The sequence below is a fragment of the Rhinolophus sinicus genome, linkage group LG10 (assembly GCF_036562045.2).
Source record: "Rhinolophus sinicus isolate RSC01 linkage group LG10, ASM3656204v1, whole genome shotgun sequence".
Taxonomy (NCBI): Eukaryota; Metazoa; Chordata; class Mammalia; order Chiroptera; family Rhinolophidae; genus Rhinolophus; species Rhinolophus sinicus.
In genome coordinates this window covers 81,658,509-81,802,687 of record NC_133759.1, presented here as the reverse complement: position 1 = coordinate 81,802,687, position 144,179 = coordinate 81,658,509, and the positions used below count along the sequence as shown (strand labels likewise).

The following is a 144,179-nucleotide window of genomic DNA, read 5'->3' as shown; positions in this document are numbered from 1 at the left end:
TGCTTTTCAATCACTGTTTTACATTTTAATCTCAACTTCGGTTTCAAAGGAACCCTACAGGGTCTTAATATCTGTGGATTTAAGAAGCCATGAAACGGCAACTCTTCCAAATATATCACTTCAGTTTGGCTGGCCTGAAATTCTTCTCTTTGTCAACAATGCCTGAAATTCAAGCTTCCTGTTTGAGAATGCTAATACTCCTGGGAATAGCTAAGCATTAAGAGGCTGGCATTCTTTGTTGGTGTAATTCATTTTCTCTTCATTCATTCAGCAAATATTTGTGGAGGCCTCCCTATCACCTTCCATATAAGATCCATGCTCTCTGAACGAGAGGGCGTTTAAATGGAGTGAGGGTGGGGAAAGAAAAGGAGAAAAGTAATTTTGGACCAAGGGCATTCATTTATTCATTCAAAAAAAATTGGTGCTTATAATGTGCCATGTACTATTCTTGTTGCTGGAGAATAATGGATAAGACTGACACATGGACAACAACGCATATATAAATAAAGAAAGAGGATGATTTCAGAAATAAGTAACACACACAAAAGAGTGATGTACTAAAGAGTCAGTGGGGACAGGATTTATATAGGCAGCTCAAGGAAGGTCACTCTGAGGAGGTAAGGTCTGAACTGGAACAAGATGGGATCAGGCATGTGAAGGCCCTGAGACAAAAATAAGCCTAGTATGCATGAGGGCCTAAAAGGGACCCCTGAGCTGAAGCATAGTCATTGGATGTTGAAGAGGGAGAAGGACCAGATCAGGTGAGGCCTCGTAAGCCACGGTGAACAATTTGGAAGCCAGTTGAGTGTTTTGCACAGGGGAGTGATATGACTTGTTTTATCTCTTAAAAATATGACTCTGCTATGCAGAGAAGGAATTCTAGGGAGTAAAAGTGGAAGAAGTAAGCCCAGTTAGGAGACCTTTGCAGTCATCCAGGCAAGACATGAGGGTGGCTGGGAATAGGGTGGTAGCAGAGGAGATGGTTGGAAATGGTTGGATTCAGGATACGTTTTAGAGGAATCTCCTCTAAGATACGCCAATGGATTGAATGTAGGCGAGGAATCAAGAATGATTTCTTGGATTTTAGCCTGAGAAACTGGGTAAATGATTGTTCTGCTCCTCAAGATGGGGGGAGGAGTTCATAAGGGCCATGGAAATCCAGAATTCTTCTGTGGGCATATTAAGTCCATATGGGATGAAGGAGGGCACTATAGAGAGGGTGATGGGAAGAAGGGGAATGCAAGAAGAAGAAGAGGCAAAAGGGATAAATAAGGAGGATCTGAAGACAGAAAAAACTAAGAACAACGGACATTTATGTGGTGTTTCACAGCTGTAAATTGTGCTTCTCTTACAGGGTCTTATTTAATCCTCACAGTGCCCCAGGGAGGTGGGTAGTATTACTATTCCCAGTTTAATGGCTGAGGGCCCTGAAACTCAAATGAGTGAAGTAGGTTGCACAGGGCTATTACTAACTAATGCAATTTGGCTTGATGCTGACATTTTGAAGAGAAAGGAGAGGAGAAGGCTCTGTGTTTTCCTCCTTGCTGTGGTGAGGTGCCCAAGCCAGGCCAGGCCTCCAGGGAACATGGCACCAGGCAGCGTCATTCCATGGAGACCAACCCTAGGAAAAAAAAAAAAAAGGCTAACCTGGTCCAAGAGCAGGAGGAGGAAGTTAGAATTGCCCCTTTCCATGATTGATTTCCGGAGTGTCCAAATTAATATAATTTGGAGGTTGTTGTGGTTTGGATTTTTTTTTTTTTTTGAACTTTTAAAATTGCACATTTTTTCTTGATTGCCCCCTTGATTGATGGAGAAGAGAACAGGGACCTCTTAGCTCATTGCCACCCACACAGCTGTGAAGGAAGCCAGCTGCCCTCTTGCTCTTCAGAGAACATCCCTCCCTCCCTCCCTCGTTCGCTGCCTCCCTCCCTTTTTCCCTCCCAGCATCTTGGCCATTACTAACCAATAGGGCATCTAAGGAAAAGGGCTCCTTTCAGGGCTGGAGTACTGTAGTTAGTGGATCATAGCCTGTGTGGGAGGCTTCTCCAAAGACATATGATGTGGGTGTAGGAACCAGACAGGCGGGAGGAATTAAGTCACCCTTTTCCCCAACCCTTATTTCCTTGCCTAACCTAGAAGTCACTGGGTTGGTTTTCCTATAATGAAGGACTACTTTTATTTCTGCTGTCCTCCAGCTCTTGACAGCAGACAGCCTTGCAATGTGAGTGTGAAAGAAGGAAGAAGCTACCAGCTCGTTCTTCCTTCATGCCACTAGTGTCTGTGTTAAGGCTGGCTGTGTAACCTCACCGCATCCAAGCTCTCTAGGAAGGCCTGACTTCTGTCTCTTTGGTGGTATTGAGTGAGCTGGGTGACTCTGTGCTTGGCAAGGAGGGCCTGATCAGGTCCATTTGGGAGTAAATGTTCTCTCTTGCCCAGTGGGTGCAACTCCAGGCCCTGAAACGCCAGGCCTGAGAAGTCTGACCCAAGTTTAACCCTACAAGTACAGATATCCTTTTTCAGGTGTGTGTTGGGACACCTTTGGAGAAAGTCTGTCATCCACCCCCAGTCCTGGTTGCGTTAGTCACTCTTCTTCTGTGACTAACGGCACTGGGCCTTGGACAATGCATGGAAAATTGGTCCTCTTCCCATAGCAGCTTTGGTGTTCCTCTCCTATGGCTTTCATCACACTGTGTATTGTCATTGTTTGCTCATCTGTTTCTCCTGCTGTGAAGTCTTGGAGGTCATGGAGCATGTCCTTCTGCAGCTCTGTATGCCTATGCCCGGACAATTCCTAGCACATCAAGGACTCTCACTCAGTTATTAAAACATACATGAAAGAATGGACAATTGAATAAATGAATGCATGCATGAATAAATGAATGAGTAAAAATAGAGTGGAGGTTAAGAGTTCTGTCTCTGGATCAGACAACCTGGGTTCAAATGTTGACCATGCTGTTTTCTGGTTGTATAATAATCATGGATAAGTTATTTAACCTCTCAGAGCCTCAGTTTTCTTATTAGGATTTTTGTGAGGATAATAGTGCATGTAAAGCCTTTATAACGGTGTCTGGCATGGAGTAAGGACTCAATACATAATGGCTATTAACAAGCTCTGACATCTAGCCCTGTGCTAGAGTTTACCCTCAGGGGTCTTGTTGGCACTTCCTTTTCTAGATTCTTGGCACAGCCAGGATCTTGTCAGACTCAGAACTTGGCCTGCAGGACTGTCCCAGTGGGTACAAGTTGGGGCTGAGCTGTGTAAGTTAGTCCGGCACTGGGCTTTGCTGAGAAAGGGAAATTGTGACGGGTCTCTAGCTGGGCAAACAGGTCAGCTGCCACCCCCATTGTCTTAGGCCTTCTCTGTTGGCAAGTGTCCTCAGGAAAATAAGAACAGTGCTGCATTTAAGGTGTCCGGATGACAGCCACATCAAATATGTGACCTTTTCCTTGGAAGCCTGTTTCCATGGTGAGCCGGGGCCTCACGCTCTTTCTCAAGTCACGCTCTGTGGCTCACGGCCCTCCCTGGAATGTGAAGGCAGTGGCCCTAGCAGCTGGGGAGGGGCCCAGGGTCTGCCCCTCCAATCTCTCTAGGGTGGGGGAGGGACTGAGATGCCCACACGAGCCCTCCAACCTGGAAAAATTTGCATTGAGGCCACGACACTGTATTGCTACCCCTATATACACACACTTAATGGTTCATGGCCAACTGGCTGCCAGGCTGGGCAGAAAGAAGGGGACTCTTTCTATGATTCCCCCATATTAGGCAGAGGCCCTGACCTCCTACCTCATCTTGGCACCCTCAGCTGGGAGAGAGAGCCTCCCTCCCTGGTCTTGGCAGAGTGTGTGTTCAGGCCCTGCCTCTGCAGCTGCCAGAACAGGAGCTGAATGCCCAGTACGTCTGCCAAAGCTTGCTGACTTCTTTCTTTTTTCTCAGAGCTATGCAAACGGAGGCTGCTAAGGAATGCCACAGCTAACCTCCCAACACCCGCCTCCCTCCTCCCGTGGCCTGTGTTCCCCCAAACCCCCAGGCTGCAGTCACATCAGAAAAATGCAGGGGAAGAAAGAAATCCCCTAGTGTGTCATGACATTACATTTCCGTCTGGTGCTCAGAAACAAGAAAAATAGGAGGGGGAGGGGGAAGTAGTGTGATCATAGCTGGAGCTCTGACTACCTCACCTAGATGGCTCCCTGGGGCAGACACCTGCTTCCTTGGGGCTGTTTCTCATTAATAAGTGGGGCAAATCACCCTGACTCAGATTTCAGAGAAACTCTGAGCATTAACTGCTCACTATCATAAAAGACAACTGATAAGAGGCTGCTGAGAGATGCCATATTGCAACTTTAAGTTGGCAACTATTGAACTAGTTCAGGGGTCACATGTATTCATTTAACAGACATACAGTGATTCCTACTTTGTTCCAGAAGCTTAGAACACGGGGGTGAACAGGACCCAGGCCCTACCCTCTAGGAACTTGTACTCTCACAAGAAAGGTAGACTATTAAACAAGTCACAACAATCAAGAGTCTAGAGAGTTCCGATGGACACCAGGAGGTGCCAGGAACTGAGCCTGCTGTAGGGGACAGGGAGGCCACTTCCTGGAAGAAGTGAAATTCAAGCTCAGGCTGAAAGGATGAGCAGATGTGGTCTAAGGGAAGAGGGGTGTTAAGAGTATCTGGGCGGCAGGAATAGTTAGAGCAGAGAGGGAGGAGGATGAGAATGAAGAAGTGAAATGCGTTCGGTGTGATAGCAGTGGCGCCAGCAGGGTTGGGGTCCGCAGAAAAGATGAAGAGGCTGCAGAGGAAGGCCGGGCCACATCATGCAGGGCTGTTAAAACTGTGCCAGGGAGTTTGGACTGGCTCCTCAGGGCAATGGGGAGCCAGCTGAGGGTTTAAAAGTGAGTGTGGGTAGGGGCTAGCACGATGGGATGGATCTACTCTGGGGAGATGATCCAGGCAGTGATGTGGAGAACGGATTAGAGGAGTTGCTACAGCAGAGTAGGGAGACTGGTTAGTTGGCAGTTGTTCCAGTACCTAGGTAGTAGTGTCTGATGATAGTAGCAGTGCAGAAGAAGGGAAGTATATGAATTCAAGAGATATGTGGGAGGTGTGTGGAGGATGAGAGAAAGGGGAAGGAGTCAAGGATCATCTGAATTTTAGGCTTGTAGGCCTGGGTGGGAAGTGGTGCCATCCACTGAGATGGGTCACAGTGGAAAAGGAAACGCTGGTTGCAGGTGAAGACAGTCAGCCCAGTTTTTAGTCAAATTAAGTCGAAGCAGTGACCACCATGTCTACAGGGATGCCCAGTGGACAGTTGTAGAGCTAAGTCTGAAGCCCAGGGGAGGGCTCTGGGCTGGAGAGGTATCACTGGCCTGGAGAGAGTAGACACTGTATAGTTACGATCATGCTAATTGCTTTAACAGGTAGACTTCCAGCCTCAGTGGCCCATCACATAGTTGATTTCTTGCTCAGTTTAAATCAAAATAGGTACTCTGAATAAATGGGAAGCTCTTCCCCAACTAGTAGTTCAGAGACCCAGGTCCTTCTATCTTGTGTCCCTGCCATCTTTTATACATGGCTTCCAGGTCACAGGGATGGGGAAAGTGCATGAAGGATCATACATGAGATATTCTATCACTGTCATCCACATGCCACTGATAAAAGCTCATCACATGGTCACCAAGTGCAAGAGAAGTGGGCAAATGTTGTGTAGGTGGGTGACCATGAGAAAGAGGAAATGAGTTTAGCAACCAGATAGCCAGCCTCTGGCACTGGCAGGAGTAGATCTATAGGAGTAGATAAGATCACTTGGCATGTCTGGGGCTCCCACTCATTCATGTGTGCCCATTTTTGCAAGCTGATACAGGCACAGGACAGACAGGAGTGACAATAAGCCACCTTTCACCTCCCCAGACTCATGTTCTTGGAGACCAACAGAAGAGTGTAGGCTCCAACCCATTTTGGTCCCTCCTATAAATTGGGAAGACCTTCCGGGTACAATGATCCCTCACTAGTTAGTCACGTTGGCTCTGACACTGGCCACCTCTGGCTCTTCACCATTCACCCTCACTTCACTTTCCTTCATCTCAACAAGTTTTACTGAGGATCTGCTATGTGTTGGGTACAATGTCTAGTTCTATAAATGCAGCAATGAACAAGGCAGAGGTGCCTATAGTAATTTGTTTATTTGTTTATTGTCTCTGTCACTAGAATGTGTCATAAGTAGGGTCTGTGCCTTATGTTATCGACCACTGCAGCCCCAGCCTCCAGAATAATGCCTGGTACATAGTAGGGATTCTGAAAATAATTGTCATATAAATAGATGGGTGAATGAAGGCCCTAGGGGAATTCATATGTGTAATGCGTGCTATGAAAGGGGAGGAACAGGGTTCTGTGGGGGTGGCCTATGGGGGTGACGTAGTCTGGTTCAGGAGGCAAGAGAGGTGTTCCTGGTGAAGACATTTTGAAGTTTAGAATTATAGGATAAGTGAGTGACAGGCAGATGAAAGAGCATATACAAAGGCCTGGCATCAAAAGGGTATAGGAGGAACAAAGGAAGTCCAGTGTGGCTAGCCTAGATGGGAAGGAGGAGTGCCGCAAGATGAGACAGAAGGGGCAGGCAGGCACCAGACGGCATATGACCTTGAGGGACCTTCTAAGTCTGTATTTTGTTCTGAGGATGCAGCACTTAGCAGCTTTTTGGACAGGCAACCATTATATTTCAAGTTATTGTTCAAAGAAGGAATTTTTTTCCCCTCCTTTTAATTTTCACCTCATCATCTCAGTAGTGTTTTATCTAGGATCAGAATGAAATTTCCTGCCCTCCTGACCCTACTTTCCATGCAGAGACCTCTTCTCCTTTTAAAATAGGCACTGAGTTTTTTGGGTTTTTTTTGCTGAAGGGGTGGGGAAACGAACAACTGCCTTGATGTGCTTTGTGCTTTTATATAAGACCACATTCAATTATCACAACAACCCTGGAAAGTTGGCACAATTATCCCCATTTTATAGATAAGGAAACTGAGTCCTAAAAGAAATGAGAGTCTGCAGTAAGAGTCAAGTGCAGTGCATCTCTCTAGACTAGAGGTTTTGAAGAAAACACTTGTCTTTGTTGGAAAAATAACAACCGAACTGCTCTGACAGGCTGCAAGCTGGCAGAGTTTGAGAACTGAGTTGCAAAGGAGCCAACAGTCTTGATGAGTCAGATTAGACAAGCAGACAGTCAGAAAGTGTTCATTGACTTCTGGGATGCTTAGCTTAGCACAGCATTCCAGAAGAGTAAAACGTGGTCCCTGCCCTCAAGGAGCCAGAGTCTTCCAAGAGATTCAGACTGATAAGCGAACTATAATTTTAACACTGTGCAAGGAGTTGCTCTCGCAGAGGTATAAACCAAGAGTTAGGGGAGCACAGGAGCGTCAGTAAGGTTTACTGTGTGCTCAGTGCCCAGCGCGGCAGGGAAGATGTACAAAAGCTGGCAGTTTAGATACTGACCCAATCTCTCTGTTCTTTTAACAACCTGTTCACTCATCCCAGCAACACTTAGGAAGTGCTGACTATGTGACAAGTACCAGGGATAACACAATGAACAAATAGACACAGTACCCACTCTCTGTCTAGTGGAGGAGATGGCCACTTCATAATTACATGGACCCACAGAACTACGTATGTAGATTATCTATAGAATATACATGATATCAGCATTTGCCTGTGGGAGGAAGAACTGAGAATCAGGGTATCAGGAGCAGGGAGCTCATTTTCTTTTCCTGGTATGTGATATACTGCTTTCATTTAATATGTGGTTGTTGTATGAATTACTTTTTTCAAGTGAAGTTCAAAAATAATCACACAAATAAATATACTATTAAAAACTGTGATAAATGCCATGAAGAAAAATTATAAGGTGCTCTGAGAGAGGATAACAGGGGGAATTACTTTAAATTGAGGAGTCAGTTACAGGTTTCTTCAAGAAAAGGCCATTGAAGCTGACACCCACAGGTTAAATTGCAGGTAACTGAGCAGAGTGTAGGTAAGAATGTTCTAGAGAAGAACCAGCATGTACAGGAAAGAAAATGCTAGGTGTGTTCTAGGAATCGAAGAGAAACCAATGGGATGGAGCCACTAAAGTAAAGGGAAATATCTCGTTATAACTAATTTCCAGTCAGCCTATGAAATGAATCCAGTACCTACACCCCACTGTAAGGAGTGGGAAGGTGTTCACTGCTACAGCAGTACCTAGCAACCTGCAGGCACTTAAATATTTGTTTTATGCCTAAATGAACGCAGTCAATACATGAGTAGTTTTTTGTTCAGGAACTATGAAAATGCCAAGATGTGGTGGATTTGCACTAACATTCTCCTGCCCTGAGGATTGGGGATTCACAGAATTGGATGGTCACTGGAGGGTAGTCACAGAAACAAAAAGTATGGGCTAAGAGCTGATTTGTCATGGTGGAAGCTGTGGTCACAATGCAATAGAACAGAACATTGGCCTTCTTCTGAATTCCACTGTTTTCTCTGTGGCTTCTTGGGTTCCAACTGCCTCTCCTTCCCAGGAATTCTAATTTTCTCTTTGTCATAAATACCTGAAGTAGAGGGCGGCCCCTTAGCTCAGTTGGTTAGAGAGCAGTGCTCTTAACAACAGTGTTGCCGGTTTGATCCCCACATGAGCCACTGTGAGCTGTGCCCTCCACAACTATATTGAAACAAGGACTTGACTTGGAGCTGATGGGTCCTGGAAAAACACACTTAAAAGAAAAAAATGTATAAATACCTGAAGTATTTACATCAGAATGGCTTTAAAGTGTCAAGCCCTGAGGTAATTTTTCCTTGCACAGGAAAGCAGGTTCATTAATGTTTTCTCCTAGAGCTGTGTCTTTTAAGCCTGATGAGCTTCTAAAAAGATGCAGATTCTTTGGGCCCCAGCACAGATCCCCTGAACCCACCTTTCCAGAAGGAGGGGCCCAGGAGTCAGTGCTTTTAAAGCTTCCGTTGGGAATTCTGATGACAAGTCACATTTGGAAGGTCAATTTACAGTGGTGGTTCTTAACCTTCTGAGTGTTTTCAGCCCCTTTGCGATGCTGAAGAGAGTATGCTCATACTGATCCAGAGAAAAAAGTGCCTCGCAGGTACAATACTTAGCATACTGCCAAGGATATCCTAAACATCCCGGTGTATTTTTGGAGTACCCAGAATTCCCAATGCATAGTCCAAGTCTGAAAGAACACCAGGTTCATCCTGCTTCTAGGGAGCAGAGCCCTGGGGCTTCTTCTATCTCCTCTTCTCTTGGTGCTCTGGGATTCACGCCCTTTTAAAGATCTACATGTTCAACTGTGATTGAGAATAAATAGCTACAAAAAGGAGTCCCATATTCCTGAGACAAATGGAGCCTTCTAACTCCAATTCTTCTGTGTGAGATTCAGTAGTAGTCTTGTTGAAATCCACCGAGAGAGGCCACAGGGTGGAATGAAAGGAACTCTGGAAGGGAATTCAAGACTCCTGGGCTCTAGTATTAGCCTGGACATCAATTTGCTATGTCCTTGGGTAATTGCTTCTCCTGGCAAACCTCATTTTCACCCACAGCCACGCTTTGCCATCTTTTCAAATGCAGGCTGAGAGGCATTTGACCTTAGCCTAGGGGACAAAAGGAAGTGGTAACTTCCACATCCTTATCAAGAGTGGCTGTTAAATGTGTAATGAAACAGTACTCAGTGTCTCTGAGCTAGAAAAGCCAAGCAACATTCTTAGATTCAGTCCCCTTGGATGGGAGGGACTCTCCACATCCAATGATCCTAGGACTCCATTGCAAAGCAAGTCTGTTTCCTTGAGGTCCCTGACCACCGCTACCTGGGGAAGAACAAGGGTTCACCGTCATGAAGTTAATGTAACCACTGAAATGAAATTGACCTATTCATTAGGAGAGAGGATTAAAAAAATCGAAATTTTGGCAGCTAAGGTGTAATGGACATCTATTTTTTTTCTCTTTGTGTCATCTATTATCTCTTCCATTGATAGTTACACTTTATTCTTTTGTAAAGAGACACTTTCCCCTCACCTGAGCTCAGTCCTAGTGCTTTTTGGGTGGAGCTGATACCCCTAGCCTTCCAGGAATGACTTGATGACCTGTACCTGGCCAATCAGAGCATTACATGCCTCTGGCTATTGTGATTGTTTCAGTGATGGGCAAGTTGAACCAGGGAAATCCAATCCTGGGACTCTTTCTGGAACCATAAAGGAAAGGGCCATTGCCTCTTTCCAGGATGAAGACTGAACTGATTAAATGTAAACCTTGAGTTGCTTGTGGCTACACATGAGAGTAACAAGGTAGCCAATGTGGGGCTTCCTAATTTAACTAAGTGTCTTGGTTACTAGGTGCTACAATCACTCATGTTCTTCTAATTTATTACTGTTATTTTTTTCATTTTATTTTTTAAAGTTAAAAAAATTAAATTACAGTTGACATTCATGTTCTTATTTATAAAATAAAATAAAATATGAAATTGTTTAGCTTCTCCAATTAAAAAAAATCTTTATTTAAAGACTTTTGGGGCTGCTAAATGTGGGTGCTCTGGGTAAAAGCTTTTACCCTAGGTACAGTTCTGAAGTTGAAAAAACATTCCTTGGCACTGGTACCTTTTGGTGTCTATTTATAAAATGCATGGTGAGTTTTGTCCAGATGTCAACCCAACCTCATTGTATTTCTCTTCCTGTTCTAAAGGACCATGAACTTTTTCCTCTTGGGGTGAGCTGGGGTGATAGAGACATGGATTCTCTCCTAGGCTTTTGATTTCCCTGATTTTATTCCTTTTCTATTCTTGGGCAGAGTCGCCTGTTCTTGGCTCGCACCTCTGGCAGGCCCCACACCCTCACTTTCTCTGGTGAGCAATGGGATAAACATCCCAACCTTTGTTATGCTTTGTTACCCAGCTTCATCTCTTACGAAGGTTTAAATCATCAAATTGATTGAATATATTCACTTTCTTTGGGCTTTTCATAAACAGATTAAATCAGATGTGGCAAGATGCCTGGGAAAAGCCACCACCAGTTAGTTCCTGCCTACGACTCACTTCCTCTCCTGCAGAGTTTCCAATGACTATTTCATTTGGTAGGCACAGTTAAGGCCCCCTTTCCCTCCTAGGAAGGTCCCAGCCCCAAACTTTACTTTGTCAGTTAGAAGAGCTACCTCAGAATTTTCTTGGCAAATGTGTCATTTGGGGAAGACCAGTTCCCATCTCTGTCCCTGAGGCCCTCACAAAGCTACCATCCAAGCCTTACCAATCCCTTACCCCATCCCATCCTTCTCCTAGGCAGACCCTTGTACAGAATTTATTTTCAAAGGATACAGGTGCAGACTTCCTCATTCTTGAGGATATCAGGAGGTAGCCCACTTGGGAGAGAATCTTAAAAGCCTTCAATTCTGTTTAATTCAATTTAATACTCTCAGAGGCTACCTACAGGCCAGAGAGTTTCCTGTGTCACAGAACTACTTTTTCTCGCCTTGGGTGGGATGACTGAGAGCTTGAAGTAAAGGGTCTGGAGACATCCAAGAAAGGATGAAAGAACAAGGAGATGTATGGGACAGAAGTGAAATAAACCAGAAGGCAGTAGGTTTAAAATGGTTATAATTTCAAAATTGTATCTGCTTCCAGCAGATACAATGTTCCAGATAGATACCATTCTAACTATTCAGTATCTATTAATTCACTTAATCCTCATAATGACCCTGTGAAGTAGTTACTACACAGCATCATTCCCGTTTTTCATGTGGGGAAACCTAGCTACAGAGAGGTAAAGTAACTTGCTGAAGAGGTAAAGTAACAGGCGACCTGCTTCCAGAATTTTCTCTTAACCATTACTTCACACAGCCTCTCCATAAGGCTCTAAATGTTGGGTATCCAACTATCCTGTCCTGGCCTGTCAAGGACTGAGGGGTTTCCCAGAACACAGAACTTTCAATGCAAAAACTGGTATAGTCTTGGGTGAACCATGATGGTTGGTCAACTTTATATACAAATATTATCAAAGATGTTTCTCTAGTAATTTAAGTGGTGCAAAAGCAGCTGAGATAAGGCAGAAATTAAGAGAGAACTTGCTCAAGACGGCAGGAATTTTGAAGAGCAGATAAACTCTGGAGCTCTTCTCTTTTTCCACTACCTTAGTTCTAGCCCCTTGGTGTCTGGATGGCTGCTCCAATCCTGATTCTCTTCTGCCTCTTGGGAATCACTCCATAATTACTCCATGGTAATCTTCGGTAATCTACTCCATATGACCAGTCACTCCCCTGCTTAAAACACTCCATTACACTCGATGACCACAGGATAGAACCCATGCACTCTTGAGCTTGACTTGAAAGTCCCTCAACCATTGGCCCTCATCTATCTCTCTGCCCCTTTCTCTTAGTGGTTAACATGCTTCTGTGCTTCAGCCATACCAAACTTGTGTTTCCCTGAAGATACCAGGTTCTTACCTTGGTGTTTTTTTCTGTGTCCCAGGAATAGCCTTTCTCCCTTCTTTGCCACAAACTCCCATTTTTCCTATAAGATTCCTGGTTTAGGAGCCCCTCCTCTGTGTTCTTCCAGCTACTGGGGTCACTTCCTTTGCAGCAGAATTTTCATATTCTTTTATAATTCTCTTATTTACCTGTGATCCCCACTGTACTGTGAACTGCTCTTTTGTTTATCTGTAAGCTCACAATACTTGACACATAGCTAATGTTGATTAGGTGCAACTAAATTCCAGGCACTATCACATTTAATCCTCATAACAACCTGTAAGGTGGGTACTATTATGTTTATTATATGGTTGAAGAGACGGAAGCTCTGAGAGGTTAAGTAATCTTCCTGGGTTCTCAAGCTAATAAATGGCGGAAACAGGATTTCAAACTAGGATGTCAGGCTCTAAAGCTTATACTCTTAATCACTCTGCTAAACTTCCTCTAAAAACTAAATGGGGTCTATTTATCTTACAAAGTTGTGAAGATCAAATGGCTTGATGAATAGAAATTGCTTTAAAGCTGAAAAGCTCTGATGTCAGAAACTGCTCATTTCCCCCCAGTATCTGTTTTCTAATTCCCTTTCATAATAATAGAATTCCTGGTGTTTAACTAGACATATAATTGCCCATAATAATAACTACATTTCCCAATCTCTCTTGCTGCCAGGAATGGCCATGTGATTCTATTTGGGCCAGAGTGATACGACCCGAACCATACCCAAAACTTCTAGGACATGCCTTTAAAGAGAAGAGTGAGCCGGCCCTTACCTTTCCCCTTCCCCTTATGGTGATGAGGTGATATGGATAAGGTAGAAGGAGGCTGGGACCTCTGGCATTGTGGAACTCACATACTTGCCCTACACTGCTTACGCCTGGATGGTTGTGACAAAGAGAAATAAGCTTCTATCTTGTTCCAGTCATTGCTATTTTGGATCTCTGTTATAGCAGCTGACCCTATACTCTAATATAGTCTTTTCACAAAGGATGGATTATTCGTATTATTCCTACGGAGTGGCTTTGAGATTGCCTACAGGCTATATCATAAGAATTAATTTTTACTTTTCAATAAAAGACATTACCGTTCAATTATTTTGCTCAGGTCAAAACCCTGGGAGTATTTATTTTCCTTTTAAAACAGCTTTATTGGGGTTTAATTGACACACAGTAAACTGAGTATATTGAAGTATAAAATTTGATGTTTCCACCCAGAAAACCATCTCCACAATCAAGATAATTCACATACCCATCACCATAAAAGTTATCTAATGCTCCTTTGTAATCCCTTCCTCTGCCTCCTCCCCAGTCACCCTAACTCCCAACCCTATCTGGCAACTGCTGATCTTCTTTCTGTCACTTTAATTTGTTTGTATTTTCTAGAATTTTATATACATAGAACCATATAGTATATTATTCTTTCTTTTCCTGTCTTCTTTCACTCAATATAATTATTTGGAGATTAGGAATCATTTTTGATTCCTTTTCTTTTTTCATTGCCACCCGCCTGCCCCTAATTCATTCCTTCATCAAGTTCAGTAACTTCTACCTGAATCCATCTACTTCTTTTTATCTTCACTGCTGTCATCTTCACCTAGATCACCATCATCTCTCTCTTGCACTACTGCAATAATCTCTCAAGTGGTCTCTTTGCGTCTACTCTTGCTCCCTCCAATCCAGTCTCCATGTAGCACACACAATGATGCCTTTAAAATGAGATCATGTGGGGAGGCCGGATGGCTCAGTGGGTTAGAGCGCGAGCTCTGAACAGCAGCGTTGCCAGTTCGATTCCCACATGGGCCAGTGAGCTGCACCCTCCACAACTAGAGTGAAGGACAATGACTTGGAGCTGATGGGCCCTGGAGAAACACAGAGTTTCTCCAGTATTCCCCAATAAAAATTTAAAAATAAAACAAAATGAGATCATATCAATCTCTTCAGATTATATCAATCCCCTGCTTGAAATCATTCAATGGCTTCCAATCACACTCAAAATAACATTGTAACCCCTGACTGTAGCTTACAAGGCCTTTCATGGTCTGGCCCCCTGTCCAACTCTCTAATGTCACCTTCCACCAATCTTCCTATCCAGCTTCTTCCTGCCAAGCCTCTTCCCATCCTATACCCTTTGCTCTTGCTATTCCTTCTGTTTGGAGTGCTCTTTCCCCAGTTCTTTGCATAGCTGGCTCATTCTCATTTTTCAAGTTTCATCTCAGATGTGTGTCCTTCCAGAGAGTTTTCCACACCTACGTGGACTCCACCCAATCTCTAACCACATTGTTGTTTTCTTCCTTGGTAACTCTTATCAATATCTGAAATTATTTGTTTGCATGTTTATTGTTTGTCTTTCCCCTACTGGAATATGTGCTCCATGAGGTGAGAGAGTTTGTCTCCTGTTACTGTTATATCCCAAGGGCCTGGATCAATGCCTAATGGATGTTCAATAAATATTTGTTGAATGAATAAATAAGAGTATTGAGCATGGGTAAAAAGAACTGAGGGATAATAGATCACCTTTCTAAATTCCACAACTGTGGACTGATTGAACCTCAGAAGTAGTACATCCCTGTGCTGGTGAATCCTTCAGTGGGAAGTCTGTTTTCACTATGAAAACGATAGAAACAAGCACATCCTGGTTATTCTCTAGGCAAACGTCCAAGTACTGCAAACTCTTCAGTGCTTTCATAGAAAGTCTCTTTCTGCTGTTTAAAAAGCTCCAGAGAGAAAGGAAATAATTTTATTTTGAAGACCCAAGTGAAAAGGAGATATGGAAAAATATTACAGTGGCTTCCAGTCCATAAAGGTATATCACATTCTGCCAACTTTATGCTCAGGGAAAGTTTTATTTTTCCCCAGATTTGGTTCATTCATGTGGAGTCAAGAATTCACATAAAAACTGGTTTGGAACCTGTGAATCTCATAGGGCTTTGGTGGAAATGGATGTGAAGGGATGTTTCCATAGCCCAGGACATGCTAGACACTTTTGATAAGTTCTTAGTAAAAAACTATGAGTCATATGAGAAAATCAACTTTCATAAGAAAGACCAGCAAATGCCTCCAATGGAAGAATCCACACTAGATAATAAGACACTGTAAAAACATTTAAGAATAATTATGTTCATTATGTTCTAATTATGTTCACTATTAGGCAAGAATATATCAGTACATATCATAAAAAAGAAAAGAGCAGGTAGATTTGAAAAAGGAACAAATAAATTTTTTCCATTTTTTAATGTGGTAAAATACACATAACATAAAATTTACCATCTTCACCATTTTTAAGTGTACAGTTCAGGGGTATGAAATGCATTCATAATGTGCTACCATTACCACCGTCCAGCTCTAAAAGTCTTTTCATCTTGTGAAACTGAAACTCTATACCTATTAAACAATAACTCCCCATTCCCCCTCTTCTCCCCAGCTCCTGGCACCCACCATTCTACTTTCTGCCTTTATGATTTTGATTACTCTAAATCCTTCGTACAAGTGGAATTATACAATATTTATCATCTTGTGACTGGCTTATTTCACTTGCATAATGTCCTCAAGGTTAACCTGTGTTATAACATGTGTTTGCTTCCAATTGCTTCCACATTTTGCATATTGTGAATATGCTGCTCTGAACATGGATATATAAATATCTATTCAAGTCCCTGTTTTAATTCTTTTGGGCATATACCCAAAAGTGGCATTACTGGATCTTATAAGAGACCCTCACAGAGATTCCCTCACCCTTTCCACCAAGTGAGGACATAGTGAGAGGTCTGCAGTTTGCAACCCAGAAGAGGACCCTCACCTAACCGTACTGGTACCCTGATCTCAGATTTCCAGTTCCAGAACTGTGAGAAATACATGTTTGTTCTTTATAAGCCATCCACTCTGTGGTGTTATAGCAGCCTGAAAGACTAAGACATATTGGATTAGGACCCACCCTAAAGACTTCATTTTAACATTACCTCTGTAAAGACTGGATTTCCAAATAGATGACATTTGGAGGTACTGGATATAGGACTTCAAAACATCTCTTTTTGGGGGATACAATTCAACCCATATCACAAAGACTAACAGAGTTTACTTCTCAAAGACTCATCCTAAAAGAATATACTGAAGATTTACTTTATCAAGAAGGAAATTAAACTCAAGAGGAAGGAGTGGTATGCAAAAAGGAACAATGACCAAAAAAATTGAGAGGAGATTTTTGCCTAGGGTCACATTCTTATTAAATAATACAGACAGTACTTGAACCTAGGTTGTCTGATACCTTAGCCCATGCTCTTAACTTTTTATATTACACATGAATTGCTATGAGGAGTGTTTCAAAATCTCATGAGGTAATGTACAGGAAAGTATCTGAGACTTTCTATGAATTTTAATGTTTGGGTCATTATTTATTATCTATAATGAAGTTCTAAGAAGGCCCCAGAGGAGAATTAGGCCCCCCTTTTCTTTCTCAAATTAGAAAGTGATGACAAATTTTCTTCTGAAGAATTCGTTCTCATCAATTGTTTATTTTGTATTCCTTCCCTATGAGGCACTGTGATAGGTGTTCTAGGTATAAATGCTGGGAGAACAATTATTCTATTGTTCTTGATTTCAAGAAGCTTACAGTCTAATAAGGAAAAAAAAATTGAAGGTAGAAAGTTTCATGTGCCTTAAGAGAAGAACAGATGTGGTCTTGAGGAGAGTTTAGAGGAGATATTATTTTTGGTTGTTGAGTGATGTAAAAAATGAAAAAAAGACATAATGGAGGAGGTGACCTGTTTGCTGGACATTGAAAGACAAACATGACAATGTTAACTACGTCAACTAACAACTAATCGTTGAACACCTACTGTGTGTGTGGTGCTATGTTTGGAGCGTTTCATCCTGATCTTATGTATTCCTCACAATAACCCTATTAGGTCAATGTTGTTATTCTCAAATTAAAAGAGGAGACAAACTCTATTGCCACAAGCTAGTAAATGGAACCAGACAGACCTAGGCTCAAGGTAAACCAAACCTTTAATCCAGGTCTGGCCGGTTCCAAATTCCTTCCCTTTCCCTTCCCTCACATCCGTTTCTGCCATGTCCAAAAGTCCAATTTCTATCCAACATTTTGGTTCAAATGCTAGATATTTTACAGCAAATTCTCAAAATTTGGTCTGCAGATGACATTGCATCAGGTCATGAGGATTGTTTGCAAAAGTGCAAATTTCTGGGCCCCAATCTCAAAAATTCTAAGTAATTAAGTTTGGGATGAGGACCAGACAATCTGTGTGGTTGTTGTTGTTGTTGTTTGTTTGTTTTTAAACAAACTTTTTTGGCTTCTCTTGGGAACCACTATGTCAAAAATGTCCTCCAGGAGCATTCCTTAGAAATAAGTTCTTTGGAAGACCACTCCAGTAATCTTCTGGTCTTCTCCATACTGGCATGCCTGAGGCTCAGGCTGATTCTCATCCCTGACAGCACAGGGACTAGCTGAAGGACTGAACGACTGAAGAGGTTTTGGTCTGATATTCATACGTCTCAATTTAGCAGCAAAAACTAAGCTATTTGTTAAAATGCTTTAAACCATACACGAAACCTGCGTGTTGATATTGTGCCTGGAAGGATGTGGAGAAGCAGCCCAAGCCTGACAGATCACGTGGGGAACACAGGCTGAATCGAATCCAGAATATTTATTTCAAGCGCCACTAGCCCGGGTGAAGGGAAGAAGCCCGACAAACCCGATCTATGCGCAGGCGCAGAAGAAAGGGGGACAATTAAACAGCCAAAGCGCGCCCTTCCTCCTCATTTTTTCGGGCCTTCTCCCATCGCGCAGGCGCAGAGAGTGAGCCAAGATGGCGGCGCCCGTGGATTTGGAGTTAAAGAAGGTAAGAGAGCGTCTTGAGCAGGCCGAGGCTTCTCTTTAGTAGCTAAGGGGACTGTGGATAAGAATATCGAGGAGGCTCGAGTCTTGAAAACGAAAAGAGGCCCCAGGGAACTGGGGAATGATTTCCTGAAGTCCCAAGGCGGGATCGGGTCTTCTTAAGTTGGAGTAGGGGGCGAGCGGCTCTTGGTGGGTAACAGCCCGTTGAGCTGTCTTTGGTTGTCTGGTGCGCCAGTAGCTGGCCTGTTCCCATTTTCCGAGCTCCAGAGCCCTTACGTTGCGCTTGGGCCTTCAGTTTCATATTGAGGCCTGAAATAAGCGTTTCAAATTGGAGCCCCTTAGGACGGTTTGCCTGAGCCTAGGCATCTGTAATGGTGCATCCTCATCTGCCCTGAAAAATTCCAAATCCGACCAGTGCTTTTAAGCCATTTATTCGATCCCGTATCTTGAAAGGTCGCAGTACAGTCCAGAGTCAGATATGCTCATAGCATTGTGCATCTCAGGGCTCTGGCTCCCCACCTTTTACCTTTTTTGAAGGACGTGTCGAAAAAGAAACAAGTTCTACCAAGTTTTACAAATAAAATTGATAATCAGAAGGAAGTGTGTTTCCCTTTTTCAAACAATTGCTTATAAATGTGTTATTATTTCAGAAACGTTTTCATCATCTAAGAGTTGTCAGGATTCTAACACCATTACGGACCCCAAACAGTTTTTGGGGGTGGGGAGGGGGACAGGTATTGGAAAGGATCCTAGGCTGCATCTAGTTTAAACTATACTTTTCCAGAAAAGGAAACTGAGTTCCAGAAAAAAATTGAATCAAAGGTTGGGACTAGAATCCAGTATTGTCTGCTCCACACTTTTTGACTACTTAGGTTCTTCAGAAGAGCAAATTTTACTTCAGATTCCCTTCTGGTCAACCTTTGCATGAGAAATAGGACAGCTGAAATAGCTGTCAATCCTAATACATGAAGCTCTTTGTTGTTGCTGTGAGGATTTATGTGTATGTCTTGCTTTTTGTCATTCTTGTTTTGAAACTTGTAAATTTTGCCCTTACGTGATGTTCTCTAATGCTGTAGTATCTCAGCTTTAACAATATATCAGCTCCCTTAGCAAACTGTGTACAGAACAATCGGGGAATTTTACATGCAGAACAAAGTTCATTTTAAGAATGCTTAAAGCAGTGTAAAAATTTACTTTTTTCTCCTGTTAAAAGTTCAAATTTAAGTCTGGATTTATTGAAAGAGCTAACAATAGAGCTATGAATGGACTTAACCTCCCAGTATATGAATTTGTTGCTAAGACACCTCTGGGCAATGAATGAAAACTAAGAAAATAATTACACATTTAAGTTGGATAGTTTTACAACCAATTAACTGAAGAAACTCGTTTAAAGATTTTAGCTTCTAATATCTCCATAAGGTTTTATTTTGGCTGGAGACTAATAGGAAATTTTCAGGCACCTCCCTTCACACAAAATAAATCTTTGGAAACCTTACCAGTAGGTGAGAACAAAGAATAAAAGTTAAGTAGTACCTTTTGCCATGTATCGCAGTCACAAATGTTATTATTAAGGCATAAATTTAATAGCATGTGAAAGTCATTTCAGGCACTTTAATAAGAGTATCCAAGAACTGTGTTTATCTTTCAGTTACGTGTACACAAGGTTCAAATTTGGCCTGGTATGTGTATATGACGATCATGATCCAATTCTACCAATGCTTTGAAATGTTTTCCTTTTTTGTCTTTTTCTTTAAAATATCTCTATTATTTATGTTCTTTATATTACTGTAGACAGTAGAATGGGTAGATTCCTGAACTAGGGGTCAGAAGAAATTTAGTACCTGCCTTCCCACCTGATAGTTGGTCAACCCTGTGTAAGCCACTTACAGCTCTTTAACACATTTAGTTACTTAATTTGTAAACTGTAACGATGAAATAGCCATTTCTAATTCATAGGATTATTGAGATGAATAAATGAGATATTATATCCTTCAATGTGCTCATGTTAATATTTCTATTAATATTTGAAACATGGGAAAGTGCTTTGAAACTTGGTCGAATAATATAAATGTAGAGAGTGTTACATTTATGGTTCTTGTTTTGGATTTCTGGGTTTCATCCTCTGTTTATTGCATTCATTGCTTTTATTACTCCTTGCGTCCCTGCTACTTGATATGGTTATTACTTAATGTGCATTTGTTTCTGCTTCAAATAGATTCCATCTTCTGACAGGGTAATTTCAGTATTTAGCCTAGTGGCTTGATTGATTATAATTACACTGACTTTTATTGATGTTTGCTTTGGTAAATTTCATAGTTTTGTCTCTGGTTAGCATGCTTAATTTTAATACATTTGGATTTAACTTAAATGTTTCTTATTAAGTGTTTCACCTATTAAATCAAGGACTTGTTTTTATTAGGCCTTCACAGAGCTTCAAGCTAAAGTTATTGACACTCAACAGAAGGTGAAGCTTGCAGATATACAGATTGAACAGCTAAACAGAACGAAAAAGCATGCACATCTTACAGATACAGAGATTATGACTTTGGTAGACGAGACTAACATGTATGAAGGTGTAGGAAGAATGTAAGTAAAATATATCCTTATGGGGATTATCTTGGGAGAGGTTTTGTCTGAATTAAATCATAGAATTTGTTCGTTTTAAAACAGGTTAAAGTATCACTGTAGCTTTAAAGATCATCTAGTCAAATATCTTCTTTTTTAAAAAATGAGAAATCGAATCCCAGATAGATGTGTTTAATTTTAGACTTTGAAGTACATTTCTTAAATATTTCCCTGTTCTCTCTACTACTAGGTTCTTAAAAGTGTGTAACTTCAGTGATTTAAAAAAAAAAAAAGGTTTGTCATGAAAAGATGTTTATAGTAATTTTGTGTATGGAGATTTATTTAAGTACTTGTAGTTTTAACCTCCCCTTCCCTACCTAATCATAAATCTTTTAGATGTCCAAATATATGGTGATGGAAAGAGAACTAACTCTGGGTGGTGAACACACAATGTGATATATGGATGATGTATTACAGAATTGTACACCTGAAATCTATGTAACTTTACTAACATTTGTCACCCCAATAAACTTTAATTAGAAAAAAAATCTTTCAGATGTCTGACCAGGGTTGTAAAATAAAAAGAGATTCAATTGTCATTTAAATACACTCATCCTAACTGTAGTACATGAGAAATCTAGTAAACCAATTTACCTTTTGTTTCTAATTGTTATTACACGATTAACCACCTACATTACACCTTTTCCTTTTAAAAAATATTTTGCTCTGACTAGAGAGAATAGATCTGCTTCTCTGATCGTGTTCTCTGAGCAGTGAGGAATGGAAAAGCCCTTAACTACAGGTCACATTCCATTACAATGAGCTAAAAGGAGAAGACTGATTTTTTTTTTTTAAAGTGGGGGAGGTAAAACAGTAGGGTTTTTCTGGAATTTGGTCTTTGAATATTACTTAGTAAGTGGACCATTACTTTCAAGTTTCGAGAGCCTTTCGTTGGAATGGAATTTGACCTCAGTCTTCGGGTGACTTGTTTTGTGATTGATTTGAAGGAAGAATAACATGTGTAACGTTTAGTAGTAATGGCTTTGGAATGACATCATGAGAAGTAGACCCTGTTCATGACTAGCTAATCCATATCTTTCTGGAAAAGAGATAGATTATGATAAACTGGTCATTTGATTTGCTTTCTCAGAATAAACAATATACCACAAATAAATTTTATCTCCAGAGTTCATATTTTTCATTTTAGCTGTTTTAAGAGGAAGAGAGTCTCAATTTGAGAGTTTATTAGTGGGACACAAAAGAATTGGGATGAGAACAAAGTAGAACCCTTGAATATGTGTCTATGTAGTAAGAAGGGCATTGTTGGCATTCATTACAGGATAATTTTATCCTTAATGTGAATATCCTTAGGTCTTAAAACAGTAATGCTAGCTTTTCTAGCATGCTTGTTAACATGTTGTACTTGGATTTCACATCACTACATTAGCCTTTGTTTGCAACAGCTAAAGAATTTTTTTCCAAAATAGAAAAACTCTGACTATCTTTGGCCTTTTGAACTACAATGAAATTTTTATTTTTAATTAGAATAATTTCATTTATTACGCATTCTGAAGAAGTGTTGTTTTTTTTTTGTTTTTTTTTTTTTGCATGCTGCCTGAAGTACTACAGATAGGTTGTATTCCACACAAAGAATTTTAAAGTTTAAAGGCTGGGATGTGAATTAGTTAATGGTAGAACAGTAGTATTTCCAGAAGATTTATTTCATAAATTGTTTCTTTAATGTGTAGTTTTAAATATTTGGGTAAAGTGGAACTCCCATATAGTTTCAAACTTTGTTTTTAAATTTGACTTTTGTGCTTTCTGCATCTCACCGAGAGTGTGCATTTGACCCTGCGTTGTAGGGGCATGTAAGGTGAATGGTGTTTGTTGTTTGGCTAGAGTATTAGTGCCCTCAGGAAGAAAAGACTTGCTGAGTATTAGTCTGGTCATGAGGACGTTCTCTTTCTTGATGCTAAACCTGAAATATCTATTTCTGAATTTATAGTCTTGGGTAATCTTGAGTATCATTGTGATTCACTTCTTTAATTCTAGTCTTTACCTTAAGTTGTCTTTTTCTTTTTGAGTATTATTTGGGAATTCTAATTAGAATACTAATTTTTCTCAAACTGTTGTTTTAAAACCATGAATTATAAAATCCAAAACATTCCATTTTTTATTTAGAACCTGCAGTAGATTTTTGCCATTTCTGAGATTCAGGCCTCATTTTATTTTGCCTAGATTATTGCAATAGCATCTTAACTGTTCTTTCTACCTTTATCCTGTCCAATGGCATTCTTCATACAGCTGCCAGAATTGACCACGTTAATATTCTTCTTAAAATCCTTTGTTCATCCTCTGTTGCTCACAGGATAAAAATCTAAATTCGTTAGTCTAGCATTCATGGTCACTTATCATCTGTCCTTACTTTACCCTTCTAGCCTCAAGTCCCACCACTTTCTATTCCCAGGCTCAAGAGAGCATGCAAATCTCATCTCACGGACTTACCTCCTTCCACTGGTTTTGGGTTATTGGTTGAGAAGGAGTTTGAGTCTCATGTAGACTTCAAACATACTTTAATTGATTAGTGATGTCTGTCATGGGGTGAGGATAGAAGAGTAGTAGCACATGTATCAGAAATTGTTATCCCTACCCTTGCCACCTGGGCTTCCTCACACATGCCATGTTTTTGTGTTTTCTTGCTTCTGCTCAATCTGTCCTTGGCCTGTGATATCCCACTTTCCCTTGTGAAATTCTTATCCTTCAAGACATAGCTCATTTTCTCTGAAGATTTTTCCATCCTTCCTGGAAGACTTAGCCACTTCTCTGTGTGATTTTAGGGCTTTTGTTCCTATAACTAGTAGAGCACATTGAGGGAGACAGAGAGAAACTGATTGAGTTTTAAATGGGTCGGTCTTCCCAACTAGATTGGCAGTTCTGTGAGACCAGATACATATTGTCTTTGTTTCTTTAGTTTTCAGCATAATGTCTAGCACAAAATAGATGTGTTGATTTGAATTGAATATGATTCTTTCTCTTGCTTAAAATAACTGCATTTTTTTTTGGTTCCTTAGAAAGAACATATCTTTCGAAAGTGTCAGAGACTTAAGAATTAGAGTTTATCATTCTGTTCTATTATTATGATTTAATAAAGGTGAAATTATAAAAGTAACATATTATGACTAAGGTCAAAGGAATTGTTTCTGACCAAAATTATGTCATTTGGTCTGACAGGATCAGTTCTTTATTAAATCTATTGAGAAGGTTGACTAATTCTAAATACCAACCAGTTGCAGAGATACTCAGTGAGAACTGACAATATAGAAAAACCCAAGCCTTTAAAATCAAGCTGAGGGCAATATAATCCTTGGAGAATAAAGGCTATTCTATGCAGAATAATATCAATATCATTGTATCTATTTTACCTTCTTCATCAGTAGGATGAAAGTCAGATTTTTCTTTTTTTTTAGGGTATGTATTTAGTTTACCAAATCACTGCAAGCCCAGATGCCTTTCAGGTCGTAAGTATGGAGAAATTTGGTAGTGTTAAATTCCCTTACATATGGCTATTTTTGGCCTAAAACAAGGAAAATCAAGCTGCAGGGTAAGAGATGATGAATTGCTATATACTGTAAGCTCTGCGTATTTGTTGCTCAAAGCTATATTCCATCCAGTCTCTTGGCATGTTGCCAGCACATTTTAGTTCTGTTACTTCATATTCTTTGGAGAGGCTGTTATGTAGCTTGATACTACTACCACCAATTTCTAGTTTTACTCCTTAAGCTGTTTGTGAGCTGACCTCACCATACTGCTTTGAGAACTATGATGAAAGTTACAACTGTGGAATGATCTGTCTGAATAGTTGGAAGTGTTTGTCTTTGCATCTTTCTAGCATGCAAGGAGGGAATAGACAGATCTCAAATAAATATTACATGGATGTCTCTTGTATCTTTATTTTCATGAATAAGAACCAGTTTATAATGATATATGGTAGTTTTCTTCCTTTTTACTTTGCATAGTAGAGGAATATTTAAAAAAAAAAAAGAATTACATTTGAAAGTGCACAAAAAATGACATTTAGCTATGCTAGTATTTGAAAGGACCATCATTAAAATAAATGTCAAACTTATTTTTATTAACAATAGGTATGATCCTGACCCTGGTTTTATGTTAGGTCTGTTATTCTGACATCCTTTTGCTCGAGCATTACATAAATAACATTTCTTCTTTCCAAAAGAGACAAATAGCTGTTTATTTTTTTTTAATATGGGAGGAACTTGAGTAGATTAGCCTTTGCGAAGAATTAGTGCCTTTTTAAAACTTGAACCTAACTAAAAATAACTTTGTACCATATTTAAACTAATTTAGAGGTATGCCACCATTCTGTGGGTATTTTTTACATTTAAGGAACTAAGAATGAACAATGGTATAAATCTACCAACTAGATAAGTGTCTAGCAATGCAGAAATTGCTGTTTGGGAGCGGTGTTACTATTTCTACTTGTTGAAGTAATTTGATGGTTGATCGCTAATGGTTAAAAGATCCAGAAGTGTAAGACTTAAGATAAATGTGGCACAGGTAGAAAGTGCAAGAATTAGGTCTATTCCTGATATGTAACAAATTAAAAACAAAAAAACTATAAATAGTTGAGCAATTTTTCAACTAATTAAAATGTAGAGATCTGAACTGTCCACGACAGTGTGGTTGAACTGCCCTTTATTTAAAATGTTATGTTGGTTTTGTTGTGATTTTTAACTGTTAGTTTGGATGTTGACCTGTAATTCGAATTGTGACATTTGGTAAAGCCAGGAGGAAATTTTTGCAGTTTCTTGAAGTTTAGTTGTGTTAAATATTAATGGAAAGGGATCTAGTTATGCTGCCTCAAGTTTTGCAACCATTTTACAATTTCATGTAGCTGTAGAATTGGTATTCCAGTCAATTTGAGGTCATTTTTAGAGCTTAAGAAATCGTTGTACCAATTTTATTCCTAAGAGATTAGGAAATAAACCGCAAATCGTGGTATAGTAAATATTATTGCTGTTATACTTAAATAGTTTATATTGTTCTCACTAGAATCAAGTTTGGATATTTTATTTAGTGCTATAGGAGAAAAAAAATAATGTGCAGATTACTGTTAGTGTGAGAGCACATTGCAAATTCAAATATTAAGCTCCTTTTATACCCTCTTTAAAGGTATTAATCTGTATTTTAGAGAAAATGAAGCAAAGATAAAATGATTTTCAAAGGTAAGAAGGAATTTTTAGTTATTTTCTTAAATTTTTATTTTAAAGGAAGAGTTGTTCTTGATGTTGAGCTGCTTTTACTAATAGGCTAGGACCCACCCTTGTGTTTTTATACAGAGCCATTTAAAGTCATGGCTTTCATTGCTCAGAGTTCTAAGGGGAAAAACCACAGCTTTTCCTGTTGTGCAAGGAAAAATGACTTCAGTTTTGTTGATGTTGCGTATGTATATAACCCCAGATGGGCACTCTCTCTTCCACAGATGTGATACTCTAGGGAGAGGAGATTTTTTGAGTAATATTCTTAATTTCCTTAAGTTGTCAGCGATTTCAAAACTTAGTGTTCATTATAACTCTGCTGCACTGCTGTAGAATGACATCAATCACTTTTTATGCCAGGGGAAGTTAACAAACATTTGTGTAGGAATTACATAGCCATGTTTCTTCTGTAGAAGAGTACTTTTAATAATTCTTTCCCTTCTTCCCCTCCCATGCCCTCCAGGATCCAAACAATCTTTCTGAACGCAGGAAATTAATTTTGAAAATGTCGTACAAATTAGAAGTCTATTGTAAAAAAGGACAAAGAAGGTCCGTTATGCTTACTTTGGGATGTACAAACAAAATTTTTATTTACTGTGTCCTTGTAGGGTTTCTTATTTCAGCCCTGAACTTGTTTTAAAAAAGGTAAATGTAATGATTCATTTAGTTATTTGGAGGACTTTGCTTCTGCCTTTCCTGACATTAAAAGGTGTGACCTATTTATTTTTTTTAACTGACAGGATTAAACAAAATCCACTTTTGTTGCATGAAAGTAGCTATTATTCAACAATACAAGAGGATACTGCAGTGTATTCCAATTGGTGACAAGCAAGAATCAATGTAGTTAACCAAGGGAAGAGTGAAAGGTACCTTGTTGTTCCTCTATAAATAAAAAAATAAAGGTAGCAATAATCTTGAACTTTGTTACTTTGTCCCTGGGGAATGGTGTGCTCTGACTTTAGCTGAATTTCTCTGAAATGGAAAACAATCAGGTTTAAGCTGTACCAAGAATTTTCTGATTTTAACTGCCACTTATCTCATAGTGGCAAATTTAGGAACAACTTGCTATCTAATCTGAGAGAAGACTGAAGTGTTCATGTCAAGGAATATCATCTGTTTAATGAGGCAGCTGAGAAGGAGCTCAGAAAACACATTTTGACCGGAAGGTACAAGTCAGTCCATATATACCTATGAACACACACTTGATAACGACTTGTTATAATAGTATTCTTTTCTTATACAGGAATTGCTGTGAACTGCAAATATCCTTTGCCCAGATGGAACAATTAGGATTGCAGTGTGTTGCATGCACCATTAGTGCCTGTGGCTTTGTGAAGAATGTATACTCAATTTGCTTTTAGAATTCAAGTTTGAATGGACTTGTCTGGGAGAATGTTATCTCATTGTCCTGGCCAGGAACTCTCATTACCAACCCTTATTCTGAGGAAGATCCGTTACCTTGAAATGGACCAGATAACTTGGAAGACACTATTCGTTTGGCTTTGAAGAGGACTTGAAATGTTCTCATATCAAAATTTGCACAGCAGCAGGAGCCCAGTATTAAAAATATCTTTAAATAGATAAGAGCATGACTTCCCTAAGCCGAGCCTTTTACGTTGTTTGGCTCAGAGTAAAAAGATTTGGACCACAATATGCATCCTGTATGTGTGTGTCTGACTGAGTCTTTTGCATTTGTGCCAGAATATATTTATATTTCACTGTGACTTTCTGCTTTTGTACCAGGAGTCTTCTGGCTCTGTTTGTGCCCTTCAGTACTCATTGGGTAGTAATTTTTTGCCATCCAAGGGTTATATTTTATTCAGTGTTACATTTTAACCTACTAGTAAAATGAAGATCACATCTTGGAAAAAGTTGTAGCATAGCTTGATGCTTATATGTGGACATGTTTGGGGTTTGATGAGGCCAGAGTAAAAGTGGTAAACATCAGAGGTGATTATTTACCAGAATACTTAGAATACCAAATAGTGACCAAAAATAAGCATCATGTTTAAAATAGATGAACATACTACTGCTTCCATTTCAGGAGTAACAGTTTGATTTAAAAATACACAGTGATTTTTAATTAGTACAGATTGAACCTAGCAGTGTGTGAGTTACTCATCTAGAACAAAGAATGTTTACATGGGATTGGGTTCCCTAAGGTACCATCATTGTCTAACAATTGCAGTGAATTCTCAGTCCTCATATTATTTGACTGATCGACAGTGTTTAGTCCAGTTGCTCTTTCTTTCCTTCTCGAAGCACTACTTCCCTTGGCTTCCAGGCTACCACGTCTTGGTTTCCCTCCTATTTCACTGGCCATTCCTACTCAGTCTCCTTTACTGTTGCCTTTTCTTTCCCATTTCCAAATATTAGATTGACCTTGGGCTCAGCCTTTGGATTTTTTCCCTCCTCTGGGCTGTACTTAGTCTGTTAGTGACCTCCTCCAGGCTTATCTCTTTAAATGCCTTTTTATGCACTGACAACTCCCAGATTTTTGTCTTTAGCTTAGACCCCTACCCCGAACTCCAAACTTGTATATCTACCTGTCTGCTTTACATTTCCATTTGATGTCTAATAGGCATCTTAAAATTAAATTGACCAAAATAAAATTCTCACTGTTTACATGTAAATCAGTTTCTCCCTCAGTCCTCCTAATTTCAGTAAATGGCTTTTCTATCCTTCCAGTTTTTCTAAATCTTGGACTCATCCTTGATTCCTCTCTTTCAATCCATTAGCAAAGGCCATCTTTAAATTAGTCCAGAATCTGAACATTTCCACTTACCATCACCCTGGTCTAAACTACCATTTATTGCAGTTGCCTCCTGACTGGGCTCCTTGCTTCCATCCTTACCACTTCATAGCTGTTCTCAACTGGGCAGCCAGAGTGACCCTTTTAAAACATGTAGATCACTTTAGTCAAAACCATTAGGTGGTTTTCCATTTTAATCACTGAAAAGGACAAACGCTTTTGCAGGTACTGGTCTCTCTTCCTGAACCCTTCTTCCAGATGTCTACATGACTTACAGGTCTTTACTAAAAAGGCATTGAGACCTTTCATGACCATCATATTTAAAATATACATCACCCCCGTACTTCCATCCCCAAAGAGAGTACTTGCCTCTTGTACTCTTTTTTTGGCTTTATTTTTCTCTATGGCACTTAAAACCATTTGGCATACTGTAGTACTAATTATCTTTCTTAAATCAAATTTATTGAGATATAATTTATATATAGTAAAGTGCACTCATTTAAAGAGTACAGTTGGAGGAATTTGACTAATGAAACCACCACTGCAATCACAAAATAGAACATTTTCATTACCCTAAAAAGTTCCATCTTGCCTCTTCCAAGTCAATTTTCTCCTTCCCCAAATCCTGCTCTAAACCGATAATCTGACTTCTATCACTGTAGATTGATTTTACCTATTTTAGAACTTCATATGGAATATGTAAGTAGAGTCGTTATAGTATATATACTCCTCTGTGTGGCTTCTTCCATTAAGCGTAATGCTTCTGAAATTTATCCATGTTATGTATATCAGGCCTCCTCAGGGACTGTGTTGGGCTTCAGTTCCACTTATGTATTTCAGTACTCTTGTCTCTACCTTCCCCCCTGTGCTTGCCAGCTTCATCTTCACGTTGGCCGAAGGAGTTACAAGGATTTCATTCAGACGTAACAACATCCAGAATTGGAAAGTACCATGTTTTCTGTGTCACCTTTGTAGGAGTGAAGAAATGTTTCCCAGAAGTTTTCAAAAGGGCCACCTCTCACATTTCATGACAAGAGCTAAGCCATGAGTTTGGGCTTATATCTTGGGGGGGATGGGACTGCCATGATTGGGAAAAACCAGTCAAAATTCCTCCCAGGATTCACTTGCTGAGTCACTTGGGAAAGTGTAGGGTACCCAAACCAAACGGGCTCTATCAACAAGGAAAGAAGAATAGATATTGTCTGCTAGATTCATCAACAACAATCAATCATTACAGTGACCAACAATTGAGGGCTAGCTACATGAAAATTGTTGGTAATATATTTAGGGTAAATCAGGGAGAGTTTAATCAGGGAGTACAGGTATGAAACTGTTGAAGTAATTCAGGAGTATTGTAACGGGTATAAATTAAGGTGGCAAAAGTGGAATGGAGAGAAAGAGGATCAGTATGAAAGAAAGTGATGAATCAGTGATACATTGGGAATATAGGGGAGAAGCAGAATACCTCCAGGTTTGACACTTAGGTGAGTGGGCAAGTGGTGATATCATTGATAGGAGCTGAAGTTGCAGTGGGGAAACTGCGTTTAGGGAATGCTGGTATGGGTAGATAAAATGAATTCAATTTGGGACACGTTGAATTTGAGGAGATGTGGAGCATACAAGTAGAAATGACCATGAGATGATGCAGACATGGTGTAGGTGGTAAGGGTTGATACTATTTTAAGGTCATTAGCCAAGTTGAAGCCTTGAAAATAAATGATTTCTCTGATTGACTTTGGGTAGACATAGAACAGCCAACAGCCTTGCATAATGCTTGCAGTGTGAGCATTGGAAGAGAAAAGGCAGGAGGGGTTTATGACTATAGGGAGTAAGTTGATGGATAGCATAGTACCAAGATTTAGCAACATCCCTCAGAGTTAGATTTGAATGTATTATGTTCTGTAGATTTATTTTGCCTGAGGTATGGCAGGTCTAGGTGCTGTATTTCTAAATTTAATTAAATTTAATACTACGTGAATTATTTTGTTGCTCAAATAGTTCCACTTTGGCCATTGGCTCTTTCCTGTGACCTTTTAACACGGCCCCAAATTCTTTTTTTTTTGGTTTGTCTTTTTAAATGAAGAGCAGTTTTAGGTTTATAGAAAAATTGAGCAGAAGGTACACAGCTCATGCATACTGCTTCCCCCTTCCTGCCAGTTTCCTATATGAAAATGTATTTGTATGGTACATTTGTTACAATTGATGAAGGAATATTGATGCATTATGATTAAGGTCCATAGTTTACATTAGGATTCATTCTTTCTACAATTCTATATGTTTTCACAAATGTGTAATATCTTGTGCTTGCCGTTACAGTATTAGATAAAATGGTTTCATTGTTCCCCAAATCCTTTGTGCTCCCTCCACCTATTCATCCTTCCCTCCCTCCCCACACCCCTGGCTACCACTGGTCTTTTTACTGTCTCTGTAGTTCTGCCTTTTCCAGAATGCCATAGTTGGAATCTTACAATATATAGCCTTTTCATACTGGCTTCTTTCACTTAGCAGTAAGCATTAAGTTTCCTCCATGTCTTTTCATGGCTTTAATAGCTCTTTTTTTTCCCCTCACACTGCTTCATTTTGGTAGTTCCATTGCTTTGTCTTTGTTTTCTTCTGCAGTGTCTAATTTACATTAAAGTTTATCCAGTGAATGTTTTTTACTTTAAATACTGTATTTTTGATCATCAGAAGTAGCATTTGACTCTTTTTTATCTTTAATTTCTCTGCTTAAGTTACATGTCTTCCTTTAATTCTTAATTGTGTTACAGCGTTTTAAAGCTTTTCTCTGCTAATGGCATTATTTCTCTCCTTTCTGAGTCCATTTATATTGACTGAATTTTCTCTTGGCTCTGGATCACATTTTCCTGTTGATGTGTCTGGTGATAATACACACACACACACACACACACACACACACACACGGTGCCAAAAAAAGTATACACATTTTAAGAAAGGAAAAAACTATTAAAATTGTAATATATACAGATAACAAGATGAATATGCATACAAGTCATGTGTATACATTTTTTTGGTACCCTGTGTATATATTTTGGATGATATATATTATGAATGCCTAAGCTGGTATTTATTTCTTTTTAAATTGAGATGTAATTGACATAATATTAGATTCAACTGTATAAGATGATTGATATCTGTATATATTGTAAAGTGATCACCATGATAACAAATCTAGTTAAGATCAATCACCACATATAGTTACACATTTGTTTTCTCGTGATGAGAACTTTCAAGATTTACTTTCTTAACAGCTTTCAAATACACAATACAGGTCTTTTGTGATGCCATACAAATTTTGTATACACATTTTGAGATTGTTCTATTTCTGTGAAAAATGCCATTACAATTTTCATAGGGATTGCATTGAATCTTTAGATTGCTTTGGGAGGTGTGGACATTTTAACAGTATTCTTCCAATCCATGAGCACAGAATACTTTTCCATTTATTTGTGTCTTCTTCATTTTCTATCATCAATGTTTTAGAGTTTTCAGTGTATAGGTGTTTCACCTCCTTTGTTAAATTTATTCCTAGGTATTCTTTGTGATGCAATTGTAAATGGGATTATTTTCTTTCTTGTTTTTTTTTTAATATTTTATTTATTTTTTGTTTTTCAATTACTCCGCCATCTTGCCCAGAACTCCAATGGGATTATTTTCTTAATTTCTCTTTCTGAACATTCATTATTAGTATATAGAAATTCAAAAGACTTTTGTATATTGATTTTGTATCCTGCAACTTTACTGAATTCATTTATTCTAACAGTTTTGTGATGGAGTATAGGGTATTCATCTGTAAATAATGACAGTGTCTTTCTGATTTGGATGCCTTTTATATATTTTTCTTGCCTAATTACTCTAGTTAGGACTTCCAATACTATGCTGAATAAAAATGGCAGGAGTGGACATCCTTGTCTTGTTCCTGATCTTATAGGAAAAGCTTTCAGCTTTTCACCATAGGGTCTGTTAGCTGTGGGCTTGTCATAGATAGTCCTTATCATACTAAGATATGTTTCCTTTGTACCTGCTTTGTTGAGAGTTTTTATTATAAATGGATGTTTTTCTGCCATCTTTTTCTGCCAATTTTATCAAATGCTTTTTCTGCATCTATTGGGATGATCGTATGATATTTATCCTTCATTTTGTTAATGTGGTGTATGACATTAATTTGTGTATGTTGAACCCCTGGAATAAATCCCACTTGATTATGGTGTACAGTCCTTTTAATGTATTGTGAATTTGGTTTGCTAATATTGTTGAGTTTGGTTTGCTAATATTTGAGGATTTTTGCATCTGTGTTCATCAGGAATATTGGCTTGTAATTTTCTTGTGGCATCCTTATCTGGTTTTGGTATTGATAATGCTGGGCTCATAAAATGAGTTTGGAAGAATTCCCTCCTCTTCTATTTTTTGGAAGAGTTGAGAAGGATTGATATTAATTCTTTAAGTGTTTGGTACAACTCACCTGTGAAGCCATCTGGTCTTGGATTTTTGTTTGTTGGGAGGTTTTTGATTGCTAATTCCTTAGTAGTAATTGGTCTGTTCAGATTTTGTATTCAGGGTTCAGTCTTGGTAGATTCTATGTTTCTAGGAATTTATCAATTGTTCTAGGTTGTCCAATTTGTTGGTATATAATTGTTCATTGTAATCTCTTAAGAGCCTTTATATTTCTGTGACATCAGTTGTAATATTTCCCTTTCATTTCTGATTTTATTTGAGTCCTTTCTCTTGGTGAGTCTAGCTAAAAGATTGTCAATTTTATCTTTTCAGAAAACCAGCTCTTAGTTTAATTGGTCTTTTCCATTGTCTTTAGCCTCTATTTGATTTATTTCTCCTTTAATCTTTGTTATTTCCTTCAAACTTCTACTAACTACAGGCTTTGTTCTTTTTCTAGTTCCTTGAGGTGCAAAGTTAGGTCATTTGAGACTTTTCTTTTTTATTGAGTGTGGTAGGTATTTCTTGCATCTGAGAACTGCTTTTGCAGCATTCCATAAATTTTGGTGTGTTGTATTTCCATTTTCATTTGTCTCAAGGTATTTTTTCATTTCTCTTTAATTTTGATTTCTCGCTTGATTTCTTCTTTGACCCATTTCTTCTTGTACTCTGGTTGTTTAATAGCATGTTATTTAATCTTCACGTATTTGTGTATTTTAGTTTTCCTTGTGTCATTAACTTCTAGTTTCATACCATTGTTGTTGGAAAAGATGCTTGATATGATTTCAGTCTTCTTTAGTCTAATTTAGTAAGACTTGTTTTATGGCCTAACATGATCTGTTTTGGAAAATGTTCCATTGTGCATTTGAGACAAATGTTTATTCTGTTGCTTTTGGAAAGTCCATTTAGTCTCATGTGTTGTTTAAGGCTGATGTTTTCCTATTGATTTTCTGTTTGTATGATCTATCTATTGATGTAAGTGGAATATTAAATTCTGCTACCATTATTTGTTGCTATTTATTTCTCCCTTAGATCTGTTACTATTTGCCTTGTATATTTAGGTACTCCTATGTTGGGTGTATGAATATTTACAAATGCTGTGTCCTTTTGTTGGATGGCCCCTTTATCATTAATATGTAATGACCTCCTTTGTCTCTTATTAGCGTCTTTATCTTAAAGTCTATTTTGTCTGATATAACTTCTCCAGCTTTCTATTGGTTTCTATTTGCATGGAATCTCTTTTTCATGCTTTCACTTTAAACCCGTGTCTGTCATTACATCTAAAGGGAGCCTCTTGTAGGCAGGATATAGATGGGTTGTGGGTTTTAGTTTTTCTTTTATTCATTCAGCCTCTCTTTGTCTTTTGATTGGAGAATTTAGTCTGTTTACACTTAAAGTAATTATTGATAGTTATGTGTTTATTGCCATTTTTGTTAATTGTTTTCTGGCAGTTTTTTATGGTTCTTCTCTGTTCCTCCTCTTGCTCTCTTCTTTTGTGGTTTGATGACTTTGTTTAGTGGTATGTTTATATTCCTTTATCTTTTGTGTATTTACTGTAGGTTTTTGCTTTGTGGTTTCCATGAGACTTATGTATAGAAACTTATATCTGTAATAGTCTATTGAAGTTGGTAATAACTTATGTTTGATTCCATTGTAAAGCTCAACATTATTGCTCCACCCATGTTTTATGTTTTTGATTTCACATTTTACGTCTTTTTATCTTGTGTATTCCTTAACTAATTATTGTAACCATAGTTATTTTTACTGCTTTTCATTTCCAGAATTTTGTTCTTTTGTTATCAGTAATTCTTGATTTGTATCTGCCCAGTTTTATGCATAATTCAAAAAAATGAATGTTATTCTTTTCTTAGTCACATCAAGTCTCAAATAGACTTGTTAATCTGTTATTTCCATTTTGTTGGACGTAGTCATTTCCTGATGGTTTTTCTTTTTTTCAGGTACAGTTTACATAGAGTAAACTTGGCTCTTTTTAGTTGTAAGTTCTGTACACTTTGACAAATATATACTGTTGTGTAATTACCACCACAGTCAAGTTATAGAATATTTACATCTCCTTGAAACATTCTCTTCTGTCCAATTGTAGAAAGTCTTCTTTACCCCCACCTTCTGGCAACTATTCATCTGTTGTTTTTTTTGTCCTTGTGATTTTGCCCTTTTTTGAATGTTATGTAAATAGGATCATATTGTATGTAACTTTTTGTGTCTGTCTTCTTTGACTTAGCATGATGCTTTTGCGATTTCTCCATGTCGTTAGGTGTATCAGTAATTAGTTTTTTAATTGCCCAATAGCATTCCATTGTATAGTTGCACAGTTTGTTTATCAGTTGATGGATATTGAATTGTTTCCAATTTTGGGCAATTATGAATATAACAACCATAAACATTTGTGTACAGTTTTTTGCATAGACATATGTTTTCATTTCTTTTGGGTAGAAACCTAGAAATGGGATTGCTGGGTTGAATGGTGAGTGATTGCTTAAATGTATAAGAAACTGCCCAACTCTTCCAAAGTGGCTGTACCATTTTGCATGCCAGTCAGCTCTATATGAGAGTTCCACTTGCTTTGCATCTTCACAAACACTTGGTATTGCTTTTATTTGTTGTTAAGTCTAGCCAATCTAAAAGTGTATAAAAGTATCTCCTCATGGGTTTAATTTGCATTTCCCTTAATGACTAGTGTTGTTGAGCATTAGTTATTTGTCATTCTTATCTCTTTGATGAAATGCATTTAAATCTTTTGGCTTTTTTAAAATTAAAATTCACATAACAAGATTAAAATTTTCAACCATTTTGAATTAAAGTGTACAATTCAGTAGATTTTAGAATGTTCATAAGATCGTGCAATTATCAGCACTATCTAATTCCAGAACATATGTATCACCACAAAAAGAATCCCTAAACCCATTACCAGTTATTCCATAATCTCCCCTTCTCCTGGCCATATAGGCATTCTGTCTGTACGATTTGCCTGTTTTGGACATTTCATGTAATTGGAATCATACAATATGTGATTATGTCCTCTTAGCATTATGTTTTAAAGGTTAATCCATGTTGTAGCGTGTGTCATTACTTCATTCCTTTTTATGCTGTATAGTATTTCATTGTATGGGTATACCACATTTTATTTATCCATTCATCATGTGATGGAATTGTTTCCACTTTTTCGCTATCATGAATAATCTGCTTTGAACATTTATGTACAAGTTTTTGTGCATATGTATGTGTATTCATTTCACTTGGCTGTATTCCTGGGAGTAGAATTGCTGGGTCATATGTTAACTATGTTTACCATTTCTGTGAGCTGCCAGAATGTTTTCCACAGCAGATGCACCACCAGCAATGTGTGAGATTTCCAATTTTTCCATTTCCTCTTCAACACTTGTTACTATCTTTTTTTTTTTTTTTGTATTATTATTTCATTATTAAAGAATCTACTTCTATGACTGTCTTGAATCTCAGGCTGGGTTAACAGCGATGAGTTCTGGAGGTAAACATACCTCACTCTAGACTTTCTGGTTATAACCACTGTCTTTCTGCCTCAACTGAAAACCCACTCATGAGGCCTCAATCCCTACCCTCCTTTTCTTGGAACATGCCAAAGCCAATTATGTAGGAAGCTTTTTCAGAGGAGAAGATGACTTTGTTTTTCCAGAAGACAAACTCCCTACTTTGCAGTATGAGGCAGATGGCAACACCAAGTTATGGACAGGTTGGGACTGCCCGGGCCTCTGTTATCTGGCTTTTTTATTATTGCCATCCTAGTGGAAGTGATTGTGCTTTTACTTTGAACTTCTCTATATCTTTTTATTAAAAGTGGATTTCTTGATGATTACAAATAATTGGGTCATGCCAATTAATCCATTCTGAGAATCTTTGCCTTTTTATTGGGCTGTTTAGATCATTTACATTTCAAGTAATTATTGCTGTGATTAGATTTAAATCTACCACCTTACTTCTTATTTTCTATTTGTCTCATTTGTTCTTTACTTATTTTCCCTTCTTTTCCTGTCTGTTTTAAAATTTTTTATTGGAGAACAGTGTGTTTTTCCAGGACCCATCAGCTCCAAGTCAAGCCATTGTTTTCACTCTAGTTATGGAGGGCGCAGCTCACTGGCCCATGTGGGAATTGAACTGGCGATGTTGATATTATGAGCACTGCACTCTAACCAACTGAGCCAACTGGCTGCCTCCTGCCATCACTTTTTGGTGGAGTATTTTTCTTTTTTTTTAACTTTTATTTATTTGAAGTGTGTTTTTCCAGGACCCATCAGCTCCAAGTCAAGTCGTTGTTTCAGTCTAGTCGTGGAGGGCGCAGCTCACAGTGGCCCATGTGGGGATCGAACCAGCAACCCTGGTGTTACCAGCATTGCTCTCTAACCTACTGAGCTAACCGGTTGCCCCTTGATGGAGTATTTTTTATGATCCTATTTTACCTTCATTTTTGGGTTATTAGTTCCCAGTATTTTTTTTTTTTTAAATTTAGTGATTGTCTTTTTTTTTAATAAGGTATGTTTTTATCTCATCTCAGTCTACCTTTAAATAATACCATACCGCTTCATCTTATATTACATGTGAAATCCCTTCCACCATTCCTTTTTTTATTGTTATACGTTTTACATAAGTTACGAAGCCCACAATATATTATTATTTTGCTTTAGATCGGGAGTTGGCAAGCTTGTTTTGTAATGGGCCAGATAGTAAATATTTTTAGCTTCATAGCCAGTAAAATGACTTTTCTGGCCATATCTCTGTCATAAATCTCTCAGCTCTGCCATTGTTACGGGAAGCAGCTGGATAAATTATGTAAAAATTTAAATTAGCATGGCTGGATTAAGCTGCAAGCCATAGTTTGCCAATTCCTGCTTTAGATAGTCAGCTATCTTTTAAAATGATTAATAATAATAAAAAATGTCTATTTTATTCATCTTAATTTATACTGTTTCCATACTTTTCTTTGTTTCCATATGTGATCATACTTGTTTTGTTGGAAGAACTGCCTTTATTTAACATTTCTTATGGTGTTTGTTTGCCAGAATAAACTCAACTTTTGTTTGTTTGAATTTACTCTTCATTTTTGAAAGATATTTTCACTGTATATGTAATGCTGGTTAATAGGTTTTTTCTTTCAGTACTTTGAAAATGTCATTCCATTGTCTTCTGCCTTACATAGTTTGTGACAATAAGTTTGCTGTAACTGTTCCCTTTGTTTCTCTAAATGTAATGTGTCATTTCTGTGGCTGCCTTTAAGATTTTCTCTTTATCTTTGGTTTTCAGTAGTTTAATTATGCTATGTCTAGGGTTTTTTTGTTTGTTTTTTTAAAATTTGTTTTAGAAAATTCTTGTACATTATCTTTTCAAATGTTTCTTCTGTTCCATTCTCTCTTCTTCTGGACCTTTAATTACTCATATGTTAGACTGCTCAATATTGTGTCAGGTCTTGCATGCTGTATCCTTTTTTTGTTTGTTTTGTTTATTTATTTATTTTTTACATCTTTTTTTCTTCCCTGTGTTTTAGTTTAATTTTATTAAACTGTCTTCAAATTTACTTGAACTTTGCTACTCAGGCCTAATTAGGAACGTTGTAATTTAAATTCCGTGCTTAAGATTTTCTGGCCGATATAGTAGATTAAATTTGGATCACGACCCATGAGAAGGCCACCTTATGGTTACATATTCTTAGGGGACATTTTTGTCTTTTCATTTTACTCACTACCAAGGTATATATACATAGACAAGTTTCTTCTATTTTACTCTGTTGAGAGGCAAGTTTATTTATTCTTCACTCTTGACTGAATGTAGAACCCTTTGGGAACCTGGCTTTCATCAAGGGTTTGCCTAACAGCATTCTTACTTTGGATGGCCCCAGGTGTTACCTCCTGTTTTATATTCTATTTCTGTGCCAGTGTGGATGCTCTAGGTCCCTAGAATTCAGCAGAAACTCTTCAGTTTTTTGCTTTCTTCTAGAATTCCTGATTTCAATACGTTTTGGACCTTTGTGAAATCTTTCATCTGTGGTTACTCAAGAGAATGTTTAAAAAAGATTTTTTTTTTTCTTTGTTTTTAATCAGAAAGTGTTCAGGGTATCTACTCTGCATTATGCCAGTCATAGAAATCTCTACTTATTCATCATTCCACACTATGGATGTACCATAATATTTTAATTGCTTGTTTGCTATGAGATTTAGGTTTCTCCCCTCTCTCTTCCTTCTTCCTTTCCCCTTCCCTCCCTCCTTTCCTTCTTGCTAAAGTTACGAAATAAAAATTTTTTTTGCATGTATATCTTTGTGCACACATGCAAGTAATTTCCATCACCAGTGGAATGAGGCAAAGAAGCAAGACAGGCTCATTTTTATTTAGCCTTTTCTGTGCCATTGAATTTGTGGATACCCTAAATGCCATTAGAATATGTTTTCAGACATCCTCTAAAAATTTCCCACCCAAACAAAATGTATTATCATGAGCATATTATTGTCTCTGAATAGTGTATGTCCAGGTGACCATATTTTGGAAGGGAACGCAGAAGACATCATTGCCACCGATCCTGGATTGTGTTTTGGGCACCTGAACCTAGTGGAAGTCATGTACCAATTCGGAATACAGCCTCTGATGGTTCTCAAATAAACAAAACCAAAGGCCATCAACAAAATTGTTTTTCAGATGGCACACTTATAAATAAATGAGGAAATGAAACAACAGGCTACAAGCCCTTGAGAGTTGACAGTACAGGGCCACATGGCATTGATTTCCAATATAGAACCCTTTTACAAAGCAGTGACTCTAGAGTATGTAATCCTGAGTATTGTAAGCACATTCTATGTGTATCATTTGTCATATAAAAATAATTTCCTGGTTTATTTTTCCTTTGTGGCACATTCTGAACTCCAGAATCCTTTACTGTTTGGCTTTCTAAACTATCAGGCAGGATCTCTGTGAGGTTCTCTGCTTTGAGAAACTGTGTACATACTATTTATTTACATTGTCATGATACATCCTTTACCTTCAAAATAGCCTATGATAATTCAGTGCCTTTTTAATAACAGATACGCTGTTTTCTAAAGACTTTCCCCAGAAATCCAAATGTTTCTCAAAGCCTTTTCTGATCTCCATACTATGTATCTTTGGCATTTTTAAAGTTGATAACTAAACCAAATTTCCAGTAACTTTTTTGTTTGAATTTTGATTGTGTAACTACTTTTTGAGGTAGACATTTGAGTTTACTCAATACTCATCCTTGTTTAAAACTTTCATGGCTCAGATGTCCTTAGGCGTATAGTAGGTTGGCCAGCTTTGGTGACATCTCTGGCCTTTGAAATTGGCACAGTCTAATATAGCTACTACCTCAGGGGTGTGTGGCCATGGAAAAACATGTTTTTGTTGTTGAGTGTTCTTGCTTTCTAGTAATTTTATTTTCTGCTCAAGGGATTTAGTATCTGTTCAGATACTTTATTTTTAAAGGCCACCTAAGTAGAGGCCACTTGACCTCTAATCTTAGCTTTGAAAATTTCCCAGACTAATAAAGATAATGTCTGATGACCTATTATTTGAGAATACTACTCACTGGTCAGCAATCAGTGCTATTTAAACATGTATAATTTACTCTGAAAAAGGTTTCCATAGCTAAAAGACTTTCTTAGTAAAATTGTGCATGTAATGACATAAATGTGGTGATTCTTGGACCTAGATTTATAATACTTTTTACAAGGTGACACTGAGACTTTAGTTCAAAACAACCTTTCTCCTCAAGTACTATACTAAATACAATGCTCCTCAATTTAAGATGAGGTTATGTCCGAATAATCCCATTGTAAGTTGAAAACATCATTAAGTTGAAAATGCATTTAATACACCTAATCTACCGAACGTCATAGTTTAGCCTAGCCTACTTTTAACGTGCTCAAGCACTTATATTAGCCTACAGTTGGGCAAAATCATCTAACAGCCTATTTTGTAATAAAGTGTTGAATATCTCATGTAGTTTATTATGCAGATTGCTTTTGTGCCATTGTAAAGTTAAGAAATAGTAAGTTAAGAAATAGTAAGTCAAACCATTGTAAGTCTGTAATTAGTTCTGAGAAAAATAGTCTGTAAACCAGAATCTTAGAAATAGCACCTGTCTCTTGGACTAATAATAACATTTGGACATAAAAGTTTATATAGTAATCCTTGTCTTGCCTGAATTTAGGCTGTCTTTGCAGTAAATATATGAGTAAGATTTTTACAAAGGATCAAGTTACTACTGAAGACTAGGATCATCAGTTAAATTATCTGGACTGTCCACATCAGGACACAGGCTTAATAATTAATTAGTGGAGTGAAAGAGAAGTTCACTGGACGGTATTAACATATATGCCAAGGTGGTATTAACATATATGCCAAGGTGTATTCATGAAGAAGAGGGGGAGATAGCAGCTTTCTCCCAGGTTTCTGGGCAAAGCTAGAGTTGCCCTTTTTGGTCTGTTTTTATTTGTCGTGTATCTATAATAACAGACCCTCTTGTTAAGGACTCACTTAGTGTTGTTTTTGTGAGGTTGATGGAGTTGCTTATTGCTACCTTGATATGTTTTCTCCTTTGGCTTTTTGTTAAGGGATGGTGTTTAGTTCTTTGTTAGAAAATCTGAAGTTACATACAAAGGGAAGAAACAGTTCACTTAATTAATTGTAATGTTTAATTGAAATCTATTATAGTCTAGTTGGACAATCCTGAAAGGGATTTGACTAATTGAGGTTTTCCCTTGGTTCCAGTGGAAGGGAAGTATTTCAGTTCACTTACTTGAGGCTATAAAATAGTTTGTTCTTCCTTTCCCCCAGCAAGAATATGAACATAAAGTCACAAACAGATTCAGTGTTAATTTTTAAAGCTTCCCCATATTTCCACCCTCATCAGTTGTAAATAATATGCCTGACTCTAAAATGGAAAAAGTTGGAATTTTCCACTTGTGCATTTTGAGATTTTCAGAGGTATTATACACCCTGGAAATAATAATAAAAGATAGTAGGCCTTATACAGCGCTTTTTGTGTTAGGAACTCATATAAACACTAATGCATTGATCCTAACACAGTACTTGATTGTGACTTTAAAAGGTCATGAGTTACTGCTGTTACAAAAAAATAAAAATAAAAGCAGATTGGAGGGGGAGCTCTAATTTACAAATATTGTTTAAAAAATATCCATCTAAAAGTTGGTATAGATGACTGGAAAAATAAAAATTGTGGAGGGTTTTTAGCGTTTAACTTTTCTCTTAGCTTATAATAAATTTTTTTTTTTTTTAATTGGGGAAGGGGAACAGGACTTTATTGGGGAATAGTGTGTACTTCCAGGCCTTTTTTCCAAGTCAAGTTGTTGTCCTTTCAATATTATTTGTGGAGTGTGCCGTTCAGCTTCAAATTGTTGTCCTTTCGGTCTTAGTTGTGGAGGGTGCAGCTCAGCTCCAGGTCCGGTTGCCATTTTCTAGTTGCAGGGGTCACAGCACACCATCCCTTGCGGGACTCGAGGAGTTGAACTGGCAACCTTGTGGTTGAGAGCCCACTGGCCCATGTGGGAATTGAACCAGCAGCCTTAGGAGTTAGGAGCACGGAGCTCTAACCGCCTGAGCCACCGGGCCGGCTCTATAATAAATTTTTATTCCTTTATTTTTATTCTTTTATCTGTGAATTTACTTGAAGCCTGATTCCCTTCTTAGACGAGAAGGCAGAATGTACTTTTAAGTTTTTATTCGTTTTCAGCCAAGAAGGCTTAAATCTGTGATTTCCTGAGTTTGTCACATTAACATAATAATGCATTTTATTAGTTCTGAATTGGGAGATTAGTCTTTTAGCTTTCTTAGTTCTTAGTTTAATATTTGTGGTATACAGGTATTAATTTTGAAGAATATAGTGGCCATGTGGCTTAATCTTCAATTTTCTTGTGTTTTGTAGGTTTATTCTTCAATCCAAGGAGGTAATTCACAACCAGCTGTTAGAGAAACAGAAAATAGCTGAAGAAAAAATTAAAGAATTGGAAGTAAGTTTTAAGTGAATATTGACAGTAAGTAGTCAACTTTTAGGAAAAAAGTAATGATGTCACCATATCATATTAAATTAAAATGTATGCCTGCCAAGGTCATGTCACATAACTTGCATTTTTTCTAAATGGGTTAGAGCTATGAAGCAGTCATATTCATGGCAGTGTATAGGACGAAAAAAAAGTCTGTTGAAACTGTATGGAATTTTGAAGAAGATAGCATGCTGTGAACCTGAATGGATTTTCTCCATTGCCTTTGAATGAACATCTCGGTTCTTAAAAAAACAAAAATAAAAATGCAACATATATTTATTTATTTTTAATTTTTATTTTTTTTAAAGATTTTATTGGGGAAGGGGAACAGGACTTTATTGGGGAACAATGGTCAAATTGTTGTCCTTTCAATCTTAGTTGTGGGGGGTTCCGTTCAGCTTCAAGTTGTTGTTCTTTCAGTCTTAGTTGTGGAGGGCGCAGCTCAGCTCCAGGTCCAGTTGCCGTTGCTAGTTGCAGGGGGCACAGCCCACCATCCCTTGTGGGAGTCGAACCGGCAACCTTGTGGTTGAGAGGACAGGCTCCAACCAACTGAGCCATCCGGGAGCTCAGTGGCAGCTCAGCTCAAGGTGCCGTGTTCAATCTTAGTTGCAGGGGGCAGAGCCCACCATCCGTTGCGGGACTCGAGGAATTGAACTGGCAACCTGGTTGAGAGCCCACTGGCCCATGTGGGAATCGAACCGGCAGCCTTCGGAGTTAGGAGCACGGAGCTCTAACTGCCTGAGCCACCGGGCCGGCCCGCGACATATATTTAAACACATATTCTGGTGGAAGGGCATGAGCATGGATAATGATAATAGTAGTTAAAGGCTGTTGCTACGTCTTTTTTTTACATATTGTAATCTCTTTAACATAGATTGGGTTCTAGACACGGACTGAGTAGTAAACTGTAACTATTATTAAATAACTGCCTGAAGGATGGTGTCGCAGTGAGAAAAATGTTTTTTTGTGGGCTTTTTTTTTTTTTGAGGTAGGGAAAAAGATAGGTAAGAGTAACTTAGTAAAACTGGGGAAAATTGGAGTTTCTTATTAAAATGTCCATATACATTAAGACCTTTGATGAGATATTTTTCTTGGGCTTTGGTGAAAGCTGCATCCTGTATATAGTAAAAGTTGGACTGGACAAAAAGTTGGTTATTATTTCTTTGGGACCAAGATTTCCTGAGATGGGGGTGGATACAGTGACTTCATAGGTCACTTTATCTAATTAGTGTGAGTACTGTTTGAGGCAGTGGTTCAGAATCTGACTCAGCCCTCTGCTGAATTGGTGAGACACCCCCTGTATCCTCCTGGGGATTTCCTCAGGGGCACTGACTTGGCATAGCCTGGTGAGCATGTAGTGTCTTAGGTTACTTAGGCTTATTTTTGTTTGACTGCTGATGATTTAAACAAACTTGATAAGAGATTTAAACAAACTTAATAATAGTTTAGAAAGATGTATTGTAAAAACAAAACAAATAAGCAAACAAACAACAGTTGAGAAGAAAATTGTTATCCTGCAGTAATCAGGTTATTGTGTCCGATTTTATCATTTTTGTCAGTGCAGCTGTTCTAGATTGAATTGTATATCCTCTAGTGTTTTCAAACAAAAGAATCTTAACTTCAATCAAAACTGTTTCATGTAGATAACAAAAAATGTGTTTTTGCAACTGTGAGTAAATATATCTAAAAATTGTCCTGATGAATAAGTAGCAAGATGCAAAGTAATGTGTATATAATTTTCTTATAACCTCTGTGTTATGTAAATTGTAATAAGTTTGTGTTAACTTTTATAATTAAAAAATTAACCAGATAAAATTGCCACAGATGATGATTTTAGCAAATTAATCAGTTCTGGTGAGTATTAGGAAATTTTATTTTCCAAAAGTTTCCTTTCATGGAGTCTCTCAAATACTGGTAAAGTATTCTGTTACCTGTCAGATAATAGAAGTAGATTAGCTGGCTTGTTAGAACCTGTTTGAAATGCTAATTATAGCTATAAAAAGCTAGCAGAGTTAAACTCTAGCCTCTACCCTATGAAGTTATTTTGTCTTTTTTCTTTTGAATCTTTCATTTCACTGTTACTTATATTATGAAAGCAATATAAGTGCACTATAAAAGAAAAAAACAGTTATACAAAAAAATAAAACAGATTAAATGAAAATACAACTTTCTCTTCCTTGCACACCCTCAAATGTCACCTCTACAGTTTGGTGTGTATTGTTCCAAACTTTATTTCATAACACATTCATACTCTTATAGACACACTTTTGTGTAATAAAGAGGAATTATTCTCTATTTCCTGTTTCTCATCGTTTGATACTTTATCTTTCCACTTTAGTAATATGTATCTAGTTTATATTCAATTTCTTGTTTTCCAATTTCTCTTCCATTGTAGGTTCCTTATTACCCCAACATTCGATTATTGCATGACCCCTACCTCTACATTAAGCATACTCTCTAATACTGTCCTAACCTGTGTTTTTAATGGTATCTGACTTCCACGAAGTAATCCTGTATTTTGCCATTGCCATACCTTTATAGCTTTGTTACTTTTGTCTGAAATGTGTGCACACACCCACATGTGCACTCATGCACACATATACTTTGTTAATTGTAGTGTGCAGATTTTCTGCATTTTGTACTGATTTTTTTCTGCTTATTTAGTTAATTATTGGTATTTAGAGACTAATATCTGGGTACTTACTGTAAGTGCTCATTATTACACAGTTAAGACGATATGTTTCATTTTGCTTTATATGTTTAGGAATTTCTCGACTCTTAAAGATAACATGCCATTGACTTCTGGCTTCCATTGTTGCTATTGAGAAGTCATCTATCAGTCTGTTGTTCCTTTGTTTTTTTTCTCTCTGGCTTCTTTTGATATTCTCTCTCTCTCTTTTTTTTCCTTGCATTGTAGTTTATCTGGGATATGTTTAGGTGTGAATTTAGTCTTTTAATTTTTTTCTTAATTTCACTTGGGTTAAGTTGGGTTTCCTGAATGTGAGGATTGGTGTCTTTCATTAATTCTGGAAAATTCTTATTATCTCTGAATATTACTTCTTCCCTGCTTTCTCTATTAAATGATATTTCCTTCAGGAATTCTTTTCCCACCTTTAAACCAGCTGCCCCATCATTCTGAGTAGCTTTTTAACTGGTTTTTCTATCTCCAGCTTTATCCCTTCCAATCCTTTTAACATATTTAGGTTAGAATGACTTTTCTAAAGTGTTAAATTTGATTATATTACTCCTCTGTGTAAAACCCATCACTGTTCTTATGGTAAAGTTCAAATGGGCTACATACCTTTAAGGTTCTTTAGGAAACGAGTCCTGTTTGTTTCTCCCATTTCCCTAGTTTCCTCTGCCTTCTCTTACACTGTCTGTTCCAGTCATGCAGAAATACTGTTTTTAGAACTTGCTGTGCTTTCTTTGTTTCCATTAGGTCTTTGCTAAAGTAGTTCCTTCTGCCTGGGAACTTCCTCCTCATGCCCTTACCAGCTCCATTTATTAATCCTTAAGATCTTAGTTTAGGGCTACTTCTCCTGAGAAGCATTTTCTGATTCCTCGATCTTAAATTAGGTGCTTTTTCCTTGTTCTCCCTAATATTTTATTAGTTTCATAGCATAGTGTGGGAATTTGGGCATATGAGTACCAGTTGAAGTGATTAAAAATATGGTTTCCTGTGAACTTGGGAAGCTTGATACAGAGTCAGAGCTCTAAATAGTTTTTCCCAAAGCCTCCCAGTGTTGCTTCTTTCAAATATACGGTCTTCTTTTGGGCTCTATTATTTCTTGCCAGTGTAACCTGTTTCACATTAATCCTATTTAATTATCATCAGCATTGTTAATTTCTGCCTCATACCTTACAATTAAGTTGGGGAGGCACAATTTATCCATAACTCTGCAGGCAAAGGCCAGGCTTCTTCTATTTAGCGTGTTTTCATCTCTAAAGGAGTAAGATTGTTTTTGGTCTGGGTCCATAGGTCCAGTTTCTGATCAAAGTAGTTAAGTTGGCCTACGGTGTTTATGCCTCCTCTCCCCCCTACTAAGAGTCCACATAAATTACACTATGCATAAACTTTTCCATGACCTAGGTGCTGGTCTGATTTCAGGGTCTCTAATCTGAGAGCCCATTTCCATTAGTATTTCCTAGACTCCCTGTCTTCTTACTGTTTCTTTATATTTGCCCTCTCTATAGATTTTTTCCCCTAGTCTTTATTTACAAGTGCAAAGCTTACCTAGAATTTGTTTAACTTTTGATAACTGTTATGCTGTGCCTGCATTGTCAGCTAACCTGGTGGCCTCACCTACTGGCCCTTTCCTCTCATGGAGCAGAGATGGGGATGCTATAACCCTGCCCTCATGTCTCCTTGAGAAAGAGTTATTTACTTATTGGAAAAGTAAAGGACAAATACTGTCTTAACCTTGGGAAGATAGTCTTTCTTTTTAGAACTCCATATTTATATTTTCATACTCGTATGTTGGGTTATTCTTCAGACTATAATCACTTTATGGGGGTTGTTTAGGAAATATTTTCACAACAGACTCACAATGTGATAATGGTACATAGATTTTTATCTTTTCTTTATAAAGATGATAGATCAGGTTCTGGGAGGGAATATCAGAATTTCATCCTAATGGTAATTAGTAGACCAATGATGCTGATTCTATTCAAGAGAAAATATAAAATAGTGGCTTTAGTATGATAGAGTAACCAGGTTATTCATGTCACTGAGGGAATTCTCTATTTTTAAAGAATATTGATAACTGTTTAAAGACAATGGCCAAGTATATAATACATAATACAGTATATTATGTTATTATAAAAGTACAAAAGCATAATTTTTTAAATGGCATGGATGTAATTGGAATTTGGAATTATGACTGAGTTTCATCTGTCTTTGTAAAAGTAATCTTCTTTTTGAAATATACAGCATTACTACAAAGAGAAAGTAGAAGTCTTTTTTTTTTTTTTTTGAAAATTCAGTTTTACTTAAAGTTGAGTTAAAACCTTGTTGCTAGATTGAGGAGATATATAGAGTGAAAAATACATCCTATATTTTTGCTCACTTTTTGGGGGTTGAGAGGGAAATAATTGTGGACTTCTTTTACAGTCAGGAAGCCTTAGATTCAGCATTCAGATAAGCTAGAGCTCAATTCCTGACCCCTTGCCTTATGAATCTCAACTATTTGGAATCCGTGAGATAAGTGTAAGCGTTCAGTGATGTATTTGAACACGTTTGGACCACAATACTCTACGTTCTCTCTCTTGTGCCAGGTGGGGGACCAAACAGTTCCTGCTTCAGGCTCAACTGCCTTCAGTTTCAAGTCCCCATTGTATTTTAGGCACTTGCATGTACTGCTTGACCATCTTCCTTCCCTCTATCTCTGACATAGTCACTGCCCCTTTCACCATCCTGGTTAGCTCAGCAGTAACAGAATAAAAATACGAATAAAGACTCCCAGGCTATTCTGGCCTGCGTAATGCCACTTTTGACGCAGAATATTACACACGCAGGGTTGTGAAATAGCCCTCCAGCCCATGCTATAAGTAAAATCTAAGAAACTGTGTAAAAGTCCTGACTCTTCCTCAAAAATGACAATTTTGGTCAGACGGTGGTTCCTGAAACAAGTAGGAATAGTGGCACGAGAACTGGAGAGGAGGTGCCTGTGACACTGCAGTTGGCTGAGTTCTGAGACTGATGAGAAAATGTTTTGGAGAAGTTCTCATGATTGAGGAGAGTTTACTCTGCCTATTGAGGATCATTTTTTCCATAGCATGGGTGTTGACTGGTAGGCACTTGGGTGGCTGTCCAGTTTTTACTTCATTTCTGAGCTGGTACCATTGTGCACATGCTGGAAGCCCCTCCTTGGAGGTAATGTGAAGTGGACACTCCTCAATGATAGGCACCGATTCTTGTCTGTTTTCAGTGAAGAGAGAAGGGCAGGTGAGAGCAGAGCCAGTGATAGAATGTTTTTTATACATTAAACAAGAATTACACCCAATGGATCATCTGTTTGCATAGCTCAAAATTTAGAATCCATTAAAAAATTAGTAATTTATTCATTTTGTAGTGAAACATAGCATTTACAGAAATATAGAAATATATATTAAAATACATATAGCTTAGTCAATACTTATAAAGCAAACACCTGCAACAGTTATCGCAGGCCAAGAAATAAAAAGCTGGCAGGATACCAGAGCCCCTTTTCCCTCCTCCCTTCCTCCCCCCCACCACCCCGCAACCAGGTAACTACTTCCTGAGCCTTTGTGATAATTATTTCCTTATCTTAAAATATAGTTTTACTACCTATGTATGTATCCCCAAAACAGTATAATTTAATGTTGCCTGTTTTTGAACTTTATCTGAACAAAATCACTGTATTTTTTGCTTTGCTTCTTTTGCTCGGCATTGTGTTTTGAATTTCCTCGAGATAGTGATTTGTTCATTTGCATTGAGTATAGTATTCCACCATGCAGACGTACCACGATTTATCTTTCCAGATGGTCCATTTTTACCCTTTACAAGTCAGGATGTTCTCATAAAGTGTTTGCACAGTATAACCTCTTAGTCTCTTTCTCAGGGGAGGGAGGTAGTTTTCAGAGACATCCTCCCACCCCAACCCAGAAAAGTTTGAGTCCTGGAGAGAAGTATAAGATGTCTGCTCTAAAAATTAGCTTGATTTCCCACCTTCAGTAGTAGCAAAATAGCGAGGTACTTCTGAGTGTCTATTTTTTAAAAATTAAAAACAAACAGACAATTGCAAGTTATTAAATTAATCTCTTTTCTGTTGTTTTAACTTGGGAGTCTTGGGTGGAGTTTCTCTTATTGTCCCATACATTGGGATTTCAGATATGAATACTTAATCTCTTTATAGAGTTCATTTGCATTCTCAACGTTTATAAAAATGGATGTTAGTTTTAAAATAGTTTTTAGTTATTTAAGACTTAAGTCTAAAAGAGCCTGACGGTTGGAAACTATAGAGTTTATAATGAACCATATATATTTTCTATGTCCTGGTATCTTAGGGCTTAACGTAGCTGTGTAATCCTTCTCTGTAGCTTTCAGAGGAGAATAGGCACGAGTCTGAAAAAGCCCATATATCGCTCGTTTTCTGGTTGAGTGTTCGTTATTGGTTGAATTATCAATATTATCCATGCCTTGGTCAGTGTATATGTGTTATTTAAGCAACTACAAGTTGCTTGTGATCCAAGTGCTAATGTTTGCCCAAATGTAAACTATCTATGGTATATTTCATTTCCTCAACAGAAATATTTCAGGTCTGGTAAGAACTTAGATGTAAACAGTTCAGATAGATTTGCCCTATTAACTAGAGAGCCTTTCTTATTTATCAGTAAATATATATATTAACAGATATTTTACATACATACTCTTTTGATCTGTTCACTGATGTGCATCTTATTTTATGATTAAGATAAAAGAAAGGTTTTCATTCCCGTTACAAGAGCAGAGTTCAGCTTTTTGAATCTCGGTTCAGTTATTCTTTTCTTCCAGGATACATTCCCGGGGTGCCTTGATTCCCCTCCTTGGAATACTTGTCTGTACCCATACCAGACTATCCACACACCACATACATAAACGTTGAGTGCTTTAGAGGGTTGTTGGCCGCAACCTTCACTACTGTTTGCTTTATATGGTCTATACTTTTCTCGGTGTCTAACCATAAATACTTGTCCATAGCCTCCTCCCTCCCATGCCTGAGTTCCTCCAGTCATTTGCAGCATGTCTAGAGAATGATTTCTTTTGATGAGTTAGACTTTGAATTTTCTTTCATATTATTGCCTGCTTCCCTGCTCTTGTAACTAGATGATAAGGTGAAGTTAATCAGTACACTTTTCTTTACCCCAGATTTTCACTCTGATCAGTAAATCACAGGTCTCTAACCTGCAGTAATAGATACTGGCTAGAAGTGAGTTGCTCGATACTCAGTGTGGACAAGGCCACACCTATATTAATGAGCATGTGCATGTCTGCTCAAAAGAGCAAGATGCAGACTGATGTTAGAACCATAAATAGAGATCTCCAAGTCTGCTAGATTTACAGCAAAGCGTTCATTACCCTAAATTCCTAATTTAAATACCTTCTGCTGAGTTAGGAGTTCTGAATTCTAGCCCATGCTCTACTCTAAGCCTCAGGTCCTCACTGCATTATTTGGGATTAGGATATCTAGGGTCACTTCTGTTAAGTTTATCATTTTAACCTTGGTCTTTTTCTGAATTGCCACTTTAGGAGCAAAAATGCCTCCTTCAAATGAAAAGAGGAAAAGCAAAACAAAGCAGTATAAAAAACCGGTTTTCTTCCATGTCCAGATCATTACGTTAACTTAAAAAGTTCATTGGAATCCTGTTTTTGAAGCGAAAATAAAACTAGTCTGCCTACAGCTTTGCCAGCTAAAATGTAATACAAGGTGGCAGCATCTCCTTTGATGCCTTTGTAGTAGTTCCTTAAATTACTGATGTGCACGTGATGGCTTAAAGGTAGTTCATATTAGGTATCACCTGTTTTAGAGATAATTTTGTATAGAGCTGTGTATTAGCTTATTAACTGCACATATATAAAATAACATACTCAGGAAGACGGCATTTTATTCATTGGTAGTGCTTTATCTTATACTCTCTTAAAATGGATGAATAGTGGCAAAAAATGTTGAGAAATGTTGATAAATTCCTTGAGTGTATATGGACACTTTTATAAGTGGTATCTTATTAAATTTTGTAAAATGTATTTTTATGAATTTTAATCAGTCGGTACAGATAGTTATACTACTTTTAGGACTTTGTTATTTTTATTTTACCATTTAATTCATTTCTCAAAGAATTTTCACTACATTATTTCATTTATAAATAGAGTGTCTATGAGTGCTGATGCCTTGCTATTAATAGTGATTAGTTAGAGGAGCTTCTCCCACCTCACTTTGTCTTGCTTTCAAACAAATCTCTCACCTGCCATCAGCATAATAAAAATATTTGAATTCCATCACTATTCATGAAGCCATTCTTTTGAGAACATAATTATCGTGTGAGGAATTTTTCCAAAATGAACACAGATGCATTGTACTCCTAACTTTTGTGTAAAACAATGTAGTTCATTTTATTCTGCTTTTGTTTTTAAGAAAACACATGTGAGGGTGGAACAGTACGCTGGGTCAGGAAGCATTATCGGTTTCCACTGATGTTTCATACGTACTCTGTTTTTATATGAGACTCTAAAAGCTCAAACTCTGTGTGATGCTATAAAGACATGGAAAATGATTCTTCCTTAGGGTTGGAGGAAGTGATGACTAGTGTTTTTTTTGCTGGTAGTATCTGATAATCCCCCCTCCCTTCAGCTATTCTAGGCATGTTTAGTTGTCAGGCGTTGTCGGACTAAATTGCTAAAAATAACAAATAAGGGGGAGGCTGTTCTAAGGCCAGCTCTTGCCACTGTCTGTAATCTGTTTAATTTAGTTCCTCGGGAGAAAGGGCAAAAGGAACATGGTGCTATTCTCATTGAATGGATTTCTTGTCTACAGTGCTGACAAGAACATTGTTTGAGCTCTCCTTTTCCCAAACCCCACAGGGCTCACGTACCCACATCCACTTACATTGTAGTCAGAGGTGGGGCTCAAGGAGCATGCTCTCATCAGTGGTTGTGCTAGAGAGTAAGCAGGCGAATGTGGTCTTTTGCTCTTCTTTTAATGTGGCTTTTGACAGTAGAAATGTGCAGTTAGTCTGTGAGAGAGGGGGAGAGGGAGGGCCCTGAGGTGGTGGTTAGAAATGGGGGAGTTGGTGTGAGAATAAAGAAATCTTTGTATTTAGTACTCTCTCCCAACTCCGTGTGCAGAGGCAGGTTGTTTGATAAAATTGATCATACGGGTGACTCCTGTATACCTGCGTGTAATTTTAACCCACAGTTTCAGCATAAAGCTCTACTTGGATTTGGCTCTTGCCCTCTCTGTGCCTTAACTTCTTCCTCATAATAGAAATAACTTTCTGTTAAATAGAGATAGCAATCTAGTACTTGTATATAAAGCTATCCAAGATCACTGAAAGAATAATTTAAATGCCTTTTCTAACCTCTGCTAGGTATTTACCAGTGGTGGAGTAAAAACTAGGAGCAAATTTTCAGTTATATTTTTCTAGTGACTCACCTGAGGGCTTATTGGTCTTTATACTCTGAAGTTACTTATTGATTTTTTTTTCTCTTCTGTATCCGAGGTCCTATCGAAAATTCTTTCCTTTGTGTAATTTTTTTTCAGTCTGAACCTAGCACCAAAAAAAAAAAAGATTGCTTTTATTAGAGATTCTTGGGGAGCGGGTGTCTGGGAAAAGCCTGTACTAATGAAGATCCTGGCATTTACGTAAAGGTTTGAGATCTAAGCACTTGGGGGCACACTGCAGGCTTTGGGACTGTTTGCTTTCAGACATTTAAGTTGCCAACCTGCCTTGCTCCCTAACTTAATGAAATAATAATTCTAACTGAACTAAAGGGTCTCAAATGTACAATTTAGAACACAGTGTTCAAGATTATCTATGCTTGGGCGGACAGGTGGCTCCATTGGTTGAAGCACAGGCTCTCAACCACAAGGTTGCTGGGATGGTGGGCTGCGCCCCCTGCAACTACCAATGGCAACTGGACCTGGAGCTGAGCTGCGCCCTCCACAACTAAGACTGAAAGGACAACAACTTGACTTGGAAAAATCCTGGAAGTATACACTGTTTCCCAATAAAGTCCTGTTCCCCTTCCCCAATAAAATCATTTAAAAAAAAAGATTATCTATGCTCTGTAGATGGTAAGGTCTTTGAGTCATGTGGAATGACATATATGGCAGCACTTTAAATCGTTATAAGTAGCACAAGACATATCATTCGTGGTCACGTTTAATCAGCTCTAGAACTTTGTAAAGAAAAACATCACTTTCCACTCAGAGCCTGCACTACCTTTGGAGTTCAAATTCAAAGCCTTCTTTAGAGCAGACTCTTATCTTCTCTCTGGAGAAGGCACGAGAAGCAAAGAAAAGACAGGTGGTGTTGGAAAACTGGATCAAGTTTTGAACTCAATTGTAAAATATTTGTTGCCTACATTTTTAAGCTTTGATGTTTTCAATATCAGAGGCTGAACTTTTTCACTTAAAATTGATTTTTGCTTCCTTTGGGAAGACTAAACAATTGCAAGATTCATGACATAAGACTTTGGCCAATAATAATTGTTAGATAGACCAGAAACAGTGTATGCATATTTTTAAAAAAGCATTATTCAATGTTTGTTGCTGTCTTCATTCTACAGATTACTTTGGGATTATGTCGAACCATGGAGGGTTTTGTTCTTTCTTTCAATCTTATACATTAAGGAACCTACAGTCTATTGTACTTATGTGCCATGCACTATTATTAGAGGCAATGAAGACAAAATTAGCAAAGGGCCTGATGGCATCGAGCTTATATTCTGGAGAATGGGAGGGGAGACAGATAATAAATAATAAAATTGAGGAATGCTGTAAAGAAAAACAGTACAGGGTACGGAGACAGAGAATGATGGGAGTATATAAGCTCTTTCACGTAGTATTGACAGTGAAGTAGTATTCACCTTTCTCTGATAAGGTGATATTTGAGCAGAGGCCTGAGGGAGTGCAGGAGCAGCTATGTGTACATCTGGGAGAAGAGGGCTCCAAGCAGAGGGAATAGCAAGTATAAAAAGCCGGAGATGAGGGCATCATGATGAGTTGGGAGGCCACCAAGGAAGCCAGTTCCACTGGAGCTGATGAGCACGGTAGAGAATAGTAGGAGAGGAAATCAGAGAGGTAGCAGGGAATAGACTGCACAGGGCCATGTAGACCATATTAAGGATTTTGGATGTGCTCTGAAATTGGGAGTTTGGGGAAGGTTTTGCACAGAGGAATAACGTGATCTGATTTCCTTTTTAAAAGGAACACTCTGGCTGCTGTGTTGAGACTGGATTACAGGGGGCAAGGGTGGAAGCAAGGAGAAGTGTTAGGAGGCGGTCGCATTTCCAAGTGAGAGATGGATGGTGACTTGGACCAGGTGGTGACAGTGGAGGTGGTCAGACTATCTGTTGTAAAGTAGAGCCACGATGATGGGGTGTAGGGATGAAAGGGGACTCAAAATTTTGGACCTCTGAGGAAGGAGTCATACATACCTCCTTGCTCACTCACCATATATCACTCATTCTCTTGTCAGATCTAGAAAGAGTTCATGGGAGAGGGTGTATTTCACCTGGGCCTTGAAGGTCAGTTAGAATTTTGCGAATTTTACTGATAGGGCTAGGGCAGAGGAGAGAGAGCATTACAAATCAAAGAAATAGTGTGGACAAAAGTCTGGAAGTGAAAGTGGTGGAGTGGAGGTTTAGAGTGAGAACTGAGGCTGGAAAGGTCTGAGGGAAAGGAGTTCAGGCTAAAATTAATGATTTCAGCATTGTTTCTACTCACTTTGTATAAGCACTGCTTATTCTGGGCAAGTAGTTATTCCCAGTGCCAGTGCTATTTGTTCAGAGAGGTTTCCACACAACATTCCAGGGGTACTGGGCTCCACAGAAATTCCCTATGTTTATGGGAACAGATGTGTGTTTGATAATTCATAGAGCAGTGTTTCCTGGACAATTTTCACGTTTCAAAAGTAATTTTATTTTATTTAAAAAAAAATTTTTTTTAAAGATTTTATTGGGGAAGGGGAATAGGACTTTATTGGGGAACTGTGTACTTCACAGTGTCTACTTCCAGGACTTTTTTCCAAGTCAAGTTGTTGTCCTTTCCATCTTAGTTGTGGAGGGTGCCGTTCAGCTTCAAGTTGTCCTTTCCATCTTAGTTGTGGAGGGCGCAGCTCAGCTCCAGGTCCAGTTGCCGTTGCTAGTTGCAGGGGGCGCAGCCAACCATCTCTTGCGAGAGTTGAACCGGCAACCTTGTGGTTGAGAGGATGCGCTCCAACCAACTGAGCCATCCAGGAGCTCAGCAGGAGCTCAGCTCAAGGTGCCGTGTTCAACCTTAGTTGCAGGGGGCAGAGCCCACCATCCCTTGCGGGACTCGAGGAGTTGAACTGGCAACCTTGTGGTTGAGAGCCCACTGGCCCATGTGGGAATCGAACCAGCAGCCTTCGGAGTTAGGAGCACGGAGCTCCAACCACCTGAGCCACCAGGCCGGCCCTCAAAAGTAATTTTAAAAGCAAATTGAAAGTTTGGTTTGGGCCCCGTTAACCTTTGAGATACTATTAGACACCCAAGTAGAGATGTTGACTAGACAGTTGAACAGATGAATCTGGAACTCCAGTCTAGTGAAGTAAAATTGAGAATTGTGAATTACAGTCATAGAACTGGGTTAGGTCAACTAAGGAGACAAGGTAGCTAGAGAAGGGATGAACGAGGTTCCTGGGCTGTGCCCAAGGGCTCTGCAGCGGGATGTAAAACTCTTTACGGAGGTGTAGACAGTGTAGTGAGTCCAGAGAACTGAATGAAGACCACATGCGCAGGCCTCTGCTGAGAACCGGCCAGCTGAAGGGAACACCTGCCTTCGTGGTCCAGGCCTTTGGTTTTGTGGCGGCAGCAGGGGCTGTCAGCTCCATTAGACCTGAGTTGCAAGTGCTTTGTGGCCTTCCCTTACCAGCACTGACCCTGGGCAGGCCGGTCTGCTGAGCAACGCAGGTTTGTTCCCTCGGGGAGGGAAGGGAAGAAAAGATAGAGGCTGATATCAAGATAGGCTCAGAACTGAGCCCTCTGTCTGTGGGACCACATTGCAGGGAGTGGTTGAATACAGTTCATTTAGAGCACAGGAGAAAGGAAACCCTGCTATATATCTGTGATACCTAGAGTAAAATTTGATGTAAGTGGCTACATGGGTGAAAGCAAACATGCCTACTAGTTTTGAAGATTAAACATCCCCTAAAGGGATTTTATAATGATTAGTACCTTCACTGTCCCCTACATATACTCACACATAGATTGTACTTTCCTGCTGTCTTTCAGTATATACTAATACAAGCTTTGATGCTTAGAATATTTTTTGAATTCATCTTAAAAATCCTTAGCAACTATTAGGGTCTGCTTTTCTTTGATATGCATAACATAATGCTGTGGCATAACTAAAAATATGAATTCTGGAATCAAACGAATATGAATTTGAACTCTGACTCTGCCACTTACTCCCACTTGGGTAAATTACTTAGTATCTCTAAACCTAAATATCCTCTGCTGTAAAACAGCAACAACGGTGTTGATAGACAGACAATAAATATTTATCTCCTGCCTAAGTATGGAGCCAACTGAAAGGCAGATTGATAAAAACATTGTTAGATATTTTACCTTTATTACTGGTAAAGATTAGGTTGAAGGATGTGGCTTAGGTATGCAGCAAAAATAATGGTTTCTAAAACTGATCCAGAATTAGGCACACAAACTAGATGAACTTACCCAGTAAATCTAGAAGTGTGGGGCAACCACAGGTCTCTCTCTGCAGAAGCAGGTAGAGCCTGTCACACTCAGGGAGATGTGTACTTTCTGCACACAGGAGATCCTGGAAGTAGAAAGAGCTGAGCCACAGTTCCTTTTCCCAAACACACCAATCAGAAAAGCCACCAGGCTCCCTAAGAGTAGATTGCGGAGGCCAGGACTGTAGCTAATTAAAACTCAGGAGGATGAGCATGTCTCCCTTACAAAAAGCACCTACATACTTTGTAAAATAGTATGGGTAAATCACTTGATACTTTGCCTGGCACACAGTAAACAGTGGGTAAATGCAGGATTTTGTTATTTGCATATGGTGGATACTCAGTAGCTCTTTACGGATTAAGCATATCGCTACCAAGTGTTTGTAAGGTAAAGTTGTATTTTTTTAATTTGGGAAAAAAGTAAAGATACACAAATGTACAAAGCTAATTTAACAAACACCTGTGAACTCACCACCCAGATAACGAATGTTAACATTTTGTAACATTTACTCTTACTTTGGTTTGTTTTTTACAAAAATAAAACAATACTAATGAAAATGAAGCCTCCTTTGTAACCTCCCGCCCAGCCCTGCCTCAGTCTCATTCCCATTCACCAGCAGCAACTACTAACAGGTATTTGGTGTGTAGCTGCCCATTCCGTATTTCATAGCATCTTCTATTCAGATGGCATCATGTTGTTCATATCTTTCAATAACCTGCTTTTTTTGAGCTCTCCCCACACTAATACATGTATGTAGTTCATTCATTTAATTGCTGTAGAGTATGCTATAAGAATGTGTAACTTTCTAGATTTTATTCAAAGGACCCATTGTTGATAGCTTCAGTATACACCCTGTTAGTGTGGCCAACGGGCTGGTGCCTCCTTCCACATGTAGCATAAATACAGCCATTGGCAGGGCTAATCGATGGGCTTACGTATGCAAGTGGCAGCAGGTTAGTGATATCCTTTGCTCGTATTTCCTAAGAGATGTGGGTTCTGTGGTGAAGCCATCATAAACTTGGCAGCCTCTGCCCATGTTTTAGAAATGGAGACCGTGTGTACTTCACAGAGCCAGAACCATAATGAGGGAAGAAGAGGGCGATCAGAGTGGAAACCGGGGCTCCGGATTCTAGATGCCAACCACTATTATCATTCAGTTTTACTGTGAAAGAAACGGGGATTCCTAGTCTGTGGTTAGATACTCCCAGTAGCTGGGCCTTCTAATATCAGTGGTCCTTTTCTTATAAAATGATAAGGTCCCCAAACACCAACTCTGAGTAAAGAGATTATCAGTGGTTTCTAAGTGGCCTCGCATCTGGAAATTGAAGAAAGGGCAAAATGAAAACCATTCCTTGAATCATGTTTGCAAAGAGAAGTGTGCCAAGTGCTCTTTTATTACTCCAGGGTCATTATAAACTTAATTGGTATTATGTCAGCTACTTAGATCAGAGCCAATAGCATATTAAACTCCATTCTGTTTGTACTAGTTCCATGGTAACTTGGGTGGATGTGGAGTTGGGACAAGTGGCAGCTGTGACGTCTGGTCTATAGAGTGATTTCATCATGATATGAGCCATGCATCACCCTGGATGGAGAAATGTCACTGGGTGATGTGACCTGACCTCTCAGTGTCCCTCCAAACACTCAGAACAATGAGAGCAGAGACTCTGGGTTGCTTGTTTGACTTGGAGGTTTAGCTTAGAGTTGGAGAACAGGTAACTATAAGTTTTCCTTTCTCTTTCTTAATGAAAAGAAAGCGAGGTTTTTGCCTGCTTTAGAAATAGGCCTTTGATATTGGAGTGTATTTGTCGTTCTCCAGTTCTGCCCTCTGCTGACCTATCCAGATCAGCCCAGGAGCTGCCGGTGAGTCATGCGTCTGCCGGTCGTGGCTTTGAGCTCTTGCTTGTTTTCACTGTCTCCAGGTCCTTTTATGGGTTTCCGGTTGCCCTATCTCTATTTTTTTAGTTGTGTAAATATGTTACTTGATTGGAAAGTAATACTGTGATCACACAGAAGTTTCCTTACCCTTGTTTGTCCATTGGCTTTCCCAGAGTATGCTATTAACTCATTAATCTGAATATTTAGTGCTTCTGCTGATAACATTAAAGTTAATTTTCAGAAATTAATACGTCATTTTATTTTACTCTGGCCAGTTTGTGTGTGTGTTACTCTTAAGTGTTTGGGTGGAGTAAAGACTGATTTGCTGTGAAAATAATTCGTTAGGAACTTGCCTTGCCATGCCTGTTTTTAAAACACGGATTTCATCTCCTATCCTTTCTCCTTGTGATGCAGCATTTTGAGAGCACTAGGAATTTAAAAAAATTTTTAATCGAGGTGAAATTCACAATGCTGTGCAACCATCACTAATGTCTGATTCTAGAACATTTTTATCACCCCCAAAAGAAACCCCGTACCCATTAAGAAGTCATTGTCCATTTCCCTTTCCCCCAGCACTTGGCAACCATTAATCTGTTTTCTGTCTCTATAGATTTGCCTATTCTGGATGTTCATATAAATGGATCATACATAGGTGGCTTTTATATATATATATACATAAATTTTATTGGGGAATATTGGGGAACAGTGTGTTTCTCCAGGGCCCATCAGCTCCAAGTTGTTGCCCTTCAATCTAGTTGTGGAGGGTGCAGCTCAGCTCCAAGTTGCAGCCCACCATCCCATGTGGGAATCGAACCGGCAACCCTGTTGTTCAGGACTCGCGCTCTAACTGAGCCATCCGGCTGCCCCATGTGTGGTTTGTTTGTGTCTGGCTTCTTTTACTTAATGTTTTCAAGGTTCATCTATGTCATACTATAGCATGTATCAGCCCTTCATTCCTGTTTATAGTGGAATAATATTCCATTGTATGGATATACCACATTTTATTTATCTACTCATCAGTTGATGGACATTAGGGTTGTTTCTACTTTTGGGCTATTATGAATAATCCTGCTATGAACATTCACAAGTTTTCGTTTGAACACCTGTTTTTATTTCTCTTGGATATATATCTAGGAGTAGAATTGCTCGGTCATATGGTAATTTTATCTTTTAACTTCTTGAGTAACTGCCAAACTGTTTTCCACAGCAGCTGCATCATTTTACATTCCCATCAGCCGTATATGAGGGTTCTAATTTCTCCACATCTTTGCCAGCACTTATTTTCCATTTTTGATGATAGCCATTGTAGTGGGTATAAAGTAGTATCTCGCTGTGGTTTTTATTTGCATTTCCCTAATTAAGGCGGTTGAGCATCTTTTCTTATGCTGTTGGCCATTAATGTATCTTATTTGGAGAAATGTCTGTTCAAGTCCTTTACTCCTTTTTAAATTGGGTCATTTATCTTTTTGCTGTTGAATTGGAAGAAAGGAGAAATTGCTGACTTGCTTGGAGTAGAGAGTAGGATCATAGTGACTTCAGGCTTTTGCCACACATACCTGCATGCTAGTCTTGGCCCCACAGTTGCGTCAATTACACCTCCACTTCCAAGAATGCAAGGTGTTGCCCTTACTTCCTCTCTCAGGAGGCACACCCTATGCACCTACCCCTTTAAGGTGCCTACAGGCCAAACTCCACAATAAACACGGTTAATTTGATCCTCTTGCTCTTCTTGTAAGATTAGGGCAAACTAAAGACAAACTGAAATAGTAAAACTTATTTTATTTGCTCATTTGGAAGACTAGTAAAGTTTTAATAGCCCTTACTGACTTGGCATTCTGATCCTGGAAAAGCAGAAGCAAACTAATGTATATTGGGAAACTTCTTTTATAAAATTTGTTTTCACAAGATTTCTTTATGTATGTACTGTGTACATTTATTTTTCATGTATGATGGAACTTAGGAAAGTATTCTGTCTGGGCTGTAAATTTTAGGCTTTATTTGTTTGTTTGTTTGTGTTAGAAAGGAATCAAAGATCCCAGGGTTGTGACACTGTAGTGGCCTGTGTACCCTTCTCATCTCTTAGTTCCTGAAACAGACCAATACTTGTCACGTTTACTGAAATATTAGTACGCTTATACTGCACACAATTCATATCTGTGGCATTTTGTGGTCTCTGAGGTATATTCTCTGTGCCTCTTTATTTCCTGAATGAAGCATTTCAGCCCTTCTAATCATTTCCTTGGATATAATTATGCTGACACTTCTACAACCCTGTGTTGGACCTGCACAAAGCCCAGTGTCTCATTGAGGACCAGGAGGTAAAATTATTAGGTTGGTGCGAAAGTAGTGTTTTAAAAGGTTAAAAATTGCAAAAACTGCAATTACTTTTGCACCAACCTAATATTTGTCCTGACACTGCTGTATGTGTGCTCTTGAGGCTCACCTGTCACAATTAAAATATCAGGTAATATTCCTTCATGGAGTTTTAGGGTTGGGTCTCAAAGAGCCATAGGCTTTTAAGTTGGGAGGTATCCTAGAGGCCACTTGATGTAGCACTCCCCTCCCCCGCTCCCAACTACTTCTAATGTGTTGTCATCATTCCTATTTGAACACATCCAGTGATTTCTAGTGGTTTCATCCTGTGTTCTGAACTACTCTTCTCTTGGTTTCTATGACACAGTTTCTCTCCTTTTTTAGTATTATTTGTTGGTTCCTTCTCCTCTTTTCAATCTTACTAAATGTTGACTTTCTACAAAACTAACTCTTACTCTGTTCTTTCTTAAGGAATGTCAACCTTCTCATGGCTTCAAGTATTACCTGTATGCAAAATTATATCTCTAGCCCAGACTTCAGTGAACTTCAGACAATCTAGTTTTCTCAAATTTCAGTTGGATGTCTTATAGGTACCTCAAACTCAGAATGTCTAAAACTGAACTCATTCCCTTCCAAACCCCATCCTCGTGGGAGTTATTCTTGACCCCACCCTTCCCACCCCCGACTTCTAATATCTAATGAGGGTTAAGGTGAAGGACTTGCTGAAGTCCTCCTGTTGATTTCTTAAATCTATGTTTTTCTCCATTGCCACCACTAAGATACTGTCAACTCTTTCTAATGCTATTGCATTGGTTTCCTAATAGGTTTCTCAATATTCACATGTATATTCTCTAGTCCAGTGTTTCCCAACCTTTTTTATATCACAGCACCCAAAAAATAGTGTTTCCATGATTCACGAGGGTAAGTGGACAAAGGGAGCTCAAGGTTGGAGGGAACTGTCAGGGGGCTTTGGCTGAACCCTGAACCCACTCAGCCAGTCAGGGACCAAAGGGATCAGTATCTTGGGCCCACCGGTTAACTATTCCTGACTCACTGGGCATTCTGTTGGAAGCTCTGCTCTAACTCATTCTCTGTGGTGTAGCCAGAGTGATCTTTTGTTTTCAGTGGAAATTTTATTTTTGTCACCCCTGCTTAAAACGCAGTAGTTTTCCATTATCTTTAAGATAAATATTAAATCTTTAATGTGGCTGAAGACCCTACGTAATCTGACTCATCCTCACCAGCCTCATCCTTTGTATTTATTCTTTCTCATATATTTATCCTTTCTCCCCACCCTGCCTCTGTACTTCAGCCTCACTGGCTGTCATTCACTTCTCAGACATGCCGTGCTCCATTTGACCTTTGCACATGTTGCTGCATTTGCCTGGAATTGCTCTCTCCCCCACTCTAACCTCTCCACTTAATTGATTCCTACTCATCCTTCAAATCTAGTTCAAAAGTGCTTCTGTGAGTTCCTTGATTATGCCAAGTGTTTCCTCTATTAGACACTGTGCTTCTCCTTCAGAGCCCTTATTACACTGGCAGTTAAATGGCCACGTGCCCTGCAACAGGGTACAGATTTGTTTAATCTGTATGCAGAACATACCATATAAAAAACTGGGCTAGACTCGAAGGACGGGTGAAAATTGGAATAACTATCAATAATTTAAGATACGCAGATGACACCATCTTACTGGCAGAAAGTAGCAATGATTTGAAATGACTCCTGATGAAAGTAAAAGAGGAAAGTGCCAAAGCAGGACTGCATTTGAACATCAAGAAGACAGAAGTCATGACCACAGGAGAAATACACAACTTTAACATAGACATTGAAGATACCAAAACTGTTGACATTTTGCTTACCTTGGTTCAGTCACCAATTCAGATGGAGACTGCAGCCAAGAAATCACGAGAAGGCTGAGACTTGGAAGGGTAGCGATGGAAGAATGAGGAACGATCACTACGAGCAGAGAGGACCGGGAGAGACCGCGGCTAAGATCACTCACACCCTCATATTCCGAAGTACTCCCGGTATGTACAGATGCGAAAGCTGGACAGTGAAGGAGGCTGATAGGAAAAACAAATGGATTCATTTGAAGAGTGGTGTTGGAGGAGAGCTCTGTGGCTACCCTGACCTGCCTGAAAGATGAACAGGTGGGTCCTAGAGCAAACTAAGCCCGAAACATCTCTGGAGCAAACATGGCAGAATAAAGCTGTCCTACGTGGGGCACATCATGAGAAGGCAGGGTTCTTTGGAAAAGACAGTGATGCAGGGAAAAAGAGAAGGCAGCAGGAAACGAGGAACACCGCATATGAGATGGACTGACTCCAAAAAAGAAGCCATAGGCACAAGTCGACGGGAGCTGAGCAGGGCTGTGAGGACAGGACGCTGGGGACGTCACTCATTCGTAGGCTCGCCAGGAGTCAAGCGCTGACTCAACGGCATGTAACATGGAGTTTGAAAAGAACAAAAGAATCAGTATGGCTTCTGTTTTATGTTTTTTGTTTTGTTTCTGTGGTTTTTAAGTTGAGCAATGGGATGAGTGCTATTCACTGAGCTGGAGAAGACTGGGAGGGGATGGGGTGACATAAATCAGTTGTGTTTGTTTTAGACACGTTGGGGTTTGACGTCCGGGAGGATATGTTTTATAAGAAATTGGATGTGTTAATCTGGAATTAAGGGGATGTCAGGGTTGGATATAATTTGGAAGTCATAATAATGCTTACAGCGATGAGGCTAGATGAGAGTTTCTAAGAGAAAGTGCAGATGGGGCAAAGAGAAGTTCCAGAGCAGTGGTATCATAACGGCTAAGAGAAGAAAGTACTTGAAGAATTGTGTTGAATGCTGTTGATGAGTAAGAAGGGGTTGAGTAAGAAGAGAAGTAACCACTGCTGTAGGCAATGGCGAGATCACTGGTGACCGGAATCCCAGGCAGTTGAATAGAGTAGATGGATGCATAATCGGAGAGGGCTGAGGAGCAGGTGGGAGGCAAGGAAGTGGAGGCAGCTACCAAAAACAGTGGTTCAAGAAGTGTTGCTAAGAAGGGGAGGAGAGAAAGAGGGCATTACCTACAGGGGAATGTGAGGTCAAGAAAGGGTTTTTTAAAAATGATTTGCTCACCAAGGAGCTTGCAGAGAAATAGATTGAAGAGAAAGAAGATTAAGAAAAAGGATAACTGTGGGAGTGAAATTTTTGAGACGGTGACTGCGGATGGAATCAATGCGCAAGTGGAAGGGTTATGTTCTGACAGAAGCAGGGACACCATCCGTGTTATCAATAGGGAAAGGAGAGTGTACGTATGGGTGTAGGTCGGGTAGTAGATATGGTAGTGGGAAGAAGAGAGAATTCTCAGCAGACTGCTTGTATTTTCTCAGTGAGCTGGGGATGAGAGGAAAGACTCTAGGAGATTTAAGGAGAGCAAGATATGAAATAATTACTTGGGAGAGCAGACAACATATTACGGAAGTTTAATAGAATTTCCAGACAGTGTTGAGTGCCCATTTGAGATTCATGGTCCTGAATTTAAAGTGAAACCATTCAGCACAATTAAGTGTTTTTCTCCAGCAACATTCAGCTGTTTAGAGGTCGGTAGACAGTTGGATTTAACTTGGGTTGGCATTTAGCCCAGCAAGTACAACAGAGGGAGAGGGGCAAAGGAGACTAGGTGTCTACAAGGGGGATGAATGTGTATAAATGGTGGGCTGTGGAAGCTAAGCTGGGGAGCAGGGGAACGGGCCACGGAAGCATAATGGGCAGTGAACCACTTGTCACTGAGTGAGGAGGTTGAAGTGCGGGAGAGAGAGTTAATCAGGTAGAAGTGACCTGAAAAAATAGGAGGTAGTGCTGGTGAAATTGAAATTTCGGAGGCGGTGCCATTACTGGTGTTGACAAGATCTCTAGGGTGTGACCATGGGCTGGGTCAGCTGAGGTGGGATAAAAAGTGTGAGGGGAAAGGTCATGGGATTAATGGATCATCTCCGTTCTTGTTGAGTGGTGCAGCAGTGGTAGAGGAAGACTGAGCCATCGATGAATGAGGGACAGTCCCCAAGGATATTGCAACAAGGAGGGGGGAAGAGGATGGTAAACCGTGATGCCACAAACTTCAAGAACCAGTATTTTTAGAGGGAAAAAAAGAAGGAAAAGTGGTTTGGCAGTTGGCTGAAGGAAGGAAGGAAGGAAGGAAGGAAGGAAGGAAGGAAAGAAGGAAAAAAGGAGGAAGGAAGGATGGATGGGTGGATGGAAATTTATGCCTCTATTAGGTAGCTTTCATTGAAAATTAAAAATTTCTAAAATCTCTAACTGCTGGACTCACTTCCACCTTTTAAGACTCCCTCTTTTTTAAGAGCAGAGGTTGGCAAACCATAGCCTGCTGGCCAGATCCCGCGTGCTGCCTGTTTCTGTGTGGTTAGAACACAGCCATCCCCATTCATTGACACCACACCCATTTGTTTGCACCTTGTCTATTGCTGCATTTGTGCTACAGTGACAGAGGAGAGTAGTGGTGCCAGAGACAACCCCACAAAGCCTAAGATATTTGCTATCTGATCCTTTATAGAAAAAGTTTGCTGACTCCCACTTTTAAACAGTGACTCTCAAACTTGAGTGTGCCTCAGAATCACCTGGAGGGCTGTGAAAACACAGACTGCTGGGCTCCACCGCTAGAATTGCTGATTCAGTGGGTCTGAGTTGGGGCCCATGGTTGTGCCTTGCTGACAAGTTCCCAGGTGTTGCTGACGCTGCAGAAATTTCCAGGGACCTCACTTTAAGAGCCGCTGCTTTAGATATTGAAGGTCGTGGTCAGGTTCCTTCTCCCCTTAATCTTCTCTGAGCCACATGTCCCTACATACTTCCGCTGCTTATCACTTGACATGATTTACTGGCTTGTCTCATCCCTTTTAAGCCTGGTGCCCACAGTTGTCATGATTCTGTAGATGAAGCCCGATCAGCGCTGTATGCATCGGACACTTGCCCCTCCAAGTTCTGCGCTTACCTGTGAGCTTACTTTCTTTCCCAGGTTGTCTGATGCACTGGGCTGTCTCTACGATTTAAGTGAAGCTGATGTGTTAGGGAGAGCAAGAGTAGGGCGAGAGCACCTAAACCCTAGGGGGACTAAGGCGTTAGCACTGTTGTTTGGAGGAAATGATATGCTCCCCCACCTCCCACCCCCCGCTCCGGCCTGTGTGTCTCTGCTATGAAGGGCAGGTTTCCTGGGCAGACGGAGCATCTGCTCATAGGTGGGACTGAGAGTCTGACCCCATATTGCAGCAGTTGCAGAGTCTCGTAGCAGATAAAGAACACCTGGGAGAAAAACAAGGCCAGTCAGCTGCACCAAGTCTTTCAGCAGAGGAACCTCTGAAAGATGCTGTGAAAACAGTTTCTAAAAGATGCAGAGACAGGAACCCCTTCTTAGATTTCTCTTTACTCTCCTGCTCCATTCCTAAAATTGCTTTCTCTTTCTTTGAGCTTGTCTGCCAGTCATATATAGTTCAGAAGTTACCTGATAGCCTAGTTATGTCCTTAATGGTGAAGCGGATGTACCTGGGTCAGTTCACAGGTGGACATGTGTCCTTGGATCAGTTGTTTCTGAGCTTTAAACTCCCGGTGGGACTTGGCCTGCCTGGCCTGCCCCTGGTGAGTGCTCCCTGGCCATTCAGGCCATCTCTGCACTCCGCACCTGCTTGCCACAGCTCTGCCCATCTCTGTCTCATTTCCCTTTCTGATTTCTCTCACTGCCCCCTCATTGCCTTTCTTTTGTTTTCTCTTCCTCCTCGTGTTTCCTGGCCTTCATCACATTTGACACCTTATCTGCCAAGACATGCCTCTTCAGCCCCCAGTGAATTCTTGGCCTCTTGCTAAACTTCCCCATTGTGGGCAGCTGGCACCCCGTGGCCATTTCACAGTTCTGCAAACTGAGAAAACACTACCGTCAGTGAGGCGCTGTGGTTTTTAATTTGGAAGTCCTGGGAGAGACAGTGAGAAGGTATTCTTTGCCTCAGGTTTTTTGATTGCTAGTAGAGCTTGAAGTTGGCAGTGGTCTGCAAAAGCTGAGGATTCAGCAAAGGAAGAAATGCGTGGCCGGGGTAGGTCAAGCTCAGGGACAGAAACATGGGACTCAGCCCAGAGGGTCTTTGAGCACAGATCTCACAGAACATCAGGGACAAGGGAACCAAGACTGTGTGCCTTGGAGGCAGGGGACAAGCCAGGGCTGCTGTGATCCGCCACATCTCCCCTCTTCCCCGAGCTCCATTTTACCTATCTTATTTATTTTGTCTTTAAGACAAGAGTTCACTTGAAGAAAGAGTTCCGTGACTAAAGAGAAATGGGAGAGTGGGGTCACTGTTATTGTCCAGATGCTCATTTTCCAAATGGGGAAGTAGAGGGTGAGAGGGGAACACCATTTTCTGTACCCCAAGAGATGACAAACAGGAAAAGTATAAATTTAGAGAAAGAAAGAGGACAAAGTTCCTGAGCAAAGAAAAAAGGTTTGTAGTGATAGGGTCACAAGATGAATTACCTCAGAGTCTGAGAGATTGTGTCATGTCAGAAAAGTTCTAGGGACTTGAGCCTCTTTTTTCCACGAGAGGAGAAGACTGAAACAAATGCCAGCCCCTCAGTCTGACTCCCAGAAAGAAGAACCTCAGACCGATGAGCAATAAGTCCAAAAATGTCATTTCCCTGGCCATGCTGAGCCCTACAGGAAATCTCAGAATTTCACGTCAGAAGCCTCACAAAAATGTCACTGCACCCAGAGCTCTGTGGTTTGCTGCTACTAGAGAATTTCCTAGGGAAAGGGTCTGAGGGAGATTGCTCAGCAAGACAGAAAAATGCAGCAGCAAGGCCGCAAATGCCTTCCCAGGACCCTGGTGGAAGGTTTGGGTTTAAAATGCCCCCTGGAGCTGACACAGCATAATCCTCTTGTAGCTCACAGAGCCCCTGGACTGAGCAGTTGCTCCCGACTTTCCGACTTCAAGATGGGGGACATTGGGATGGTTTGTTCTGCAGTTTTACAAGTTGGCCTGAGAAGGTGTAAGGGCCTGGCCCTTAAGACCTGAGCAAGGCTTTATGTCCCCATTGGGATCAGTGAGGTTTGAGTTTTAAACCTGTGTATATCCAGGGGTGGTAGAGGTTAGAGGGCGGTGCCCAACACTGCAAACCACCTTGAAGGAAAATGGTCAGTTTCTGCCTTTGCTTCCTCTGGTGGGTGTTTCTCATTCATTCAGTTCAGGAGGGAGAACTGAAAAGGAGTAGTGTGTTTACAAGTAAATCAGTAAGGCATCATTTTCCATAATACATGCACTTTTTTTCCCAACAAGTATTAGTTCCTATTTTGTACTTCTGGACACTGGGACTCTATCAGGGAACACAACAAAGCCCTGCCCTTGTCGACCTTTTCTTGTAAGGGAAGACACACAGATAAATACTGCTTCCGGTGGTGATTGGTGCTCTGGAGGAAAATCAGGCTGAGGAGAATAGGGAGTATGGAGCTGCATGTCATCAAGGCCTTTCCCAGAAGGTGACGTTTGAGAAAGGCCCGAAGGAAGTGAGGGAGCAAGTAATGTGGCTGTCTGGGCAAGAGAGTTCCTGCACAGAGGGAGCCAAAGTGCAAAGGCCAGAGGAGCATGGCGAGTGGACCTGAGGGCAGCTCGGAGGCCAGTGTGGCTGGAGCTGAATGAGTGAGAGGGAGTGTGGGCAGGGAGGTCAGAGAGTCAGCTGAGAGCAAGACTACCTGGCTTTTTGAAAGGGCTGTGCCTTTTCCTTTGAGTGAGATGGGAAGCCATTGGAGGGTTTTAAGTGTTAAAAGATGACTTTGGCTACTGGTTGGAGAAGAAACTGAAGGGTGGGTCAAGGGCAGAAGAGAGCCCACTTACAAGGTTATTCATTAAGGTCAGATTCTGCATACATTTTGAGATAGTGCTAACAGGCTTTGTTGGTTGGTTGGATGTCAGATGTGAAACAAGTCAAGCATGACGCCAAAGTTTTTGTCTTGAGCAATTGCAAGAATGGAGTTGTCATTTACAGAAATGGGGAAGACTAGGTCCACAGAATTTCTGGTTTGACTAGGTTTTAGGAAGAAACTCTGGCGATCCAAGAAAGAAAATGATTGACTTAATCATTAGTTCCTTAATTTTCTCCATCCTCTCTGACAGTAATTCATATGTGGGTCAATTCTACCGCAATTTCGAGGGCAGAAGTATGATCTTACGGTGTTAACTTTCAGGGGATCCTTACCCACCTCTACAGTTCAGTGTGGTCAGAGGCTGTGGGCCCAGAAGAGCTTTGGGGTAGATTCTGTCTCCACGGGCATCCCTCATTTCAGGTGCTATGTTAGTTTCCTAGGGCTGCATAACTAACTACCACACAGTGGGTGGTTTAAGACAAGAGAAATTTATTCTCACAGTTTTGGAGGCCAGGAGTCCAAACTCAAAGTGTCACAGGACCCTGCTCCCTCAGAAGGGTCTAGGGAAGAATCCTTCCTTTCTCCTCAGAGTTTCTGGTGGTTGCTGACCATCCTTGGCCTTCCTTGTCGAAGCACGGCCTTCTCCGTGTGTCTGTATGTCCCTTTGTCTTCGTGTGACTTGCTTATAAGGACGCGCTAATCATTGGCTTTAGGGCCCAACCTAATCCAGTATGAGCTCATCTTAACTTGGCTACAGCTGCAAAGACCCTATTTCCAAATTAGGTCACATTCGCTGCTGCCAGGAGTTAGGACTTCAATTTATCTTTTTATGAGACATAATTCAACCCATGACAGATGCTTTGGTCCGCGTTTGATTATGCGGGTCTTTTGGGCTTAGACGTTTTTGAGGATGAGACAGGACCTATGGAAATACAGTTTGAAAACAGGTCCTTCTGTACTAGGGAGGCCCCATCAGTTGGGATGAAAACTTTTTTTTTATCCAGCAAGTTTATTTAAACTAGAGATTTAAATATAGACAAGTTCATTTTCCATTATTTTTTGGAAACTTGAAGACTAGGACATGTGTTGGTAAGATCATGAAAAAATCATGTAACTGGAAGTGGAAGATAGAAGGAAGAGACATAGAATGAAGAATTTTAAAGATAAGAATTACTTTGATTTTGACCTGAATTTGATCCTGAATTTGATTTGAATTGATACTGAATTTGAGCGTCCAGAGGCCTGGGCAGTAGGTAGAAGAGCTCTTGCTTATGTTCCAAGTTTGTGGTTTTGCCAGCGAGGGCTGCAAGTTGGCAGAGAGGGAATGCAGCAGACCTGGGTCCCCGAGCCCTGGCCGACTCCTGCGGGAGGGAGTACAACGTGCTGGCTCCACTAGCTTTTTCCTTAGGTCCCCACGGCACTGGGTGCTATATTGTACTTGCTATCTAGCTGCTGCTCCCCTTCTGTGCAACACCCAGGACATGTACATTCTTAAGTGGTGTGTCAGGAGTTAGTAGTATTTCCCTTTTCTTAACTCATCACAAGTGGCGTCAAAGGGTTGTTTGTCAAAGGAAGTTTAAGTTCCCACTCTGATATCACAATGATAGGACTCTGTCAGGTTTAGCAGGGTAATTAAACAAAATCCTTTGGAAACAATATACATTTATGGCTATTGAACTATGATGCTCATTAGTTTTTATGACGCCCCTGTTGTTTTGTAAGGAGTTGTGTGCAAGTTGGACAGATGGGAGATGAGTAGAGATACATGGCTCTTTCTAGCATTCAGGAAATTTGAAGTTAAAAGAGACAGGAATCAGGTTCACATAAGAACTGATAAAGATTTGTGGATGCCACAGCATTTGGCGCCTACAGGAAAAAGTCTAAATGTATCACTTAGGAGAGCGGGAGAAGCTGGAGGCAGGGTTATGTAGAGAGGGTTAGGTGCAGGCCTCAAGCGATAGAGGCATTCGTTTTTATTTTCCCCTTTCAGTGGTTGGGGATAGTTCCCAAGCAAGGCCCATCAGACCAGGCTGCCCCAGCCTTTCCCTGGCTTCCCCGGGGTCTTCTGGGCACTTCAGCTGCTCTGGTGAAGGGGTAGGGGTGAGAGGAGGGCACTGGCTGCGCCTGGCTGCCCGGCCCAGGGCCCTGCATTGCTGGCTCTAGTGTGGCTCAGTCACACGCACCCTGTGGGATTATTCTGAGTATTCCTCAAAAAGGGAGACTTCATTTCATGTCTGTTAAGTGGGAATGCAGCCACAACTATGTCCTCAGGGCAGGAACCAGTGGGGAAGCCACCATACTTCTGGGGTGACCACAGGGCCAGTAATGTACAGACATCATTTCCTTTGACTAATCTTCTGTAATCCTGGTCCAGATGTGGCTTCTGAAAGTAAAGTTCTTTGTCTAAGATGAGATTTTTAATTTAGGACCCAGATGGGGTAGGAGGAAACTTCCAAAAGGTCTGCTTTCCTCAGTGTGTCACTGTCCTGGACTCCTGGCAGGCAGCAGTTTCATTAGAAAAGCAGATTCCGTCGTGACTCATCTGCCTTGCTCTGTGAGACGTGTGATAGAACTTGTTAGTACTCACGAACCCTGTCGTCTCACTGGACAGAGCTGAGGGTATACACTGTCCATTCGGCAGCAGTGGTGGCTACGGGACCTGGCCCGTGCCATGGAAAACCTTGAGAGACAGTCTGCCATGGGGCCAGAGCTTTGTCCTGGAATTTCCTGGTCTTTGTCTGTGTAACTTCATATACCCAGACGCCTGTTTTTAGAGTCTACTTCCTTCTAGGGGAAGAGAGCGCCCGCCTTCCACAGCACTTCTGCTTCTGTACCAAACCACCTCCTCCCAGTGGGTCAGGGATCGGGAGAGCACTCTGGGCAGGTGTGTGTACCTCGCTCCCAATTGACAATATGTTTCTAGAAGTCATTGGTCACAGAGAAGCCATGACCATTGGGCATAACAGCCACATCTGCCACCCCGGCCCGTTCACCCTAACCCTTGTTTCTTTCTCCATTGCAGCAGAAAAAATCCTATCTGGAGCGGAGCGTGAAGGAAGCTGAGGACAACATCCGGGAGATGCTGATGGCACGAAGGGCACAGTAGGAAGCCTCGGGGAAGCTTTTCCTCCTGACTCCTCCCATTCCTGGCAAGGGTGAGCGGCCTGTGCGGGGCAGCAGCCTTGCTTCTGGCCGATGGACATTTTCTCTGGATCGTCTGGTAACCCTACATGTTCTCCATCACCATGAGCCCCTTTCAGATCCTAAACCCTGTATTTTTAATCCTGGCTCTGCCTGCCACCTGTGCCCAGGACGATCCTCTCCCCTGAGGGTGTCTTGAACTCCCAGGAGAGGGAAGATGGGAGACAGGACCGATTAGGGGAGCTCTGCCCAGCCCCCCATGAGCTATGCTGCCCTGACCAATAAAAGGCATCTGTGCCACTCTGTGTCTGCGGTTCTTGAGCCAACGGATGAAAGCAGAAGGCCAGAGGGGCAGAAGCTGTTTCCACCCTCCTCCCTGTCCGTCTCCGGGACCATGGCCCTGCTCCTGCATCGAAGCCTCCCCCTTTCCTTTCCCCCCTTTCTGTTCCTTCAAGTAAACCCCACAATCCCAGAGCCTCCATGTGATGTGCAGATAAGGAAGACAGGAGCCCAGGGCACAGCTGAATGGAAGTGATCAGGACAGCAGTTCCGCGGTGGCAGGCTGTCTGCCTAACGCTTCCTTTCCTTCTTCCTCCCAAACGTTCAGTACTCAGCCAGCAGCACCTCCAAGACTGTCTCCTTGTGGCCAATGTCATAAGTGCCTGCTACCATCCCGAAGCCTCCTGGAGGCCGGGGGACAGTCATGTGCTAGAGCTGGCTTCTGCTGACTCGGGAGAACCAGTTATTCAATATGTAGGAATTTTGTTGCAAGCCAGTTGTTCAACACAGCCATTACTAAAAATTAAATGATGTAACTTTACGATGAAATCATATTAAAAATAAGGGCAATAGATATTTAAAATTTACCCCTTCGCAATTACTCTATCTGGTCCTTATCTGTGTTTTTGAGGTTGACAGTCTGTTGTGTCTGGATGGTGGAAATACTGCCTAATGGGGCACTGCCACACTTCTCTTCCCAGCGTTCAGGACATCATGGTAGTTTGAAATCAGCTGTGGAGGGACCAGTTACTCCACAGAAATCAGGTGATGCTACAAAATCATGGCTTTTTGTTTGTTTTTAAGAGAGCCCGTTGGTAATTATCTGCAGCCTCTCTGGGCTGGCAGGGCAGGCTGGCTGAGGGCAAGTCAGACTCGCTGCTGTGGCAGCGCAGCGCCACCCTGTGGCCCAAGCTGAGATGGGTGGCTTGGCTGACTCGTTTGTATTATATGACAGCTCTTTTCTCTCTGTGTATGGAGGGAGCGGGGGTGTTGGGCGGAGAAATCAGGAAAAGAAAGCTTTGGGTCTGGCCGCCCGCTGACTGGGGGCTCCCGCTCTCCTTCCAGAGTGGGAGCCCCCAGTTACCAAGAGGCCCTCTCCTAGGCTGTGGGTGAACTCAGGTATGGCTCCACGGTGAGCCCATCTCTGAGTGGGACTAGGGTGAGATGCTAGCTCAGTGAGGGCCCCACGACCTGGCTGAAGGACACCCAGCCTCGGGTTCTACTTTCCTAATAGCACCCACAGTGCTTATGTAGCAGCCAGAATGGAAAGGTAAATGGGCCCCTCATCATATACTGGACAGTGGCCACTAGCTGAGGACCCCAGGACTTAGGTTTTTATCTGGAATAATTCAGACAGTTGAGGTTTAGACAAATTTATTGAAACATCCAGGGTGTTAGCAAAGAAATCATTCAATGGTATGTTACATTATGCCACTACCTTGAATGTATAATTTAAAAATTATAAATATATATTTCAAAAGCCTTTGGCCAAAAAAAAACAAAAACAAAAGGAGTGTCATTTAGCACATTTGTGAAAGGCCAATAAGAAATGGATTTCGAACATTAGAAAGATCAAGTCACTGAATTAAACAGCAGCAACCCCTACTAAATCTAGAACCCCACTGTATTGAAGGTGGAAGTGTCCGTGCAGAGCTAGTCATTTATTTCAGCAATCAGAAGAAGAGATGGGGCGGGCACACCTGAGGCGGCAGCGGAGCTGGCAGGACAGCAGGGTCGGGCCGGTCAGGTAAGCATGTCCCAGAGACAGCAACAACACAGGGCAGTCCAGCAGGCTGTGAGGCAGGAGGATGGGCCCAAGTCATCCCTTCTTTGGTCTTCCACCACATACACTGGAGAAGAGAGAGGCTGAGAGTGAACTGGCACAAACCCTGGGCCCTACAGAGCCCACACATCCCAGACCAAGGGGGGGGCTACAGCACCGAAAGCCACCGAGTGACGGGCGCAGCCTTTCTGACTGCAGGTGAATGGAGGAAGGCCGCTGAGCTCCTCGGCTACTTTCCCTGCTTCTCCTAGGGACACTCACCCCCAGGGAACCTGTATAGCTGCCTCGCACCAAGGCAGCCAGAGTAAGTGAGGAGTGCCCATTGCTGTCTGAGCAGAGCTGGCTAACCCAGCTTGGTTTATTAACCAGGCAGCACCTTGTCCCAGGCCCTGCAGAGAACTGGGTGGGAGTGTTTTCTCAGATACAGCTAAGCCATCTCCCAAGACTGAGAGCATAACCAAACTCTCCTGAAAGGGGGCTTTAGGCCCTCAAAGAATAACCAAGAATCTTAGTTTTTTGTACCTGGGCAATACACAGTATCATAATGTGCCCCAACCTCTAAACTTTCACACCAAGCAGTGGGAGGCAGGGATGAAAACCTGGTCACGGGGGATGGATGGCTGGAGCCTGACACTCTTGCCTTTCCTCAGAATTGAGTTGGAAATCTGAGCCCTGCCAGGACTAAGTGCTCTATTAAGAGATTTGAGTGCAAAACAAATCCACAGGTCAAGAAGGACCCCAACTACCCTTCACTCATCAGCTTACTTGTGGCCAACATCAGCCTCTTCCCGTAAGGACACACTTAACATGGCTGATGGTCAACTGTGACCTCAGAGACTCTGTGGCCACTTTTAAGAAACTTTCAAAACAACCAACATGAAACTCAGTTACAGGCATTAAGGATTTTAAACTCTTCGAAAGTTCACGAACACATGAATCTTATAAATTAAACCAGTCCTTTGGCAGTCTTCTTTCAGTTCTATTTTTGTGTATCTATTTTTATACCTCCTCTCTCTGGAGCCTGGGATAGTAGCTAGAATCGCCCGGTTAGTAGTGAGCTTCCCAAGTTCTCCCATTGTATCAACTGCCCTCCACAGAGACTTCCCCTTCCTTCTCTCTGGGCACAGGTTTCATCTCAGCTGCTTTCTTTTGGCCCCACTCAGTAACAGGCAGAGTTGTTCTGGGTCTGGTAGCCAAGACTCAGCAGGGAAGCCTAGTCCGAGGAGAAGACAGCTGCATAGTATTCTGAGGCCTGATAAGGTATGTTAGTGCCTGATTTAGTCCTAACAATAACCTCGAGCTAGATATCACCACCATTCCTATTTCACAGGTAAGGAACTCCAGGCTTTCAGAGGTTCAGTAGCTTGTTTAAGCCCACATGACCGGGCAGGATCTGGACCCAAGCCTTTGGCAAGCTAGTCGTGCCCAGGCCCACCCAGGATAGAGAAGGGACCAGGAGGAAATGGGCTCCAGGACAGTCCTCTGTCACACCGGCCAGAGTCCACCCCGCCCACTGAAGGCCTGGGCCCTCCAGACGCTGGGGTCACTGCAGCAGGAACGCCTCAGGCAGGGTGTCACTGGCCCAAGTCCCCAGTCTCTCCCCATCCTGCGTGGGCAGCGAAACCAAGGACACAATTGGCTGCAGATTCGCGAATCCCTTCCTGTATTCTCCCTGCTGGAGCACTGACTCTGCTGCCCCTGGGACAGAAAGGCCCCCTCCCTGCCGGCTCTAGATCCAGGCCTGCTTGATCCAGGCCTGAGGTGCAGCCCGAGTTTGGGGGGGCTATGTGAGAGGTGCTCCCATAACAGGACCACTCAGTCGTCACAACCCTGTGGTACGGGTATTGGGACACCTGTCTCCTTACCGCTTCCCTTCCTGTCAGAACCACTGAACCTCAGGCAGCTTAGTCAGGAAACGAAAATGTCCCTGTCTTGCATCTCTTATCACCTTTCTCGTTTATTCCAGTTTGTCCTTGCCAGGGCGTATTTCACATGACACAGTCCAAAACCTGGGGCAATAGGGACTTGGAGCTCATTACTCCCACACAGGTGCCTGCAGAGGTTAGTCAGTCAGTCTGGCTACAGACCAGGGGACTTCAGACAGAGGCCGCCTCAGCCGTGACAGCTTGTTCGTGCTGGACATGCCTTCGAAACCCCAGTCAGTTATTTCCTGGAGCACCAAGTCTTCCAAAGCCCTATGACTTTTTCCTTTCCAGTAGCTGAGGACAGAACCTCTGCCCCCAAACTGGTGAGAAGATGAGGGGTGGAGGGGTAGGTCTGGAGGTAAGAGTGACTTGTGCTTTCCTTGCTTTTCAGTCACCCAAAGCAGGGTGACTGGCCCAGGAGAAAGCACTGAGGACGGCCTCACAGCTCCTCATGGCACCCACTGTGGGGCCTAGAAATGGCGTAGTTCACAACTGTATCTTCCTACCGTGTTTCCCCGAAAATAAGACCGGGTCTTATATTAATTTTTGCTCCAAAAGACACATTCGGGCATGTTTTCAGGTGATGTCTTATTTTTTCATGTACAACAATCTACATTTATTCAAATACAGTCATGTCATCTTCTGGAACATCGTCATAATGTACTAAATGCGTCCGTCTGGCTGATGTCTTAACCGGGGCTTATTTTCAGGAAACACGGTAGATGCCCTCCCTACCTGGAGGGTCAGAGGTCCTGCCCTGAGCTGCATGGCTCAGTCGGCCCCAGGATACCACCCTACCCCAGGGGCCACCGCTCACCTTTCACTTTGCCACCTGTCCCATCTCTGCCACCCAGTGGGTGAATCTGAGAGCTCCTACACTGCCCATGCTGCCTGAGTCCCGGGCATGTCACCCTCCCTGGGTACTTGAAGCCAGGGGACCTGTGTACCCTGAAGCTTCACTCGCAGTACTGGTTACCGACAGGAGCTGAGGCAGAGGTGATCCCAGTGGGTGATGCCCACCTGGGCCTGCCTGGCCACTGGCCTCTTCTGGCAAGCAGGGCATAAACGGGCAGAACCATGGTTATGTAAGATGGGTGAACAGTATACAAAAACTAGACCATCTCTGCAACTCTTCTGTACGTCTAAAGTTATTTCAAAATAAAAGGTTTAAAAAGGGGGGAAAGAGGAGGGGCCGAAGAGCAATGGGTGGGGGTGAGTGCAGGCACTGCCTTTCTGGGCTGCTCAGCCTTCGGTGCCCACCCAGGTGGGGAGAGTTCTGGTGCTGATCAGGTTGAGGTCCTTCTTGGAGATGAAGTGCCCCCCCGACCCCATGGCCAGCCTGGGGCCAGGGGCAGGGCGTCACAGGCGGGTTTATATACACACCAGCCAAAAGGCCCACCCTCCTGTTCACTGTCTAGCGTCTCATCTCAGTAGCCAAGACCACCCTAATCAGCCAGTGCGAGGTACTTGTGCCCTGGCCCCAGGCACACAGGGATTCTATTCCCAGAAAACTACAGATGAATTGGAGATCAGGTCTAGGGGACCCTTTACCGGCTTGTGTCTCTTGCCCCCAAACAGCCCTTTGGCACCAGCCCTCACTGTTGTCAGCCTCAGCCCAGGGTAGGGCCTGCAGGGGAGCTGGTACTCAGAGCTTTGCCTCATGAATCCAAGTGCAGCAGAGAGAGAGTGAGTGGCGGCTGGGGAAGTGCAGGGAGGGGTGTAGGAGCTACAGGTGTGACCCAGAGGCCCCGACGGTCAGAAAGGCTCTGGCAGAGGAAGATAGATGGGAGATGCTTGGAGGCATACAGCCCCCTGTGCCCAACTGCCTGCCCACCAGGCCCTGGGGTCTTCTCCAGGGCCACCAGCCTGTCCTCTAGGGCCACCAGTCCACTATAGCCTAGCCCACCAGACACATCAGCCAACAGTCCCAAGGCCCAGGGCTGCCATTCACAAAACCTGGTCTGGCCCAGCAATTGGCCAGTGGAGTTCCAGGACACCCAGGGGCCAGGGCAGAGATGACTTGCAAGAAATGTGAGCAGAGGCCTTCTTAGCTGAAGGCTCCAATTCCTCAGTCAGCCCTTTCCTGGAATCTGAAACCTTTACTTGCTCAGCTCAGTTTTAATGATTAATCAGGTGCTGGTAATGGGCCCTTATTAGGCCCTTGCATCTGTACACAGTTATAACGCAGGAGGGCTAATAATGAGAAGCAAATAAAAAGCCTGGGCCTCCTAGAGAGTTCTGAGACTTTCTTGCTCCAGGAATTAAGAAGCCACCTTGGGCTGTCACAGCCCCGCCCAGTGATAGCACCCAGGGCTGATCTTCATTTTGCTAAGACCACCACAGCCACGCACCTAGGAAGCACCCAGATAACAGCGTTGCCAGAGGCAGCAGGCCTGTAGCCTGCTCACCCAGCTGCCCTCAGCCCACCTTGAGCATCTAGGCCAACAGAAGCAGCCCAGCCTGCCCCTTCGATCAGAGGATGCCGGGGACAGCCCTCCTGCTGTTCAGACCAAGAGGCAGGAAGGGAGGGGAAATCTTGAAGCATTTGGGAACTAAGCAGGATCTCAAGATCGCGGCCGGGCAGGTCCTGTCCCTTCCATGCCAGCCAGAGGAGGGTGCACAACTGGCTGAAGACTCTTCAGCTTTCGCTGGACGTGCATGTGCAGTGGGGTCATTTTATTACCCATATCCCGGGGCGGCCCTGGTCAGAAAAGATGTCCTAAAGGCAGTGCCACTGTGTCACCTGCTCATCAGGTAAGTGTGCTGAGGGCGAGAGTGATGGGAGAAAGGGTAGCCAGGAATAGAGGCGACAGAGAGTGTAGTTTTTTTCTCTGGAGGCTGGGGAGGAGAGGCAGGAGAGCTCAGGAAATCTTCCACTGTCCTCTTCCTCCACAGGGAGGCGGGACGTGGGCTGGCGGCACTGGCACAGCTTCGGCCCAGGCTCTGCAGCAGCCGCTGCCTTTGCTTGCCAAGTTCGGGGCCTCCCGGGCCTCCCGGGACAGGCCTGTCCTGCTCCTCACGCCTCTCGCAGCTCCACCTTGGCCTCATGGTCTCTTCTGTTGAGCTGTGCGTTAGGGAAGGCCACGTCTCCCAAGTCTGTCCCTCTCCCTGCTTCAGTGTCCTAAGATACCCACTCTAAGGTAGAACAGCCAAGCGGGTCACCTGCTTGCTGACGTGTCACTGATCAGCTATTCAGCCCTCTCCAGACAGTGAGTGGTGTGGAAGGGGTGTGGGTCCCTGTTCTGAGATCTCCAGAAGTGCAGCTGTCACTACTCTGTGAGGGACGCAGCCGCTAGACAAAACCAAGCAGCTGTCTCATCCAACACCAAAAATGAAACTGATGAGAGTTCCCAGGCCTGTCTCACCCAGAGCGTCCAGAGGACGCATGGGACCCAGTCACCCCCGGCCAGCTTGCACTTGAGCCCTGTCCTATGAAGAGTAGACTTGATAGCAAAATTTTTCACAAACAACAAAACCAGTTAAGTGCACTTGGACACCTTGTGCCCGTCTGATAAGCAGGACTGCACGGCCACCACTCCTATGACCCTACCCTTGGGCTAGACCGGCGGGCGCTACTAGGACAGGGTTGGTTGTAGACCCTGGAACAACTGAGATCATCTTAGATGGTAGAACTGCAGGTGAAACCGCCTTGGGGATCACAGTGGCCACTCATTTTTTAGTAGCAAGAGGATGCTGATCTTAAAGTAGGGAAGTAACTTGACTGAGGTCGCACAGTGAATCAAAGGCAGGTCCCAGCTTGTTATGCAACCCTCCCGCCTCCTGGTCCAGTGCGCTCTGCACATCCAGATGAGGCTCACTTCAAATCAGACCGGGGCCCACCTCTGTGGCCATGTATGGAGGGGTGAAAGGCCTCACCCTGCTCCAGAGTGGCCCCCAGAGAGTCAGGGCCCATTACCTCACAATGACCTGGTGCAGCAGTAAAGCGGGAGGCAGTGAATTTCAGGGTGCCTCCTGGCAGCCCCTCAGCACTCTCCAGGCAGGCGACTGAAGGTGCTAGCCCAGTACAAGGCACCCCCTGGGGGAGGAGGGGTGGCTGGACCCGCCCCATCAAGAGATCTACGTCAGACCTTCCTTCATTGTCTAAAGACAGCAGCTATGTACATAGGCTCTGGAGGGGTGCTGCCCAAGTTCCAGAGCTGAGACTGCCAACGACAGGTTGTGTGACTCTGAACACGGCCCTGTGTCCCAGTTCCTCTCACTTGCAAAGGTGGGGGTGGGGGGGTGGGGTGGGGGAGAGTAGTGCCTAAGAGCCTATGTTTTGTGACAAAAACAAGACAGTGTAAAGTGCTTGGCTCAGGGCCTGGCATAAAGTGAAGGAGGAAGGACTTAATAACTAGGAGCCACAGTGTGATGACATCCTACAGGAGAAACCACCAGAAATCTGTTTTCTTCTTCTGGGTCTGTGTGCAGGGAGGGCTTCCTTTAATCAATTCATACTCAGGTTGGTATTTGTACGTGTGGTCCCACATCATCACAGGACCACAGAAGTGGAGGAGCTGGCAGTCCACACTGAGCACAGCTGCCCACAGGTACCCAGGGGAGAGGCTGTGTGTGCTGGGGGCTAGGGACGCAGTTGAGACCCCCCAGAGACTGGAGAAGTGGAATGTTTAGAAACATCCAGTTCCTTAGCTAAAGGGAGAGTACGGAAACCCTCCCTCGGCTGAGCAGCTGCCTGGGTGTGCGGAGGCCCTGGCTCTCCAGATCACACAGCCACGGAGGCCTGCGGGAAGAACAGGCTGTGAAACACGGAGAGAATGGGCAAATGGTCAGCCCACAGCTGGATCTCAGAAATGCCAGAAGGACTGGTGGCCTCGTTCATTCAATCTCAGGAAAGGGACTTAATTCTCTGGGACAAGAATGTGTCTTTAGAGAGGCAGCTCTCTCCATTCGTTTTTCAGTCTAGGAAAAAATACAGAAATGGGGCAAGGGAGCCACGGCATTTTCTGTCCATGGTCACAGAATATTCAAATGAAAGGACCATCCTCCTCCTCCCACCTCCCCAATGGAGAGGCTGCACAAGTGCACGTCACTCTCCTCATGTGACACTCAACGCAGGGCTGGGAGCTGACCAAAGATAACCCTCCAGTAAAGACCATGACACTACTCTACAAGTGGGAAGGGGAACTCGCCCCCCTTAAATAACAGAAAATAAGGGATTTTCCCCCACCAACAAAAGAAGAGGTCAAAACCAGGGCCCACCTCCCTGCTACCGACTTGGGAGGCAGGCAGACCTGAGCTGGGTCCTGGCTCTGTTCTTCCATTGCTGGGTCACCTCACGTAAGTCACTTGGAGCCACCTGCTTCCTCCTCTCTAGGAGGGAAAGGCAGTTGTGGAAGCTGCTGCCTTAGATAACATGGGGAAAATGATGAGCACGAAGGCTGGTATCACTAAGACAGGTCAAGAAGAGAATGATGTCCATGTGTAAACAGGAGAATTGCATCATGGGGATTCTTAAATAATAAGATCATATAGTGCCTTTCACGCATTATTCTTCATAACTTGATAGACACTCCACTGTTTATGTCCATAGAACTAAAGAGCTGAGGTGCCAGCCGTTCTGATGTGGCATCTACGTGTGATTGCTGGCCCGGCAGCAAGCACCCAGGCCCAGAGCAGGGACCCACACATCCAGACACGCTTGCTGCAAGCTGACAGGAGGGCTGAATAGTTTGGGGTGGGGGGCTCTATTCACATGAGTTTATCAAATGAAAGACTTGCAGATAATTTCAGTTTTTTGTCAATCTGAGGAGAAAACCAAGAGCCTCATGCTGGCAAGAGTAGAAAATAAGCCACGGAAAGGCAGCCTCATGGTTTGCTAAGGTGACAGCCCCACTTCTGTTGCACAGACTTGACTGAATAATCTCATTCTCATTCGATAAACCTAGAAGGGAAGAGACACCTCGGAATAGCCCATGTTTCTCATTTAGTTTGGAAAGCAGCCACTTCTTTTCGCCTGAAGTCAGCTACGAGACGGGGGAGGGATGGAAGGGCAATGACGGCAGGAGCACACGGGACAGAAAACACGCAATAGGCCATTCATTACTCGACACCGCATTCTTCCACTGGAGGTCTGACTGGACCATTGCCTCAGACAGACCAGAGCTGGGACAGTGTCACTAAAGATCAATGGGGACGGGGCCAGCAAGTATAAGAAGCCTGATGCCATGGGTGACATTACTAAGCAGAAAGGAGGAAGCAATTGTGTCATGTATATATTTCTCATGCAGCATTTGGAGAAATAAGTATGAGTGGGGCTGCCATGCCAGCCAGCAGAAATGAAGGGACATCTAGAGAGCTCTGATCACGCCCAGTCCACGGCAGTTCTGTGAGCCGCTAATGGCTGGCCTACGGGGCCCGGTCTTGTTCACAGCCTGCCCAGAAGTGAGGCTCAAGGAGACCGAGGCTGGCTGACCTGACCCGGAGCATGGCCTGGCCCACAAGCCCCTCAACTGGCTGGTCATCTCTTCATGGCTGTTCCTACCCAATGTGTAGACCACACCTCATTTACTGTCAAACTTCAGACACCAACGTAATCAGTCAAGCTGGGGGTTTAACTCTGGAATAATCGCAACATAGCAAAGGAAGGAGCAGTACAGCCTGCGTCAGTAAAGGTTATGGCACATGGGAGCGGGCAAGCGAGCGAGCCGGCAATCCCACTGACATACCCACCCATCAGGCCCCACAATCACCTACGAATTTAACCCAATTCTAATCAAAATTCTAGCAGTATGTTTTGTAGATAAACTGATTCTAAAATTCATGGAAAGGCAAGAGAACTAGAATAAAACAATTTTGAAAAAGAATCAAGTTGGAGGAATCACACTACCTTATTTTAAGATTTACTATAAAGCTACACTAACGACAGTTACGGTGTTTGGCAAAAGTACTGACGCAGATCAAAGGAACAGAATTGAGAGAAAAGTAACAGGCGCACATGAAGATGGTCAGCTGATATTTGACAAATACGCAAAAGCAATTCAATGGAGAGAGTTCTCAAACACTGAAAACTTGGGCATGCAAAAAACTAAAAACCATTTTAAACCTTCATATTTTATATAAAAATTAACCCAAAATGGATCATAGATTTAAATGTAAAACATAGAGCTATAAAACTTTTAGAAGAAAACAGGAGAGAATCTTCATGACCTGGGGTTAGGCCAGGAGTTCTCAGACCTGATACCAAAAGCACGCTCTAGAAAAAAAGATAAATTGGATTTAATCAAAATGTTAAACTTTTGCTCTGTGGAAGACACTGTTAAGGGCATAACAGCCAAAGGATTTATATGTAGAATATCTAGACTTAAAGCTCCGCAATAAGAAAACAACTCAATTTAAAAGTAGGCAAAACACTTGAACAGACATTTCACCAAAGAGGACATAAGGAGGGCACATAAATACATGACATCATTAACCATTTATAAAATGCAAATTAAAACCACAGTGAGATACCACTATTCTATCAGAATGGCTAAAATGAAAAAATACAATATCAAGTACTGGTGAGGATACAGAGCAACCGGAACTCTCATTCATTGCTGATGGGAATGCAAAATGGTACAGCGACTGGGAAAAACAGTAGCAGTTTTTTAAACATACACTTAATCATATACAGAAATCCCACTCCTGGGTATTCCATTCCCCTTAGAGAAATGAAAACTTAACGTTCACACAAAAACCTGCACATAAATTTATAATCACCAAAAAGTGGAAACAACTCAGCAGCCAAGTACCCACCAGACCTTCACAACAGACACTGATGATCTCGCCTGTTAGGCAGTTTCCTAGAGGGACGTTCCAGGGCAAATGCCATCCAGCTCGAATAGCCCGTGGCCGAATGTACTGGAAAATCCAGAAAGACCAAAGGCTTTCAAATGTATTCCTCCGGTCACCGGGAGGTTCCATAGAAAGGTAGGGGTGGTCCCTCTTTGCCTCAACCGCAATTCCATAGTATCTCCTTCCCACACGGAGTTGTATGTAAAGTTCCTTTAGAAAAGATTTATATGAGAAAAATCTGAAAATTATCTGAAATGGTGGTCATGAAGGATCTATACTGTTGCTGCTGTTCAGAAGGGCCACCCCACATCATGGATGGCCATATACTTGGTTATCTACATGCTGGACCCTCCAACAACCAAACACCCCAGGGGACACATTCTGCTTGAGGAGCAATATCTTCTCTGTCTAGGTTCAAAGTTGCGTGACATTAGCCTTCCTTAGCATCTGGCCTTTCTGGAACGTGATGTTTTGTTGCATGCTTCTCTTCAGTTTAGCAGGGATTCCTCGCCTCCATGCCCAGCTGGTTCTTTGCACCTCTGAGCTCATCTCTTCCATGCCTACACAAATGTCTGCCTTCCTCCAGGCCTGAGGAGCCCTGTCTTCTTGTCCCAGCAGTCTTATCTTTCCCTCTATTGGTGTCCTTCCCAGAATAGGACCTGGAGAGAAGTCCACCCCTCAGTGACAATAGTGTGGCTAAGTCCAATGGACATTTCTGAGTTTTACCTTAACCTGACCTCCCAGCAACATTCAATGCTCCTGATCACTCCCTCTTCTTAATATAAATTCTCTGTACTTTCAAGACACCCCATTCCCCTGGTTTTCCATCTCCAACTCCTTTGCAGGTCAGTTTTCCTTAAAGCTCAGTCGCCCGACATTGCCACCTTTTCCCTCCTTATTTCTACCCAAATTAATTTTATTCACTTCCACAGTGCCAGTTACCACCAATATGCCAATGTGTTCCATATTTATATCTCTAGGCCAACCTCTCCTCCCTGTTCCAGGTGTATATATACAACTGCTTATGTGACGTCTCCACTTGAATGTCTCATAGACACTTTGACACCTCAATCTAATTTGTTTAGAGCTCAACTTGATTTTCTTCCTCCCAACCAAACATTGGTATGTTTCCTTGTTCCCAACCTTCACAAACACCACCACCATGCATCTAGTTCCAGTCAGAAGCCCAGGAGTCATCCTCGACTCTCCCTTTCTTCTTCAATCGCTATATCCAATCCATCACCAAGTCCTGTTGATTTTACTTCCCAAATATCTCAAATGCATTCATGTCTCTCCACCACCACTATGTGAACTTGAGCCCCTGCCAAACCATTCTCTGCATGGAAGCCACAGGGATCTCTTAAAAATCTAATTTGATCACATCAGCCCTTTGCTTGAAATCCTTCAATGGCTTCCCACCACTCACAGGACAAAAACCAAAATCTCTTTCTTGCGCCTGCCTATCTCTCATCTACTTCCAACACCCCATTAATCTCTGCCACACCAATTTCCCCTCCTAGTTTCTTAAACGAGCCATGTGCTCTCCTGCCATTGGGCCCTCACACCTGTTCTTCCAACAACCATTTGCCTATTAATGCATATTCATCTTTTAGGTCCCTCCCAGACTGTGCAAGATGGTCCCTCTTTTTATGTTTTCACAGCAATTACATCTCTTCATAGGAAAGTAGACTATCAATTATTATCTGTGGGATTATTTAATGTCTTCCCCCCCCCCCAGAGTGTAAGCCCCATGAGGGCAGGAACGGGGTCTGTTCTGTGTGGTCCATCATGTAACACATTGGAGCTGTTCAGCGTTCACTGAATGTGGGTCCTTATAGACTGAGGGTGGTTCCCCGGGAGAAAGCACAGGGCAAATCAAAGAACTCCTACAGTTTAGGGCACCCCAAGACAATGCTGTAATAAACTGGGTTACAGTCTTCTAATCTGTGACCCACTGGAGTGAAGAAATGATTTTCACCAAAAATGTAATATTTTAAACAAAGAATTCATTCACGATAGCATTAAAATATATAATGTGCCTCAGAACAAATCCAATTTTAAAACCAACAAAGGATATGCAAAAGCTGTGTGAAGAAAACGACTTTATTTAAGGACATAAAAGACAAAAATAAATGGACAGGAAGACAATCCCATAAATACGTCAATTCTTTCCCCAATTACTCGTAAGTTACACGCCATTCCAGTTAAAGCCAAACATGGCAGTTTTCCATAGAAATGGACACACTCATCCTAAAATCCAGATTAAAGAGTGAAAGGCCAAGAAGAGCCAAGAAAATTCTGAAGAAGAAAAACAGGTGTGTGTGTGCACGTGTGGGGTGGATGGTCAGCATATCAGACCCGGGTTTAGCGAGCCCATTCCTATCTGGGAGCCTGGTATATGACAGCTCATGTCAAATCAGTGGGGAAAGGGTGACCTAAACATTAAGCGGTATTGGAGCTACCAAAATGGAAAAAGTGAAAACCGTATCCTACACCATGATCCAAAGTATATTTAGGCAGACTGGGAAGTCTATGTGAAAAAAATTTGAGTAAGAAAATATAGGCTTATCTTTATGATCTTGGAATGGAAAATGATTTTTCATGACTAAAATACACAAAGCATGAGGGAAAGACTGATACACATGACATTTAAAAACGTTCATACTCGAAAATATAAGAAAGGTTAAGAGATAGGGAGAAGATATTTGCAAGTCTATAAAAGTGACAATTGGTGTGTGGAATCTTTAAAGATCTACAAATCAAGAAGAAAAACAGGTTAAAAAAAAGGGGGGGGCTAAGAATACAGAGGGTGCCAAAAAAATGTACATACATTTTAAGAAAGGAAAACTATTAAAATTGTAATATTCAACATATCCCCATAACAAAAGATACATACAAGTCACGTCTGACTTCTGCAATTACAAGAGATGCTCAAAGTGGTTACCATCAGCTTCCAGACACTTCTGATTACAGTGAACTACTGCTTGAGCCACGTTGACCAAAGTGTCCACTTGTATACATTTTTTGGGCACCCCCGGTATATACAAGCATTTCACAAAATTTATAAAAGCAAATCACCAAAAATGTATATTTTTATGTTCAAGGTCACTAGTCATCAGAGAAGGTAAATTAGAATAGTGAGATACTATTTCACACCTCTCACAGGTGCTAAAATCTAGAAGTCTGTAGATTAGGTATTTTTCAAAGACAGCAAAAATGGAAACTGTGCAGCACTAGTTGTTTATTCCGGTTACAGGAGGCAGCGTGCCTGGAGAGAACACCTGGGTCTTGGCTGCTCATTCCAGGTTCTCCAGGAGGCAGCAGCAGCAGAGAGCAGCCCAGCACGCAGCCAGGGCCGCCTGACACCCAGTGTCGTCCTTCTTCCTTTCCTGTTCCACCACGTACACTGGGAGCAGGGGAGGGGCAGGGAGAGAGAGACCCAGTCAGCGGGGAGTAGGAGCCCAGCAGCCCATGCTGGAGCCCTTAGCACATAATCGCAGGCGGGAGCGCGCCTTCCTGGTTCCACGCTCCATGCCCATGCCAGTGTCTGGCACAGCGGTTCCTGAGGTGTGAACGAAGGTGACATCTGCTGCGTCAGACCACTGTGTCCTGTCACCCCCCCCTCCCCCAAGCCGACTGGGAAACCCAGCCCAGCACCTTACTTGCTGCTCGTCCACAGTGACCCAGGTTGCAGCGAGTGCCGCCCTGCAGCCTGATGTGGCAGACACTGGCTGAAAGCTTTAGACATTATCTCATTTAATCCTCACAACAGCTTCGTGTTCCTACAACTCACAGACACTTCGCAGGAGTGTGAACTGGTAGAACCCCTTGGAAAGAGAACTGGGGTGGGGGTACACACCACTTTGACCCAGAAAATGTGTAACTAGGATTTTTCAACAGAAATAATTCTGGTGTTCAAAGATATGTGTACACTGATTGCTGCTGTATCAAAATAACCCCAAACTAGTAGCATTAACTGCAATGTCTGTCAACTGGAGACCAATTAGCTAAATGCAACATCACAGAATACAACAGCCATTAAAAAGGACTAGGTGGCTCTTCCATGTTGCCAAGAAATTAAGCGAGGGATTGAAGCAAGGTACATAGCAGTGCTGTTTGTATAATGAAAAGGATACACACACAAACATAAACACACACAGTTTCTGAAAGAACACAAGAAACTTAGAGGTCAGAGTGTGGAGCGCGGTAGGGGCTTTTACTTTGCATTTGCTTTCCGTTTTTCTCAAATCCAGGACTGTCCTATTCCAAGGCCATGCTCAAAGCTGCTCCTCTGCTGTCACTGCTGGGGTCCTGCCGGCAGGAGAGGGGGGTCTGTCCGGTTCTAACCCACCTTGCACCTCTTCTAGCCTCTGCCACAGTATTAGCTTCAGGGGTTGTGGGGGCAGCTGGCATTGCCTGACCTGCGCTCCCTGGTGGCACTGGCCTCAGTCCTGGACTGCCTCCCCGTGTCACTGTTACCTAGACAACGGCCTCGGCCCAACTCCACCTAACCTGTGCTCCCAGTAATTCTTGCTCCTCTCATAGCCTGACCTGGCCCCTGTGGCCCTAGTTCCACCTATCAAATGTGCCCTCAATGCAATTCTAACTCCGTCAGGCCTTGTTGACTCTTTCAGCCCCAGGCAAACGCTGGGTTTCCTGCCGGGTGCAGCATCTATATCAAACCATGCTTTTCTCTCCAGCTCGGAGCCCAGAGCGCCCCTGCACTGGTGCAGTTCCTAAGGCTGAGCCCCATGTGGCAGAAACACACACCCCACCCCCACCCATGCCAGGTCCCAAACAGCCCACTGCCAAGGTTCCTTCAGCATTTACTTCCTTGCCAGCAACACCAGCTGATGGCATTTCAGAATTGACCAAACCAGCCCAGCCTCTTCCCCTCTTCCCCTTTGGGTTCAGGTTTAGGCAGGCAGCCGGTCCTGGAGAAAGAGGGCGCCAAGGAGCAAGCACAGTCAGTCTCTGTGTCTGCACACCTCAGGCTGCCACGGTCTTCCAGGGGTCATCTTCAGCTCCCTCCCCAGCCCCCAGCTCTCCTCTCTCTGCTCACCCGAGGGCGTGAGGGCCAACCTCATGTGCTTCCCCTTACTTCCCCAGCGGGGCCCCTCCGTTCACGGCGCCCCACACTGCTGCTATCCACCCTGCCAGCCTGTCACCTCAGCAGTACCCACACCAGGAACGCCAGTGCCGACTCATTGGACCCTGAAGGTCGTGCCCACCCCACCACTGGCAGCATTCACTGGGCTCATCGTCTCCTTCATCCTGGAAACACCCCTGCCACATTTCTTCTCTGCCTCGGGGGCCCTCCGACACCACCCTGGATTGCGGGGACATGGGACTCCTCAGCCCAGACGCCTGCCTGCTGCTCCTAAACGCAGCCTTCGTTCTTTTTTCTTCTTCATCATCAGACTGGAGTCTGTAAGGTCTTGCACATCCACAGGCAGAGAACTCACTGTGGTCCCATTTATAGAGGAGGCAACTGCATGAGAGAGGGCGACATGGTCTGTGCAGAATCATCTAGAAGGGAACATCGCGTGTTGATTTCCTGACTCCCTAAGCAGCACACTCCCACTGTTCTAAACTTAACTGCCCATCATGTCACTCCTTTGCTCAAGAACATCCAGGCTCCTCCTCCTACAGCACTTTTCCCCTGGCCACCTAGACTGTTCAGTCAGACTGCGTGGAAGCCATCATCTGTCTGGCTGTGTTCAGCAGCCCTGCTGCCTAGCCCTACCCGTAGGGGCCTCAGGCCCCTCAGGCCAAATCCCCTTGCTTTTGCCACACCTGGATGGACCTACCTGCCCCCGCAGAGAAGGCTGCTTCTCAGCACAGCACAGCTCAGCCCTGACTCAGCCGGCCTCATACAGCCCACCTCCTGTCAGGAGACCTTTGAGTGCTCTTTGGGAAGTGAGGCCCATGCCTCCTTTTCAAGAGTCAGAGAACCCAATTCTAGGCACATGCACAGTGGGAAGGCTAGTACTTGGCTGACTAATAATCCAAAGAAAGCATTAATTTTATGTGCTGAAATTCCTCTGGGCTGCAAGCACTGAGACCTGCAGTTGGAGGTTGCAGAACTGGCCTCTGTGGAAAGCTGGGTGAGGGCAGCTTTGCTGTGAGGAGGCAGGAGCCCACTTAGGGCTGTATTCACAGAGCAGAGACAGGGCTGATGTGAACCCCCAGCAGTTCTGACAGCTGGAGCAGGCAAGGTACGCATCAGCCCCTGCACCTGTGCAAGGGCAGGAGGTGAAGGTCATTTGCGACAGTGCACTTTATGCCCACCCCTGCAATGCACAAGATGAGCCACAGGGGGCACTAAACTCTGTTCTCAGGAAGCTCTGTCCCATTTCCCCAGCCTCCACCTCCCCAAAGCTGGCCCCAGCTGGGCCAGCATCTCTTCCCAGGAGCCCCAGGTTCAGCAGGAAGTGGGTGGGTGGGTGTAGGTGGAGTAGGCAGCCGGTTCTCATGCGATTCTGGAGAGAAGCAGGGAAGGAACCCTCCCTACCTGATGTCGTCACTCCCAGCCAGTTCCCAATTCCCAGACACTCTGTTCCAATTTAGTGGGACAAACCACAATTGGGATTTCAGAACAGAGATTTTAATAAGACATACTAATTGGATTTAAATATAGGCTCATCTACTCATTGGCCACGTAACCTTGGGCAGGTGACAACCTCTCTTTGCCTCAGTTTCCTTTACTGTAAAATAGGGGTAAAATGAGTAATCTATACCCCACAGGGTGCTGGGAAAATGAAGAGATCAGGCATGTAAAATACTGAGCAGAGCCTCGCACATTGTAAAGCATTCAATAAATGTTCATTGATGTTATTACTGTTATTCAACGACGACGATGCCCCGTCAGGCAGACCCCTCCCGACTGAGTAAAGAGCGGGTCTCTGGTGGACAGATTTAGACAGGCAGAGAGAAGGGGGGTGCTCATGGGACTCTGGGGAGAAGCCTGAGAAATAAACAAGAGGCTGGAGGTGTGGAGGAGGTAACAGAGGGCCAGCCTGAGGGGGCAGGTGGACAGAGCCAGGCCCCATCTCCAGCAGACGCACGATGGGAGGACGTAAGAATGCTGGAAGGGCAACTGCCAGGATCTCAAGGCTCTGCCCTCCCCCCAACAGACACAGTCCCTGCCACTTTCCTTTGGCTTCAACCGACCACATGGCATCAGAACCCAGGTTCAGAGTCGGGGGACATGGTCACATCTTTGAGAAGTATGAGTCTAGGAAGCTCGGGCGGGGCCCAGGACAGAGCAGCTTCCTGGGGCAGGGGACAGGGAGCTGATATATGGAGCCTGGGACAGAAGAGGGACCTGGCTAACATGAGAACAAACAGGACAGCAGCACAGGGGCTGTGACCCAAGGGCCACAGACGGAGCTGTATCCTGACCAGCAGGCCTACGCCTAGTGACGACCCCCCATCCACTGAAGGCCCGGGCTCCCCGGGCTCTGTGGCCACCCACCCCAGCAGGAAACCACACAGTGGGTGTCACAGGCACCTGCCCAGACCAGCTGCCAGCCCTTAGCATTCCCAGAAGGACAGTGACACCTGTGAGCAGCCCACTTCCAGCATCTGGCTATGCGCCCCTCCAACAGCCTCTTCCTTCTCTCCCCGCAGGAGGAACTGCTCGCCGGCCCCGGGGCAGAAGTCACCCCTCTCTTCCATGTCAGCTCCAGGAATAGCTGCCTTGTTCATCAGGGAGCGCCTCCCAGGGTTTAGGCCAGAGACCTCGCTGGAGGTTGGGTTACTGCGTGAAAGGTTCTTCCACACCCCGCACAGATCTTTCTGATCCTCCGAGAAGCATCTGACCTGTTGTCTGACAAATTCCTCCCCTCATCCTCCAACATCTAAAACAAACTCCAAAAAGGCCCTAACTAGACCAGGAGTCCCTCAAGCACAGGGCACAGGTCTTCTCCTTGAGCTGCCTGCCCCCAGGGCCCGGACATGGAGGGCAGCCCGGGGTGGACAGGAACTCGGGGCACGCAGTGCCAGGGTCCCTGCCTCATCACAAGGGCTGCAGGGCCCACGACCTAGGTCCTCACCATGCATGGGCTCCAAGCCTACCCGGGCACTGGTGATTATTCTTGGCGTCCTTGGCTATGCAGAAGAGGTTTGAGTTGGCTCATTTGTGGGTTCGGAGCATTTCTAATAAGAAACCATATGCCCATTAAGTCATGAATTTCCCAACCAGCCATCTCTACTTCCTAATTGGTCTGGCAAATACAGAAGGACATGGGCCTAAGGAAGTCTTGTCTAGAGGTAGGCAGACCCATGACAGGACAGCTCAGCTCACCAAAAGCCCCTTATCCCCCAGCTGTGTACACCTCACCAATTACCAGGGGCCCCAGGACTGCTTCTAAGCTGGTGCAGGGAAAACCAAACCTTGCGGCAACTCCAAATGCCAAGGTATTTCAGAGAAAGATTTTACTTGCCGTAGGAAAAAATTTACATATAATTCTTTACATATAAAAATTTACATATAATTTTTACATATAATTTATATGTAACAATTTACATATAAATCACGCAAAATACTGTGTAAGAACTGAATGAAATGAAAACAGATTAGAAGAACCAGCCGACTCAGAGGTACCACCGTGCCCGTACAAAGCTGCCCTGCGTGCAAGACAAGTAGCCTCAACAGCCTCAGTTGTCAGTGGGCTCAGGGTTTCGGGCCCCAAGATGGAGCCAGGTCTGGGGACAAGGCCAAAAGATAGCCCTGCTGGGTCAGGAGGGGCAGACTCAGCAAGAGCCTGCCACCTGTAGAGTAAGCAGCTGTAACAAGGTGCACTGCCTAATGCCATGCCCACCACCGAGTGACAACAGTGCCCCCACAGTAAGTGTGGTCAATGACAGGTAATGTGTAAACTGGAATTGGAACATGTTGTGGAAGCCTATCAAATATCAAAATGAAGTATGAGGTTACGAGTGACCAGCTGTGGTTAGACTGGAGTCTAAAATTAGATGGTGAGTAAAGCTGACTTTTGATCTGTAAGTCTAGCCCTCGGTGGAGAAGGGCGATTCATCAGAAACTAACCTTCAAAGACACCTTGCTCCTGTGTTGTCAAACTCTTACCCAAAAGAACTGTAAGCAGAGACTTGAACAGGTATTTGTATACCCATGTTCATAGCAGCGCATTCACAACAGCTGAGGTGGAAACAACCCAGAGTCCATCGATGGATGAATGGATCAACAAAACATGGTCTATATACACGATGGAATAGTGTTCAACCTTAGATAGGAAATAAGTGCTGACGCATGCTCCAACCTGGGTGAGCCTTGAAGACAGTATGCTAAGTGAAATAAGCCAGACACATAAGGACAAATACTGTATGATTCTGATAGATAGGGCAAAGATCTGGGTTCTTATTAAATGTTAAAATGTAGCTCAGTATTTTGCAGATGCAGCTGTAAGCAGGATGAGCGTGACAGGAACTCAACTGCACAAGTGTAGCCAATGGCAAAGAAGAAATCCACGTATAATTAACCAAGTAGCACGTATAAGCAATGGCTACACCTCCTTTCTGGGAGGTAGAGCTTTGGATATGAATCCCCTGTCTCCTTCACTTGCTGCAAATAAAACTACCTAACAACAAGCATGTCTCATTCTTGAATAGAACACCCCACACAGCGAGCCCCTTGAGTTCAGTAACTGTTGTACTCATATGAGGTACCTAAAGCAGTCAAGTTCATAGACGAAAAGTAGAAGAGTGGTTCCCATGGGTTGGGGAGGGCGGTTATTGTTTAGTGGGTATGGAGTTTTAATTTGGGAAGATTAAAAGAGTTCTGGAGACAGGACGGTAGTCATGGCTGCATAACAATGTGAATGTATTTAACACCACTGAACTGTATACTTAAAAATGGTTAAAATGATGTTTTATGTTATAACTATTTTACCACACACACAAACACCCTGCATTCTTTAATCCTCCACTTATTATTCCAGGTACCTCAGCACCTGAGGGACGAGAGACACCAGAGCTGAGCCCCACAGCAGGGAAAACTGTATGCTGGCGGCTCAGGGACGTTCTGTGCCACAGCCATTTCGGATCACTTCGATTTGGTGGCATGGCTCTGTCCTGCTGGTCCCCTGGGGCCAGCCTGGGATCTAGCCAGCCACCGGCATGTCGTGGTCATCCAAAAAGTGCACTCTGCCTGCTCGTGTGCCCACCTGACCTCCTGCCTGAAGACTTTTCCAGACTTTTCCAACTGTATCTCACAAGCAGAGGGTGTGCTGAAGGAGAAAGACACTCCTGTTGTTGAACTTTGCTCAGCCTCCCTCCCACCTCACATGCTTTCTTCTTATTTTCCTGACACGGTCAACCCTGCAGGGGAGTCCAGGCAGGGATAAAAGACACTGTCCCTGACTCAGGCAGCTCACAGACCCACTTGCAAAGAAGAGCCAAGGACCTATCTGAGGACGTGCACGGGGACGTGCCACACTGGATGGGGCCAATAATAAACGCAACTGGACTGAAAATCAGGACAAATCCTTACAATGAACTAAAGAGAGAGAATGTCAACCTTATTACTGCCTTGTCCTGCTTTGTCTTCCTTTATGCTAATACAAGGAATTTTAAAGAAATGATGGCTAGTGAGTGACTCACCCAGAATGGGTATCACTTGAGATTGGCCCAGGCTGCCACAGCCAGCTGCGACAGTCCTGGTTTCTCCTGACAGATAAAGTCATCATGGCTGACTCCCCTCACCCCAAGGAGGAGATGGCTGTGACGGTGACTAATGCACGATCTGTTATTGCATACCCTGCTGAGCAGCAGGAAAGATACTTAGAACACAGATGGAATCACAGAAACAAAGCAAGGCGAGAAAAGGCCAGAGCAAAACAGAAATAGACTCAGAAACCCCAAACTCCCCATGTCAGTGGCCCCTGAATATAAGACAGAGACTGCCATGATTTTGGAAGCTAGATAGAAATCAGGAAAACCATTATTTTCCTGGTTTTCAGGCATTGGGTTACAGGGGGAAAAATAAAATGGAGACGTTACTTTGAGGGGAGCTGGCTCTTTGGAACTTGCCCAAATGGGCAGAGATCACCAAGGTGGTAGCTGTTGGGCTCTACCCATTAGTGCCCAGGCACAGACGGGCACAGGCTGCTCTGTTATCAGCAATGTTAGTCTGACTCACACTGAGCGCCAGCTTCAGGAGTCTCATTCAAATAGTACTCACTGTATTTTTTAACAAGGCAAATACTGCCATATCATTTTTACTGAACACAAAGTGTGTTGTTATCTTAGGTACACACACCACAACTGGCTTCAACACGTACCAGATTCCTGCGTTACTGATTAACAGTTCTAGCAGATATATTTATGCAAAACACCCCAGGTTGTTTTCTTCCTCCACGGTCAGGCTTAATTTTGTGACAGTAAAAATAGTTGTGTTTTCACCTGACTGCACCTCAGTTTGGAGGCCTGGTACATGGTGAGTTCTAAGGCCAGGGACAGGACAGGGTGACCTCTCTCAAGGAACATGGTGAGGAAGTGATTCAAGGCAGATCTCACTTGAAAGGACTGTCCCCCACCCCTGCGCTCTACTCCCCACAGCACACTGCCCACCATTTCTGAGCAACAAACGGCATCTTCGTAGGTTTGGAAAGAACTGGGGCAAGGTGGAGGCTGGGGGGAGCTCGGCTCTGCCAAGTTATTCACAATTCCTGCTGTTGGTAACACTGCGTCAAGCCGCAATACACCCAAAAGTCAACGACAAAGCATCCTGAAAGCCACCCCCTCACCCACGGAGATATGCCATTTTGCAAATGTGAGTCCAGAGACTTCCCCAGTGGAGAAAGGGAGATGGGGTGGCCGGCCTGCAGGACCGTGACTAGAAGTCTGCTAGTCTGGGAGACAGGGCCGGAGTTTAGGGAAACAACTGCCTTCCACAGTCAACTCTACCAGTTCTAGCCAGCTTGTCTCTACTTGTCACTGAAGCCGGATAAAGAAAAGTCTCCACATCATGACTGACTACCTTTCCACCGAGACAGGAATTGCCAGGCTAATGCTTGTGATGAAAACCCTAAGTGGGGTTAGCTGTGGGAATGCAACGAGCCTCGAGTGTCAGGAATGACAGAAGGCAGTTGATGGCTCCCCATCCACTGAGCAGAGATCAGCTGCCCAAGGCGGAGCGTTTATTTATAGCACCACTGGTCCGGAGAACAAACTGGAAGCCAGCACACTTGAGCTAGGACACACTCTTGCAGCCCTGCTGTCAGCAGCAGGAGTGACCATCCCCAGATGGCAGCATAAGCAGACCCCAACCACTTGGGCCTAGTAGCTCGCCAAGGACACTGCAAAGATGAGGAGAGGCGGCTCTAATGTTGGGTTCCCTGGTGTCCACTCTCAATGCCACCCTGAGGGTGAGATAGCCTCTCCCAGCTTCAGTTTCCTCACCTGTCAAACTGGGATAACAGCACCTACTGCCTCATTGGGTTCTTCAGGATTTAATGAGTTAATCCCCACAGGCCAGTGGCTAGTACACAGCCGGTACTCACAGGTGTTAGTTGCGGTTATTACCCCCAAGACAGAGACCTACAGGACAGAAGGCCAGGCTCCCTAACAGCTGAGACACCTGGAAACATGGGCACTATGTAAAGCTGGTAGCAGAGTCTAAAGATAGTTTTTAATTCTACACAATCGACTGAGCTCTTTTTGAAGATCAAACAAGAGACACAGAAATGGGGTAAAAGAAGTGTCTATCTCCCCTAAGTACTAACTCCATGTGGATGCCAGACTGCCGGGTGACAGATAACCCAGGAAGGCAGAGCACTGCCTCCTAATGATGTTCACAACCACACAGCCATCCCAATGACCTGCACCCCCCATCAGCAGGTTGGCACTGGTGAACCCCCACCCTCACCACCCTTCTCCCATGCCTGAACAGGGGAATGGTCCTGTTCAGGAATTCCTTTTGACCTTCAAGATGAACCCTGGTGACTCTTAGCTCCTGATTCTACCTGAAGACTCCAATGTCACTTACCGCTCTTCCGAGCCCCTAGTCAGAGCATTCAGCAGGCCTGGCATATAGGAGACATGGAATGATTGAAGGAACCAATGAGTGAATGAAAGAGTGAGTGAATGAATGAACAATCTGTCTTGAACCTTTTACCTTGGCTGGAAAAGCTGTTTTCAGCCTGTTTTGTAAGCAGGTTGCAGATATGGGCTTAGCTGGCTATTCCCTGAAGTAACAGCAAAGCATTACTAAGAAAAAGTATGAAGCCCCCGTGAGCCTTAATTAAGGGAGTTCTCAAGGAGGGCAGCACTCCCACTTGTCAGCTGAAACCCTTCAAGAGATCTGGGCTCATTGTGAGTCTTCCTGAAATGGCTGAGGGCAGTCCCTGGTATCGGGGCCACCTCTTTATCTCAGAAGGGTCTACCTGACTAGGAGAAGGTCTTAGGAGGCGGCAAGTGAACAAAGGGAGCTCAGGGTCCCGAGCCAAGCTGGGCCAGGGAGAGGGGCCCTTCTCCAGAGGGGCCTCTTGGGAGCCTTTCCTTCAGATCTGCCGGCCCAGAGCACGGTGCCCACAGCCCTCAGGAGCTCATGCTTACCCACGGCTGCCCAAGGGGTGCCGGGAGGGAGGATGGGAGAAGAATACTGATGCTCCCTAAACTACCCATGATATACATGCCCCCAAAAGCAAAACTCTATTCTTCTCTCTCGAGGACAACTCAAATACAATCTTGCATACTCTCTCTAAAATCCCCCAGGCTGACGAAGTCTCCCAGACTACCCAATGGACTCATTTCAAGGGTCAATGGAAAAGCTCAGAGGGAACCAAGACTACTAAAAGCAAACAAAAAAAGTCTCATGGAGATTTCTTTCCCTAAGGAAAATACATTAGAATCTTTCCTAGGCTATTCCCAATTTAAGGTCGTTAAGCAGGTGTGTCCCTGGGGAAAGGACCTGATGCCTGGGACCCCAAGGAGAAAACTCTCCACATCACCACACACACCCCATGTACAACCCCTGGAAGAATGTGCTTGTGTGCACATGCGTGTGTGCGTTGCATGTGTGTGTGTGTGGGGGGGGGGGGGTAGGGTAACGGCATCCCTAGGAGTGTGCCACCTTTTCCAATCAGGAACCCAGCCTGGATATGCGAGACACCCTTTTTTTTTTTTTAAGGAGGGCACAGCTCACAGTGGCCCATGAGGGGATCAGACCAGGAACCTTGGTGTTATTACCACCACGTTCTAACCAACTGATATAACCGGCCACCCCCTGCAAGACACTGTTGATCAAATGAGGAAAAAGCCCCTGAACCCAGCAGTGGGAAAAGGAAAAGGGCAGGACTGCCTCTCAAAAGCAAAAGCGTTGCAGCCCTGACAGCACACAGCAGCGAGCTTCCCGGCTGCGAGCTGATAAGGCTTTCCATAAGTGGATAGGAAAGTCAATAGTCCCTGGAGGAGGGAGCCACTCCCTCAAGGAGCCAAGGCCAGTCTGGAACAGTAGAAGACCAGGGCAGGCGGCAAATACTGCCACAATCCATTCACTGGTCTGTCCCCACGGCTGGGGGTGGCTCAGTCCCCGCCAGCCTGTCAGCTCAGCTTAGCAGGCAGGGTCTGGGTCCTCTTCCTTCCTGTGTCCTCCACGCCCCCTCCTGCACTCACAGGTATGCTGGGTTCAGAGGCTTTTCCTGACACACCTGGCATAGTCCATTTAAGTAAAATGCAATTCCTTTCACCTCTCTGGGGCTTGGTTTCGTCATCTGAAAAATGGAAACAATAACAGCATCGACCTCTTGGGATCGGTATGAAGATTATAGGATTAACTCTGCTAAAAGCAGCTAGCTCAATGCCAGGCACAAATGATAAATAAATTACAGCTATTATAGCTGCTGTTATTCTATAAACTAGACAAAGGGCTAAAAGGAAAAAGCAATCTATAGTGAAGAGCTTTACACCTCACTGAGATTTTTAAAAACACAAATAATATATACGGGGGAGGGTCGGGGTGGGGGGAGGGAGAACCCAGCATGAAGTCAGCAGTACCAGGTGGACGTCTCAGTGCAGACCTCAATGAAAACGGATCACCGCTCCTAAAAAGGACGTGCACATTCTGCGGGACCCAGATGCAGACTTGATGAATTTAAAATGAAGACGAAAACAAAAAACACCCAACAACACTTTTATGTACCATATTAGCTGTAAATATATCCCCTGGACCAAGATTAACATACTAGTGGAATTTCAAACAGGGCCACATCATAAAAAACTAAACAGAGACCAAAAGATTTATACCAAAATGTTGACTACTATCCTTGGATAGCAAAATTATAGGAATTGTTTACTTTCTTTAAGGAAGAGATATTTCTGTAATTTAAAAAGTTCTTTTAAAAACGAGGTGGTTTCTCTGTGAGAACCTGGGTAGCGAGGAGCTGCAGCCTGGGGAAGGGCCTAGCCGCACCAGTTGGGGTTTGGAGAGGCCACACTTCTGGCCCCCGATTGTGCTGGAGGTGGTCACCACACCCGCGTTATGTCTGCGGGCTCAGCCTTCGTCCAGGGATACAGACACCAATCCTCACCATCTTCACTGGCAGCATTTGAGATACAATCATCCTGTGTCGTGCACGGCCCGCTTTTTAGCATCTCAACGCCAGGGAGCCACAGTATAAGCAGAACACAGCTTTTCCCCCTGTGGCTAACCACACTGACCGCTGGGAAGCAGGTGCCAGGTGCCTGTGGGCCCCGTGCCACACGGCCTGTGCCAGGGCCCCAGAGCCACCCGCCCCTCCCCCGCCCCAGCTAAGGCCTCATCTCATTACTGTTGGAAGGGTGTGTCCTCGGAAAAGATCCCTGTGAGGTGACCCCACTCACAGTGAGGGCCCAACACCATGACCTTGGCCCCACTCCTAGAGACTGACCTCCTGTAGCCCTCCAGCACCTTAAAATTTCCCTACGTGACTTTTACCCAAAGCAGTCTTCTTCTTGCTCACCAAACCAACCTTCTCATTGTTTATATTAGCCTAGCTTGAAAACGCTTATGCAAGAGGTGACGGGCATGTGTATGTTATGTTTGTTTCAAGACCGGGTAACAGAAGTGTTTGAGCAGAAAACCCAGGCTGCACCTGGGTTGGCAGGGGGCTGAGGAGAGCAATGAGGCAAACTGGTCTGGGAGCAGAGCAAGACGTGGGACACTTTCTGTTCCCCCAGGCCAGCCATCTGGCCAAGCAGATACTGGGCACAGCCCACGTGTCAGCTGAGTAAACAGGATTTGCAAAGAGCATTTGCCTTTTCATACTCCATTACTCCGGAGGGCTGGGCAGGTCAGGCCCTTGGGATCAAATATATGGTGATGGAAGGAGAACCGACTCTGGGTGGTGAACACACAATGGGATTTATAGATGATGTAATACAGAATTGTACACCTGAAATCTATGTAATTTTACTAACAATTGTCACCCCAATAAATTTAAAAAGATAAATTAAAAAAAAAAGGCAAAAGAGAGTGTTTTACATAAAGTATGGACCAACAGTGTGTGTGATTGCTAATTTTCAAGTATTTTAAGGGTATCCCCTAATAGAATGTAAAAGGGTATAAAAGTTAATGCGATTTGAAATCAGACCAGAGTTCAATTCATGGCTCCAGTGAGTTACTATTTGACTTTAGGCAAATTAGTTTATCTGTTCGAATCTCAGTCTCCTCATCTCTAAAATGGGGAACCACCAGGTTCTCTGTGTTGGTTAAATAAGATAATGTACACAGAGCTCCTGCATCAGACCTAACCAGAAATGGTAACATTTATTTAGTGCCTGGCACTAAATTACAGAGGCATTTAACTGGCATTTAACAATTGCTGAACAAGTGAATAGTGATTTCCAGGGAAAAAGGAAAATGAAGTTTTATACCATATTTTTACTCATTCATGGGAGGCTACATGACACATGGAAACACGTCAGGCTCTGCGTCAGACACCGGCGGGACCATGAGCAGGACATGTAGCTTCTCTAAGCCTCTGGTTCTACATCTGTAAAATCTGGGACAATACCACTTACCCGAAGGATTATTGCAAGAACAGAAACTATGCCCACAGAGCCCTCCGCCCAGTGTCAGGCACCTCACTAGGAGCTCAGTAAGTGACAGTCGCTGTGGAGTGTGGGCTCTGGGGCTGAACTGGTGGGTCCTGAGTCTCACCTCTGCCACTTGCCAGCTGTGTGACCAAGAACAAGTCAGCCTTTCTATGCTTGTTTCTTCGTCTCTAGGACAGGGATAAGAAAAGACCTACCTCCAAGGACTAAATGAGTTAATGTATAAAAGTGCCTGACACATATTAACCATTTGATAAGTATTATCTCTATTATTTATTAACCACTTATTAATAGCTAATATTAAATGTTAAAAAATGTGGACCACAGGCCTCAAACTCTTCTTGTTCTGCTAGTTTTTATCTAGGAATTGGTATCAAACGCCCAGGTTCTGCAGTCCCAGACCGCAAGGAGGCTCAGAAACAGTGCCTGTCCAGTCAGAGTTAAGAGGAAGTTCTTTATAGCTCCAAGTTCCTGGAACCTTCTTCCCGGGCAGGACACCAGAAAATGTCATGTATTTTTCAGCTGCTGATGAAGCTGATTAGGAAGGCCTTTTCCTCCACTGGACTCAAAAGCAATGGCCAGCTTAAATGTTTCATTATGAAGACTCTATACCGTAGCAGTGGTTCTCCAAGGAAGATGATTTGGTGCCCTAGGGGACATCTGGTAATGTCTGGAGATGTTTTTGATCATCAGAACTGAGCAGAAACTACTGGCATTTGGTGGGTAGAGGCTAGAGATGCTGCTAAACATCCTACAATGCACAGCACAGCCCTTCTCCCCAACGAAAAAGAATTATTCAGCCCAAATGTCAATAGTGCTGAAGCCGAGAAACCCTGCCCTATAGGAAAGTTCTTAGAACAAACTAAGTGAGGGCGGGGGGAACAGAATACACAATGGTACCTACACAACAATGGCAGCCAGGTACAGATGACATGTGCATGGAAGCAAGAATTGCCTAGGAAATAAGAACATAAAAATGATTTGAGATGATGGGGTATCTGGACTATGAGTGGAATTTTAAAAAATATCTATGTTATTACTATGTTTAGGGACCAGAGAAAGAGTGAGGGCTAGCACTCACTGGAGGCAAGAATGACCCAAAGCTCTGTCTCTTGGTTCTGATAACTCGCGTATCTGTGACCCCCAGTATTGTAACAGTGCTCCAACCCCTGCTACACAACAAATATTCTGCTCAGACCCCAGACAAAAAATGTGTAACGTGAGGGAAGGAATAGTGCAAACAGTCTTTTCTGCAAATTCAAGGGCAGAATTTTAACAACTTGAAAAAGCTTATTCCAGAATCTTGCCCTGTCCTCTCTCCTGCATATCTCGAAACTGTTCATCTTTAATCGCTCAACAAGTAGTTACCAGGGAATCAAGTGGTCAAATTAGACAAGGTATCTGCTATCAAGGAGCTTTCAGATAGTAGGGAAGACCTTAATTCTATAACGAGAGCCGACACTGTAAAATTATAAACAGAGATAGTAAGTACGCTGAAGGACAGGAAAGCTGACCCGGACTAGGAGTGGAGAGTACCACTCAATGTCACTGAAGTGACACATGAGTGAGATGGGAAGGATTAATAGGGGTTACTTGTACTGAGCCACGAGAGGTGTGAAACATTTCCAAGCCACACAGAAGAAATACCATTTGCAAAAGGCATGTGGGAAGAGAGGCCTGGAGAGGCCGAGGAACTAAACGGAATCTGGTGGCAGGGCAGACCAGGAAGGGCCTCAAGGACTTTTGGAATGTTGGTCTTTATTCTAACAGAAAACTATTCAGAAGGGTTAAAAGAAATGCCGAAACCCTTAACTCGTAGAGTTCCTACTCTAGCATGCCCAAGGTTTGAGGTGAGAAACTGCTCCCACCAAAACCTCTGTATCCTCAGGAAAATCAAAACCTCTGGCCTGTCAGAGAGAAACCCAGGCCAGCGGCAAACCTCCAAACGAAATAGAAGCTGACAGAACACAGCAAAAAGGAAGGAGGAGCAGTTTCCCCTCCAAAGCAAGGATCAGCAAGTTTGAAGCCCAGTGGACCATGAAGGTCTGTGCCCTCTCTGGGGTAGGAAAGGGGGAGAGAAGGAGCTGACGTCAGAGCCCCTGCATGAGCTACAAACCCCAGGAGGACCCCATAAGCAGCCCATGTTCTAACTGAGGGGCCAGGTCCAGGCTGGATCAGACCACAGCTACCGCTCCCATTTGTCCCCAGGTTTTGTGCTTTGATCTGCACAGGCTTTCAGCAGATCTTTCTGGAAGCCCTACTAACTACCAGCTACTGTGCTAGGTCTAGGAACCGTACTGTGTTCATCTCATACCCCTTCCTTGTTCTCTTCTTCCTCTTCCCTCTCTAGAGACCTCCCTCCTTGTGGCCACTAGGTCTGTCTCTCTTTTCTCACAGCAAAGAGTGTACGTGACGGGTCAGAAATCACAGGTTTCTCAATTCGGACAGGTCTGGCTAAAGTCTTACAGACGCTAATACAGGCCCATCGAGGGCCACACGAGTCCTTATATGAGTGACATCAGAAGCTATGAGGGGCAAGAGCAGGAGGAGGGAGACCAGTTATGTGGCTCGGACTGCAGATGAGATGACTTGGGGCTGCCCCACAGCTGCCTCAGGCCAGTAGGAATTCTCAGGGCAGATCAGAAATGACCCTCAGCCACTGGCTTACCCAACTTTCCCCTGAGAGCTCCCTGTCTTCACCACCCCCATCCACCCACAAGCAAAAATTCAGAATGTTTGTGTGGCCTGAGGAAGGGTACTGACTCCCTCAATGCCCACCAAGGTGCCACAAACTGTGCAAGGCACATTACGTTGTTTATTCTTCACCAGAGTCTGTAATCCTAATTTCACAGATAAGGAAACAGAAACCCAGGGAACTGGAGAAACTCTATCTAGATTCCTAAGCCAGTGCGGCTTTCGGTGGCACCATGCAGCATCCTTGCTGGGACATTCTGTCATCTGATACCTGGCAAAGAAAGAAGGTACTGAGCTGGACTTTGTGCTGGAAAGGCCTTCCAGGGCAATGAAAATGCCTGATCAGAGTTTCTGATGAAAAACAGGCATAAAAGGCCCAAACAAGTCAAACTGTAATTCCATACCTCAAGCCAATTAACCAGAGATGCCAGACCATTAAATTCCTTCCTCTTTTATCCTCACGCTGACTGATGAGAGCAGTGGCAGACACCAAGCAGTGAGCAGAAGGGGAAACGTGCCATTCTTTCCCCTCCCCCTACGCCCCCCTTCTCTGGCTGTGACTGAAGGAGAGGCCGCTCCTAACTTCTTGCTGATTGGCCAGTGACCAATCCTGGACCGGACACTGCTTTTGCTTCTTCAAATTACAAACAGCCATAATAGGGGGACTTTCAGTTCCTGATCTACAAGGCTTACAACCCAGGTGAAGGCCAATGGGCTTCTGAACTCCATGGGGGCGTCCCAAGGATTCTGTGGAAGTAGAACTTATTTCACTTAAAAATACTATGTTGCCAGATATCACAGTCCTAACCCAGAAGAACACGTGTAAAACCCCACTATCTGGACTCAGAAGAGTTAGATAGTAAGGGAAGGGTCTCAAAGCGGAAGGGGACCGGACACCCGACATAAATTCACAGCTACCTTTCGAAACGGTGTATTTTCCATTCATCCAACACATATTTACTGAGCATAGACCATGTGTCAGTACTGTTCTAGATGCTGTGGAACCAGAGATGAAGGAGAGAAAAACCTGCGGGAGGCTGACACACTCAAAGACCAGGGACGTTAAGTAACCGGCCAGGTCCTAGTATTAATAAGAAGGTTTAAATCCACTCTACTTTGCCCCTGTTTACTAGGAAACTGGTGCCCTGCTGTAACTACCAGATTTTTGTGTTTGTTTTGAGGGGTGGGAGACGGGAGAGAATGGGCTGGAAAGAAGGTATTTTCCTTTGGTGGCTGTTTGAGCATCTGCGCTGGATTACAGCAGCGAGGCCTCACGAGGAAATGCAGCTGGAATCAGGACTTACATGCGGCCCAAACTCACTAAACCTCTCAGGGCTTCAGTTTGAATATCTCTAAAAAGAGGGGGCAGCGGGTGTTGGCCTAGCAGAGAATGGTAAATGGTTTCATCTGACCTAACAATTCAAGCCTATTCATGGCGGCTGAAGCCACATCCAGGCGGAACAGAAAGAGCCACAGTTGACGAGTGATGTCTGCCTTGAGCTTGGAAAGGTGATTAGCCTGGGTGATCACGTGAGGACTCTTCCACATCTGATGATCTGAAGCCTCTGGGCGGGAGTCATTTGAATTTGGGTGACAGAATTAAAAACCTCTTCTTTTACGACTTCCTAACCAATTCACAGAAACATTCCTTAAAAAGACAGATCGCCTATTTTCTGACAGGAGACTGGAGACATTGTGGTGTTTAATTTTTAACTTTAAACAGTTCTGTTACTATGGCATTTTCACAAGAACCTAGAAATAGTTTTGTTCTTTAGAACGCTTCATTTAACAGTGTACACCTATCACCACGGGGACTTGTGGCAGTGCTTTCAAAGATCTCCCAGCCCGAATGCCATCTGGCAGGTGGCTTTGCCACTGGCCCATCAAGGAGTGAAGTCTAGTTCCCCTCCCCCTGAATCCATGCCAGATACACAGACCTGTGGCTGCTTTGACCAGTAAGAAGAGTGCTGGAAGCAATGTTCAGAGACTTCTCAGTCCAAAATCCTGGCAGATCACAATACTAGTACTGTGATTATATAAGGGGTGGGAAATCTGGGTGAAAGGTAGACAGACACGTTTGTACTATTTCTGCAATGTTTTTGTAAGTCTGAAATAGTTTCAAAATTACAAGTTGAATAAAAAGTTTTTTGTTTCTTATTTTTTAAAGGAAGGCCTGGCAGCTTCCACTTTTGCACTCTACCCTGGAAGCAGCCCAACTTCCTGAGGCTGTCAGGCTGCGAGGATGCCCGCGCTAGCCACACTGTGCGGCCACATGGAGGGAGGGGGAAAGAGAGATGCCAGACACGTGATTTTTTTTTCTTTATTTGAAAGAACAATTTCTTGTTATAATGAACCAGAAGCACACAATTTCACCAAAACTGAAACAGTTGACAGTACGTGGTTGAACTTAAACCTTCAAGGGAAGAGGGTCAAAGCCAATAAGAGTGGAGAAACCCAGGAGAGGTCTGGGACACACATAGGAGAACAGCATCTCAGCATGAGGATCTTCTCACCCTTCCCAACAGTCACACTGTCATCACACTCCCCTCCCTCTCTTCCTTCTGAAGCATCTGCCAAGCTAAATGGCTACAGCCTCTATATTGCAGGTGTAAGCCAATCCAACAGTGTCCTTTTGGACATGCTAGAAATATAAAGCCAAGGAGAAAGTTTATAAATCTCATTTGAGGGTACAAAATACACATACTCAACCCAGCACACTGGTTCTCATCTATGTTCCAGCCCCAAAATATGCCATGGGAAGCAAAAAGAAAGCTTTCCTGCCAGGACCTGCCCACAATACAGAATTTCTAAGATTTGGGGTGGTTTGCTATGTAGCAATAAATAACCAAAACATACGTCAAACTTCCACTTGTGGCAAAAAAAACTTAAGTTCTGGTTTGGCAAGATCTGGCTCTCTAAATAGGTCTTTTGGACCTAATCCCTAGGCTGAGGTCAGTTTCACATTCTTCTTGGCTAAATGCTTTTGTTTCCTGCGTTCCTTATCACTACTCTTATTTCAAAACTATTTATCTTCCTGTATATCAAAGAATGTTAGGGGTTTTTCTGCTTTTTTGTAGTGAGGTTTTTTGCTCCTCGCATAGTCTCTGCAAGGAAACTCTAGAGTTTCTTTTTACGTCTGTTGTGGTCACCATCTGTCATTTTGGTGGCGTTAAGCAGGTCTCTGGTGCTCCTCTGTTGTTGGTTAATATTTAAGGCTGAGATTGTCACTTGCAGCCTTAAGAGTCTTGACTAACACAAATGGCGAAAGCCAAAACTAAGATGGCAAGAGCAAGGTTGACTGAATTCAGATAATGAGGAGGTAAACGAGACAGAACACGAAAACTAACTGAATTTGGAGAGAGCACGTGCTTCGAAAAAAGTCGGTAAGGGTGCAGCTGAAGTGCATGGGAGTGATAAATTCTACTGGAGGTGTGGGGTACATACGGGAAAGCTTCTTGGCGGAGGTGATATTCTGTTTGATTTCCAGAATATGTAGGTCGGGGCAGAGTGGGAATGAGGGGTGGGGAGTGAAGGAAGCAGATGGCAGGTTGGAGGCTTATCTACATATAGACTCCTTCAATGATGATATCCTGGACTTTAAGCCACTGGAAGAGACTCGGTGGTCTTGGAAGGAGGTGGGTATATTTTGCGCAGAGCAGAAATGTGAATTGTTGAGAGCAAAGAGTGGAATGTTGTGGACTGTCTGCCGGGATGGTCACCAACAATTCCTCTCATCCTGTATTCGCATGGCATTCCTCTTAGCAAGATGTTGTTTATTTTACAGAACTGTTTATAACAGCTATTATTTATGGAGAGCAGATTATTCCATACTTTTTATTCTAAATTTATTATTTACTATAATAGCCAACAAGCAGAAACCAAAATGTCCATCAACTAATGAATGGATAAGTAAAATGTGGTATAGCCACGTAATTAAATATTTAGCAATACAAAGGAATGGAGTACTGACACACGCTGCAATATGGATGAACCTTGAAAACATTATACTAAGTGAAAGAAGCCACTCATAAAAGATGACACATACGATTTTTACTTATAAGAATGCCCAGATTAGGCAAATCTATGGAGACAGAAAGTAGATTAATGGCAGGGGAGGGTTAAGGAAATGGGGAGTGATTATAAAGCATACTAGGTTTCTTTCTGTGGTGATGAAATGTTCTGGAATTACAGTGGTGATGGTTGCACAACTCTGAAGATACTAAAAACCACTGGATTGTACACTTTAAGTGGGTGAATTGTATGGTATGTGAATTATATCTCAATAAAGCTGTTACCAAAAAAAAAAAAAAAGAAGGAGGGGGATGTCACCTGTTGCCTCTCCTGTTGAATCTGGCCAGCCTCGTGACTTGCTTTGGACAACAGAATGCTGGGTAAGTAACGCTGTGTCAGTTCTGGGCCAAGCCATTAAAAGCCTGGCAGCTCCTACTTTCACCCTCTTGGAGGCTGGCTGCCATGTCAAGAAGCTCAGGTGAGATGAGAGACTGTGCAGTGGAAGGCCTCAGGGAGGCAAATGAAGGCCCTGGTCATGTGAGTGAGGCCATCTTGGACATTCCAGCCCCAGCCAAGCTGACAGCTGAATTAAGTCACATAAGTGACCCCAGGAGAGATCACAGGATGCCAGCTCACAGAGTCATAAGAAATAATAAATCCTTGTTATTTTAGGCCACTGAGTTGTGGGGTGATATCCTAGACAATAGCTAACTGAAACACAACCTCTCGGAGCCTCGATTCCATCTCTGTAACAGGCACCGTGCTCAAGAAATACTCGTTGTTATAGTTCTTATCATTAAAAAATCACCCCAGGAGACCCTTGACTTACTGCTTTCTGGGAAGCCTGCTGCTTCCAGTTTCCAAAAAGCTAGTTTCTTAAGGAAACACAAAGGTGTGTGTGTTTTTTAACAATTTCTGAAAAATGAACTTTGAGCCATAAACAGACTACCAAAGAAGGTTCTGCTTAGATCAGCCACCTACCCATCCATTCAACACACCTTTATTAAGTAAGTCCTTACTAATTACCAGGCACCAATTAAGAACAGCTAAGAAGACCCTTTGTGCTTTGAAAAAGAAACAGAAAGAACTACACACTTGAACTTCAGCTGAGAGATGGTATTTGCGTCAGTAGATAAATCTAAAATCATCCAGTTGGAGGAAAAAACCTTCAATTTCCACAAAGCTCAGAGATACATGCCCAGGATCTGGGCCCCAAGAAGGATTCTGACTGTGAATCCCAGAAGCAATACAAAGAGCAAAGAATGAAATGGGTCCCTAACGGGTGTATCCCTTAGTGTGGGGATCAAAGAGTCCCATTCACAGAGCCTGGACCCCAGGTGAGAGATGAATTTGACCATCTGGCATCATCTGCCATGTCTGGGTGCAGAATGGGTCTCGGTAGTTAATAAACAAGATGATGACAGAGAAAGAAATCCTGCAGGAAAGGACATTAAACAGCTTTCAACTGCATTTATGAAATCATGATAAACAAAGCCTTTTAATCCTAAGAAGAATTAGGATATCATTTTTTTCTCAAAAGGATGACATAATGCTTAAATTACACCAAAGGTAAAGAAAGAAGACTAAATCTGTATTTTCTGCATAAAGTCCCCCAAGCCCAGGAAACTCGTAGGTCTGGAAATGGCCTACGCACCAAAGACGATGAGGGCTACGGGTGAAAAACATAACATCAGGCAGGCACTGGGCTGAATCTACTGGATAACCCAAATGCTAGGCTGACTTTTCTTTTTTATTGACATGTAACATATAGTGCACAAATAGTAAGTGTACAGCCTGAAGAAATATTTATACTCAGATTAATTTAAAGAATATTCCTAATACCCCCAAAGGTTTCCTTGTGCCCTTCCCAATCAATAACCAACACCACCCTGGCCCCCCTCCTCCACGGCCGGGAGTAACCGCTATTCTGATCTCCATTACTATCGATGAGTTTGGCTTGTTCCTGAATTTCACATAAATGGAATCATACATTATGTGGTCTTTTCAGTCTGCCTTCTTTCATTCATCACAGGGTTACGTTGTTTTGAAGCAGAAAACCCTGAAGCTGAGATTTATTTTCAGGAATTGCCCCTCTGATGTCATAGAGCAGAATGCTGACTACTCTGATTATCCTGGTTATACGTCCTGCACTCTTCTGAGCATGTGTTATAAAAACTTACAGCAAAACAGAATCTTGGATTGTAAATGTTTTCCTTTAAGATAAACTAAATCTTTTAAAGGTATTCAAATCTATCCAATCTTAACACAGCCTCTGATGTGACACTACAAAAGTATAGTCTTTCCCAGACTGAGTGCAAAATTCCTCTTAAACATTTGTTTCTTTCATGGCATCCACCCATTCTAAAGAAGCCTCAAATCCTGGAATAAAATGAGCCATCAGTTCTGTTACTACTTTTGATTAGTAAGGGGTTAAGCTATAGGAAAATCTCCGAAGCTGCCTTAAGCCCTAAATTCAGATGAATGTGGGTCAGAAAAGACAGGAAAGGGACAAAAGGACAGTAATAGGTAAGAGTCTTAAGCCAAACTATCAGAATTCAATTCTGGGATCGGCCACTTCTAGCGGGGTGACCTTGGGCAAATCATTACTCCACACCGTAAAATGGGAATAACCTCACAGGATTGTTGCAAGGATTAAATGTTAATGTGCATAAAGCTCTTAGGAGACCACCTGGCACATAATAAACACTCAGTAACAATTGGCTATTTTAAAAAGCTGAAAGCGAGCCACCATTCTGCAAACCAAAGGTTTTACAACAGTCATCAAGACATCTAGTACAGTGCTTCTCAAGAAGTTTCCTTCCTAATCCTTCACAGACTGCTGCTCTTTGTAAAACGCAAGATCGAATGCTTGAATGCCATCGCAATGTCAAATTGCTCTCCCCATTTTTAAATGTTTACTCTCACTTTCTGTCCCGACCCGTATGGCAGCATAGCCCGAGAGCCGCTCACGGACTGGCACGAGTCTGCAGAGTAAACTTTGAGGAGCACTGTTCTAGCACACAAGACGCACTCATAAGCCTGCTCCAAACTCGGCTCCCAGGTTAAACAGAATTCGGAGGACACATTAGTAAAGCAAACCAAGCCCCAGAGCAGGGGCCAGAGGATGACTTGAGGGTCACCAAGCCGAGACCAAATAATGCCAACAGGCTAAGCCTGAAAAAGAAAGCCGGCTGCCAGAGCCAGGACCCAACTAGTCGTCCCCTCCCCCTGCCAACAGCGCTAGGAGATACTCTCGGGGACATGTTGGCCAGAAGTCATCAGCCCCAGAGGGGAAACAGACATGAAGGAAGTAGGAGAAAGAAGTCCTTCTCAGGAGTTAGAAGCCACCCTACACAGTCACCAAGCTTTGGCATCGTCAACCACGGCACACAAAGGCCAGAGTTTGTTTTCTCCCAAAGAAAATATGCAAATATTCCCTTTGGTGACGTGGGACTATGCACACACACACACCCACAGACCCACATACACGCACCCCGGTCACAGTACCTGTGGTTTTAGGAGGCTCCTGCGGTCCGCCTTGCCAGCCATACTGTGGGTATCCTTGGTAAGGGTACCCCTGCGGAGGTGGGTAGGGTCCTCCCATAGGTCCTGGAGGGTAGGCCTCAGGCCCCATTGGTGGTTGTGGATAAGGTGCATATGGGGCCGTTGGACCAGGGCCCGGATATGGTGGAGGGTTCCCTTGGTTCATCAGGGATCTGCAGAATGTACCTAAGAGACAATGAAAATTATTTGCATTTGATCAGTGAAAATCATTACGGAAAAATTTGCAACCCATGAGATCATTTACAAAATGCTTTTAAAGATGTCTTAAACCTCTTGCAAATCTTCAGCTCTGCCCATTTTGTTTCCTTCTCACTATCACCACAATTGGCAAATATCTTAGCGTCTGTTCATTATGTGCCTTTGTCTGCCTTCCCCCACTAGACTACAGGCTGTGACAGCAGGGATCAAGCCAGTTCTGGATCATCACCGTGACCCTAGAACTTAGTCTAGTGCCTGGCACCAGGCAGGCCCCTCGATGAATGTGCTGAATGAAGAACAGGATATTATTGTTGTTCAATTCTCTGTAATGTCCTTAAGTGTGAATGGATGGCTCTAAGAAGAAGGCAGAAAGTCTAACAGCACTAATTATGAGTCAGATCAGTGGTCGCTGACCCAGTACGAGCAATCCTCCAATAAATAGGGCTGAGCCACCCTGGGGTCTTTTAACAAGCTGCACTGCCAGCAAGCAGTGACTGACCACAGTGTAACGGCCGCCACCGCCCAGGCCACTGGGGTGATCCGGTTGTTCCCCCAGACCTACAGCTCTGTGCGGTTGAGCTGCATGCTCAGCTGTCACCGGATAGAGGGCAGAGAAGTCTGTAGAGGATCCTGAGCTTCTCCTCCCAGGCTGCCGGGACTCTGGGGAACTCACCAGGAACCCCTACTTGTGTTTACAGGTTCCTGTTCTTGGTGGTTTGCTTCTGTGAGGGAGGCCATTGCTTCCCAGCCCCCACGCCTGTTAACCATTCTCTTGATTGGGCTTCAATCTGGAGGGCCAGCACCATCTGTCCATGAGCTCTATAACCCCCACAGTGCCTGTGACACAATGACTTCCAGATTAAAAGCATTACTGGGCTATGCAAAGTACACAAACTGGATGAACAACGCCTCATGTTATCTTGCTGCCTTGTACTGTTACCCATCTCTTGTATTGCTATTTAACTTTTTGCCTATTTGCGTGTCTTCTATCCCCAACTAAATAGTAAGTTAATAGAGGGAAGAGTCTGATATCCAAAATTTACTCTTTTCAATATTACTAAATACTCAGTAAATAACTTAATTTAGTAAATAGCTACTATTTACTAAATTTCAGTTAATTCTTTTTCATAACAGGCAACCAACCAATGAATAAGTGATTTTATAGGAAGAACAGAATAGCCATAAAGTAATGTCCCCAGAAAATCTAGATTAAAATAATAGTGGAGTCGCTGGCTGCCTGAACAAAAACCATATCCCCCTTTGTAATAGCAGTCAGATTTCCAGCTAAATCTGGAAGGCAATGATCCATCCACTCTTCCTGCAGTTCCTGTGCTTTGGGGAGGCTCATCCCTTACCAGGCCCCGGGAGAGCCCAGTCTAACCTAGTCAATCCAGGTCACCCTTCTCTTTTTCATCAAGATTGATTCAAGGAATCCAGGACTAAGCCAATCACAAACGGCATCCTTGGCCACTGGGATTGGTTCTGAAGAGATATTTGATCTTGCATCTTGGGGCTCTCCTAAGACACTCCCAATCTCCCCTCCCCTTTAACAAAGGCACATGAAGTCTAGCAAGGACATTGCCTACAAAACCGCAGACGGCCAATCTGCAGCCCTGACGGAGCCAGTCTTAAGAGGAAGTAGGCACTTCAGAAAGGCAGAGCAGAAAGAAGAAATGGGGTTGCAGATGGCTTTATAACAGCTCATAAATTACACAAATCAGACTGAAACGTGGCCTAACCTAAATTACAGGTAAGCTAATGAACCTTCTGAGTGACACTCAACTGCACGCACACCATGCAGTGCCGATTGCGCGTGGCACGGTGCTAAGGAGTGGGGCGCAGAGGTGAACGGGGCTCAAACTCTACTCTTGGCTAACTGGTTAGAAAGACAAACATAAGGGTAGTGAGTTTTAGAAAAAGATGTAAACAGATTATGAGTTAGGAGCAAGGAGGAGTGAGGGAGTGGGGAGATTGTCACTTGAGGAAGGTTATTATAACTTGAAACTTTTTTATATGGAATCAGAATGGCTTGGGGGGGGTCGTGTCTCTATTTTGACCACAACTGCATTCTGTCCCCCATTTTAGAGACTCTTATTTTCCCAGGGGCCTGACAAGGGCTCAGACAGGAACGAGAATTCTTTCCCTTCTCTGGTCTCTGCCAACATGGCCACACACTCTGACCTGGGAATGGCCTTTCTCCTGACCGGGAAGCCAAGGCTCATGGTGACTAATTAACACTATAATCTCACATGAATATGGGCATACGTGAGTGCTGAGTGTTTCGACATTTCCTCTCTTCCACAGAAGGCTGTGCTAAACCTGTGGAAAATCCAGTGAGCCCTGGTTTACACAGAAATCAGTTTCATTAACCCCCCGTAGCCATTCCATTGTAAGTCACAAAAGTACAACTCGGCCACCCTCGCTACTCTTTCCTGAAAATCAGTGTATGTATTGGGGAGGGAGGATGGGTCCTCCAGACTGAGCTAATGCCACCAAAACTGCAGTTTAACTTGATTAGTCCAACAAGACCCTGTAGTAATGATTATTTTCACTACAGCAAACTCTGGACTGATACTTCTCTGAAGACATTGTTTTAAGAACAACGAGCAGTGAGAAGGAAAAAAGACCAAAGTGTATAGAACCATTACAACGTCAGACCTCAATGTTTCATGACTTTTCTTGATCCAGCTATTTGCATCTATTCCTCATTATCTTGTGCGGTTCTCTTCCTGGGACTCTCCCAAATGTATGTGTCCTCCCTCAATCATGTTTCCCCCTTGTTTTTGGTATGTACTTTTCTCCCTCTGCCTGAGGAATCACTTAATGTCTGGGGTAAAAACCCTGTGTGCCACTCACAGAGGCATTTATAATGAACATAAGCCATACAAGTGCTCCGGTCACCATGAGCCACACCCACCTACCCACGACACACACACATTCTGTCCCTGTGCTCCCAAGACACTCAGTTATCTTCCAGGAGTAAAAATCTGGATCTATTCTCAGTTTCCTCTACACAGGAAAAAACCCCAGTAAGAGGGCAGCAAAAGTCATAGAAACAGCCTCTGCGCGGACCTCAAAGATCCAGGGCTGCCTTTGGAAAAGCAGGCCTTCACCCAGTGGGCGTCAATGAATCCCAAGCTCGGACAGAAGCAACGCAAAGTGAAAAAAGATTACCTAACACTGACATAGTCTAGTGTTCACATAACCCAAACACAAATGAGCTTTAAATTTAAGGCATAATACTGAACTTTGTAACATGAACGATTTTCCCTTACAAATTTGGTCTGGTGAAATGTAAGTCCTACTATAGTGGAGTGTGTTACTCTGAGGATCAAATGCAAACAGTGGAGATTGTAGCATTAAAGACAAATCAGAGCTCCAAAAGAGAGAGCGCAAATTGAGCAGCAGCCAAGATCCATTAATAGATAATGCTGAACGAACACTGCTATCTGACGATCCCATTCAAAACATGCTCAAAAATCACAGGCTTAGCAGATAATCAACCATACAATGAGAAGAGCAGACACTCATCCACTACCGATGCAGGAAAGAACAATATTTTCAAAGTTGTTACTATTTTTTAAATTACCAGATACCTGGGAGCCTGGCATTGAACCTACGGGCAGCACACTGGAGAATTTTCCCCTGGGAAAACTAAACAGCCCCAATGGAAAAAAATTATTGATAGTAATACTTGAGGAGATTCCAAGAAATGACTCACCGAGTCACCCCACAGTAAAGCCCACGCACACAGAACTTCTCAACTTTTTATTACCTCATACATAAATGAACAGAGAAACATTATCAGACATTTGAGAGCCTGTATCATAAAAGACAGAGCAAAATAGGAAAAAGAGAATAATTACCAAAATATCCAAAAAGAGAAAAGAAATTATAGTACATCTACACAGTTCTTTTGCAGTCATTTTAATTTGTTTCTGAAGCTTTATATAATATTAAGTGTAAGGAAATTTTAAAGCTACATATTCATGACTCCAATTTTCTTTAAAATACATACTGATAAATGGAACAATGTAATAGAATGAAGAGTCCAACAACAGACCTATATATTAGTCACCTAATTTAACAGAGGCACCACTGCAATTTAGAAAGTAAAAATTAGTCTTCCCAATAAATAGTAGTGCTGGATATTGAAGAATAAAGTGAAGAAATAAAATGGAGTCACTATAGTTAAGCTGCTGAATTACTAAAATGAAGTAGATTGGGGTATGATGACATGATTCTATTCTTGTTTTAAGTAGCCTGGGAACCTAACTTTTTAACTTTCTAGTCCTGCATCAATGGCTGGATATACATCGTACCTCCAGACAACCCTGATTACCCCAAGGGGTACTAAGGAAAGACTGTTCACATATCCAGACCCCTGACTCCCATTATCCAGGCCAACAGTCATCTAGAAGAAGATTACCATCTTGGACCAACCCAGAGGCTAAGAAGGCAGGACTGATTCTTCTCAAGAACGTACTTTTTACTAAAAGAACTCTTTTCTTTCTCCTTCCAAACACTCTGGGTTTTGCCTAGTTGTGTTTCCAGCTTGTAAACCTTGATCTTTGAAATAAATCTTTAGCAAAGCCTCCAGACTCTTTTTAATTTGGCAATATTGTTGTGAGGGTGGAGGAATGAACCTTGATCCTCAACCTTATAAACAAAAACTAATTCACATTATGTCAGGGACCTAAATATACAGGCGAAAACAATCAAGCTTCCGGAAGTAGATAATATGCTCGTGGCTTTGGCAATATTTACCTTATGACCCAGCAACTCTACTTTTAGACATACACTGAGGCGAAATGAGTGCATAGTCCACCAAAGACATATATGACACTGTTTAAAGCAGCTTCATTTATAATAACCCCAAACCGGAAACAATCCACTTTTTCATCAACAGAAGAACAGATAGATTATGGTATAGTTATATAATAGAAAATTGCCCAGCAATTAAAGAACAATTACTACAGGCAGCAATGTGGCTGCATCCTACAGACAATGAGATGAGCAAGAGAAACCAGACTCAACAGGCTTCCCACTGTAAGATGCCATTAGCATCAGGTTCCAGAAAGCCAAAAATGAGTCTATGGATATTGACTGGAAGAGGCACAAGGAGAGCCTTATGCGATAATGCAGATGCTCTATCTACATCTTGAACTGAGTCATGTTTACTTGAATACTATAAACTCATTGAGTTGTACATTAAGATTTTCACACTTTAAGTTGTACAGTAACAGCAGACAGACACAATTTGGCTAAAAGGAAAAAAAAATATTTATGGCTGTTTTCCCTGGGTGCTGGAACTATGGGCAATTGCTATTTATTTATAATCTTTTGTATTTCTGAAAATTTGAATAAGGGAACCTATTTATATAGTCAGAAAAAAAAAAGTTTTCTTCGTACTTTTCATGCTGCCCACCTTTTTGTTTTTAGATGGCTAGAATGACTCTGTAGCTCTCCAGCCACTTCCAGCGCCCTGATTTCCCTTCCTATTACTAATCTTCCCCTTCTTGGTAACGTAGTTTATGTCTGCGCTTCACTGTTTTTTACAGTGGTTTTTGTAACTGTGATTCTTTTTTCACAAGACACTCAGCTCCCTAAGTTCTTTAAATGTTTTCTTTTTGCTTTAAAATGAGAAGTCACTTGGCTAAGTATCAAACGTGAGATAAAAGAACAAAATACTCTTGGTTCATGCAAACTTCCCCCTGATCTTATGGTCAAAGCCAGAAGTCCTGCTTACACTTCCATCCTTACATATACTTCTCGGGAATTTATAAATTGTCTTTAAAGTTTAAAAACATGACAGCAGATCCTACTCTAAAGAGCTCCTCTGAGTCTTTTTTTAACTCCCTGACTAGCTGACCTTTTAATAGGATTTTTGTAAATAGACTATTTTATATTCCAGGCCCCTCAATTTTTCTTGATTCTCATACCCATAATTTTGGGTATGGTTTATTGGGCTAAGAAAAGCTTTAGAATTACTGGTTTTGTGCTGCTCTATCATTTGGGGTTTACAGCTTTCGTTAAATGTTAACATTGACATGTTACTTTATTCCATTCATACAATCATTTGTTTATCCCATAAATACTTCCAGAAGCATCCACTATGGCCTAGCACTAGTGGTTCCAGGCACTACCGAGAGGACAGTAAGCAAGAGACAATTTCTTCTCGGGCTGGTGGGAGAGACAGACATCAGCATTAACATCAGCAATTACAAAACCAAGCTGAGAGAGGAAACACTTGGGCCTGCCTGTGAGCTCAAAGTAGAGACCACAGGTCAGGGAAGTCAGAAAAAGCTTCTGAGAGGAAGTTATAAACAACTGCTAGTTAAGCATAAATAGAAATTCAGGTTACTCAACCTTCGCAATTTCTGAGAAAGAGCTGAATGCATTTGAAGAACTGAATGGGTCCATTATGACCGAAGTGGACAATTCAGGGTGAGGTAGGCCAAAGGGTCGGTTCACAGTCTTGCCAAGAGTAGACGCCCAGGATCATTGCAGCTTCCTTTTTATAGTTATTCTTTATCACTTTTAAAATAAAAGATTCATGTAACTTTATTTATGTTTACTTAGCGGGTACTATTGGCAAACCTAATACTGTTTACTCACTAATATTAAGTACCCACAACTATGGAGTACACAATAGGAGTTACCCACTACATGACAGGGCAAGTACTGGGGATATGAGAGAAAGAACTCTAGCTGGCTTGCTCTTCCCCTTAAGTACTGCTGATAATAAAAATAATCCTTTCCATTTGTCTGTTATTGTATCACATGGAAAATACTGAAAGTTCTACAAATTTCAGGGGTATGGCGAGGATAGTCTGGCTATAATGATGAAACAAAATTCACTTTGGGTGGTCACCTCAAAGAGCTACGCAAGTTTACTGAAACTGAGGTATACATGCGTAAGTCGAGAGCCCGAATGACGCCACCAGCAGGGGAAGTTGTGCCATACATGCGAGTACACGTGAGTATGCAGCAAGCAGAGATAACCAATGGCTTCAAATCCAAATCCCAAGGCCACAAGAACAGGCATTGCAGAGTCGTAGGCCTTCACCAAGGGAAAACCTACTCGTGACAAGGACAACCTTATACGGGATCCCTGGAGTAACAGCAGGGGTTTACTTTTTAAATATGGTGGTGAGGCTCCCAACAACAGGGCAACCTGTCATTGGAGGCCTGTCATTGTAGCAGGGCCAAGATCTTTGTTTTTATCACTTGTTCACCATTTCTAACACATTTTGCTGTGCTACCATTTCCTAAGTTGCTTTCCTTTTGGGAGCAGACTGGAAGGAGACAACCTGTAGAGTTACTTCATTACTGTCCAAATACTGATTCTGGAGTCAACCTCCCAAATATTATCAGCCATCCCCTCACTCATTCACAGTCTTTTGTATGCCGGAGAGTTCTCCCAGGCCCTGAGCTGTCCTCATGAAATCAATGAATGAATAAATGTTAGAGCATGTCTTCTGCATCAACATTTTGGCTTGTGGCTTCAGAATCGCCTCTCTGTGGAGTACGCAATGACACCCAGCTCAGAAATGGGACCCTTCCTGAACAAGGGCATCGAAATGCTGATGGAAGGCAAAAATATATAGTGGACCACCTATCTCTGGCGGCTCTGTCCTAAACTGAGGAAGAGGTTCAGAGACTGTCTTATGTTACTTTCCTTTCTCACAAAGACTATTTGATATAAAAACTACACATTGCTTTTATAACTGAGTTTCACATGAAACTAAAAAAATCTACAAACTATTTAGTAACATGGTTTGCTAACACCACTCAGCCACTCTCCCAATGTTAAAACAACACAAAGATGTAAGCATTCTCAACTTGTCCTGATACATTAGATTAGGAGTAGTCAAGTCTGAAAAGTCATACCCACATTAATTATCCACAGTAGTTCAACATTATCTGAAACTATGGCTATAGCCAATCAGTCTCGCTTCCCTCCAATATTAAACTTGGCAATGTCTGTGTTAGCATTCTCCGAGCCTTGGAGACTTTAAGGGAATCTAGAGAAGTTCCCTTCAAGAGAGGATAACACATCATCTGTTAAAATCCTTGCATAAAGCCTTCTATATAGAACCTCTGGCTGGATCTAGGACCTGCTGCTCTATAAGATGTAAGATTGTAACATTTATTAAATAGCCCTTTAAAAAAATCACTGTTACCTGAAAATATCTATCAACTAAAATAGCCTACTTAGCTGCCCAGGCATTGGTATCCCATTCCTCTCTACTGTTTGGAGGAAACGTCCTTCTTTTCATAGAGGGTCCATCCTTTTTTCTTACAAATTCTTAAAGACACATTTTTAAGTGAAGCTTCAAATACATAAACACCCTATTCTTTGAACAGCAATTCCACCTTTAGGAATTTATCCTATAGATATATGCTACTGCTAGAATGCAAAACTATCCAGAATTTTATACACAGAATTTTATACCATATACATTTATTGCAGTATTTGTTTATAACAGCTATATAGCATATATATTACATATATAACAGACACATACACACATTTATTTATACGAAGGTCTGACAATTAAGTTCATGAACTCATCCTAGAAAAAGTGCTACGTACCTCATTGCTGAATATCACTAAGGTCACCTTTGAAATACTCCCCTTGGGAAGCTATGCACCGACACCAGTGCCTAGCCTACCCTTCAAAGCAATTTTGGAACTCTTTTTCTGGAATGGCCATCAGAGCTGTCGTCATATTACCTTTGATGTCCTGAATGTCATCAAAATGTCTTCCTTTTAATATTTCCTTTATTCTTGAGTAAAGAAAGAAGTCATTGGGGGCCAGATCAGGTGAGTAGGGAGGATGTTCCAATACAGTTATTTGTTTACTGGCTAAAAACTTCCCTCACAGACAGTGCTGTGTGAGCTGGTGCATTGTTGTGATGCAAGAGCCATGAATTATTGGTGAAAAGTTCAGGTCGTCTAACTTTTTCATGCAGCCTTTTCAGCACTTGCAAATAGTGAACTTGGTTAACCGTTTGTTCAGTTGGTACAAATTCATAATGAATAATCCCTCTGATATCAAAAAAGGTTTGGGGCGGCCGGATGGCTCAGTTAGAGCACACGCTCTCAATAAGGTTGCTGGTTCAATTTCCGCATGGGACGGTGGGCTGTGCCCCCTGCAACTAAGATTGAAAACGGCGACTGGACTTGGACCTGAGCTGTGCCCTCCACAACTAGATTGAAGGACAACAGCTCCCCCCAAAAAAGAATAGCAACGTTGTTGCAACAAATTCGCAAACTTAATTGTCGGACCTCATATGATATATAACATCCCAAAAGCCCATCAGTATGGGAATGATTAAATAAACCATGGAACACCGTACTTTTGTTACATATTTTTTCTATATATATTTAACAATCAAAGTTAAAACTCCTGCTTATCATTTTTTATACAAAGTCTGCCACATGGCTTTTAGGAGAAAAAAATCCATTCCTTAACTCATTGAGCAGTAAAGCCATGCTTCTAGATGCTTCCAACAATCATCCAACTATCACTGAGAACAGTGTGTCCCAGTTGGCACCTGGAAAAACCCAGCTGCAGGGCAGGACCCACAGCTGCAAACAGTCCCATGGGTCCCAGGCCAACCTCACCAAGGGCCCCTTCTCCAGCGTCTATAAGTCATGTATGGTCCTCTGCAGAAACCAGAGGATGGCTCAGAAACAGGATTTCCCTCCTGCTTCTGCCTTCTGCTTCTGGAAGACTTCCTCAAGAGTGGACCTCAGCCCCCGGTCTGACAGTTCTTGATAAATCCTGACTACAGCCCTCTCCCCACATTGCTGGGACCCCCAGTTGGGTACCTCCAGCCTCATCCAATGACTCAGCTCAGGGACTCTGGTCAGTACCCCTCAAACGCTGCCATCTGAAAGCCAGTGGAGGAGTGAAGGTTGACTCCTCCTCAGAAAAAAGGTTGGGGATATCTGAATTACATCTAGTCACTGAGACATACAGGACAGCATTGTAACTCTGGAATTTGAAATAGCCAGTCCTCAAAGTGACAATGGAAAGAAAAATGAGACCCAGCAAGAGGGAGGATCAAAAGAGAAAGGAGCAGAGAACAGAGGTGAAAAGAAAAGGGAAGAAAGCTGTTAATATAGAAAGTGAGTTGTGGAAATGAAAGGATGGGTTACAATATGGAGAAAGAGAAAGAGAACAAACTCTTCCCCTGCCAAGTTGAGAGGTCACACTAGAAAGGGGACGGGTCCATCCCTCCAAACAAGCCTGACAAGGCCACTTCCCAGGCCAGCTCCCCCACCAGGACGGCCCCTGAAAGACAGGCTCCGCCTGATCCTACCCCTGCCCCCTCCATTGCATTAGGCTTTGTGGGAAAGTTGAAATCTTGATGGCTTAGAAAGAGGCCCCCACAGCTTAATGTGCTGGCAATTTAACTAAGCAGTCCTGGTTCCTGACGGATACCAAACCAGCCCCGGCTTTGCTCCTCCATTAAAGCATGCCCTCCTGACCCTCGGCGGGCACAGCAGCTCAGTCGACACTGCAGGGCAGCTCTTAATGGACACTTCACACCAGCAAGTACTACTCACGCCTACCACATGCGGCACCGTCAGAGACCATGTACAACCCCAGGGCAGCTCGCTCTCTCCGCCTTTCTTCTCATCGTTTTCATAGGATTTTAAAAGGTACAGGCATTGTGGATAATAAAGGTTAGCAAAAAACAAATGCTAGATGGCAACTTCAGATTGCTGTCATCAGCAATGTCCACAAAGAGCTACTAAATACGCGTACTTGGAATTCAAGGGGCTCAAAGTAGTACAGGGTACCGATGAGTTTAAAAAAATTGCATTTCACCTTGAACTAAAACCTGAGTTTTCCAAGAGCACACTTGCACAGAAAGAACAATATACCATTAATGAAGTCAGGCCCCTGGCGAAAGGCCTAGAATTGAATATAGTATATACAGTCTCATCACCATTCAGGCCTCCTTTTGGCAAACTGCAGCAAAACACCAGTGGTTTCACACTGACTACACTTATTCGTTTTTGGCTCCTAGATTCTTTACTCTGTTGTCTTCCTGATATCACAGAGCCACGTGGACTTTCAGAAGATGGGATTTAAGGGGCTCCCTCTGGAAGCCTGTCTACCCCACGCTATCCTTACCACATGTCAAAAAATTATCTGAAAAAATTCACTATTAGTGAGTCATATCGTTGGTTGAAGGCAGTATTTTCCCAAGTAGGACATGCGGCATGATTTGGGGACAATGGATAAACAACTTAATTTTAATAGCTATGCCTTCTATTGTAGCAGGTGATAGTAGTTTCAACTTAAGGCAATGATATAGTTCCCCTTTTAAATAAACGCTAGTTTCTTTCTTTCTTTTTTTAAAGTGCGTCAATTTAAAGAAAAAATGTTACTTAAATATAGTACATACAGATGGCTTGGAGAGAAGACAAAAATTGTGCAGGTGGAACACAAAGTGTGAGAAACACAGGTAAACGATCCACTTGCCTCAGAGTGTCACTACCCTTCACTGTTGCTTCTGTCATTGCCATCAGATATCAAAGATCACCAAGATTTAGTTCAGCACAGTCAGCAGAGCCAGAAGGATACAGAAAGTGGATCAGAGATAGAAGAATCACACTGGCCTTAGGGTGTAGTTGAGGAGGAAAGGCTGGAAGGGGAGGGTGGGAAAGAGTGGGGGAGACTGGGGTCTTCAGGAAGCTAATGGCAGCAGGAAAGAAATAAGTATTAGGCTTAATGAATGGTAAGGACTCAAGAGATAAGCACTGTCACACATTTTCTCCCCATATGACCCTGCCCAAGGTCCTGACACTGAAAGCTGACTGGTAAAGTACTGCCGGCAGCATTAGAAATTTAATATGGCAGAAGTCTAGCACCACTTCCCAGGAATTCCTCTCCCCAAATACCAGTTTATACCAAATAGCAGTTCAATTTTTCCCCATCCCTACCTTTCTTTGAACACTATGTGGTCAGATAATTTTCAGTTGTATTTGCTGAGCCAATTCTCTTGGGAATAATGATTCATCAGCATAAATCATCAGAGGAACAAATGGAAGGCACCTGTGAATAAGGCATTACTTCCCCAGTGAGTAAATTCTGGTAAATCAAACCCTTCTCCAAAGTGGCTACCAACACTTCCTAAAACCATTTAATTGAAAGACTTCAGAAAAATATGTATCATCCCTTGTTTTCAGCAAAGTCATACCACAGGCTTGCTGCTCACAGAGACTGGATCCAAACCATTTGCCTCCCTTGCTTTACAAGTGAGGGCCCATCCAGTTTTTCAGTTCTGGTTTTGAAGCCTAAATCAGTACTAATATTCCACACATCTAAAAACTACAAAAAAGAAGTCACTCCAAGTGCACTTCATTTTGAAGAGCACTTTGCATATATAGTGCCCAAAGTCGTGTGAACCTTTTTGGCTGGAGGCTAGAGGGTCAACTCATGTCCAATCCCCTCGCTTCTATGCTATTTTGTAATTGCTAACTCCCATTTTATAGCCAAGCCAATTAGTAGCATTGGCTGAGCGTGGGGAGTTGGAACACAACACTTGGTTCAGTCTGAGAAAAACAGGAAGACTCTCCCTTCAGAATTTCCTTCAAGTGAGAACTATGTCTAGCTAACAAATGTCAGAAGTCTAAGATGGATGTCATAGTTCTGCAGAGTCCCTGGGAATATCAGCAAGCACCTGAATCTCTATTTGAGTAGTACGACTGACATGGCATAGGGGAATTTTAAAAGATGACTATTTCACTTCTTATTCAATTTAGTGAGTGTTATTAGCCACTTCTGTCTCCGATAACCCTAATAAATTCCTTTAGGGTTGAAAAGATGTTGGGCCTAGAGTCCCACAGCCTGTTAAGTAAACTGGTTTACTCCAGACCCTCTGAAAGAGTGGGAAAGAGACTAGGGAAAAATCTGAACTGATTTACATGTGAAATACAAACATGCATTTACCCTCAGGCTTCCAGATCTTGATTACAGGCTTACTGGTACTCCAGGAAAAAAAATAACAAGAAAGCCTTAGAGTGTGAAGGAGGCTTTTACACAAATTTTAAGTGTCCATCTCTTTTTTATTTCACTACATCTCAATATATAACATTCATCCAAGAAATAAAAGATTCTGCCTTAGAGGAGCTCAAACTTCATATAAGCCTCTCATTCATTCTCCTTGGTACGTCTGTGAAGGGAATACTGACCATTATCCAGTTTCAAGGTCAAGGAATGTTTCAGTGCTAAGAAAGGAGGGCCCTGAACCTGGGTGAAAAAGGTGCAGGCCCAGAATGCTCTGTGGCGGGTCTCTGGCCTTTACCTCAGCCCTGCCTCTCATCTGGGCCCCGTTCCGCTTAAGGGAGGGCATTTCAGTTTCTCAACAAGACAGCCCTGATGTTTATCACAGCTGTGTTTAGAGAAACACATTAACTTTTTTTTTTTCCTGACAATGAAGTCTTAAATTCTCTACCACTGGGAAAACTTGTCGGGGTGGCAGGGGTGAATGAAAGCGGAAAATTTCCCAAAACTCTTGGCCTACTTAACCGCCCTGACAGCACATAGTTATAGTGTTTGGGGAAGTGGGGAGGTGGATTGTTTCCAGAGGAAGCATGATTAGTTGGCTGGTTCAAATAGTTCCCAAGAGATTTAGAAAATGGCTAACAATTTTTTTAAGTGTAGCAAGAAATCTAATATCCAGCTATTCTTAATATTATTGGGCGCCTGCAAAATCCCTTAATAATCACTATCATAAGAAGCCCTACCACTGAACAAGTACACAGGGGGAGAAACTCATCAGGTGAGTAGTAATGTGTGGTAAACATATTGTTCAGAAGACCTATTTTAAAACTTCTTTTACAAAGAATGATGTCACTGATCTGACCGGAAGTTGGCTTTCCCCAAGTGCCACCATTCTGGATCTGACCTCCTTTGTGTGCTGGGTGGATTTCTACGTTTACGCACAAACCAGCTGCGGCCACCTTCCCAGGTTCTCAACAATACCCTAAACTGCCTTTTACTGTATGGGATTCCTGGAAGTCCAATTCTGTTTGCCGGAGTCAAATAAATACGAAACAAGTTGGTGGGAAGGTTCAGACATTTCACTTCTCTGAGAAAACACAAGTTCTTAAGGTTCAATCAACATAAAATGGACAGTGCTGCATTTTGCTGGTTCACAGAACCAGTAAATTTCAGAGCTGGGAAAAACCACAAATTACCAAATCATTCCTCTTCAGTAATCAAAATATGTTCTTCCTGTTTCTTAGGAAATTAAGACAAAACGGTCAATTAACACTCATGGAGTCTGATGCTGGGAAGCCCACAAGTTGAGAAAAACAGGTAGAAAAGGGGAACTCTTTTGTTCTACAATTAATAAAGAGCATGGGACTCCTTTCAGCTTCCCAATGTCCATATTTACGTGTTGGGTACTGATTATCCTTTAATAACGTCCCCCCATTAAATCACCTACCAGTCACTTGGGGTTTGGGTTTCACCCTGGGGATAAGAGGTGTTTATAAGACACTCTGAAATCTCTGAAGGGCAAATGCTGTGGACAATCCAATCTCTGTACATAATGGGGGTAGGGGGGACCTCTCAGATAGCTCTTAAGCCTGTCCACATGAGATAACAAGAAAATGAGCTGCTGTTGGTGCTCCCTTTCTCTCATATGAAATTTTTGTTTTCATCTGCTAACAACGGCTGGGATGTAGGGCACCTGGCTGCCTGCACCCCCATCGCCTGTTATAAATATTTCATAAAAAAGGTTCGCAGAATCCTATCACACCAGATTTGTAGGGGTTATCACCTCTTTCCCAGACTGTACACAACAGCCTCCTCAGCGTCTCCCCAACTCAGTGTTACCCCTACTTCAATCCATCCGACGCTTCAATGGCTGCCCACAGCACGCAAACCCTCGGCTGGGCACTCAAGAGTTTTCCTAACGGGTCTAAACTAATTCTCCAAACTCCCCGCTCCCCCCAAACAGCCCTAGCACTCAGTCCAGTCGGTTATAGAATCGTCTTTCCTTTGCCTCCAACTCCAGGATCACGGTCTCTTTCCCCGGAGGTCCCCTTTCCCTCTCTACTCTTCCTACCCCCCACCGCGGCCTGGAAAACAGTCCCCACCCTTCAGGACTCCGCTCAGATTTCACCTCCCCCAACAGGTCTACTCAGATCCCAAGCCTTCGCTCTCAATCTTCAGGATTCGTTTCCCCCCCCGGAGCACCTTTTCTGAACAATCCCGCCCCCTCCTCCCACTCGCGGGGCTCCCGAGAGGCCTCCAGCCCCCCCTCAGGCCCAGCTCAGAGCACCAAGTAAGACCCCCGCAGCGCCCCAGAAATCGCAGCCCAAGGCGAAGAGATGCAGAAGCCTCCCGCAGACGTCCCCGGAGACCCGGTGTGGTGAGCCCCGCTCCCAGCCCGCCGACTCCTCGAACTGCGAGACCCACTGAAACACGAAGCCCCTTAGTCCGCCGCCCAGAGGCCGGGCGGGCGGCGCGGGATCTCCCCCAGTCTCCGCCAGGCTTGCGGCGACCCGCAGCCAGAAGAACAGCCGGGTGTGGGGATGAAGGGACACACTCAGATCGGCATCAGGCCGGCTGCCGCCGCGCCCCCCAGTTCCCCACCCCTCCCCAGGAGCTGCGCGCGCCCCCGCCGGAGCCGGCCCATCCCGCTCCGGTGCTCGCCGGTTCTCCGGGCGCCCTCTGGGGAGCTCGGGGACACGCAAACCCCAGGGAGGGCCCTGCTCGCGCCTCACCCCCTCCCTGGTCCAAGCTCGGCCGAGCCCGGGGCCGCCGCACCTCACCTCTCCACCAACGGGTTGGTAACTGGTTGTGTCGGGAGCTGACGGGACCAGCCGAGACCGCACAAGACGCGTCGCACCTGCCACTGAGTGAGGAGCAACGACGCGCCTGACGTCACTGCCGCCCCGAGCGCCCAGAGCTCGGAGTCACCTGATCGCCCTGGCAACGCGCGAGGGGCGGTGTCACAGCACGGGCCCCGCCCCCAGCCTTGGGGCCTCGCATCCCCGCGGGGAAGGCTACCCAGTTGGTCGCGACGCGGGCATTAGAGAGCCGACTATGGCTTGCCTGCTCCGGCCTCCAAACTGGGATCGATGCCTGAGACGTCAGCAAGCACTCCCCTCAGGTTGTATCAGCTCTCCGAGACTCCAAACGATACCCACTTCGCCGCTAGTGCAAGTGCTTTTGAAGGCAGGACCTGTGTCCCCGCGGTACCCAGCTCAGGGCATGGCACGCAGGGCTTGGTGTGGACTGCTTACTCCTCCTATCTTCTCGGTCTAGACCCAACTAGCTTCAGGGGTTTGTTTACTCCCCGAGCTGTACCTGGGAGGACTGGGGCTGAGAATGATACCTGGGTTGTTCTCTGGCAACTTTCCCCCCATCAACCTCAGAGCAAGTAATGCAGCCTTTGCTAAAGAATGTGATAAGACTTCATTCAGGAGAGGAGCTAGAGCCCAGTCCCAGCCCTCCTGTCCTGAAGGCCTCCTCCTTGTATTCCAACGGAGAGAAATCATTAAAACACTTCCAGGCAAAGCCTAGGACAAGCCCACAAGCCCTACTTGCAAAGATTTGTTTTCCATTTTAGAAATTTATTTTCCCTTCAAATTCCTCCCCTTGCTTGCTATAATTGTATGCCCACACATCTGTGATTTTCCAGTCTCCAGACATAGACTACCGGCTTCAAAATAAAAATGTAACACCCACAGAAGTCCCAATTTGAGAGCCACTGCTTATTTCATCCCTTCATTTCTTGTTGAATTTCATTTATGTTTTACTCTTCTACACCCTGACCCGCTATGGAGGTTTTTATACATGTTGTCCTTCCCTCTCAGACTATAGGATTTTAGACTCAAAAGTTATTTTATAATCAACATCTAGTGAGCACCTTTTGGTGCCTGGCAATGGGCAACGCCAGGCTGATTGATGCATGATCCCTAAAGAGCACAAGTTTATGTGTAGTGTGACTCATATCCAAGTACGACCTGTCCTATTAATTATTTATTTAATAGTTTTATTTAAGTGATACTTTTTTACTTTTATACATTTATTTTTAAAAAAAACTTGCAAATAAATGGAGGGGGGGGGAAGACAGTTGTGAAAGGTAGAGAACAGTAATGGCTCCAACCAGAAAGTTGTGGTGATAGGGGAGAAGAGATTGAAAACATGATTCCAGGGCCAAAGGGACAGAGATTAGTGGGCAGGAAGATGGTGGAAACAGGGCGGGACAGCCAGATCTGGGGTATTTGGCAGATCTAAGAAGGGGCAGGCAAACTGGAGGTGGGCACAGGGGTGCGGGGGTGCGTAAGGGTTGGGCCAGAATGGAGGGGAAAAGTGCTGGAAGCAGAGAGAAGGGAGAAGGGATGGAGAGAAAGGAGAAACAGCCTGAAGTTGGGGGGGGAGTTGCTGAAAGGGAGGGTGAGGTACAGAGAGACTCAGAAAAGGGTGCTTACAGCATTAAGGTTACAATAAAATTAGACAATGGTGGGCATAGCCATAAGACCAGCGTAAGTAGACTGTGGAAATTGGAGAGTTGTGAGAAATAAGGTAGAGACAGGGCAGATTATGGAAGAGCTTTTGAGACAGTAGAATCTTCTGGTAGGAATATGGGGTCTGGAGACAGAGTGACAGGGTTGCATTCAGAGCCCATCACTTATTGGCCATGTGACCTTGAGTGAGTTACTTAACCTCTCTCTGCATTAGTTTCCTCATCTGGAAAAAAATAGGGATAACATTGATATCTACTTTATAGAGTCATTGGGAGGATTAACTGAAATCATGCATATGAACCTAAGCATGGTGCCTGGCACATAGTAAGTGCTCCAAATGGTTAGCGGTATTAGTTTTATTAAGGGCCGAGAAGAAGAGGATAGATTCAATATGAAAACTATAGGGGACCACTGAAGCTCCTCCAAGTGGGAAACGGGAATGGGATGCAGTATTTTGTGAGGACTCCTTTAACAGCAGAATTCTGGCTGATCAGAAAGAAAAGTAGGGCCATGGCAAAGATACAGATCCAAAGGGTGAAGAAGGGTTGATGGTGGACTAGAAACAACCCCTCCTGAAAAGGAGAATGCCTGCCCCCACTCATTCATACATGTGTGGAAGTGGGAGCCTGGCATGAGGAGGTGTTCAGTAATCCTATTCAATGAGCATCTCTAGATGCTGCACCAGTTGAACATCTCCTAGGAGCTCACAGGCTCAATGACAAAAACCAGTAGAATCCCCGAGTCAAGTACAGAGAGCTTCAAAGTACTGGAGAACTCCACTAAGACCTGGCCTCTGGCTTATTGTGTTATCTTCCCTCCATGGAAGCAGACAAATAAACACATGTGAAAAGAAAGGCAGTGAATGATGCCAGCACATGCACAAAACCCAGAAAGAAATGACCAGATTCTTTTTTTGTGTCAAGGTATTAAAGAAAGGAGAGGAAAACAATTTACACTTCTATTGTTTCCTAGCTCACTGCTCTACCTGGTTCTAATGGAATTTGAAATTCATGTGAAGGAGAAAGAGGCAAAGTCATCCTTTACTTCTGGCCATGGTTCAAGATTTAGTTTTCACTCGAGCAATGACTCTCACAGTTTTGCGCCTCTTTTTTTTTCTTTCTTTCTTCTTCTTCTTCTTCTTCTTCTTTTTTTTTTTTTTTTTTTTTTAATTTTACTGGGGAAGGGGAACAGGACTTTATTGGGAGAACAGTGTGTACTTCCAGGACTTTTTCAACTCAAGTTGTTGTCCTTTCGATCTTTGTTGTGGAGGGTGCTGTTCAGTTCCAGGTCCAGTTGCCATTGTTAGTTGCAGGGGGTGCAGCCAACCATCCCTTGCGGGAGTCGAACCAGCAACCTTGTGGTTGGGTTGAGAGGACCTGCTCCAACCAACAGAGCCATCCGGGAGCTCAGCGGCAGCTCAGCTTAAAGTGTCCTGTTCAATCTTAGTTGCAGGGGGCGGAGCCCACCATCCCTTGCAGGACTCGAGGAGTTGAACTGGCAACCTTGTGGTTGAGAGCCCACTGGCCCATGTGGGAATCAAACCGGCAGCCTTCGGGGTTAGGAGCACGGAGCTCCAACCACCTGAGCCACTGGGCCGGCCTGTGCCTCTTTTTCTGATCTACATTTTCAAATTCCAATTTGCTAGTCAGGAATGTCTCCATTGCAAATGACTAAAATGCTATCCAAATTGGCTTAAGAAAGAGGAAGAGAGAATTTATTGGCTCATGAAACCAAACATCCACAGGTGAATCTGAGCTTCAGGCATAGCTGGATCCAGGCACTCAAACACTGTCACCAGGAATCTTGCTCTATTTCTCAGCTCTCTTTTCTGTCTGTTCTCAGGCAGTCCCTCTGAGAGTGTCAGAATTACATTCTCAGCAAAAAGTCCTAGCAGATAAAAGTTTTATTTCCCCACAGTCCTAAGAAAAGCTCCAGATTGGCATTATAGTGTTTGCAACAGCTCTGGATAACTTGCTTTTCTCGGGATGTATGGCTGCAGCTAGGGGTTGTGACACCTTGGCTAATTCCATTCTCTCCTCTGGAACTGGGGGTGTGATTAGCCTCTCCCACATCCCACATTTGAAAGTGTAGAAGGAATGGCTTTCACAGGAAAGTTACTAGAACTAGGAGGAATGGATGCCGAGCAAATAAAGCACAGCTGACCCCTACAGGCCACTGATACCAAAACCACAGCCTATGGAAGGTTCCCATAGGCACATGAAATAGAATATTCCAATAGGTGTAAGTTTGAATCCACTTAGGAATCAACTCACTTTCTCCTATATTTCCAGAACAATTGCATCCAAGAGGGAGCAAATCCTGGTACTCAGGGTGAGCCTTGTCGAGATGGTGGCATAGAACCTGTCACTGCTTTCACCTGAGTGCACCCTTCTCTCTTGGCAGTATTATGTACTTCTGAGGAAAGTGCTTTAGAGAACACGAAATGCCTTAAATATGTACGTACAGCACCTTGGATTCTAAGAGTCATCACGTAAATGTGTATGTTTTAATTGTGACTTTTTGAAGCACTCATTCCTGAAGTTGCCTGGCATTTGGATAACGATCTGAGAAACCCAGCCCTGGAGGAGAATATGTTTTTGTCCCAGGCTGTGACTCAACTGAGTATGTCAATGAAATTCCCATTAACCCTGAAGAAACTCCCTGCTTTTTGATATTTTGAAAGAATGAGAAAAAAATCAACATGTAAATTAGAAATAATCAGCCTGTAAGTCCATTTGCATTTATAAAATGGACCAACAATAATTTAGCATATAACATATGAAGATCAGTATTCAGGAAAACATTAAATCCACATATTCATGCAACATAATTACTAAGTGCTTGCCGAGTATCAGGAACTATACCAGGCTCTGGAGATGTAGGAATACGCAAAACAGATTTTAAAAATCCTTGCTTATATAAAGCTTACATTCCAGAGGTGTGCGCGTCTGTATACTATCTTTGAGTCTCCACTGTGTCACTGACAGGCAATAGTCAATACACCAAAAAACATACAGGGCAAGTTATCGGTGAGTGCTTCCTCTAGACTAGGCTTTCTACCAGTGCTCTGCCTACATTATCTCATTATTCCCATCTTCCTGGGGATTAAAAACAGGTTTCAGAGAGACGCCCCACATCTGCTCAAAGAGCCATAGGAAGTAAGTGGTGGGGTCAAGACTGAAACTCATACCTCCGTATCTGCCTTTTAACTTGGACCCTCTTTTAGGGTGTGGATGGGGAATCACGGGGGGGGGGGGGGGCTGGGGGGGGCTGGGGACAGTGGCCAACTGGGGAACAAACTCTGTGCAAAGGGAGCCACAGTTATTCAGCTCCAGCTACTCGTCACAGGGGAATGTGGTCCAGTGTAGCCAGGTTTTCTGATTTCTCAAAAGAAGTCAGCAAACAGGATTTTGATGTGAAAACTAATTTTTAAAACACCGTGAAAGTGAAAAGTAATCTGTCTGGGCATAATTCAGATCATAGGTCTGCCCGTCTGTGAGGTCACATTGTACCAGGAGGGTCCCTGCAGAGGTAGGATTCCAGATAGCAAGCCTGAAACTAAATATGGGTAGAAAACTGCAAATACAGCTGTGGTCCTTACGCAAAGTATTCATTTCTCAGGTTGATTTTATAAGGCTAAGGTAGAAAAATGATGCCCTTGTTTACCAAAAAAGCAAAGTCATTAATGAAAGGTGACAGGGAGGGAGCATCTGGAGCATTCCAAACCCCTACTGTGGGGGAAGTTGGCAGAAAACCATCCCTATGCTTGGTTGACAAGCCAAACTTATCTGAAAGGGAAAATTTAACTTCAGGGCGGGCTCTGCGTTACATCTGAGGTCCTAATAATGATCATTATGCTGTCAGCGCACTAGAAGTGGCTCAAAATAATTCTCCTGCTAAAAGTCACATTCTACTCGCTTCCTGGCCCTTCCTTGCCTCCTCTGCCCATGGCCTCCCATGCTCAGCAAGCCTTTCCTCTTCCCACTCTATTTGCCAAGGGATGGCAGCCACAGGACATATGGAGGTCTCATCACTGGGGGTGGTCTGTGACTGGAATGGAGTTGGTCTCCAGGTGGTAGCACTGCCTCTTCCTGTCCTGGCTTTTGGAGGGAGGGAGGGAGCACAGAAGAGCTTCGCTGTTTAAAACAAAAACATTTGTACCATCAATAGACTGTAAGACAATAGTTTTACTTAAAAAGCGGAAAGGAATTCCCATCCTTCGGATCTCAACAAGATCAGAAAACCAACCTCTGTTTACTACAAGAATTGTTTCAGGAAGGGAAGTAAAATCTGGCACATGAAAAATCCCATTTCTATCTGCTCTCCAGACAGCAACTTTGCAGCCATATGCCATGTGTGCTTCATAGCAAAACAGTTCTGTAGTGTACTGGGGACAGATTCGCTGCTGCTGCTGCCGCCGCCCCGCCTCCACCACCTCCTTGTGTTGCTTGGGTACGGCTGAGGCATGCGGCACTGCTGCGAGATTCTTAGAAGATCAAGCCAGTGCCTCTGCCTGGGACGCTACAACTCGCTTTGCACCCTGGAGCTCTAAGTGCCAGCTCCTCTGGGCTCTGGAAGCCTTCTCTTTGGAAAGCACACATACAGAGTAAGAATTTAAACGCCTTCTGAAAAGGGATGGGACAAAGAACACTTGTGCTCTACCCCTCTCCCCTCCCCTTGCTTGGAAGATCATTTAGGATTAGAGATGAGGTGACTTCTACTCAGGGGAGGCAGGGCAATGCTATGATTAGGGGTGTCCAGAGACCTGGGTCCAGCCCTGGTTCCCCTACCTCCTCGTCACAGGACCCAGAGCAATTTGCTAACCCTTTTGGAGCCTCAGTTTCCTCATCTGTGAAATGGAGCTAACAACACGTGTGACCACATGGGCTATGGCAAAGGTTCACTGGTGAGATGATGTGTGTGGAGTAGAAGCTGCTCTCTGCACAGAGCTCGTTCTCCCGTTCACTGCAGCCTCTGTGAATCCCCACCGTGTCCCCCAATCCACACCCTAGGACAGGGTACAAGTTAAAAGCAGATATATGCTCCCTCTTGGCCCCACCACTTATTTCTGTGGCTCCTTGGACAGGAGTTACACATGATGACTATCCCTTGCAAATCTTTAGCTGCACTGGTGGAAACAAGCTACCTTTGCTCCCACCACATTCCGAGCCTTATTTTAGATGCCAACTTTGCCTGAATTTCTGGGCTGCTTAGGCCACAGTCCAGATGAGAGTGTGACTGTCCTGCCTCCTGCTCCAGGCCCCTGGAGACGCCCACTTGACATCTGGGTGGGTATGGAGTCCACCTGCATCAGAGTGGGAGGGCCACTTTGTACATGTGCAGATTCCTGGGCTCCATCCTAGACACGCTGCTTCTGAATCAGTGGAGCCAGGGCCAAGGAATCCTCAGGTATAATAAGCCCTCTGAGAGAGCAGATGCATACAAAATTTAGCATTTATGGCCATAACTCGGGTGCCTCAAACTCTGCAGATCTGCCTCAACCTGTTTTTTTCTCATGTGTCCTTAACTGGATCAAGGCAACAAACGCAAACATAAACAAGTGGGACTACATCAAACTAAAAAGCTTCTGCACAGTGAAGGAAACCATCAACAAAGTGAAAAGGCAACCTACTAAATGGGAGAAATTATTTTCAAGTCGTATATCTAATAAGGGGCTAATATCCAAAATATACAAAGAACTCACATAATTCAATTGTAAAAAAACAAGCAATCCTATTAAAAAATGGGCGGAAGATCTGAATAGACATTTTCCCAAGGAAGATACAAATGGCCAAGAGGTACAAGAAAAGGTGCACAACATCACTAATCATCAGGGAAATGCAAAACAAAACCATGAGATGTTACCTCACACCTGTTAGAATGGTTATCAGCAAAAAGACAAAAATAACAAATGTTGGCGAGGATGTGGAGAAAAGCAAACCTTTGTGCCCTGTTGGTGGGAATGTACATTGGTGCAGCCACTATGGAAAATAGAATGGAGGTTCATCAAAAGATTAAAAATAGAACTGCCATATGATCCAGCAACTCTACTTCTGGATATTTATCCGAAGAAAACAAAAACACTAATTTCAAAAGATACATGTAGATAGATAGATAGATAGATAGATAGATAGATAGATGATAGATAGATAGATAAATAGATAGATAGATATAGCTATATAGATATATAGTTATATCTATATATCTATATCTCCCCATGTTCATGGTTGCTTTATTTATAATATATACATCTAAGTATGCACCGATAGATGAATGGATAAAGAAGATGTAGTGTGTATGTACACACAATGTAATATTACTTAGCTATAAAAAATAATGAAATTTTGTCATTTGCAACAACATGAATGGACAGAAAAGAAAGGTATTACGCTAAGTGAAATAAGTCAGACAGAGAAAAACAATTACCATATAATCTCACTTATATGCAGAATTAAAACCAAACAAACCCAAACTCATAGATATAGAGGACAGAGTAGTGGTTGCCAGAAGTGGGGGTGTGGGGGGCGAAATGGACGAAGCAGGTCAAAAGGTACAAGACTCCAGTTATAGATAAGTTATGGGGATGTAATGTACAGCATGGCGACTATAGTTAATATACTGTATTGCATATTTGAAAGTTGCTAAGAGAGTAGGTCTTAAAAGTTCTCATCACAAGAAAAAAAAATTTTAACTATGTGTGGTGATGAATGTTAACTAGACTTTCTATTGTGGTGACCATTTCACAATATATACAGATAGCGAATCATTATGTAGTACACCTGAAACTAACATAATATTATACGTTGATTACATCTTAATATAAAAAAAGAAAAAGTTAGCATTTATGGCCCTCAGGTGCCTCAAACTCTGTAGCTCTTCCTCAACCTGTTTCTCTCATGCGTCCTGCTTAGCTGGCTCATCATAAGTCCCCAGGTTCAGGATAGTCCCAGTCACCTCTTAGCAGCGAGGCCTTCTCCCTGACCCACCTGCCCCTGTCAGGCCTTCTCTATGATCTCACACCACCACTGGTGGTCTTGCTTTCCACCTGCCTATTCTGGAGGTCTTCATCTGAAATATAAACCTGGCCCTAATACTCCCTTACTTAAAATTCTTTAGGGTTTCCCATTCCCTGCAGGATCAAGTCCCACGAGGCATTCAAAAGCCTCGCACTCCTGCCTGAGATCTCCTGCCACCTCCCCTCCTATGGGGAGAACTCCAACTAGACTTACATTATACTAAGGTCTTGGAATATTTTATGGGGCTGCATGCCTCTGGGCTTCTATAGACATAGTGCCCTTCACTGAAATACCCTTTCTTCTCTGCTACTCTTGCTTCAAATTTCGGCTGAAATGTCACCTCCACTGGGAAGCCTTCCCAGATGTTCCCAGGTAGTGTTGACTGCTCCCTTCTCTATCCATGTACACGTCCATAGATGATAGCCCATGACCCTGCATTGTCTTTATTTGCTTATGTTTTTCTGCCCCACTAGACCAGGAGGGATTTGCATTTTATTCATTTCAAATTCCCAACCATTATCAGGGCTGATAAAGTCCTGGCTCCTGCCCACCTCTCCACCCAGTCTCCTACCAATCTCTGCCCCACCCACTGGCTTTCAGACTGTTCCCAAGATCATCAAACTGCTTCCTGATTCTGGGTCTTTGTTCCCGCAGCAACCTTTTCCTGGAATGCCTCCCACCCTCTCACACACACACCTAGATCTTTCCATAGCTGGCTTCCTCTTGACATTCAGATCTCTGTTCAAATGTCATTCTTCAAGATTTCTTCCTTAGCCAACCAATCAGAAGTAGTCTTCCTTCCCCATTATTCTCTCTTATAACACCATATTTTCTTCTCTTTGTAGAACTTATCACAGGCTGTATAGTTAATTCACTTTGAAAATCAGCTTCATTGAGACATAACTCCATACAATGAAATACATCTGTTTATGGTGTACAATAATATGAGTTTTGACAAATACCCACCACTCTACTCAAGACACAGAATATTTTCATAACCTATATAATTTTCCTGATTCCTCTTTCCAGCCAACAACCCCCCACCCAATAGCCAGCCTCAGTCACTCACTGTTCTACTTTCTGTTCCCATAGCTTCATTTTGCCTGTTCTAGAACTTCATTTAAATATAATCATACAGTATGTACTTTTCTGTCTGGCTTCTTTCACTCAGCATAATATTTTGGAGGTTCGTTCATGTTGTAGTATTTATCAGTATTTGTTTCTTTTTATTACTGAGTAGTGAGCTATTGTATGAAACTACCACAGTTTATCTATTCGCCTGCTGACGGGCACGTGGGCCATTTCCAGTTTTGGGCTATTATGAATAAACTGCTTTGGCAACTCAGTTACAAGTCTTTATATATGGACATACATTTTCATTTCTTTCAGATAAATACCTATAATGGAGATTGTTGGGTATATGGTATGTTTAACTTTATAAGCTACTGTCAAACTTTTTTCCAAAGTGATTTTTCATTTCACACTCCTGCCAACAATGTATGAAAGCTCCAGTTGTTTAACATCCTTGCCAACACTTATTACCAATCTATGAAGTGTTAGCCATTCTAATACGTGGATGGTATTATCTCGTGGTTTTAATTCACATTTCCCTAATGCCTAATGACGTTGAACAATGTTTCATATGCTTAAAGATACCTGTATATCTTCTTTTTAAAGTATTTGTTAAAATCCTTCACCCTTATTTTAATTTGGTTGTTTGTCTTATTGTTGAGTTATAATATTTATTTATATGTTGTAGATACAAATTATTTGTCAAAAATATGTATTGCAAAACTTTCTTCTAATTTGACCTTTTCATCTCGATACTGCCTTTTTTCTCCTTTTATGATTAGTTCTGTGATCTAAGAAATCTCTGCCTATCCCAAGTTCATATAGATTTTCTTCTTTTAGAAGTTTTACAGTTTTTTTTTTTTTAGTTTTTTTTAAAAAAATTTATGAGTCAGTTCTTTGATCCATGTCAAGTATGTTGTGAAGTAGGGACTGGAATTCATTTTTTTCCACGTTATTGGAAATTCAGTTATTCTAGCACCATTTGTTGAAAAGTCTACCCCTTCACTTACAGTTATTTAAACTTTGTTTCCTTTTATTTCATTATTATTTGTCTCTCCCACTAGACTATAAGCTCCACATATTTGTTCTAATTTAATCTGAGCTCTTTTTCTATCACTGCTACCTCCTTGCAGGTAGAGAAAGCAGAGAAAGGGCTTGCTTGCAAGTTAATTCTAAACCTGATCCCAGGAATTGGAAGAAGGCGGGGTGGGGAGAGTGAAATAGGAAGGCAGGAGAGCCAGGACAGCGCTGTGCTACGGAGCTGGTCAGCACTGCGGGCAACTGGGGCTCAATCCGCTGCGAACCTGCTGAGGAGAGTGCACAGTGCACCTCAGAACCGTCCACCAGTATCAGAGAAGGGGCGTATATCTACCAACTCCAGCCCCATTGGTGAGGGGTTGCCCCAGTAGGGTTAACTTCCCCAGACTTTCAGGCCAGTCAGAAGCCCTAGCAGAGGCAAGAGCTGTGGGGGATAGCTAAGCCAACGGGCTTCCACCTGCTCCAAGCTGGTTGTCACGGTGATGGCTGAGTGCAAGGTGGGCTGGAAGGCTGAGAGGAGGGTCCCAAGAGGCTTCCAATACACAGTCATTCACACATATTTATTGTCTCCTGTGTGCCAAGTACTGTGTTAAGCACTGGAGATAGTCATAAAAAAGCCAATCCCTGTCCTTATGGGGGAGACAGACAGTCAACAATTCAGTAATGGACAGGTATTTTATCAAGCAGAGATAAGTGCTATGGAGAAAACTAAAACAGGGTAAGACAATTGTGAAGATGGGTGGAGGGATGGGGCTCATTTTGACCATCAGGAAGTCCTCTGAGACGTTGACATTAGACAGAGAGCGAATGGAGTGAGAAACTGAGCCAGGTAGATACCTAGGGCAAGAATATTCCAGGCAGAAAGAACTGCAAGTGAAAAGCCTCGAGGGAGAACCAAGCTCAGAGTGTTAGAGAAACAAGGAGATCGCTATGGCTGGAGCGGAGTGAGGGGCAGAATCACAAGAGGTCAGGAGAGAGTTTGGATGTCATTCTGAGTGTGATAGGAAGCCACTAGAGGGTTTTAAGAAGAGTTATAACTTGGTCTTATTTATGGTTTAAAAGTCATATGGGGTACCATTACACATGCATTAGCATGGCTAAGTTAAAAAAGAAAAAGCGATAATACCCAGTGCTGGCGGAGATGCAGAGCAACTGTAACTCTCATGCACTGCTGGTTGTCCAATGCCCAAATAACAGAGTCTCATGTACCCTTTGACCAGCTTCCCACAATGATGACATCATATACTGGGGGTGCCAAAAAAATGTATACACATGACTTGTATTCATTTTTTGTTATTGGTATATATTGAGTATTACAATTTTAATACAGTTTTTTTGCTTTCTTAAAATGTGTATACATTTTTTTGGCACCCTCTGTATAGAGCTTATGTACAGAGCTTTATAGAGAGCTTATGTAGAGCTAAAGTAAAATATCAAAACCAGGACACTGACGCTGGTACGTTACTGTTAACTAGTCTACAGACCTTCCTGAGTTTTTACCATTTTTTAACCTGCATTCATTTGTGTGTGAGGGTGTGTGCAGAGTTCTATGCACTTCAATCCCATGCATGGATTCATGTAACTACCACCACAGTCAGGATAGAAAACTGTCACATCGCCATGGAACAACTCTCTGGTGCTACCTCTTTGTACTCTTACCCTCTCTCACTTCATACCTCCCTGTCCCCTGGCAACCACTAATCTGTTCTTCATCTCTATAGTTTTGTCATTTTGTGAATGTTATATAAATGAAATCATACAGTAGACAACCTTTTGAGATTGAATTTTTTCACTAAGCATAAAGCCCTTGAGGTCCTAACAGGTTGCTGCGTATATTATCAATGGTGCATTCCTTTTTACTGCTGAGTAGTATTCTTAAATAGATGTACTACAGTTTAACTATACACCAGTTAAAGGATGTCTGAACTGCTTCCAGTTTGGGGCGATTATAAAAAAAGTTACTGTAAACATTTATGTACAGGTTTGTGTGTGAACATGAGCTTCATTTCACTTGAGTGGGGTTGCTGGATTACATTCACTTTACCTTTATGTGAAACGGCCAAACTCTTTCGCAAACTGGCTGTACCATTTTTGCATCTGACCAGCAGCGTAAGAAAGTTACAGTTGCTCTGCATCCCTGCCAGCACTGGGTATTATCACTTTAATTTTTTAAATTGTAGCCATTCTAATGCATTTGTGATGGTTCTCCACATAACCTTTAAATCATAAAAAAGACCGAGTCGTAACTCTTCTTAAAACCCTCCAGTGGCTTCCTATCACACTCAGAATTATGGCATTTGGGAATTATCGTCAACTTTCTTAGGTGTGATAACATATGCTTATCATATGTCCTAATTTTGAGGTGATACATATTGAAGCTTTACAGGTAAAGTGTCAGCATCTACAAGGTTCTTACAAATGATTCAGCAAATATATGCTTATGTATATCTGTTACTTAAAAAGATGGCAAAATGGGAACGATTATTGAATCTAGGTGTTAAGTTTATAGGTGTTCACTGCCTTATTCTTTTAACTTTATATTTGAAAATTTTCATAATTAAAATTTGAAAGAAAAAAGGAATGACCCTCTAGTATTTATAACAATATGGATGAATCTCAAAAACAGTATGGTAAGTGAAAGAAGCCAGACTCCAAAGGCCACATACTGTAAGATTCCATTTTAGAAAAGGCAAAACTATAAGGGCAGAAATCAGATCAGTAGTTGCCAGTGGCTGGTGTGTGGGGACATTGATCACTAATAGCAAAAGGAACATTTTGGGGGGTGATGAACACATTCTATATTTTGATTGTGATGGTGGTTACACGACTGTGTTTGTCAACACTCAGAACTGTAAACTAAAAAAGGTGAATTTTAATGTGTGTAAATTATACCTAAAAAGAAAAAAAAAACAGAGGAAAAGTATCACATGCAGAAGAACTATCAAAAAACAAGCTACATGAGGACAAAGATCTTATCTTAGACTTGTTCATTGTGCTTTAACACACTTGGCGTCTAATAAGTACTGAATAAATATTAGCTAGTATGTGTAATAAGACTTTTTCCCCAATAAAATCCCTGTGTTCCGGTGCCATGCAGTGCAGGCTGGGCACACAGCAGCTGTCCATGGCTGTTTGTGGAATAGGGGATTGGGCCTTGTCTTACTCACATGGGTTTGACGTTTGTCTGGCTGCATCCTCTGGAACAGTGGGGTTCCTCGGTGTCCGTTATCCTGGTGCTCTATGCTGCAGGGAGCTCTGTGGGCCATCGTAGGGACCAGCGACAGCTCCAGGAAGTAGTCTCACTGCTCCAACAGAGGCCCAGGTAAAGGCATTTACCTTTCTCCTGAGACTTGGAAATCAAAACTGAATTCCCGTTTCCATGCTGCAAAGACTCATTTTAAAAAGAAAGAAGTTTTAAAAAGGAAATTCCCTTTGCAAACATAAAATGCTAAATAGACATGATATTTTGTTTTCCAACATAATAATAACTACTATTTGGCTTTGTGGGTGCCAGGTCCCTTTACAGGTACGCTGTTATCCTAACAGCACTTGAATATGGTGGTTCTGATTGTAGCCCTATTGTACAGGTGAGATAGCTGAGGATCAGAGAGGTGAAGTGACCTGCCCTTGGCCGTATCTTGGGGTACTCTGATTGCTGACTCTGCACTTAACTGCTCTACCACATGGTCTTTCACAGAGGCCCGCACCCTGTCCCCCTTTCAGCCACTAACCCTCCCCCTACCTGGGGGCAGTCTTTATGTAGAGGCACTGTGGGTCCAGCAGCACCACACGGGCCATGAAGGCTCCTCCTCTGGGTCAGAATGGATGTTCTTTCTGTGGTGGGGTGAGTGGTCCCATTTAGGTCAACTATAGAAGGGAAGGAGAGGGATGGGGGTGAAGGAAAGAAGGAAGGGGAGAACATGCAGAAAACACCAGATGCTCTTTCTAGCTTTGAGAAAACATAGCATTAGGGAATACAGATTTTTATCAGTCTGTTAGGAAGAAGGCGTGGGGGGAGAGTAAGCTGGGGAGGAAGAAAGGGCTTCTATCCAGACCTCAGAATTAGGTCTGGGGTCAATGACAAAGACAAAAAGATGGCGATGATGACAACAAAAGTCACAGACACTGTGCGGCAGGTGCTCAGCTAAGCGCTCCACATGAGTCATCTCAGGTAACTTTTTCAGTAACTTTTCAGACTTAAGTACTATTATTTTCACTCCCATTTTAGATTAGGAAACTGAGCCCCGCAGAGTACATACACTAAATCACGTATTTTCATATGTACAGAGTCGTATATAAATTCATGAAACTAACAATAGTAGTTACCTGAGGTTTGGTGTGTGCGACAAGTGGGGAGCTTCCTCTTTTTACTGCATCGTGCAATAATTTTTTACGATGGTAAAGTGTATCCGTGTTGTGTGCTGGAAAAAAAAAAAAAGTTTGTGGCCCTAAAGACTGTCCAAGGGTCCCATAAATAATTTGGAGCCAGGTTTCAGACTCCAGATCTCAGTCCTTAACCACTACGCTGCATTGCTTTTCGAAAAAAGGAGGAAATGACTTCTGAAAGGCACCAGCCCCTTGCCCTATGCACCTTCCCTGGGTTTCCTCGGGGGACTGAGCCAGTCGCACGACTCGGTTCTCGGGGAGCCGATTGCTCGGTGTCCAGCCCCGGGGCCCGCCCACTGTAGCGGAGCGGACTCCGGGCCAATCAGACCCGGGTGATGCCACGCCGGGAGATGAGAGTGGCAGGAAATCAAGGTCAAGGCCCCGGACACAATGGGGCCATTGTTGGTCTCCAGTCAGTTGACTTTCAAGCAGCAGTTCCCCATCCACCCTCGATCCTGCTCCCCATACCCGCCCCCTGCCAGGAATTCACCCAAACCTACTGCCTCCTTTTCGGCCTCCGTCCGAAAGAAGCCGCATTCCGGATCTGTTCCCCAGACGGGGGAGGCTGGGCCGTTCCATGCATGGCCTGTTACGTCCACCAGGTGGCGACAGAGCATCACACTTTCTGAAGGCGCCGAGGGAGGCGAGGGGCCGGCCGCTCAATCACTGATCAGGGCGTGGGGAACACTGCCCTTCCTGTTTTATCCAAAAAAACCAAGTTAGATTATACTTTCCCTGACCCCTTACTCTGAGCTCACTGGGATCTC

At 43.0% G+C, this 144,179-nt stretch overlaps 1 protein-coding gene and 2 long non-coding RNA genes across 3 annotated transcripts; 1 reads left to right on the top strand and 2 right to left on the bottom strand.

Moving 5' to 3' along the window:
• Positions 1-18,174: 18,174 nt before the first annotated feature.
• On the top strand, positions 18,175-73,386 carry PFDN1 (prefoldin subunit 1). Its single transcript, XM_019740403.2, has 4 exons — positions 18,175-18,332; positions 20,748-20,914; positions 43,308-43,392; positions 72,968-73,386. The coding sequence occupies exons 1-4, from the start codon at positions 18,300-18,302 to the stop codon at positions 73,049-73,051; spliced, it is 369 nt and encodes a 122-aa protein (XP_019595962.1). The 5' UTR covers positions 18,175-18,299; the 3' UTR covers positions 73,052-73,386.
• Positions 73,387-74,722: 1,336 nt separating this feature from the next.
• LOC141567273 (uncharacterized) lies at positions 74,723-128,356 on the bottom strand. Its single transcript, XR_012489802.1, has 3 exons — positions 128,201-128,356; positions 112,135-112,356; positions 74,723-75,215 (listed from the first exon to the last, which is right to left on the bottom strand). It is a non-coding gene; the product is annotated as an uncharacterized LOC141567273 (long non-coding RNA).
• A 1,159-nt stretch (positions 128,357-129,515) lies between these two features.
• LOC109451808 (uncharacterized) lies at positions 129,516-143,811 on the bottom strand. The gene is made up of 3 exons (XR_012489803.1): positions 143,353-143,811; positions 142,194-142,417; positions 129,516-130,124 (listed from the first exon to the last, which is right to left on the bottom strand). It is a non-coding gene; the product is annotated as an uncharacterized LOC109451808 (long non-coding RNA).
• Between the last annotated feature and the right edge of the window lie 368 nt (positions 143,812-144,179).

Coding starts and splice junctions, on each gene's coding strand:
- PFDN1 (XM_019740403.2), top strand. CDS start 18,300: ATGGCGGCGCCCGTGGATTTGGAGTTAAAGAAG. Junction 18,333..20,747: donor TGGATTTGGAGTTAAAGAAG/GTAAGAGAGCGT, acceptor TGTTTTTATTAG/GCCTTCACAGAGCTTCAAGC. Junction 43,393..72,967: donor AAAAAATTAAAGAATTGGAA/GTAAGTTTTAAG, acceptor TCTCCATTGCAG/CAGAAAAAATCCTATCTGGA.